Source organism: Diceros bicornis, chromosome 5 (genome assembly GCF_020826845.1).
Source record: "Diceros bicornis minor isolate mBicDic1 chromosome 5, mDicBic1.mat.cur, whole genome shotgun sequence".
Classification (NCBI taxonomy): domain Eukaryota; kingdom Metazoa; phylum Chordata; class Mammalia; order Perissodactyla; family Rhinocerotidae; genus Diceros; species Diceros bicornis.
Window position 1 is genome coordinate 77,103,339 of NC_080744.1, and position 144,179 is coordinate 77,247,517.

A 144,179-nucleotide genomic window follows, 5' to 3' on the forward strand; every position below is an offset into this window, starting at 1 on the left:
ATTAGAGTTAGAAAAAGGCCCAGACAGGAGCATGCCTTTGATGTGGAAACTACCCAATCCAGAGCCATACCTCCTGTATCCGGCCCATACACCCCAGGAGGCAATATTCCTCTGCCTTAATCATCTCTGTACCAGGTACAAGGCAACTAGGGACTATCCCCATAGCCTAGAGCCCACTGAAATTACTCCACTAGCCAATTCTAAACTGTTTACCCTGTTCTACTTTGCCTTTCCTGCAGAAACTCCAAAAAAGGCCATGGCCTAGGCTCCCCACTCCCTCCTGCCCCTCTGCCTTCTGACCATGCTAGAGCTTTCCCATGTGGCTCTGCATGGCCTGCTGTCTCTCCTGCTTCTCGGACCTGTGAGTATAACATTGTTTTCCTGAGCCTCTCCTGTGTCTCCTCCTGTGGGCACACCTGACTGACCATCACATAAATGAATAAAACACCACTGAATAGTGTTAAATCAGAAAACCAAAACAAAGAACAAAATATTAAAAGACACTGTACTCTAAAAGGAGTGGCAGTTAGATTGTCAGCTGGTTTCTCAATAGTAAAGGAAGCAAGAAAACAGAAGAATGATATTATACAAGGGCTAAAGGAAAATAGCTGCCAACCTGGACTTCTTTACTTGACGTGATTTTAACCTTTTTGAAGTTCAACATAATATAGGTTAATTCTCCTATGAGACTTCTTATATCTGGGTGTCCTTGGGTTTTGCCTTCCATCCCTATTGTTTCAGGATGGGCAAATTTCTTCTTGGTAAATGTAGCTTTAGGGACTCTGTTCACTTCTCTGGGTTCATAGCTTTCTCTGAAATCTTGCTTTTGGTAATTCAAATCTTGGTTGCTTTTATGAAGATTTCAAAAAAGATATGTAGTATTTTTAGTTGAGAGCAGTGGGTAGAAGTAACCACGAGGTTAAGGGAAGACACTTGTCTCCAATATGTCCCACAGTTGTGAAACAATTACTATTCAGTTCCTTAGTTTCTTGGCAGGGCATAGAGTACTCTCTGTAATCTGGAGACAAATAACACAAGGATTTAAACTCCTCAGATCAGTCATCAAGGGGAAGGATTCCATCGTAGGAGAAGTAAAACTGGGAAGAGATGACAAAAGGGCAACTCTGAATGTTCCAATTGATGATAAATTTTAATTTTATTTTGTTTAAGAATATCATCAATTTTTCTATAGCTGTATATTAGTAGCACATATTATATAAAAATATCCAAAAGTAAAAACTACGGGACCAATAAGGAAAATATTTAAAACAAAATATATTAAAAATGAAAATATTATTAAAATATTTAAAGTAAAGAGGTAATTTAAATCAACAGCAACAACAAAAAGAACAGAATATTTACCCTTTTAATCAGTTAAAAGGAAAGGATTCCTTGTTCTTTAGCCATAAAATAAAAAGAAATAAAGAAAAAAAGTATATTTGAATATATAAAGTCTATTCTTAAAAACAGGAAGCAAAAGCCCAGTTGAAAAAACGAGCAAATAATATGAAAATACATTTAAATAAACAGTATGAACATAAGTGCATACTCAATATATTTAAAAAAAAAAAACAACACCATGTTTTTCCCTTCGGAAGTTGGCAAAGGTTAAGTAACAGGATTTCAGAGATGCCAGGGTCAGCACCACCCTCTCCAGGAGCCGGAACCTGGATACGCAGTTGAGGAGGCGGAGGAAACGGAAGGACGCGCGGGACTTGTGGGGACTGTAGTCCATGAAGCCGCCTTGAGGATGCAAGCCCGCCTGGGTGATACGAGTCCCAGGCGCTATGGGACAGGACTGGGAGGAAAGGGTTAGAGCGGTGGCGGTGAGATTGGGATGGGAGCCCGCATGTGCGCATGCGCCGAGAAGAGCGCACTGCGCATGCTCCCCGGGGCAGTTGCAAGCTCTTTAACTACCTGCTCTCCGCGCTCTTGCCGCTTGAGACTGGTCTTTGGTACTGAGACCGCGGCGGGTTGGTGGTGTTCAGCGGATTGTCAAAGTCTAAGATGAATACAAACTAAAAGGCCAAGTTCAAAACAACTTTATAAGAGCTTTACTCCCCGCCAAAGGCGAATTTCGCTGTGACCTGACGCGTTAGTCTTGATCTCCTTTAGGCCAGTTGTGTCCCACTGACCTGTCTCCTTGCACAGACTTTTCCAGCCACTTTCACTCCCTGAGACCTCGGAGTCACCTCCTCAGGAGTCCCCAGCCCTCTGTAGAACCCCAGAGGTTCTGGCAGCAGCAGAGCCTGCTAGGACCCTCCTGCCAAGGCCGTTTGCACGAGCCTCAGTAGACAAGCCCAGGCTGTTAATTTCTGAGTCTGAGATCCACCAGAGCTGTGACCCTTTGTTTTGCAGTGTAAGCGCGCATCATTTGGCAGGTGAAGAGAGAGTGAATTTCAGTCCTCAGAGTAAATGTCCTCCTAAAGTACTCTCTGTACCTTTGTGTTTGTGTGTTGCTTCTTTTTATCTTCCACTTATGAGTGACAGCACACACTATTTGTCTTTCTTCGTTTGACTTTTTTCACTTAGTATGATACCCTCAAGGTCCATCCATTTTGTCTCAAATGGCAAGATTTCATCTTTTTTTATTTTTTATTTTTATTTTTTGCTGAGGAAGATTCACCCTGAGCTAACATCTGGTGCCAATCTTCCTCTGTCTTGTATGTGAGCTGTCACCAAAGCATGGCTACTCCCAGGCAAGTGGTGTAAGTGGCGCCAAGGAACTGAACCCAGGACGGCGATGCTGAGCACGCCAAACGTAACTAGGCCTTAATTAGGCCACCTGGGCTGGCCCGGTTTCATCTTTGTTATTGCTGTGTAGTATTCTATATACTCTCTCTATATATTCTATATATATATAGAATATGTATACATAGAATTTACCACATCTTCTTTATCCGTTTGTCTGTCTATGGACACTTAGGTAGTTTCTATGTCTTGCTTATTATTGATCATGCTGCAGTGAACATAGCAGTGCATATCTCTTTTTGAATTAGTGTTTTTCTGTTCTTTGTATAAGTACTCAGAAGTGGAATAGCTAGATCACATGGTAGTTTTATTTTGAATTTTTTGTTGTTGTTGTTTGTTTAGGAAGATTGTCCCTGAGCTAACATCTGTGCCAGGCTTCCTCAATTCTGTATGTGGGATGCCACTGCAGCATGTGTTGATGAGTGGTGCATAGGTCCATGCCTGGGATCTGAACCAGAGAACCCCAGGGCACTGAAGCAGAGTGTGTGAATTTAACCACAATGCCACCAGGCCAGTCACCGTGTTTTGTATTTTTTGAGGAATGTCCGTCCGTACTGTTTTCCATAGTGGCTGCACCAATTTGCATTCCCACCAGCAGTGTACCAGGGTTCCCTTTTCTCCACATCCTCTGCAACACTTGTTATTTCTCATCTTGTGAATTATAGCCAGTCTGATGGGCATGAGATAATATCACATTTTGGATTTCATTTGCCCTTTCCTCATATTTAGTGGATATGAACATCTTTCCATGTGCCTGTTGGCCACGTGTCTATCTTCTGGAAAAATGTGTGTTCGGGTCCTCTGCATTGTTTTTAATCAAGTTGTTTGTTTTTTGTTATTGAGTTATATGAGTTCTTTCTATATTTTGGCTGTTAACCCCTTCATGCATATATGATTTGCAAATATCTTCTCCTGATCAGTAGGTTGTCTTTTTGTTTGGTGGATGGTGTTTTTGGCTGTGCAGAAACTTTTTAGTTTGACGTAGTCCAATTTGTTTTTCACCAATTTCCTTAAATTATTGGCTACAAATGTTCCTTATTCCTTTCCTTTTGCATCTCCAGTAGTTGATCTCCTAATAATTCTATTTTGAATCTGTTTCCTGACACAGTACTGTATTTGGGAAGAGGTCTGTGTTTTCACAGTGTGAAATGACAAGACAATGAGGTCCACTAGAAGGCACCCCCAAAACAATGGATTCTACAGAGTTAGTTTGATCCACCTACAACCCTGTGAAGATGAGTAAGTTTGAATGTGGATTCCTCTGCTGTCAGAACCAGGGAGCACTGCAGCACTCCTGCAATTTCTCATCTGGCCGCCAGAGGGCAGTGCGTGGCAGCTCATGACAATGATACTGCCCTGATCCAACAGTTTACAAGTTAATCTTCAGAATGTTTTATAACCTTAGAGTATTTCTTTAAAGATAATTTATTTGCTTTTCTGCTTCAATTTCATTGGAATGTGATGAAAATTTCCTACAAGTAACAACTATAGGTAATGCAGTAACTGGAAGTTGTCCTTTATTACACGCGCAGACATGTAAAATTATGAATGACTGAGTGAAGGTGGACCCTTAACATAGCATATAAAATTAACACAAAACAGATCAAAGGCCTAAATTTAAGAGCTAAAACTATAAAACTGGTAGACTAAATCCTCAACCTGAGGCTCAGAGCCTTACCTGGGGTCACCCAGGTAAAAAGAGGCTGAGCAGTGTTCAGAACCTCAGTCTCTGTCTTTGGAGTGTGTGCTCCATCCACACTGCTCCTCCCTGGAACTCGGGGATCCAGAATTCCTAGAGATCCGATCTCCTAGGCCTGGAAACCTCACTGGACTCAGGGGGCACTGTCATCCCCTATGGCTGAGGCTTGGCATATCTAGGAAGACTTGGGAAGGCTGGGAAGACACCACACTGAGCACTGTGGGCTCTCCCCAGTACCAGGACCAGCCAATCTCTGAGCAGGAGGAGGTTTCCCTCTGGGCACCAGGAACAAAGGTTCACGTGAGGTGAGAGGTGAGAGGTGAGAGGTCCCTGCTGCAGCATCTGGGTGCAGCGTCTTTTCAGGCGGGCCCCACAGGGGTTTACACGTACTGGGTTCCAATCCTGCCTCTGCCTCTCTGTGGGGCATAGAAGGGGCAGTCTTTAGGCCTCAGGTTCCTCAACAGTCCCACAGAGACAGCATTTCTACCTCCCTCATAGAATCGTTATGGGGATTCAGTGAGATGATTCATGTGCAGAAGAGAGAGCCTGGTAAGGACTCAGTAATCCTGAGATGTACCTGCTGATGTTACCCCCCTGGGAGCCCACTGCTGCCATGGCCTGAAACTTCAAAAAGAGACCTTAGATATTGAAAACTGCAGTCAACACCTAGAAATGTATATAAATTGTGTTCCAGAAGTTCCATTTTTACAGATAAGTTCTAAACAAATAGAGATTTATGGATACAAGTGTACTCACAGTACAATTATGAGAGTGAAAAATGGGCAATGGTCCAATTGTTCAACAGTGGGGGCTGCTGAGTAAATTGGGATGAGTGACCACTGAGAATGCAGAGAGGGCAGGACTGACTGTGCGTGTCCACCTGTGGGGCATCAGGTACTAGGAGAGCACAGCCCTGGGCTCCTGCCCTACACACCCTCACACACACACATACATCAATGCACTTGAAGGGAAAGGACAGCAAAATGCAATCCACTTGTTATGGGCAATTACTTCTTGGTAAAAGGAGCACATCTTCTTTTCATATTCAGATTTAAATCATTATTTTACTGAATATACATCAATTATCAGTCTAGAACCTTAAACTATATAATGTAATTTATTACATGATATATTAGTAAGAAATGGAAATATTTAATGTGTGATTTCAATATTTTTGTAACATACACATTAGAAGAACTTAAACGTTGCTTATCCAAGAAAATGAAAGATTTGAAATGTGTCTCACTGCCCCAGACATTTCCCTTATGGTTTCCAGCTCTCTTGTCACAATTATAAAAGTGGTCCCTAATGCAAGATGATGAAAAGATTTAATATTTGTGCTTCATTTTTATACAAAATCTTTGATCTATCAGGGACTTTTCTCTTTAATAAAAACTGGTATTTTTTAAAAAAACCAACCAAAAAAATCATTACTCACTCTCCTCCTACATTACATAGGCAGACACAAAAGGCCATATATTGTAGGATCCCACTCATAGGAAAAATCCAGAAGAGGTAAATCCATGGAGTGAGAAAGAAGATGAGTGTTTGCCAGGGACTGGGGTGAGAGGAAGGAGGACTGACTGATTCGTAGGTACAGGGTTTCTCTGTGACGAAAATGTTCTTGAACTAGATTGTGGGGTTTGGTTCTGCAACATCGTGAGTGTACTTCATGCCAGTGAAGTGTACAATTGAAATGGATCAAAGAGTTAAATTCTATTTAAGTGAATATTATAAGATAAAATATAGGAAACCCTTAAGTATATGTAAGATAGAAACGAAAAGTTAAAAAAGTGCAATTATAGAGGAGGGGAAGGAATTCTCCGGGGCTACGCTGGCACTCCCTGAAGCTCAGGAGCTGAGGCGACTTGCTGAGATGATGTAAGTGGTTGTTCTAGGTCTTAAAGAGCTGTGTCTTGAGCCTTCTTGGGCTCTGAATCTCAATCTGTGGCTCTGATCTGTAGCAGGCACTAGAGTTGCAGCTGGTGCTAGTTCTTGAGGTGGTTCTGGATCTTGTTCTGAAGGCCCTGCTGTAGCTCCAAGAAAAGGAAATATCACCAACACGACTGCCTTTGCATGTCCCTCTCAAAGAAAGGAAAACTCGCATACAAGTTAGTGATGTCTCAGCCCAAGAACCAACCCTATGAAAGACTTCCCAGATGGTAGTCCATGGAGAGAGTGATCTGAGCCACCTCATTGCTCCCTGCCCAACCCCAGGCTCTGGAGGCTCTGCTCTGTGTGGCCCAGCCCCAACCCCTCCACACACACCCACATCACCCACCCCAAGTCCTCCTCCCCCACAGTCTCTGCCTCAGTGGCCTCAAGGTGCTCCAGCTGTGAGAGAAGAAGGAGGGCACTGCGCTCCAGGTCAGAGCCTCGCATATTGAGCCATAAGTAAGCCAATAGCATCTTCAGGTGGGGGAATTCTGGGGGCTGGTAAAATATCCTCAGAGTACTGGTCCAGCCAGGTACCCAGAATGGAGGAGATGTTCCTGAGGATAGACAGGTGGATAGCAGGGTCTGGGAACTGGCATTTCCTTCCACACTGCGCTCCCAGGGCTCCCCTGTGGGGGCCTGGGCTCCTGTGCCTCCTGCTCTTGGCTGTCCAGAGGCTAGTCCTACTCTTTGTCCGCCTCCAGCCTGGCCATCCTGGCAGAGACAGGCCTGATTGCCAAGGAGGGGCTGGCAAAAAAGCCTTTGTACTGAGAGGCTTTGGTCAATGGTGAGATTGCCACCCCTCCTCCTCAGGGAAGCCTGACACACTCCTCTGTCTGGCTCCCTACCTCCCGCCCACTGGAATGTCAACTCCATGAGGGCAGGGAGTGCTGGAGTGGGCCCTGTTCATTGCACTCCCTGGCACCAGTAGGTGCTCCATGAATATCTGACCAGTGAGGGAACAAAGGGGTGTCTTGCCCAGGCTTCCCAGGGCCCTCCTAAAACCCCAAACTGTAGCTCCTGTGCCCAGGTGCTGCCTGATTCACTAGGTGCCCCATGTGGGTCTCCCCTCCCACTGACACTAATCTCTCATATGGTGGGATGTACCAGTGTCCGGAGCACTCACTGAGTCCTCCAAGCCCCAGCTGAGCACCCACTGTTGATGTTCTACCAGAGTAGTGAGCAGGATACTCCCCACACCTCCTGTTCTGGGTCCCAGGATGGGGGTCGAGGCAGGGCTGAAATGGGGAGGGGACAGGTATGTCTTCTTGTAGGGGCTGACTTGTCCTCCAGCCCCCGCTCTGTTCTCCCACAGCACCCATAGCCCCATCCACAGCTCTCTATGACAGCTTTCTTCTTTTCTTGGAGAATCTCTCAGACCTCTGGCCTCCTGCAGGAATCACAGGATGTGTGGGATGCCGGGTTCTGCCAGCGCCTCTGGTTCACGGGCCCCAACTCCCCTCACAGTTCTGTGTGGAGGCGAGGCCCTTCTCGGTCAAAGCCCCCTCACTTTTTCAGTTGGTGCAGGGGTCTGCTGACCTCATCAGATGAAGGGAGGATGTATCCAGATCTAGAGGAGACCAGGAAGGTGTCGCACTGACTATACTGTGGACAGTACCTGCTTGTGAAGTCTAGTGTGACTGTCTGACTCCTGAGTAGAGTGGAGCCCTGGAGGGCAGGGCTGTTGTCTGCTCTGTGTGTTGGATTATGATCAGTGCCTAGAAAAGCGCCTGCACCTGGTGGGGCTTCCTATGGATTTGATGAATGAATGAGCTGCAACCAGCACCATCACAGATATCTGAGTGGACTTGGTCCCCCCACCTCCACTCACCAAAGAGATCCCAACCCTGGCTTCACCCAGGACAGGGACCTCTGGATGGAGAATCAGATCTTCTTTTCACGAGGGAAAACAGCTGAGCCCAAGGCTGCAGGGACAGTGGGGGTGAGGCAGAGGCTACCTCATGGGGAAGAGGAAAATGATCACTTAGCACAACCACGGCCCCTCCAGCAGACCTATCCCCTGGACCAAGTGCCCCAAAAGCACTTGAGTCCTTACAATAACCCTATGTGGTTGATCCTCAAGTCACCCGACTGTTCTGAGAAGGAAACTGAAACTCAGATCATTGTAGTGATATTCCCAAGATTCACATCTTGTAGGCGGCCAAACCACCACTGTCCTGTGTGGGGGACAGGGTGCTCAACTTTTAAACAGCAAGTCCAGCACCTATTGGGTGGTAGCAAATGCTCTGTAGGTACACAGGAATGTGGGGACGTAGGTGGGGTCGTGCCCAGGAAGGTAGGCACCAGATGTTCCACTAGCTTCTCCACCTTGCTGGCCTTGATAGTCCAGCATGTGGGTCTCTTTCCTGTTCACTGTTGATGCATTTTCACCCTGGGGTGGGCAGAGGAGGGTCATACAGTCAGCGGCAGCACCATGGACCACCAAGAAGGTTGGGGCTGGAGCTCAGACTGAACCCTCAAACCCACAGTGACTTGTGGCAAGAGGCGGGACATGAGTGCCCAGGGCAGGAAAAAGGTTCTTGGCATTACAAGTAGAATCTTGGGTGAGGGTGACTAAACCCATGAGTCTGTTCGGACCATTTGTTAGCTGAGTTTGACAACACCTCTCTGCATTAATAGTATCATCCCTCTGATATCTGACGAAAGAACCCACTGTAGATTTGAGAAAACAGAGGCTTTTCCTGGGGCGGGAGTGATGAGGATAATAGATGTAGGATGTTCGGAGCGGCACTGTTGAAATGGCAACAGAAGGTCCCAAAAAGTGAAGGCCTGAATGGCTGTAACAACTGGTCTGTCTTCTGGAATGTTGTACAGATCAGTGCGGCCCCCGCTGATGACCTGGAGGGGCCACAGGGATGTGTTCTTCAGAAAAGCAAATTGCGGAGCAACAGGTATAATAACATGAGCCCCGTGTCCTTTTGGGTAAAGGCATCCCTGCTATTCCTGATGATGTGTAAGACTTGGAGAAGGTGTGGAAGGACTGTCAGGCCAACATAGAACCTGGAGATGGGACTTAAAACAGGAATATCTGTAGAAAAATGTAAAAATATTCTTGACTGAACATGAGGTGGCATGGTACAAAGGTTTCTTTTCTGATATTCCTACAAATACGTGGACAGTGACTCTGCATCTGGGCAAGGCAGGAGCTGGGCAGTGATGGTTGGTTGGGAGAGGAGATGGGGATCCAGATTCCTCTGGGAGCAGACTCTAGGAGGGAGCCCAGGAGAGTATCATGGCTTTCTGGGGTGTGTATCCAATTGTCTGTACCGGGGCTCTGGGACTTGGGTCTCCTCAGCAGCTGCACTCACCCTGAGCCAACGCTGGACTGTGTTCGTGGACATCTTCCTCTCCTGCAGGGACATGGAGTAGAGGACCCCATTGAGCGTCTCCTGTCCCATCGCCTGTGGGGAGCTCTATCAAGACAGTGCCGGTAGGCATAAGGAAAGCTTCAGAGTCTAGATGTCCTTGCTGGCTCTCATACCTATGTGGCTCTCTCCCCTCCAGACATACACACACTACAGTCTGCAGGGACCTCCACCAAGGGGGGATACACATGACATCTTAGATTAATGTTGGCACAGGTAAGAGGCACCTCAGGAATCCCTTTTCGCCCGTGCCAGCCCTGTCCTGGGGTGGGAACATGACAGGACCACCAGGTTATCAAATGGCCACCAACCTCTTTCTGCCAAGGGCACATCCTCCACACATGTCCCTCTTCCACCCACACTGATGTGGAGGGGATGGGGTCTGCCCAGAGAGGTCCCATAAAGGTGGTCTTGCCTAGATTGGTCTGACCTGGGCCAACTTGAATTACCTTCAGGGACCTCCTCGTGAAAAATGGCCAGAGGTGTCAGGGATGAGGCTTGAGCCATTGTCTGCACCATCTGAAAAGGCTCTGACTCCATGGTTTCCTGAAGCCAGAGCCCTGGTTAATGGGATAACAACAGGAGAATGTCTCTCTCTGTCAAGTGTGTATGGCCAAATGAGCTGGTATGAGGCTGTCCCTAGAATGTGGGTGCCTGGTTACGGGTCTGTTGGGGTCTATTGTCAAGAAAGTGACATCACTTCCTGTGGTCCCCATACCCGAAGCCCCTCCCCAGATAACAGGTATCCAAATAGTCCTTTGGGCTGCTGACTGCTCATGCCCGCTTCTCCATACAATACCATATCTGTACCCAGTTAGACCAACACGTCCCTCTCCACATGCCCCTGGGAAGGTCTGGGTGCAGCCAGGGTACCAGCTTTGAGGCAGACCTGATTAAAGGCACACCTCTAATTCTTATCGGTTCTTGATCCTCAATAAGCCATTGTGCCTCTCAGGGCCTTCTATCTCCTGTCTGCACACTAGGGATTATTATTCTAGCAAGTACTTACTAGGGATGTCCTCAGACATATGTGGGAAAATACCTATAAAACTGGAGCAGTGTTGTCACATGTAGGTAATGCCTCCACCTCTGTTTCCTTCCTCGAGTCACCTCCCCTATTCCTGCTTGTCTTCTGATGCCACTGCATAGTGCTAACATCTAAAGTCACTGTGCTTGTGTGTGTGTGTGTGTGCGCACGCTTGGCGGAGCTCAAGGTCTGGATGCCCAGAATAAAATGGCCCCCACATGTGGAGGGAGGGGCAAAAGCTTCCAAAGATCGTAGGATTTCCAATTTCCAAAGCATGGGAGGGGTTCAAGCCATGTCCTAGAATCTCGGAAAATACCCTCACCTCTGGACTCTGCCTGCATTGTGCTGTGGGACAGTCCCTGCCTCTCTCTGGGCCTCAGTCTCCCAGCATAGTGGTGGCCCTGGCTTTCTCCACCCTGGGTGTGATGTGGACAGGGGTGCGCTCAGGGGTTCCCCTGACCTGTGATCCTCCTCAGACAAGAACTTGCCAGATGCCCATCTAGGCTGCTGAATGCTCACCCTCACCCATGTGCCACCTGCTTATCTGTATGCAGCCCTTTCCAGAGCCCCCTGAGAAAGCCTGGGTGGAGTCAGGGCAGCATCTCCGCAGACACAGAGCTGGGTTGGTACCGGGCTCCACCTTCTTACCAGTCTGTGATTCTAGTCAAAGTACTGAAGCTCTCGGGGTCTTCCCCTTCTGCCCTCGATAGCTCCCCGTGATCACCACCTCCTTGTCTACACATCCCTGTGTTGTCCCTTCCCCTTGGGTGGGGACTAAATTTAGTGATTCACATCTCTTCTCTAGAAGATGGCAAAGTGATCCAATGTCACTTCCAAGATTTGGGTATAAAAAGTCCATGCCTAACCTCTTGTTCACTGTGACCTGTGTTCTCTCTGTCTTTCTCTCTCTCAGATCCCTGAGTCTGGGGAGCAAGCCTCTATGTCATGAGGTGCAATAAAGTGAGGCCCACGTGGCCTAGACTGAGGGAGACCAAGAGACAGAGAGGCACAGAGGCCTTCAGTCTGAACAGGATCCTGCCAAAACCCCTGAGTGAGCTCAGATCCTGAGTGAAGCAGATCCTGCCTCAGTTGAAACCGCAGCCCTGACCTCCTGAGAGACTCGGAGAAGCACCCAGCTGAGCGCTGCTGGATTCCTGGTCCACTCACACTGTAAAAGTATAAATATTTGTCGATTAAGCTACTCGGTTTGGGGAAATGTTGTCACACAGCAGTAGCAACTCATACTGTCCTCCTGCCCCAGGCCCTGCCCCCTTCCTTCCTCCCTCCCGTGCACTCCTCCAGGCTCCCTCCAGACACACCGACCTCCAGTCTAACCTCCTCTCTATCCAAAGTCACTTCTGCCTCCAAGAGTCACACTGTTGTGCCTTCTCTAAGGAAAACGACACCCAGCTTTGTGCAGGGCTGACCCCTTCTTGTCATGCTGCTGGAAACATAAATGTCACCTCCGCACAGCCTTTTCAGAGCTCTCACGTAGTGGAGCCAGGCACTCAACTGTAGCACCTGCCCTTTTCCATATAACATTTGTTCTTTTCACACAGCCTTTGGTTTTGTGCTTTTCTCCATCTTCCTCACCTGACCATGAGCTCCTACAGGGCAGGGACCTTGTTGGGTTTCTCCAGCACTGGCACTATTTGAGTGCTCAGAGCACAGTTGCTGCATCAATAGAAGAGATATTCTGCCCCACCACTGAGCAGCTCATTATTAGAGCCAAGTTCACGTCCATCCTGTTCAATGGACGAAGTGGATAAGTACCTAAGCTAATCCTGTGATTTAAACTTTTTGTTGGTGTGTTAGATTATGATGATTTACCAGATATCTCCCCGAATTCCAGTAGCACAGCACTATATATCTCCCCAGCTAACAGTGCTGGGTGTGTTCAGGTTGGAGAGACCACACTCTTTCATGTGGTCCTTCAGAAACCCACTGTTCTTCCCTCATGTGCCTTCTCCATCCCTAGGACATCATCCACATCTGCATCCATCGGCATCGGGGGAAAAATATGAAGAAATGCAGAGGGAGGTTTTTATCATCTGGGTCTCGAGTGGCACACCTCCATTCCTCTGCTCTTCCATTGGGAAAGACATGGTCATATGGGCGGGTGGGAGGCTTGAATTTGGAGTCCAGCTGTGTGCTCCAAGAAGGGGAGAATGATGGACAATGAAAGTTCTCTTCAATGGGTGACTCATTTAGGTTTATTGTGTTTTCAGATCTTTCTTGATTTTTACTGTAGGCCAAGCACTGTGCTAAGAGCTCGATGGAGGATTGCCTGAGCAGCCTCTTGCCCTGGGAGAAGCCCCCAATCTGCAGAGGGAGACTAGACATAGTGTGAAGTGCCTGCTATCCTCAGAGAAAAGGAGAAAGTGAGAGTGCTCTAGAAGGTCAGTGAGTAATTCTAGATTTAGAAGCTATCGTGAGCTCATATCAGTTGAAGTCCACTTTCAGACATAATGAAAATATGGTTGGTGGTGGTAGATGACAGCAGGAAGCAGAGAAGCAGTGAATTCTGTGCAAGATATAATTAGGAATACTATGCAGCCAGTAAAATTATATATGGAAAATATTGAAGGGCAGGGATAGTTATTCATCTTAAATAAATAGTGAATCAGAATATAACTGACCCTATATTTGGAAAAATTCTATGTCTATATTTAGATGAAAATATTCAAATATGTTGAGTGATAGTTTTCTGACTTTCTGAAATATTTTGTTTTTAATATAATCAAAGGATTCCAATAATATGCTCTGTTGGGATATTTATCAGGACATAGATACCTAGACATATACATACATACATACAAACAAACACACATACGTACATGCAGAGATAGGTAGATAGAGTGATGTATAGAGGAATGGAATCTATTGCAAATATGAGCTCCCGTCCTGGGTTTGTCAGGTGAACATATATTACTGGATGTCCTTTGTCATCTCAAATTCAACATGTGCAAAACTAATTCAAAAAATGTTTTCTTGCCACAAGCCAGTTTCTTTTTGTTTTCTTTTTATTGAGGTAACATTGGTTTATAACTTTATATACATTTCAGGTGTAGGTCATTTTATTCGGACTTCTGTGTACAGTACATCATGTTCACCACCAACAGTGTAGTTGTCATCTGTCACTTTGAAAATGACCCCCTTTATATTTTCCCCTCCCCCCACCCCCCTTCCCCAGTGGTAACCACCAATCCACTCTCTGTACCTTTGTGTTTGTCTGTTGTTTCTTTTTATCTTCCACTTTTGAGTGAAATCATACACTATTTGACTTTCTTTGTCTGAATGATTTCACTTAGTATGATACCCTCAAGGTCCATACATTTTGTCTCAAATGGCAAGATTTCATCTTTTTTTAAAAATTTTTTTGCAGAGGAAGATTCACCCTGAACTAACATCTGTTGCCAATCTTCTTCTTTTTTTTTTTGCTGAGGAAGATTGACTCTGAGCTAACATCTGTTGCCAATTTTCCTCTATTTTATATATGAGCTGTCACCACAGAGAGCCACTGCCATACGAGTGGTGTATGTCCACAGCCGGGAACTGAACCCAGGCCTGTGATGCAGAGCATGCAGAACATAGCTAGGCCTTAACCATAACACTGAGGCTGGCCCGATTTCATCTTTTTTATGGCTGTCTAGTATCCCATTGTATATGTATATATATGTACACCACATCTTCTTTACCTGTTCATCTGTCGACGGGCAGTTTCTATGTCTTGCTTATTGTTGATCATGCTGCAGTGAACATAGCAGTGTATATCTCTTTTTGAATTAGTGTTTGTCTGTTCTTTGTATAGGTAGTCAGATGTGGACTAGCTGGATCACATGGTAGTTCTATTTTTTTTTGTGCGTGAGGAAGATCAGCCCTGAGCTAACATCCGTGCTAATCCTCCTCTTTTTGCTGAGGAAGACCGGCTCTGAGCTAACATCTATTGCCAATCCTCCTCTTCCCCCCCGCTCCCCAAAGCCCCAGTAGATAGTTGTATGTCATAGTTGCACATCCTTCTAGCTGCTGTATGTGGGATGCGGCCTCAGCATGGCCGGAGGAGTGGTGTGTTGGTGCGCGCCCGGGATCCGAACCCGGGCTGCCAGTAGTGGAGCGCACGCACTTAACCGCTAAACCACGGGGCCGGCCCGGTAGTTCTATTTTGATTTTTTTTCCCCTGTGGTTCAGAGATTGGCCCTGAGTTAACTTTGCTACCAATCTTCCTCATTTCGCTTGAGAAAGATTGTCCCTGCACTAACATCTGTGCCAGTCTTCCTCAATTTTGTATGTGGGACACTCCCACAATATGGGTTGATGAGTTTGCATAGGTCCATGCCCGGGATCTGAACCAGAGAACCTGGGTTGCCGAAGCGGAGTGTGTGAACTTAACCAGTATGCTACCAGGCCGGTCCCTGTTTTGTATTTTTTGAGGAATGTCCATACTGTTTTCCATTGTGGCTGCACCAATTTGCATTCCCACCAGCAGTGTATCAGGGTTCCCTTTTCTTCACATCCTCTGCAACACTTGTTATTTCTCATCTTGTGAATTATAGCCAGTCTGATGGATGTGAGGTGATATCGCATTTTGGCTTTCATTTGCCCTTTCCTCATAGTTAGTGGATCTGAACATCTTTCCATGTGCCTGTTGGCCATGTGTCTATCTTCTTTGGAAAAATGTATGTTCAGATCCTCTGCCTTGTTTTTAATCAAATTGTTTGTTTTTTGTTATTGAGTTATATGAGCTCTTTCTATATTATGGCTGTTAACCCCTTCTTGCAGATATGATTTGCAAATACCTTCTCCCGATCGGTAGGTTGTCTTTTCCTTTGGTGGATGGTGTTTTTTACTGGTCAGAAACTTTTTACTTTGATGTAATATAATTTGTTTATTTTTTTCCTAATTTCCTTAGATAACTGACTACAAATGTTCCTTATTCCTTTCCTTTTCATCTCCAGTAATTGATCTCCTAATCTATTTTGAATCTATTTCCTGACACTGTAGTGTACTTGGGAAGAGGCCTGTTTTTTCACAGTATGAAATGACAAGACAATGAGTTCCACTAGAAGGCACCACCAAAACCATGAATTTTACAGAATTAGTTTGATCCACCTACAACCCTGTGAAGATGTGCAAGTTTGAATGTGGCTTCTTCTGCTGACAGAACCAGGGAGCCCTGCAGCACTCCTGCAATTTCTCATGTGGCCGCCAGAGGGCAGTGCATGGCAGCTCATGATAATGACACTGCCCTGATTCAACAGTTTACTTTACAAGTTAATCTTCCACAGAACATGTTTTATAACCTCAGAGAATTTCTTTAGGTGATTTATTTGCTTTTCTGCTTCACTTTCATTGGAATGTGATGAAAGTTCCCTACAAGTAACAACTGTAGGTAAGGCAGTAACTGGAAGTTGTCCTTTGTTACACATGCAGACATAAAATTATGAATGACTGAGTGAAGGTGGACCTTACATAAAATAACATATAAAATTAACCTAAAATAGATCAAAGGGCCTACATTTAACAGCTAAAACTATAAAAGTGATAGACTAAAACGTAGGAGCAAATCTATATGATCTGGATTTGGCATCTGTTTTTAAGGATGACACCAGAAACAACAAAAGGAAAAGGGATACACGGGATAAATGGCCATCGACATGGCTGCCTTTCCGTTTGGCTCTTACTGCGCTGCAGGCATCAGGCAAGAATTGCACAAGGTATTTCTCAGGTTATTCTCTCAACACCAGATTAAACAGTTCCGTTTCCTTTCTCCATTTAGAAATGGGGTCACTGAGGCTCAGAGCCTTACCTGGGGTCGCCCAGGTAGAAAGAGCTGAGCAGAGTCCAGAACCTTAGTCTCTGTCATTGGAGTGTGTGCTCGATCCACACTGCTACTCCCTGGAACTCGGGGGTCCAGAATCCTAGAGATCCGATCCCCTAGGCCTTGAGACCTCACTGAACACAGGGGGCAGTGTCACCCCCTGTGTGACACTCACCATAGCTGAGGCTTGGTATGTCTGGGAAGACTTGGGAAGGCTGGGAAGACACCACACTGAGCACTGTGGGCTCTCCCCAGTACCAGGACCAGCCAATCTCTGAGCAGGAGGAGGTTGTCCTCTGGGCACCAGGAACAAAGGTTCACATGTGGTGAGAGGTGAGAGGTCCCTCCTACAGCATCTTGATGCAGCCTTTTTGTCAGGTGGGCCCCACGGGGGTTTACACGTACTGGGTTCCAATCCTGCCTCTGCCTCGCTGTAGGGCATAGAAGGGGCAGTTTCTTTAAGCCTCAGGTTCCTCATCAGTCCCACAGGGACAGCATTTCTACCTCCCTCATGGAATTGTTATGGGGATTCAGTGAGATGATTCATGTGCAGAAGAGAGAGCCTGGTAAGGACACAGTAATCCTGAGTTGTACCTGCTGATGTTACTCCCCTGCAAGTCCACTGCTGCCATGTGCTGCCTGCCTTTGCCCACTCTGTTCCCTCTGCCTGGGATGACTGACTTCCTCTGACTCAATTGTTCCTCCAGAAGCCTTTTTTTCATGCTCTAGTTTGGGTCGGTGTCCCTCAGTTGGGCTCCCACAGGCAGCAGTGGGGCTCACTCCGTTGGACCCAGGCTAGCCCTGGACTGGACATGACCCAGAGCTCATGTCCTGGTAACTGAGGACAGCGACTGTCCTGAGTGTTGACACACGCACGCTGGAGCTTTCTGAATTGCATCCTCTGCTCCTTCGGCCTAATTTTGAGGAGCTCAGTGAATGGGTTCTCTCCTTCCAAGCCAGCCAAAGTGAGCTGCCCTGATCTCCCTGGGGCCGGCCCTCCCCACCCAACCTGTGCAGTCATCAGTACAGGGCGTCTTAGCCTTCCATGGCCAGCAGGTGTCCTAGTCGCTTTTTAATGGTTGGGATTGAAAGCATTTTCTGGAGGAGAATTTGTTTTTGAGGGAAATATCAGTGGGATGAATGACAGCCACTTCCTACAAACCAACACAGAGACTGTGTCCCTTACCACTGTGGCACTGCCCCAGCTCTGGTATTTCTTCCCCGTGGTCCTCACTGCTCTCCACTCTCACCTGCTCTCTGTTCAGTGGAGCTTCTCACTCTTCTTCTAGGGAGACCTCTGAGTTTCCCCTCTCTGATGACCTATGGTCTCTGACTAGGGGGCTCTATCTCTTGTGAGAGAACAGAGAGGGTGCAGACCATGCCTCACCCACAGACAGATATGAAGTAGGCTCCTCCTGGCTCTTTTTATTTGGGGGGGAGGAGATCAGCCCTGTGCTAACATCTGCCAATCCTTCTCTTTTTTTGCTGAGGAAGACTGGCCCTGGCTAACATCCATGCCCATCTTCCTCCACTTTATATGGGATGCCGCCACAGCATGGCTTGACAAACAGTGCATTGGTGCACGCCTGGGATCCGAACTAGCGAACCCCGGGCCGCTGCAGTGGAGCTGGTGCACTTAACCGCTTGCGCCACCAGGCTGGCCCCTCCCCCTGACTTTAATTTGAGGGAGGTGAGGGATCCCCCTTCTTTTCATCTGGGGTCTTTAGCAGAAAAAGGAGCCCCTCCCTCACAAAAACTGAATGTAAGGGACACCAAGGTTGGGGACTGGCAGGGGTGGCAGCCAAGTGTCACTCCTGGAGAAACCTGAGATGTGTTTAGGGACTCTGCCCAGTGCCAAAGCTGCTGACTGAGGCTCTACCCATCCCACCACCTCCGTGAGCACTGGATGTTCTTTTTAAAGGTCTTTTTTGCTCACAAAGTTCAAGTGGTTCTTACTGTTGTTACTAAAACCGTCCATCTGGATGAACATGTGCAAGGTCAAGTCTATAAGTAACTGATCTGCCCTTAGAGGTTCCTTCCTCAGAGAAAGGAGCCCAGCCATGGATTGGGGGGAGCAGAAAGGAGTGGCCCTGCCTGCGCCATCACTGGCCTGGAAGCAGGGCCTGGCTGCTCTACTGAGTTATGGATCAGGCAGGGCTGGGGTGGCCTGGGCCTGGGCCTGGGGTGTGTCATGGGAAGGGCCTGGGTGAGGTGTGTTCAGGACATGGAGCAGGGGGTGCTGTGGGGGGAATGTGGATGACGGGGCTTGAGCAGTCCTTTCCCTGCTCCTCGTTCACTCCCAGGTACCCTGATGGCCTCATTCCTGGCTTGTCTACCTCCCTCCTTCAGGTGTCACCTCGTGTCTCTGGAGTCCATGCTCTTCCAAACAAGGCTCAAACTTGATAAAAAGACCATAGATATTGAAAACTGTAGCCAACACCTTAAAAATGTTTATAAATTTTGTTCCAGAAATTCTGCCTCTAGCGATAAGTTCTTTAAAAACAGAGATTTATGGACACAAGTGTACCCTCAGTACAATTATGAGAGTGAAAACTGTAAATGGCCCAATTGTTCAACAGTGGGGGCTGCTGAGGAGATTGTGATGTGTGACCACTGAGAATGCACAAGGGGACAGGACTGACTGTGCGTGTCCACCTGTGGGGCATCAGGTACTAGGAGAGCACAGCCCTGGGGTCCTCCCCTACACACCCTCACACACACACACACACACACACACACACCACTGCACTTAAAAGGAAAGGACTGCAAAACGGGTATCCACTTGTTATGGGGAATTATTTATTTGTAGAAGGGGTGTATCACTTTTTCCTATTCATAATTGAAATATTATGTTACTATATAAATATTTTCTGTCTACAAATTTAAACTATATAATGTGTTTTATTACATAATATACCAGTAATAAATGGAAATATTTAATATACTATTTTATTTTCATAATGTGCACATTAGATCAATTTAAACATCGCATATCCAGGAAAATAAATGATTTGAAAGGTGTCTCACTGCCCCAGACGTTTCCCTTATGGTTTCTGTCTTGCATGTCATAATTATAAAAGTGGGTATAATGAAAATATTTAACGCTGGGGCTCATTTTTTATATATTAATCTATTGGGAATTTTCTGTCTTAATAAAAAGAGTTACTTTTATTAAAAACAAAAACAAATCATTAATCACTCTCCTCATAGATTACATAGTCAGACAAAAGGCCACATATTGTAGGAGTCCACTTATATGAAAAAGGCAGAAGAGATAAATCCACAGAGTCAAAAAGAAAATGATTGGTTTCCAGGGACTGGAGGTGAGAGGAAGGAGGACTGACTGATTCCTAGGGACAGGGTTTCACTTTGATGAAAATGTTCTTGAACTAGATCGTGGGGAAGGTTGTGCAACAACATGAGTGTACTTCATGACAGTTAAGTGTACAAATGAAATGGACCAAAGACTTAAATTTTATTTAAGTGATAAGATAAAATAGGGGAAACCATTAAGTATATATAAGATAAAAACAAAAGGAAAAAAAATGCAATTATAAGGGAGGGAAAGGAATTCTCTGGGGCTACGGCTGGCACTCCCTGCAGCTCAGGAGCTGAGGCGAGTTGCTGAGATGATGCAGGTGGTTGTTCTAGGTCTTAAAGTTCAGTGAGAGCTGTGGCTGGAGGCTGCTCAGGCTCTGAATGTGAATCTGTGGCTCTGAGCTAGATTTGGAGCTGGCGCTAGTTCTTGAGGTGGTTCTGGATCTTGCTCTGGAGGTCCTGCTGTGGCTCCCAGAAAAGAAAAAAAATACCATCAACATGACTGCTTTTGCATGTTCCTCTCAAAGAAAGCAAAACTCTTAGACCAATCACTCAAGTCTCAGTCCAAGAACCAACCCCCAGGATGTCTTCCCAGACTGTAGTCCATGGGGAGAGTGATCTGAGCCACCTCATTGCTCTGGGCCCAACCCCAGGCTCTGGAGGCTCTGTTCTGTGTGGCCCAGCCCCATCCCCTCCACACACACCCACATCACCCACCCCAAGTCCTCCTTCCCCTCAGTTTCTGCCTCAGTGGCCTCAAGGTGCTCCAGCTGTGAGAGGAGAAGGAGGGCATGGCGCTCCATGTCTGAACCTGGCATATTGAGCCCTAAGTAAGACAAGAGCATGTTCAGGCAGTGAAATTCTGGGGGCTGGTAAAAAATCCTCAGAGTACTGGTCCAGCCAGGTACCCAGAATGGAGGAGATGGGCCTGAGGATAGACAGGTGGACAGCAGGTCAGAGGACTGGCCTTTTCTTCCACACTGCACTCCCAGGGCGCGCGTATGGGGTCCTGGTCTCCTGTGCCTCCTGCTGTGATGGCAAAGGTCCAGTCCTACATTTGTCCACCTCCAATCTTGCCATCCTTGCAGAGATGGTCCTGGCACCAAGGAGGGACTGGCAAAGACTATGGTAGGTGAGAGGCCTTGGTCACTGGTGTGGTCACCTCTCCTCTTCCTTAAGGAAGCCTGACACACCTCTCTTTCAGGCTTCCTGTCCCCTGCCCACTGGAATGTCAACTCCATGAGGCAAGGATTGCTGGAGTCTTGTCTGCTCATTGCACTCACTATCACATAGTATGTGATATCTGACCAATGCATATCTGACCAATGAGGGAACCAATGGACTCTGTCTCTTGCCAGGGTTCCCAGGGCCCTCCTAATACCTCAAATTTTAGGTCCTGTTCTTAAGTGTTGCCTAATCCACTGGGAGATCCATGTGGGTCTCCACAAACCACTGACCCTAATCTCTCGGGGGGGGGTCATTTTGGCCCTGAGCACTCACCGAGTGCCCTGAGCATGAGCTGAGCACCCGCTGTTGATGTTCTACCAGATTCCTGAGCAGGATGCTCCCCACACCTCCTGTTCTGGGTCCCAGGATGGGGGGTGGTGGCTGGGCTGGGAGGGGTAGGAGACAGGCATGTATTCCTTTAGGGGCTGACTCTGTCCTCCAGCCCCCTATCTGCTCTCCCACAGCACCCATAGCCTTATCCACAGCTCTGTGTGACAGCTTTTTTCTTCTCTAGGAGAAGCCCTGAGACCTCTGACATGTGGCAGGAATCACAGGATGTGTGGGATGCCAGGTCCCGCCAGCACCTCCGATTCATAGTCCCCACGCTCCCCTCACAGTTGTGTGCAGAGGGGAGGCCCTCCTACTTGATCTAAGCCCACTCACTTTTTCAGTTGGTCCAGGGATCCACCATCCTCATCAGAATAAGGGAGGATGCATCCATATCTAGAGGAGACCGGGAGAGCATCACATTGATGGTACTGTGGACAGTACTTCCTCGAGAAGTCTACTGTGACTGTCTTACACCTGACTAGAATGGAGCCCTGGAGGACAGGATTGTTGTCTGCTCTGTGCGTTGGATTATGGTCAGTTCCCAGACAGGTGTCTGAACCTAATGGGGCTTCCTACATATTTGAGGTAAATGAGCTCCAACCAGCCCCATCACAGATATTTGACTGGGTCTGCCCTCTCATTTACCTCAGGGATCCCTGCTTTGACTTCACTCAGGCTGGGGACACCCCTAGAGGGAATCTCAAATTTCCTTTTCAACTGGGAAAACAGCTTAGCTCAAGATGATGGGACAGTGTGGGATAAGGCAGAACCTTCATCATGTGGAAGAGGAAAATGATCAATTAGCACAACCACAGCCCCTCCAACAAACCTATTCACAGGGCGAAGCACCCAGAAAGCACTTCCCCTGAGGACACCATTGAGTCTCTATAATAACCCTGTGAGGTCGATCCTCTATTCATTGCACTGTTTTGAGGAGGAAACTGAGGCTCACAGAGGTATAGTGATATTCCCAAGACTTACATCGTGTAGGCGGCCAAATCACCACTGTGCTGTGAGGGGACTGGGTGCTCGCCTTTACAATAGCAGGTCCAGCACCTGTTGGGTGGTAGCAAAGCTCTGTAGGTACACAGGAACGTGGGGACATAGGTGGGGTCGCTGCCCAGGAAGGCAGGCACTACATGATCCACTAGCTTCGCCTGCTTGCCGGCCTGGACAGTCCACACCATGTGGGTCTCATTCCTGTTCACTGTTGATGCATTTTAACCCTGGGGTGGGACAGAGGAGGGACATGCAGTCAACGGCAGCACCATGGACCACCAGAAGGGTTGGGGCTGGAGCTCAGACCAAACTCCAAAGCCCTTAGTGACTTGTGGCAGGAGGTGGGACATGGGTGCCCAGGGCAGGAAAATGGTTCTTGGCATTAAAAGTAGAATTGGAGGTGAGGCATGGCTAAACCCATGAGTCTGTTGGATCAGTTTGTTAGCTGAGTGTTGACAGCACCTCCTTGTATTAATGGTATCATCCCTCTGATTTCTGACAGAACAGCCCATGTGGAGATGAGAACACAGACGATAGTAGGACATGTAGGATTTCAGAGCAGCACTGTTTACATGGCAACGGAAGGTAGCACAAAGTGAAGGACTGAATGGCTGTGGTAACTTGTCTCTCTTCTAAAATGTGTTGAAGCCCAGTGAACCATAGGGGCCACAGCGATGTGTTCCTCGGGACGGCATATTGCAGAGCAACAGACATAACACCTCAAGTCCCATGTCCGTTGGGGGAAAAGCATCCCTACTACTTATGATGATGTGTAAGACTTGGGGATGGTGTGTACAATTGTCAGGCCAACATGAACCCTTGGGAGGGGAGTGAAAATAGAAAAATCTGTAGAAAAATGCAAAAATACTCATGACTGAACATGAGGTGAAACATTTTAAACGTCTATTTTCTGATATTCCTATAGATACTGACAGTGGACAGTGACTTTGTATGTGGCCAAGGCAGAGGCTGGGCAGCGAGAGTGGGTTGCGGGAGGAGATGGGGATCCAGATTACTCTGGGAGCAGGGCTCTAGGAGGAATCCAGGGGAGTTCAGGGCTTTCTGGGTGCTGGAGTTTTCTTTGACTGTACTGGGGCCCTTGTCCTTGAGTCTCCTAAGCACCTACACTTACCTTGAGCCAGCGCTGGACTCTGTTGGTGGTGTGAGGCATCTTCCTCTCCTGCAGGGAGATGAAGTAGAGGACACTGTTGATTGGCTCCTGTCCGTCTCCTGTGGAGAGCTCTGTAAAAACAGTACCTTGTAGTCAGGTGCAAAGGTTCAGAACCCTGTCTGGCTGTGTGCTGGATCTCACACCCATGTGACTCTCTCCACTCCAGACACACAACACCACAGTCTGCATGGACTTCCACCAAGGAAGGAAAGCAGATGACAACCTGGGGCTTTAGAATAACATAGGCACAGATAAACGGCACCTCAGAAACCCCCTTTCCACCCTGCCAGCCCGGTCCTGGGGTATGAACATGACAAGACCACCAGATTACCAACTGCACACCAACTTGTTTCTCCCAAGGGAAGATCCTTTCTCCATGTCCCTCTTCCCCCCACACTGATGTGTAAAGGATGGGGGCTGCCCAGGGAGGGCCCACAGAGGTGGCCTGGCCTATATTGGCCTGACCTTGAATTACCTTAGAGGACCTGCTAGCAAATACCCACAGGCATATATCGGATGACGGTTGAGCCATTGTCTGCAGCATCTGAAAAAGCTCTCACTCTGATTTCCTGAAGCCAGAGCCCTGGTTAGTGGGATAACAGCAGGAGAACATCTTTCACTATGGATTGTCTCTGGCCACGTGAGCTGGGTATGAGGCTGTCACTAGAGTGTGGGTGCCTGGTTACGAGTGTTCTAAGTTCTGTTAGGGTGTATCATCAAGTAAGTGACTTCACTTCCTGTGGTCCCCTTACCTGAGTCCATTCCTCGGATAACAGCTATCCAAACAGTCCTCTGGGCTGCTGACTCCTCACCATCTGCTCCATGCAATGTCTGCACACAGTTACACTAACACAACCCTCTCCACACGCCCCTAGGAAGATCTGGTGCAGCCAGGGTCCCAGCTTTGTGACAGACCTGAGCTCAGAACAACAACTCATTCTTGCCTCCTCCTGATCCTGGATAAACCATTGTGTCTCTCTTGGCCTCTGTGTCCTGTCTGCACAGTATGGATTATTCCTGTATGTACTTCCTAGGGATGCCGTCAGTCATATGTGGGATAATACCTATGAAATTGCAGAAGTGAGGGCCGGCCCGGTGGCGCAAGCGGTTGGGTGCACGCATTCCACTGTGGTGGCCCGGGGTTCGCCGGTTCGGATCCCGGGCACACACCGATGCACCACTTGTCAAGCCATGTTGTGGCGGCGTCCCATATAAAGTAGAGGAAGATGGGCACAGATGTTAGCCCAGGGCCAGTCTTCCTCAGCAAAAAAAGAGGAGGATTGGCAGATGTTAGCTCATGGCCGATCTTCCTCACACACACACAGAAAAAATTGCAGGAGTGGTGTCACATGCAGGTTATGCCTTCAAACATTTTTTCCTTCTTGTCCCCTCCCCTCTTTTTGCTTCTCTTCTATGCCACCCCAAAATCTTTACGTCTAATGTCACTGTGTGTGTGGCTGTGTGTTTTTCAGTATGCCAACACAGCCTTTTCCAGAGCCCCCTGAAAAAGCCTAGATACAGCTAGGACCTCAACTTTGAGGACAGAGAGCCAGGATCATACCTAGCTTCACCGTATTGCCAGTCTGTGATACTGGGAGAAGGCATTGAACTGCTGGTGGTCTTCACCTTCTCCTCTCAATGGCTGCCCATGATCACCACCTCCTGTTCTATACATCTTTGTGAAATCCTCTCTCCTTAACTGTGGACTGGACTTAGTGATTCATACCTACTCCATGGAAGACAGCAAAGATGTGATAAAAAGTCAGTGCCTAAACTCTTGTTCACTCGGACCTGTGCGCTCTCTGTTTCTCTCTCTCAGATCCCTGAGTCTGAGGAACAAGACTCTACGTTATGAGTTGCAATAAAGTGAGGCCTGCATGGCCCTAGCACTGAGGGAGACCAACAGACAGAGAGGCACACAGGCCTTGAAACTGAAAGAAATCCTGCCAGTACCCCTGAGTGAGCTCAGATCCTGAGTGAAGCAGATCCTGCCTCAGTTGAGACCACAGCCCCGACCTCCTGAGAGACTCTGGCAGAAGCACCCAGCTGAGCACTGCTGGATTCCTGGTCCACTGAAACTCTGAGATAATAAATGTTTGCTGGTTAAGCAACTAACTTGGGGAAATGATGTCCCACAGCCATGGCAATAGATCACTCATACTGTCCTCCTGCCCCAGGCCCTGGAGTTGCCCTCCTCCCTCCCTCCCCTACTCTCCTCCCAAGCTCCCTCAGCCACACTGACCTCCAGGCTAACCTCCTCTCTGTCCTAACTCACTTCTGCCTCCAAGAGTCACACTGTTGTGCCTTCTGCCAGGCTAAGGACACCCAGATTTGTGTAGGGCTGGCTCCTTCTTGCCATGATGCTGGAAATATAAATTTAACCCCTGTGCAGCCTTTTCAGAGTCCTCACATAGTGGATCCCGGCACTCCATTGTCGCGTCTTTTTCTTCCATGTAGCATTTGCTCTTTTCGTTCATACGTTTTTGTTTTCATGGTTTTGTCCATCTTCTCCTCCAGACCGTGAGCTCCTAGAGGGCAGGAACCTTGTTGGGTTTTTCCAGCACTGGCACTATTTGAGTGTTCAGGGCCCAGTTGCTGAATGAATAGAAGAGAAGATCCATCCCACCACTAACCTGTTCAGTTATTAGAGCCAAATTGCCGTCAGTCATTTTAAATGTACCAAGCTGATAACTGTTTGCTAATCCTGTGATTTAAACTTTGGTGGGTATATCATTTTATTATGAATTTCCAAATAACTCCCCAAATTTCAGTATCTTAGGACTATATGTTTCCCCATATAACACTGCTGGATCACTTTTCAGGTTGGAGAGACCATGGTCTTTCATGTGGTCCTTCAGAAACCTTCATTTCTTCCATCATGTGCCTTCTTCATCCCTGGGACATTATCCACATCTGCATCCATCAGCATAAGGCAACAGAACATAAAGAAATGCAGCGGGCGGTTGTTTTTGGCCAGGTCTCGAATGGCACATGTCAGTTCCTCTGCTCTTCCCTTGGCAGAGATATTGTCATATGGCCACTGGGGAGGCTGGATAACGGAGTCCAGCTTTGTGCCCCAATAACAGGAGAATGGATTGTGATGGACAGTTAAAGTTAAATTTAAGTAAAATTAAAGTAACTTTAAAGGAAAGTTAAAGTAACTCATTTAGATTTATTGCATTTTTCGAAGCTTTCTTGATGTCCACCGTAAGCCAACCACTGTGCTAAGAGCTCAATGGAGAATAGACTGAGCAGTCTCCTGCCCTGGGAGAAGCCCCCAACCTACAGAGGGAGACTAGACATGGGATGAAGTGCCTGCTATCCTCAGAGAAAAGGAGAAAGTGGAAATGCCCTCAAAGTTCACTGACTATTTCTATACTTGCAAATTACTCGGAGCTCTCATATCAGTTGAACTCCACTATCACACATAATCAAAATATGGTTGGGGGAGGAAGATGACAGCAGGTACTATCAAAGCAGTTAATTATGTGCAAGATATAATTAGGAATAGCATGGAGCCATTAAAATCGTATATTCAAACATACTTAAGGGCAGGGATAATTATTCTTCTTAAATGAAAAAAGACTGAGAATATAGGATGATTCTGTATTTGGAAAAACTCTATATCTAAGTTTAGATGAAATTAAGCAAATATGTTGAGTGATTGTTTTCTGATTTTCTAAAATATTTTATTGTTAATATAATCAAAGGATTTCATAAATATGCTTTGTTGTGACATGTATAGAAACATAGATACATAGTTATATGCATACATACATACGTACATACATACATGCATATATGTAGACAGGTAGATAGAGAGGTATATAGATGAATAGAATCTATTGCAAATATGAGCCCCAGTTGAACATATCTTACTGGATGTCCTTTGTCATCTCAAATTAACATGTACAAAACTAATTTTTAAAAGGTTTCTTGCCACAAACCAGTTTATTTTTATTTTTATTTATTGAAGTGATGTTAGTTTATAACATCATATAAATTTCAGGTTTAAGTCATTACATTTCAACTTGTGTATATGCTACACAAGTTTTGGCTTGTGTTCACAGCCAAAAGTCTAGTCGCCATCAGTGACCATACAAATGTCCCCCTTTACACATTTTGCCCTCCCGCCACCATTCTTCCCCATTAGGAAACATCAATCTGTTCTCTGTATCTATGTGTTTGTCTGTTGTTGTTGTTTATTTGTTTTATATCTTCCACATAGGAGTGAAATCATATAATATTTGTCTTTCTCTATCTGTCTTATTTCGCTCAGCATAATACCCTCAAGCTCCATCCATGTGGTGGCAAATGGCAAGATTTCATCTTTTTCATGGCTGCATAGCATTTCAGTATATCTATATCCATCTGTCTATCTATCTATCTATCTATCATCTATCTATCTATCTATCTATCTATATATCTCACACCTTCTTTATCCATTCATCTGTCAGTGGGCACTTAGGTTGTTTCCAGGTCTTGGCTAAAGTAAATCATGCTGCAATGAATAGAGGGGTGCCTATATTTTTTTGCCATAGTGCTTTCATGTTCTATCAATAAATACACAGAGGTGGAATAGCTGGATCATATAGTAGTCTATTTTTTAATTTTTTGAGGAATCTCCATACTGTTTTCAGTAGTTGCTGTACCGATTTACATTCCTACCAGTAATATACAAGAGTTCCTTTTCTCCGCATCCTTTCCAACACTTGCTATTTCTTGTTTTTTAAAAAGTAGCCATTTTGATGGGTGTGAGGTGATATCTCATCGTGGTTTTAATTTGCATTTCCTTAATAATCAGTGATGTTGAACATCTTTTCATGTGCATGTTGTCCATCTGTATATCTTTGGAAAAATGTGTGTTCAGATACCCTGCCTTTTTTAAATCAAGTTGTTTGTGTTTTGTTATTGATTTATATGAGTTCTTTGTGTATTTTGGTTGTTAACCCCTTATTTGATAAATGATTTGCAAATATCTTCTCTCAATCGGTAGGTTGTCTCTTCGTTTGGTAGATGGTGTTTTTTGCTGTGCAGAAACATTTTACTTTGATGTAATCCAATTTGTTTATTTTTTTCTAGTTTCCTTAGGTAATTAGCTACAAATGTTCCTTATTCATTTCTTTTTGCATCTCCAGTAATTGATCTCCCAATAATTCTATTTTGAATCTTTTTCCTAACATATTATTTTTTGAAATTCTCTAAATATCTCATTGTACTGTTGTCAAGAGTAATAGACGAGAGAGAGAGAAAGACAGAGAGACATCCTCAGGACAGGTAACTAACACTCCCTCAAGCCATCAAGATTTTCAACATACCTTTTATGAAAATAAATGTTAAGTTTCTAAAACATAGATTTAATTGTCATTTTCTTACCCCAAATATTTATGGGACTGCATTCAAGCTACGTGTTAAGATTCAAATTATTAGCATGGCATTAAATATCCTTGATGTCTGATTCTCTCAGACATTCTTTCCAACCTTAATTTCCCACTCTACCTTACGTTCTTTCTTTGACTCCACGTAGGATCTACAGCACTTGCTCTCAATAAACACCCTGCACATCCATCTCTCCCATTTGCTCCTCTTGTGCCCTCTGCTCAGATTGCTTCTTTCTCTACTTTCCTCCATATGTGAACTTCAGTCCTCCAAGGTCAGTTTCAGGATAATTCCTGGAAGATACTCTTCCCAAACTACCCAGATTGATCTCATTTTTTCCTTTGAAATCCTGAGCTGATTATCTATGCTTTTGTTTTAATGCAATGGGACAGTTTGTTCTGTGATATAGTTATATGAATGCTTGATTTCCTCTACTAGACTCTAAACAACAAGATGGCATGACCCGTACTTGACATACTGTGTTGTTGTTGTGTGACTATTTTTTGTTCTGCCCCATTCCTTTTGAATGGAATTGCTTGCCCAAGTGTGTCCTGGGAATATGTAACTCCACTTTGATGTCCAGCACCTCCTATCTTCATTTCCTGAGATTTGCTATTTAGTCAGTTCAACTTTTTATACTGCCTTTTTTCTTCTGTTATTCTCTGACCTGTGTTTGGCTCTTTTGATGGACTTCTTATACATCACTTATGTGTCCTGGCTTTGAGGACCTACGTTGAACATCCTACTATAACTTGCACTTTATACTTCCCTGTGACACTGTAGTAGTCAGTACAAACACTGACGCTGTACTAGCCAAGCCCTCTTAGTAACATCAAACAAAAAATTCAAATTGACTTACACTATGGAATTTCTATCAGGGTGTAGGATAGCTTACAGAATTGATGTTAAGTTTCCAGTAAAACTCAGAAAATGGGAAGAAATCAAAGGAAGCGTGGCAACCAGAACTACAGTCAAATCACGCACTGAGAAAAAGCCAGCTGCTGTGGGACACTGGACTCCCTTACATAATGGACTCCACGGTTGCTATCCACTTGAATTCTCAGTGCTCCTATTGCTTGGCATGACTTTATTCAGACTGAAAATATTGGACAGAAACCTCTGCTTGGTCACCTTCTGATTCAGGCACCAGCAGCAGTCGCTGTGGGCTTCAGAGAGACTGTTTCTGGACGTTTTGCTACTGGTAATAATACTCATCAAGATTTCGCAGTAGGTATTTGTACAACTTGAAAAATTTCCAAATGTTCTCAAGTTAAAAAAAAATATTTCGTGTCCAAAATTCCATCCTTTTGCTGTTTAACATCCATACACACCTTTATTCTCCTAAAATAGACATTTCCTTCATAAAATGGAAAATGTTCACTTACCCTCTCCCTAAGAGGAACATCAGGAGATCTCATCAGTGCTACATCCAGCAACCAATCTACATATCAGTAGCTCTTCCTTTTCCAGTTTCATCAGAATCTTCTTGGAATATCTTTCACAAAACAACATGCAGAAATAACTGCAACAAGCAGACTTCTAATTCTGTCAATGATTAAGAAATTTTCATTAGACAAAGCTTTCTGCCAAGAAAGCTATTTTTTTTTAATTCAAAAACAAGCAAGCAAACAATAACAATCCACAGATGTTTGTAGACTCTGGAGGGCAACGAAGGCATCCAGGACTTGAGCATCCAGGATCCTGTGGAGAAGGAAAACATATGGAGGTGAATTAGAGATTCCCCTCCATGTTTTCCCCTTGGCGCATTTGTTGATTTTCAGAATTGGTCATTGAGGCTGTGTCAGGGCCACCTAGTCAGTCGAATCTTGATGAGCGATGATGGCAGAGAAAAGGGACCGCAGACAAGTGAGACCTGCATTCTGTGTAACTTTTGCTGTCATGTCAAATCCTAAGCTATGCAAAGGTGAGGAGCTGAAAAACTCAATCAATGAGCAGATATTAAGAGGCTAAGTACCTAAGAAAAGCCTTCATTAGTTTCCTGGTGATGGGGATAAAAAAAACTGAAATTAAGGTTCACCAATGAGGAAGAATGTTTGGTAAATATTCTACAACTTGGATGGAAAACCCTGAAAGATTATTTCATAAAAACAAAGGCACTACAGAAATAGGCCAAGATTTAAACAGCCTTAAATTAAGACTCAAAACTACTTACTCTTGCTTGAATCAGGTTGCCCTTCTCCTGGTATATATGCCTGAAAGAATAGCATAAAATCCTGTCTGGATGAAAATAACATTCCCTAGAGCCTCCAAAAATTTTTATACACAACGACAAGCACTTAATTCAAAATTATAAAATTCACCAGGTACAGGGCAAAATGACTAAATCCAGGAAAACAGACAACAGGAAAAGATTTACAAGTTATCTATAAATTAGAATTATCAGACACAATCTTTAAAGTAACTGTAATTAATATATTCAAAATAGAGGGCACAATGAAGAGTTTTAACAAAGAAATGTATAAAAATAAAGCAAACGGATATTCTTGAAAAGAAATATATTACTAAGATTAATAACTCAGATGAGTATAACGATAGATTGAACAGGGAAGAAAAAAGTATTAATGAGCTGGTAAACATGTCAAAAGTATACTCAGATGGAAGGTCAAAGAGGATAAATATGGCAAATACAGAAAAGAATGCCAGAGGTACATAGAGCGTGGTGAAGAGCTCTAACATACATGTGACTGCAATCCTAGCAGGAGAGAAAAGAGATAGTGAAATAGACAGAATAAACAAAGTAATGCTGGCCACAGATTTCTAAAATAGATCAAATATATTGAGTCATATAATCAAGAAACTCTCTGAATCCCATGCTGGATGAAAAACAAAACAGAAGAAAAAAAGAAACACTAAATCACATCATAGTAAAACTGCTGAAAATTAACAAAGGAATGGGTGGAATTTCATGGAGAAGTGATGTTGGTCATTTTGGTAAATAATGCCGTGTCCACTAGATGACCATATGTAATAAAAAAAAATATTGATGTCTACCTCACACCAAATGCAAAAGTTAATTTGGAATGGATCATAGACCTAAAAGTGAAAGGAAAAAACAATAAGATTTCTAGAAGAAAACACTGGAAAATATTTTTATGACTTTAGAAGAAGAGGATTTCTAAAGCAGGACACAACACCACTGACTGTAAAAAATAAATTTAAATTTTACTTCATCAAAATCTAGAATTTCTATTAAGCAAATTATGAAAATTTAAAAAGCAAGCGACATACAGATATAAGATTTTACCGTAAGGTAAATTCAACAAAGCACTCAGATCTACATTGTATCAAGAACTTTTACAAAGAGTTATGAAAAATATTATTAATCCAATATAAAATGAGGAAAATGTAAAACGAGTAAACTAATTGAACAGATACTTCACTATCCTTTCACCATAATGGCTAAAATTCATACATTGCTGGTGGGAGTGTAAAAGGGTAAACCACTTTGGTGATAGGTACACAGTACCGACTATATATACCAACTATATACACACTCTATAATAGTCAGTACTCAATAGATGATAGATAGATAGATGGATAGATAGATAGATAGATAGATGATAGACAGATAGATAGATATACAGATATGTAGACAATATGGCCCAGCAATTTTGGGGTACATACTTAGGAGTAGAAGTGATTACACTTACCAAAAGACATGTATAATAATATTTACAGTAGCATTATTTATAATAGCCCCAAACTGGAAACAACAGAAATGTCCATTAATAGAATAAATAAATATGTATATTAACAATATAAAACACAAGACAGTAATAAATATTAAACTTTGCAACACACAACAATGTGAGTGCATATTGCAGATATAAAGCTTATTGAAAACAGCTATACTCAAAAGAGTATATCCTGTCCACTTCCATTTATACAAAATTCAAAAACAACATCATCTCTGCTGATAAAGGTCAGAAGAGTGGTTACCTTTTGGAGGATATCAATTGGAAAGGAGCACGAAGGTGACCGCTGTGGTACTGAAAATATTCTATAAATTGTTCTAAATGATGACTATACATGTACATGGATATCTGAAAACTAACCAGGTTGTACACTTCAGAATTGTGAACTCCATGTTCACTATACTTTAGTAAAACAGAAAAAAGAAGGAGAAGAAAGATGGACAGGAAAACTACACAGAGACCTCAAAATCATTACTTAAAAATATTAAAGAACACCCAAAACATTAGAGGAATATACCATGGCCTGGAATTGGATGACACATTGTTGTAAAGATGTCAGTTCTCTCTAAATTGATGTATAGATTCAATTAAATTGTCAAAATTCTAGCATTCCTATGGGGAAATTTATAAGCTGAATGTTGTAAAGACATAAGAAGAACCAAGTACATCTTCAAGAAACTAGGCAGTTGGTAAAATGATTAGGCAGGTGTGACCAAAGGAAATGTAGCTGACCCTGTACTATTCGGGTCATTTTCTTTAAGTGGTTGTCTGCCATTTATCAGTCTCCCTCTGTGCTGGGTTTTAGTTCACATGTGTCCTGAGTGCCTTCTGAAATCCTACCACTATGGAGTATTCATTTACTCCATGTTAATTCAAATCAAATATAAATTCAAATTAATTGGAATTTTTAAGAATGAACTCAGTAATTTACCAGAAAGCCTGGTTTTACAGAATCTAGCTGCCTATACACTTGGTATAGGCACCTTCTTGTTGGTACTGTGGAATGGGACCAGAGCAAAACAACCGAAACCAAAAATAATTGACTTTAAAAGTCCATGAATACAGGCTAATTTCTGAGCATCTTCACCAACCTGGAGTGCCTCATAGACCTATCACATGTAAGCGCCATTTTTCATGGATAGACTTATAGTATATATCTGATATATAGAATGTAGTAATCGTCTCAACCCCTAGAGAGGCTGGAAACTGTTACTAAGCCACACACATCCGTAGATGTGTCATTCACTTCAAGGGCACTGAGAAATGTGGCAAGGATAGGGAAAAAAGCACAGAGGGTTAAGAAAATGTGGTATATATATACAATGGAATACTACTCAGCCATAAAAAAGACAAAATTGTCCCATTTGCAACAACATGGATGGGCCTGGAGCGTATTATGTTAAGTGAAATAAGCCAGAAAGAGAAAGACAAACACTGTATAATCTCACTCATATGTGGAATATAAACCAACACATGGACAGAGAAAACTGGACTGTGGTTACTAGGGGCAGTGGGGGTGGGGGGTGGGCACAAGTGGTGAAGGGAGTCATATATATGATGATGGACAAACAAAAATGTACAACCGAAAATTTCACAATGTTAGAAACCATTAACACATCAATAAAAAAAAAAAAGCACAGGGGGGCATAGTTTCCCCGTCCAATTTGCCATTGCTCTCCCCCTGAAAAAATATTTTCTCCCATAAGGATAAAATTCTGAATGTAGAACTTTTTTCTGATCAAAAGGGGCAAACTCTAGTCCTGTGTGACCATTCTCCTACCACAACTGAGGTGGGTTGAAGTGGACATCAGACACAACTATGGTTAATCATATACTTCATCTGAAAATTGAAGGTTGGGACTCAGCGACAGAGTCATCAGCTCTGGGTATCTGAACACAAAAGTCATAATGAGTTGAGGGGCTGATGTATGTAATACCACAAAAAGCCAAAGTCATAAATAAGCTGAAGTGATAGAAAAAGAAACCATAAGATAGCAGGGGAAGTCAATTTCCCAATAAGATAATGAAGCATGTATTCTAAAAGAAGAAGGAATGAAACCCAGGTGATTCTTAAGGGTGCCTTTAGATCCACATAGCTTATTCTACCCTGAGCTTGGAGAGTCCTTGTCTACTGTACATGGGTCATATGTTCCCACCCTCTCTTCTATCTTCAGCTAATCTGGGTTTCTGTTGTTCTTCCATAATAGAATATGTTAATTAGAAATAAAATCTTTCACTAGGAGTAATAAATGAAAAAGAATACAGACGTCAGCAAAAAAAAAAAAATTACTACGTTTTGAATCACAGATTAGCAGAGAGAGATGAACCTGCCCATCCTCAAATTGTGCTCTACTAATCTGTGGGGTGAAGCACTGTTTTAAGCTCATACAGTAATCTCTTATTTCTTAGACCATATTCCCACTGAGGTTAAGGTTTTGCAGCAGTAAGATGTAACAACCACAGTGTGCCTCATGACCTTAAACAAAGTACACAGGGAAAAAGAAAATTCTAGTCCTGGCTTAGCATTCTGAAAGTAGAAAAGGAAAAGCATGACAATTGCATACATTTATTGAAAAAAAATTACCCACAGTTTATTGATCTGATGCTGCTTGTCTTACCTCGAGTTCTCACAAAAGCAAACCCCGAGTCAGGACCTATATGTGGTAATTTATTTGGTAGGTGACCCCAGGATGCACAAGTGAGAGCAACAGAAGTAGACGGGGGACAGAGACAGTGAAGAAAGAGTTAGTGAGCAGGTTACTGTTGTGGGCAACAAAGCTTATTTCTTCTAGGGACCCACTTGAGGTATTGTGCAGAATGGGTTTCATAATGTCCCACTGAGGAAGCTGGGATATTTACCCATCATCTTATACCACTTTAGCATCATCCCAGGGACATTAAAACTGTGGCCTGTCTAAGCTGCCCGGTGATTAGGCTGATCAGCCCCTGAGTGTTCAAGAAAGTCCTCAATGTGAAAATGAGAAAGGCTGGTACTTGGCGTAGGAGCTGGTAACGTGCCGTAATTGTCTATTGCAGCTGTAAACAAACTCAAGGTGGCCAAGAGCATATGGGGTAGAATGTCTGACAGAGTCAAGGTCCTGCTCAGACCCACTCATGACCTATGGGAAATCCATACTGCCATTCTCGCACTTCAAGGTGTCAGGAGAACTAGAGATAGACCCGTCTAGTCCATATTCCCTTCAGCTTGGCCAGGTCTTCAGCTTGTCTAGGTGGCTTGTCTGGTGGAATGACCCAGATGCTCATCACTGAGTGGTCTGAGCACTTTTACTCTGTCCTAAGAATGGTGGCTGCTTCAATTGCCCTTTATTGTTACCACTAGGAGTGGAAGCTCAAAAGAATCCAGAGGGAGTTATCTGAGCTCTGTACTCCTACTTTCCCCCGTATGGAGCAGCAACACTAGCTTCTCGTAATAATCAGGGGCAATTAGTCCCACCAGTGTAGTATATCATATCTTTGCTTACCTGCTGCCTTGAAGACCCCAAATATCCAGACAGCAGATATAGCTTTAGGTCTAATTGACCCTTTGCTGGTCTGCTGTATATCTACATCACATAAAGACTTGGAGAAACTGATAATACCTAAGTCATTATAGTCAGTTCTGATTGCATAACCATAGGGTCAGAGTTCAGTGTCTCCTATAGTCCAGAAGTTGTTTATGAAATGGTGTAGAGGGCTATCCTTGCTCCAAAACCCTAAGGGATTGCACTCTGACTCTCCTATTGGAGTTTGTCAGATAAACCACACAGAGATCTGGTTTACCATGAGTACCTCCAATACCATTAAATTTGCCAGGTAATGTGGCCTGTGTATCATGGAAACTTGCACCACAGCTTAGATCTGCTGCAAAGCCCTCTACTGTTCTGAATCTAACTTAAAACTCTCAGCCTTCCAAGTTGCCCAGCATATGCGTGACAGCAGTATTCCCAAATGTACTCCTCCAAAATCCAAAGATATCCACCAAGGCCTGTACCTCTTTTTTTTTTTTTTGTAGGGAAAGATTCGCTCTGAGCTAACATCTGTTGCCAATCATCCTCTTTTTTTTTTTCTTCCCCAAATCCCCAGTACATAGCTGTATGTTCTAGTTGTAAGTCCTTCTAGTTCTTCCATGTGAGCCGCCGCCACAGCCTGGCAACTGACAGACAGGTTGTGTGGTTCCGCAACTGGGAAAGAAACCCGGGCCACCAAAGTGGTGAGAGTGCCAAACTTTAACCACTAGGCCATCAGAGGTGGCTCTGTACCTCTTTCTTGATGATATGATTACCATTGCATCATTATTGGTGCAATAATTTGTTCTTTACCTTGCAGGCCTGTCCTAACATACACTAAACTAACAGTTCTCAAGAAGTTGCCTGGGGATTCTTGGGGGTCCTTGAGCTTCCTTTAGGGGTCCTGTGGTCAAAATAATTACATAATGTTACTAGGATGTTATGATCCCTTTTTAACTGTTTGACATTTGTGGTGAGGGGACAAAAGTTATGATGGGTGAAAATGCTTTATGCCTTAGCATGAGTCAATGTTGTGTACTAAATTGTATCAGTAGAATGTGTTTTTCAACACCATGCATTTGCAAGAAAACAAAACATCCAAACTCTAGAATGCCATTGATAAAGCAGTAAAAAGTATTAATTTTATTAAAATTTTAATAGTTCCATGAATATCTTTTCAATACTTTGTGTGAAGGAGTTGGAAATTTACATGAAGCATTTGTACTAAATTTTGAAGTATTGTTGTCTAGTGGAAAAACACTTGTGTGACTGTTTGAATTGCAAACTAAACTGATTTTTTTTCATAGAGCACCATTTTTAACTAAGTGACAGGTAAACTATAGTCATTCAGACCTGTTTGCATATTTGTCAATTTTTTTTCCAAAAAACGAGGAAGACAGCAAATGCCTTTAAACAAAACACTTGATAGTATTTATTTCCAATGGTACGATATGAGCTTTCAAACAACAATTAGAATTTTGGACAGCTTCTTAATATTCTTTAGAGTATTCTGATGAGATTGGTGGTACTATTAACAAAAGTGAGTTTCTGATATATCTTTATTTATTTATTTATTTATTTTTTAATTGTGGTAACACTGGTTTGTAATATTATATAAATTTCAGGTGTACATCATTATATTTCGATTTCTGTGTAGATCACATCATGTTCACCACCCAAAGACTAATTACGATCCATCATCACACACATGTGCCTTATCATCCCTTTTGCCCTCCTCCCTCCCCCCTGCCCCTCTTGTAACCACCAATCCAGTCTCTGTCTCTATGTGTGTTTTTTTTTATTGTTGTTATCTTCTATTTATGAGTGAGATTATACAGTATTTGACTTGCTCCCTCTAACTTATTTCACTTAGCATAATACCTTCAAGGTCCATCCACGTTGTCACAAATGGCAAGATTTCATCTTTTTTATGGCTGAATAGTGTTCCGTTGTGTATATATACCACATTTTCTTTATCCATTTGTCCCTTGATGGGTACCTAGGTTGCTTCCAAGTCTTGGCTATTGTGAAGTATGCTGCAATGAACATAGGGGTGCATATATCTTTATGCATTCATGTTTTCATGTTCTTTGGATAAATACCCAGCAGTGGAATAGCTGTATGGTATGGTAGTTCTATTCTTAATTTTTTGAGGAATTGCCATACTGTTTTTCATAGTGGCTGCACCAGTTTGCTCTACCACAAGCAGTGTATGAGAGTTCCCTTCTCTCCACATCCTCTCTAACACTTGTTGTTTCTTATCTTATTAATTATAGCTATTCTGAAGGGCATGAGGTGATATCTCATTGTACTTTTGATTTGCATTTCCCTAATAATTAGTGATATTGAACATTTTTTCTTATGCCTGTTGGCCATCTGTATATCTTCTTTGGGATATGTCTGTTCAGATCTTTTGCCCAGTTTTTAACTGGGTTGTTAGTTTCTTTGTTGTTGAGATATATGAGTTCTATATACTTTTTGGATATTAACCCCTTATGAAACATATGGTTTGCAACTATCTTCCCCCAATTGCTAGGTTGTCTTTTTGTTTGGTTGATGGTTTGCTTTTTTTTTTTTTTTTGTGAGGAAGATTAGCCCTGAGCTAACATCTGTTGCCAATCCTCCTCTTTTTGCTGAGGAAGACTGGCCCTGGGCTAACATCTGTGCCCATCTTCCTCTATTTTATATGGGACGCTGCCACAGCATGGCTTGACAAGTTGTGCATCGGTGCACGCCAGGATCCGAACCCCAGGCAGCTACAGCGGAGTGTGAGCACTTAACCACTATGCCACCGGGCCGGCCCCTGGTTAATGGTTTCCTTTGCTGTGAAGATGCTTTTTAGTTTGATGTAGTCCCATTTGTTTATTTATTCTATTGTTTCCTTTGAATGGTCAGACATGGTACTTGAAAACATGCTGCTAAGACTGATGTTGAAGAGTGTACTGCCTATGATTTCTTCTAGAAGTTTTATGGTTCCAGGTCTTTTGTTCAAGTCTTTAATCCATTTTGAGTTAATTTTCATGTATGGTGTATTGTGTATGGTCTACTTTTTCATGTCACCATCCAGTTTTCCCAACACCATTTATTGAAGAGACTTTCCTTTCTCTATCGTATGTTCTTGGCTCTCTTCTCAAAAATTACCTGTCCATAGATGCGTGGGTTTATTTCTGGGCTTTTGATTCTGTTCCGTTGACCTCTGTCTGTTTTTGTGTGAGTACCATGCTGTTTTGGTTAATATAGCTTTGTAGTATATTTTGAAATCAAGGAGTGTGATACCTCCAGCTTGTTTGTTTTTCTCAGGATTCCTTTGGCTATTCAGGGCCTTTTTTTTTTTTGTCTCATACAAATTTTAGGATTCTTTGTTCTCTTTCTGTGAAAAATATCATTGGAAATTTGATAGGGATTGCATTGAATCTGTAGATTACTTTAGGAAGTATGGGCATTTTATCTATTTTATTCTTCCAATAGAAGTGCATGGAATATCTTTCCATTTCTTTGTGTCTTCTTCAATTTCTTTCAATATTTTATAGTTTTCAGTGTACAGATCTTTCACCTCTTTGGTTACATTTATTCCTAGGTATTTTATTCTTTTTGTTGCAATTGTGAGTAGGACTGTATTCTTAATATCTCTTTCTGCTACTTTGTTGTTAGTGTATAGAAATGCAACTGATTTTTAGGTTAATTTTGTATCCTGCAACTTTACCATATCCATTTATTATTTCTAAAAGTTTTTTGGTGGATGCTTTGGGGTTTTCTATATCTAAAGTCATGCCATCTGCAAATAGTGACAGTTTCACTTCTTCCTTTCCAATGTGGATCCCTTTTATTTCTTTTTCTTGCCTGATTTCCCTGGCTAGGACTTCTAATACTATGTTAAATAAGAGTGGTGAAAGTGGGCATCCTGTCTAGTTCTTATTCTTAGAGGGATAGCTTAAAGTTTTACTCCATTGAGAATGATATTATCTGTGGGTTTCTCATATATGACCTTTATTATGTTGAGGTATTTTCCTTCTATACCCATTTTATTCAGAGTTTTTATCATAAATGGATGCTGTATCTTGTCTTCTGCTTTCTCTGCATCTATTGAGAAGATCATGTGATTTTTATCTTCATTTTGCTTATGTGGTGTATCACATTGCTTTATATGCAGATGTTGAACCATCCCTGTATCCCTGAAGCAAATCCCACTTGAACATGGTGTATGATGTTTTTAATGTATTGTTGTATTCGATTTTCTAGTATTTTGTTGGGGATTTTTGCATTGAAGTTCATCAGTGATATTAGCCTGTATTTTTCTTTTCTTGTGTTGTCCTTGTCTGGTTTTGGTATCAGGGTAATGTGAGCTTTGTAGAACATCTGGTAGAATTCACCAGGGAAGCTGTCTGGTCCTGGACTTTTATTTTTTGGGATGTTTTTGATTACTGTTTAGATCTCCTGACTGGTTATTGGTCTGTTCAAATTCTCTGTTTCTTTTTGATTCAGTTTTGGAAGGGAGTATGATCTATTTATCCATTTCTTCTAGATTATCCAGTTTGTTGGCATATAGCCTTTCATAGCATTCTCTTATAATTTTTTGTATTTCTGAGGTGTCCCTTGTAATTTGTCACCTTTCTTTTCTGATTTTATTTATTTGAGCCTTCTCTCTTTTGTTCTTGGTGAGTCTAGCTAAAGGTTTGTCAATTTTGTTTATCTTTTCAACAAACAACCTCTTCATTTCATTTATTTTCTCTAGTGTCTTTTTTAGTTTCTATTTCATTTATATTTGCCCTCATTTTTATCATTTCCTTCCTTCTACTGATTTTGGCCTTTGTTTGTTTTTCTTTTTCCAGTTCCTTTATGTGTGCTGTTAGATTGTTTATTTGAGATATTTCTTGTTTGTTGACATAGGCCTGTATTGCTATAAACTTCCCTCTTAGAACCGCTTTTGCTGTATCCCATAAATTTTGGCAAGTCATATTTTCATTTTAATTTGTCTCCAGGTATTTTTCGATTTCTCCATTGATCCCGTCGTTGTTGAGTAGCATTTTGTTTAATCTCCACATATTGTGGCTTTTCCCATTTCTTTCCCGTAGTTGATTTCTAGTTTCATACTGTTATGTTCAGAAAAGATGCTTGGTGTTATTTCAGTCCTCTTAAATCTATTGAGACTTGTTTTGTGGCCTAATATGTGATCTATCCTGGTGAGTGTTCCATGTGCATTCAAACAGAATGTGTATTTTCAGTTTTTAGATGGAATGTTCTGTATATATCTACTAAGTCCATCTGGTCTAATGTGTCATGTTGGGCCAATGTTTCCTTATTGATCTTTTGTTTGGATGATCAATCCATTGGTGTAAGTGGAGTGTTAAAGTCCCCATACTATTTTTGTGTTGCTATCTATTTCTCTTTTTATGTCTGCTAATCATTGCTTTATATATTGAGATGCTCCTATGTTGGGTGCATAGATATTTACAGGTGTTATATCCTCTTGTTGGACTGTTCCCTTTATCATTATGCACAGTCCTTTTTTTTTTCTCTTGTTACAGGTTTTGTTTTAAAGTCTATTTTGTCTGATATGAGTATTGCTACCCCAGCTTTCTTTTCATGGCAATTTGCATGGATATCTTTTTCCATCCCTTCACTTTCAGTTTGTGAGTGTGTTTTGGTCTGAAGTGTGTCTCTTGTATGCAGCATATATATGGGTTTTGTTTTTTATCCAATCAGCCACCCTATGCCATTTGATTGGAACATTTAGTCCATTGACATATAAAGTAGCTATTGATAAGAATGTACTCATTGCCATTTGTTACTTTTTTTCTGGGTGTTTTAGTAGTTCTTCTCAGTTCCTTTCTTCTTCTCTTGCTCTCTTCTCTTGTGGTTTGATGGCTTTCTTTAGTATTATATTTGGATTCCTTTCTCTTAATTTTTTGTGGATGTATTATAGGTTTCTGGCTTGTGATTACCATGAAGTTTATAGATGATAACCTATGTACATAGCAATCTATATTAAGTTGATGGTCTCTTAAACATGATCTCTTGCTAAAAGCTCTACTCTTTTACACCCCTCCTCCCACATATTATATTTTTGATATGATATCTAACCTCTTTTTTGTGCATAAGTGTCCATTACCCTCTTATCATGGAAATAGATAATTTTAGTACTTTTGTCTTTTGACCTTCATATTAGCTTCATAGGTGGTTGATCTGCTACCTTTACTGTATATATATTTGCATTTACCAGTACTTTTATTGTTTTGTGTTTTGGTTAATTTTCTTATTTCTATTTGTGATCTTTTCTTTTCCATTTGAATAAATGCCTTTAGCATTTCTTATAAGGCTGGTTTCCTTTAGTTTTTGCTTGTCTTGAAAACTCTTTATCTGTCTGTCCATTCTGAATGATAACTTTGCCTGGTAGAGTATTCTTGTCTATAGGTTTTTCCCTTTCATCACTTTAAATATATTGTGCCACTCCCTTCTAGCCTGTAAGGTTTCTGCTGAGAAGTCAGCTGATAGACTTATGGGGTTTCCTTTGTATGTAACTTGTTGCCATTCTCTTGAAGCTTTTTGGATTCTCTCTTTATCTTTAATTCTTGACATTTTAATTATAATGTGTCTTGGTGTGGGCCTCTTTGTGTTTATGCTGTTTGGTGCTCTCTGTGCTTCCTATACCTAGATGTCTGTTTCCTTTCTTAGGTTAGGAAAGTTTTAAGCTATTATTTCTTCAAATAGATTCTCTCCCTGTTTGTCTCTCTCTTCTCCTTCTGGGCCACCTATAATATGGATATAGGTGCACTTGATGTTGTCTCAGAGGTCCCTTAGCCTGTCCTCATCCTTTTTAATTCTTTTTTCTTTTATCTGTTTGGCTTGAGTGATTTTCTCTAGCCTTTTGTCTAGCTCATTGATCTGTTCTTCTGTATCAACTACTCTGCTATTGAGTCCCTCTAGTGAATTTTTCATTTCCAGTATTCTATTCTTCACTTCTGATTGGTTCTTTTTAATATTTTCCAATTCTTTGTTGAAGTTCTCACTGAATTCATCCATTCTTCTCCCAAGATCAGTGAGCATCCTTATGACTATTATTTGTACTCTTTAGCAGGTAGATTGTTTATCTCTCTTTTGTTTATTTCTTTTTCTGTGGATTTGTTCTGTTTCCTTATTTAGAACATATTCCTTTGTCTCCTCATTTTGCCACTTTCTCTGTGCTTATATCTATGTGTTAGGTAGGTCAGCTACATCTCCCAATCTTGGAGAAGAGCCCTTATGTAAGAGATGCCTTATGAGGCCCAGCAGTGTGTTTCCCTCTTGTCACCAGTTCCAGGTGTTCCAGGAGTGTCCCCTGTGTGGTCTACATGTGTCCTTCTGTTGTGGAAGGGTTGCTCTTCCTGCAGGTGCATCAGGAGACTAGGCTGTCCCCTGGCCAGTTGGTTGTGATGCTCAGCTGTGTGTGGCTGCTATGGTCCCTTCAATCACTTTATTGGGCATGGGGTGCCCCAGCACAATTGGCTTCAAAGACTAATAGCACATTCCTGTTGCAGTTTTTCTAAGTGAGTAGGTCCCCAGCTTGGCTGGTTGCTAGTTTCAGGGGCTTAATTGCTGTAGGCCTCTGGCCTATAAGACTGTTGTCAGCTCTCTCAGGAATGCAGCTGGGTGGGACTGCCCCCGGCATGGGAGCACCCAATTGTTTCAGGCTTTGGAAGGTGCGGCTGATCCCCTGTGTGGCTGTTTGAGAAGCACAAGTCTGCTGTAGCTGACAAGCCCCACCATCAATAGGTCCATAGACCCCGCCAAGGCAGTCCTGCCCTGTGCGCATGCCCTGACCCACTGAAGCAGACCCACTTGCCCTGCTTCAGAGGCCCCACAAAGAAGAGAAGAGCCAGGAGAAGCTTTCTTGAAGAACACCACATGAGTCGGTTTACAATATCAGCTCTCATGATCTATTATAAAACTATAATAATTAAGATACTGTGGTAGTGGCACAAGAATAGACAAACTAACAATGGAATAGAACAGAGTCCAGAAACAGACCTAACATGGACAGTCACGTGATGTATGACAAAGAAGACACTATAGTTCACTGGGAAAGAATAGTTTCATCAATAAATGTTGCTGAGTTATCTGGATAGCCATACTGAAAAAATGCAGTTGAACTCCTAGCTCACACCAAAATCACCGTGAACATGGATCACAGACTTCAGTGTGAATGTACACAACAAAGCATTTTGATGAAAACTTAGGGAAACATTTTTGTGGCCTTAGATTAAGCAAATACTTCTTAAACAGGATACAAAACGGAATAATTTTAAAGGGAAAATGCTATCTAGACTATAATAAAATTAAGAAGTTCAGCTTATCAAAAGACCTCACTAATACAGTGAAAATAAGATTGATAGACTAAGAGAAATTGTTGTAATACATAAATCTGACAGATGATTTATATCCAGAATATATATAAAATACTACATTATAAATCAATAAGAAAAGAGGAAGGCAATCCAATCAAAAATCAACCAAAGAATTAAACAGTACTCAAAAACAAAGTTTCAAAATGGTCAATATACATATGAAATAATGCTATACTCCATTAGTTATCCAGGAAATGTATATTAAAACCACAAAACATATTGACCAGAATTGCTGTAAGGAAAAGCAGGGAAAATACCAAGTACTGGAAAGGATTTAGAGTAATTGAAATGCTTATATTCTGTGGATTGGAATGTACATTGACATAGTCATTTTAGAAAAGTATTTAGCAATATTGTCTAAAAAGTGAACAAATGCATCATATACTAATTCTATCCTTATTTACATTCCCAACATACATGCATTCATACATTCACAAAAAGATGTACAAGACTGTTCATAGCAGCACTACTCATAATGGTACAAAACTTGAAAGTACCCAAATATCCACTATTAATTGAATGGATAAATGGATAAATAAATTGTGATGTATTGATACAATGGAATAATATACAGCTATGAAAATAAAGGAAAAGTAACTGTTCACTCACAATAAGAATGAACTTCACAAATTTAATATTGAACATAGGAAGCTAAACAGACAAGAGTATATTCTGTATGATACAAATTTATATTAAGGGAAGCTTCCAGGTTGCTGATAATTTTTATAGATCTGTACCTTTACCATACATACACAGTGCATGTTTATTTTACATGAATAAAATGTTCAATAAACAAATAAAATAATCTGGAGGAAATCCCAAGGGACATCACCAATGAGGAGATGGTGGCACCACATCACCAATGTCATTCTCTCCCTCTTGTCTCCTCTCCTCCCCTCTTGTCTCCTCTTCTCCTCTCCGCTCTTCTCTTCTTTATTCTTCCATTCTCTCTTCTGACATAATGTTCAGAACAGATGATTTAATTTTGCTGTAAAAATAATTACATGATAATTTTCCTTAAAGTCATGCTGTTTAGCACTAAAATAGTAGTTAATATATCAATTTGTAATCAGGAAAAGGGGAAGAAGTTTCTGCAAAACAAGCAGATCTAAACAAAAGTGACCTCAGAAAACAGAAAATAGTTGTTAATTTACTCTAATTAATTACTCCAAGAGAGGTGCTTACAGCTCTGTGTGATAATTGGCCCATTACGAGGGAAATATGGGAGCCACATAGTCCTGCTTTTAGATCTTTTTACAGATTCTGTCTATGCAAATTATCATGCAAAATTTCTTCAGTCAAGTAGACAGTAAATAGCCCTGAATTTCTCTGTAAACTGAGCTCATCTCCAAAAGCAGTAGATATGTAGTGAAGTGTGAGCTCCCTCTGGTGGTACCGTGGGAAAACCACAAATACGGATCCAGGAGCAGGGACTCCACAGGTGTATGGATGTGATCGCACTTCTTTAAAGACATTCCAAACCTGAGAAATGTGTGTGTGTGTGTGTGTCTACCAGTTCAATCTCGAGATATGCGTATCTGGTTTTTGTTTTCCTCCTGACCTTAGAAACATGTGTTTTATGCTTGGAACAGATCTTAACCACTCATTGTTTTCAGTATGACTTCTATGCAGAAAATTCCAAATCCAAACATTAACTCCCCTTCTATACTTCAGGCATAGGACTCAGGAATACATAACCTCTTGGATTCATCACTTTGATGTCAGACTCCACACTTATAACATTAAATCTCATCTTCACCACAGACTTGCTTCCTCAGCCCAAAATTTCACCCACTTATGTAGGCTTCACACTTGGGGGCATCCTTCTTAGGGCGCATCTTAGTCCAGAACTTAGTTCCTTATTATCATATAGATATACTCATTGATTCTCTACACCTTCATAATACACTGCAGGTACAATCTCATCCAGTAAGCAGTCAAGTCATTCTTCCTAAAATACCACTCTTATCAACACATTCTCCCTAATTTTCAATGATAATTTAGCCCATTGTAAATACTTGCTCTCTGTCAGGCACTGTGCTTGTTGTTTTAGATTCATTGATACTAATCTTCACAAAAACTCAGCAAAAATGGTATGTTCAATTTTCAGGAGGAAAATGGGGTTTAGACAATTATCCATTTGGACAATCAAACATGGAATAAGTGATAGAGCCCAGATTAAATGACCCAAGTCGTGCTTCCTAACAATCTCAGGCTCTATGAACTGCATGAGAGTAACTTCTTCTCTACAGAGTAAATTCACACTCTGTTAACTTAGCATCCACGGAGTTCCATAAGATAGCTCCCACTTCCTGTCAAGCCTGGACTTGTATCATCTCCAGTAAACCATTTGCTCCACACTCTCTAGTCTCTTACCACTTCTATGTATCTATACGCATTCTCATCTAGGTTCCTTCTTACATTCTGTGCTGTACCATCACACTGCGTATATTTCAGGTATGTTCCCTTAGATTCACGCTTAAAACATTATGTTGTGTTAAAAAATAAGGAAATGCTGAAAAAGTGATAGATATATGTGTCAAAGGGATACAGAAGCTGGTTTGAATGGACTCCCACAGCACAAATCTGGATAATTTCAGCACCGAAATCAGTAAAGATAGTAACAGATTATAACCTATTGAATAAATTCAAGATCCACAAATTCCTCCTGATATAAATAAGTGACTAAACGACGTAGAAGGGAAAGCTTTTCCTTATACAAATAAAAATGATAAATTTAAAAAAATAGTTATATAGTTACCATTTTGCAGTCATCATAGTAATAAGTGGTTTATGTAGGAATCATGAATGAATGCTATATGTATGGGATGAAATTTTGATAAACAACAAGAGATTTACATAGCCTCAAAATATTTACCCATAAAATAATTAGTAATTATAACTTAACACCTGGTGACCATCAACACGTATTATCTCTGAGAGATTTTCGTCACCCTCAAAATGGAAATAATCATCTATTTTTTGGTGGTTCCTTTGAGATATAAATACAGGAACTGCCAGAGTGTCTAAAAGTACCTGACAGGACATTTGTTGCTCAATAAATGCTCGTCTAGTTTCTCTTTTCTAAAAAGGAACAAAGATCAGCCAACTCTGACCAATAAGACAACATTTCAGGAGAAAAAAAAATCAACTTTCCTGGAACTGATTGAGAGTCTCCTTCTCTGGAGAAAGTGTAGAGAAGGCATAGCTGGTGGGTACAAAAGAAGCCACAGTGAGCAGACTCGCCCATGTCAGTCAACTTAGGCTTCAGGAAAGAGGAGAACATTTTACTCCATTAAGACCATTAGCCCCCTTACCTGAGCCATTGTTTTCTCACTTACCCACCTGAAAAGGTCATTTGCTCCTTTCCCACTCCAGACTCTTCTGTAATTGTCACTTCTTGACTAAAGCTTTTGGGTTAAGCTTTCTCCACTGTCTCCCTGTGTCTGTCTCTTTGTGGTTGTGGTAACTCCTCCGAAGCCACCCTCTTTCTGGGCCAGAAAGTCCTGGAATAATGCAGACCCAGGAGTTCCAAAGTCTTCTCTCTTTTCAAACTCTCTAGATGCTTCCTTGAATTTCTTGAAAGAGGTCTTAGGTCAGAGGTGTTTCCTCGCAGAAACTATTCTTGCTGATTAGGGTGCTTCCTCCTCTTCCACTCTATAGAATCTGAATTTTCCCTTTTCACAGAGAATGTGTGTGCAGAGACAACACTACTTTAGGGAGACATTTACTCTGAGGCCTGAAATTCACTCTCTCTTCACCTGCCAAATGATGCATGCTTAGTCTACAAAATAAAGGGTCACAGCTCTGGTGGATCTCAGACTTGGGAAATTAATGGCCTGGCCTGGTCCACCGAGGTTCAGGCAAATGACCTTTGCAGGAGGGTCCTAGCAGGCTCTGCCCGTACCAGACCCCCTGAGGCTCTACAGAGGGCTAGGGACTCCTGAGGAGGTGACTCCGAGGACTCAGGGAGTGAAAGTAGCTGGAAAAGGCTGCTCTTGGGACACAGGTCAGTTGGACACACCTGGCCTCTACGAGCTCAAGACTAATGCGTCAGGTCACAGCGAAATTCGCCTTCTGAGGGGATTTAAGCTCTGATATAGTTGCTTTTATCTTGGCTTTTTAGTTTGTCAGCACGTTAGACTTTTAAAATCAGCTGAACAGCAACAACCCTCCGCGTTCTCGGGACCCAGGACAGGACTCAAGTGGGTAAAAGCGCAGAGAACAGGTAGCTACAGGACTTGCAGGGGGCCCAGGGAGTACGTGCAGTGTGCTCTTCTCCGCGCGTTCGATACGGGCGCCCTGCTACCCCAATCTCACTGCCACCCTGCAACCCTTCTTTTCCTCCTACTCCTGGCCCATAGTGCCTCTAACTCCTAAGACGCAAGTGGCTCCAAGTGGCAGCTTTGTGGACTACAGTCCCCACAATGCCACGCGGGTCCTTCCGGTTCCTCTGCCTGCTCAGCCAGATGTCTGGGCTCCAGCTCCAGAGGTGGTGGTGGGAGGGGGCTGTGACTGCTGGAGACAGGTCTGGCACTGTCCGTTTCATCTCTGAAATCGTCTTATTTTAACCTTTGCCAACTTCCGAAGGGAAAAAAAAGTAGTGTTTTTCGTTGTTTAAATGTATTGAGTATGCATTTATGTTCATACAGTTTATTTCAATATAATTTCAAATCATACTCTCCTTTTTCTATCAGGCTTTTCTTGTGGTATTTAAGAATAGACTTTATATACTCAAATCTATTTATTTATTTATTTATTTGCTAAAAAACAAAGTGATCCTTTAGATCACTGTGCACTGATGAAAACTGGTTTTCTGTCCCCGCCTAAGTGCAAAGTGGCTGAGAACTGTGATCTTCCACTAGCCCAGGAAGTGAGGCGAGACGGATTCTAGAAGTGCTTGCATAGTATTAAATGTTTTCAAGGGTTTTGCAATTCTTTTGGAAAGTAATAAGGATATTCTATGATCCAGTTATACTATTTTTGGAGACTTGAATAATTATTCTGAAGAAACACCTCCCCTCACCCCCAAACAACAAAAGATATATCTTCTTTGATCTCCCATAACAACCTGGACGTTGATCTGCCATAGTTACTCCAATTATTTTATCATTATGTGTTTCTGTGCCTGACCTTCACATTAGTCTGTGAGATCCTTAAAGCATGGCCAGGATCTTATTTAACTTTGAATCTCAAGCTGTAGAAATGCATAAAGTTAACCAACAGTTTAAGTTGGAGAATAGATTATCTATAGTGGGAGCCATTTATAAGTACCGAAACCCAGTCTACACTTCTCATGCCTTAGATATGTAGAGCTGGTAGAGAAGTCTCTGAGATGTCATGTAAGAAAACATTTCATGCTGGAGTTTAGTCTTCAATTGGGTTTGACAGATTAATGAGAGATATGGAGTGAAAGGATGATATTAGATGCTGCCTTTACCTGGATCTCCTAGGTCACAGGCACTGGCTGGATCAGTGAAGCAACACTGACTGACATATCTGCAGATCCAGGTCAACCACCAATGGGGTATAGAATTACTCTCGTTGTCCATTGTCCGGTTTCTAGTGGATGCTGAGAGGAAGTGAGATGGAGATGCATACAGGTATTAATATATGGCATCCTTTGTCCCTCTCACCACTCTCACAACAGGTTCTGATTTGGATGTGAACTTGCCCAGTCATCTTCAACACACAAGGCCTCTTTAATCTGTGTAGTCATTTCTGGCTCCCTGGGGCTGTGCTGTAGCCTTCCAATAGATTGGATCCTACACTAACCCAGTCAGGCTATTGGGAACCAGTATGATACCTCTGGTTTGACTCTGGGTATTATAATTATTTGAACACACCTGCTCTCTTCCCATGTCCTAGACAGCAGTAGCTGCCTCCTAGTGTATAAGCATTGATCCAGAATCCTCCTGGTAGCCAGAGAGGACTAAACAGGCTGAAGAGCTTTAGATATGCAAGACTGAGTGGGAGAGTTCACATGCAGATCTGACCTGATTGCAATCCACTCAACACCCACATTAGTCTCTATGCCCCAGCTGCTAAATGTCCCCCTCTTCCTCACCAGTCTAGCCCTGAAGTCCTAGCATGAGTCTAAGGGAAAATACCTGAAAATAGTGTGATTCCAGGTACAGGAGAGAATGTAAGAAGGAGCAGAGATGAGAATGCATATAATATATAGAGAGAAGTGGTAATAGACTAGTGAGTGTGGATGTGGAACAAATGGTTTCCTTGACGATAGTACAAGTTCAGGCTTGAAAGGAAGTTGGGAGCTATCTTATGGAACTCCTTGGATGCCAAATTAACAGAGTGTGAATTTACTCTGCAGAGAAGAAGTTATTCTGGTGAGGTGTAGAGAATCTGAGGTTGTTAGAAGGCTGTCTTGGGTCTTTGAATCTTGGCTCTATCACTTATTACCTACGTGGTTGTCCCAATGGCTAATTTTCTAAACCTCATTTTCCCCCTGAAATTGAACATAGCCTTTTTGTGAGTTGTGAAGACTAGAGTTAGTGAATCTACAACAGTGAGAACAGTGCCTGACAGAGAGCAAGTATTTACAATGGGCTAAACTATCAGTGAAAATTAGGGAGAATGTGTTGATAAGAGTGGAATTTTAGGAAGAGTGACTTGACTGTTTACACATTACAAAGGCAAGGAGAATCAATCTGTATATCTATGTGACAATAAGGAACCAAGTTCTGAACTAAGATAGCTCCTATTGGAAGGGAAAAGAAGTAAACAAAGCAGTGTGCTGTATGTGTGCCCCCCCCAAGTGTCAAACATACATAAGTGAGTGAACCTTGGGGCTGAGGAAGCAGTTTTGTGGTGAAGATGAGACTTAACTTTAGAAGTGTGGAGTTTGACATAAAAATTGTGAATCCAAGAAGATATGTATGCCTGCGTCCTATGCCTGAAGCCTAGAAAGAAGGTTAATGTTTGCATTTGGGAATTTTCTGCATAGAAGTCATGCTGAAAACAATGAGAGTGGTTAATTTCTATTCCAAGCACAAAACATGTGAATCTGAGGTCAGGAGGAAAAAAAATAACAGTGAAGACATAGATATGCATATCTTGAGATTGAAGTGGTATACACAGATACATAGCCACGCATGCACTCGGGGATGGACTGATACTCTTGTCTGTGAATAAATGCCATCAGGTCCGTACACTTATGGAATCCCTGCTCCTGGATCCATACTTGCAGTTCTCGCACGTTACCACCAGATGGAGGGCACACTTCACTGCACCTCCACTGCTTTTGGCGATGAGCTCAGTTCAGGAAGCAATTAAGGGCTGTTTACTGTCTACTTGACTGAAGAAGTTTTGCACCATAATTTACATAGATAGAATGTGTAAAAAGATCTCAAAGCAGCACTATACGGCTCCCATATTTACATAGAAGGTGGGGCAATTATCACAGAGACCTGTTGGCAGCTTTCTTGGAGTAATTAATTTGAGTAAATTAATAACTAATTTCTATTTTCTGAGGTTACTTTGCTTTGATCTGCTTGTTGTGCAGAAACTTCTTCACATTTTCCAATGACAAATTCATATATTAACTACAATTGTAATGCTAAACAGCATGACTTTCAGAAAAATAGCATTTAGTTATTTTTACAGCAAAATTAAATCATCTGCCCTGAATATTCTAATTTCAGAGAAGAGAAGAGAAGAGGGGAGAAGAGGAGACAAGATGAGAGGAGAGGAGAGAAAAGAGGAGAGGGAGAGAATGACATTGGTGATGAGGTGCCACCATCTTCTAATTGGTGATGTCCCTTGGGATTTCCTCAGGATCACTTATTTATTGGACTTTTTATTCAAGTAAAATAAACATACAAAAGTGGATGTATCATAAAGCTACAGCTCGATGACAACAGCATCCCGGAAGCTTCGCTTAATATAAATTTGTATCATACAAAATATACTGTTCTGTGTTGGCTTCCTTTGATCAATATTAAGTTTGTGAAGTTCATTCTTATTGTGGGTGAATAGTTAAATAGCTACTGTTCCTGTATTCTCCTAACTATATAGTATTCCATTATGTCAATACGGCACAGTTTATTTATCCATTTATCCATTCAACTGATAATGGGTATTTGGGTAGTTTCAAGTTTTGTACCAGTACAAGTAGTGCTGCTATGAACAGTCTTGTGTATCTTTTTGTGAATGTATGCATGCATTTATGTTTGATATATAAATAAGGATAGAATTGCTGTATTATGCATTTGTTCAATTTTAGGCAATATTGTTAAATAGTTTTCTGAAAAGATTTTGTCAATGTACATTCCTATCAACAGTATATAAGAGTTCCAGTTGCTCTAAATCCTTGCCGACACTGGGTATTTTTCCTCCTTTTCGTTACAGCAATTCTGGTCAATGTATTTTGTGGTTTTAATATACATTTCCTTGATAACTAATGGAGTGGAGCATCTTTTCATATGTATATTGACCATTTTGAAACTTTGTTACTGAATACTGTTTTATTCTTTTGATCTTTTCTTAATTGGATTGCCTTCCTCTTTTCTTATTGATTTACAATATATTATCTCTTTCTATGTTCTGAATATAAATCATATGTCAGAAATTATGTATTACAAATAATTTCTGTCAATTTATGGATCTTATTTTCACTCTCATAGAGCGATCTTTTGATAAGCTGAACTTCTTGATCTTTCTGTAGTCAATATATCATTTTCCCTTTATAATTCTTCCATTTTGTATCCTGTTTAAGAAGTCTTTGCTTAATCCATGGCCACAAACATGTTCTCCTATATTTTCTTCACAATGCTTTGTTGTGTACATTCACACTGAAGTCTGTATCCATCTTCACAAGGATTTTGAGTATGATGTGAGATAGAGATTAAACTGCATTTGTTTTTTTCGGTATGGCTATCCAGATAACTTAGCAACACTTATTAATGTGACTCTTCTTTCCAAGCGAACTATAGTGTCTTCTTTGTCATAAATCAGGTGATTGTCTATGTTTGGGTCTGTTTCTGGACTCTATTCTATTCCACTGGTTAGTTTCTTTATTCTTGTGCTGTGACCAGATTGTCTTAATTACCATAGATTTATAATAGAGCATGACAGCTGATATTATAAACCCACTCATATAGTATTCTTCAAGAAGGTTTCTCTTGACTCTTCTTATCCTTTTGTATTTCCATGAAGTTCTGGAAACACTTTGCCAAAATGTGCCTACAAATGTTTTCTGGGATTGATTGTAATTATGTAGAATCAATATATTACTGGGGAAGAAACTGACTTCACAATTTTGAGATTTTCATTAATGAATATGGTATATCCATCCATTTATTTGAGACTTCTTTTAGCAACACTTTGTAGATTTCAGTGTAGAAGCTTGATTTATGAATTGCTAGAATTATATTATATACAGTATTTGATGTGTTTTAATGCTGAATGATATCATAAAACAAAAATCTCTTTTACATCTGTTTGTCACTAGTGTATAGAAATACAATTGTGTTTTGTATACTTCCCTTCTCTCCAATGGCCCTGATAATGTATTCTCAGTTTTGTTACAAACTCAATCATGTCATCTGCAACTAGGGCCATTTTATTTCTTCTTTTTTAGTTCTTAGTCATTTCATTTTTTTCATACTGTATTGCCCTTTCCAGGCTCTCCATACAGCACTGAATAGAAGTGGTGGTATTAGGCATCCATGTCTCATTCTTGATCTGGAAGGAGAGCTTTCAATAATTCATCATTAAGTATGGTGTTTGCTGTATGAGTTTTGTAGATTTTTTAAATCAAATTATGTCCCCTTTTATTTCTAGTTGGTTAAGCATTTTTATCTTGTATGGTTGTTGAATTTTGGGAAATTGTTTTTCTGCACTTAAGATAATCAAGTGATTTTTCTCCATTTTTCCTGTTTATGTGGTGAATTTTCTAATTGATTTTTGAAAGTTACAACAATATTGCATTTCTAGACTTCATGACACTTGATCATAGTACATTATACCTTTATTGCTGATTCTATTTGCTAATATTTGCTTAGGATTTTTGAATCTATGTACATGAAAGCAGTTAGTTTTCTTTTCTGTTGGTAGGGATTCTGTGTCAGTTTGGTATCATATCTCAGCTCATAAAAAGAGCTGAGAAGTCTTTTTTATTTTTCTATTTCCCATAAAACTTCATCAAAGATTGGGGATCTATCTTTTGGAAATATTTGTAGTATTTCATTAATAAAGCCAACTGGATCTAAAAGTTTCCTTGTGGGAAGCTCTTAAAGTTAATTAGGGAAATTAATACTATTTCCCTAATATGTGTTGGCTTATACAATTTTTTTTCTCCTGTCAGCTTTGGGAAGTTCTATTTTTGAGAAATTTGTCCAATTCATTCCAAAGGTCAAGTTTATTGTCACAGATATTTATAACATCTTATTATCATTTTTGATGTTGGGAGAAAGTACAAGGACTTGTTTTTTCCTGGTACCGGTAATTTGTATCTTTGTTTATCAGTTTTACTATCTTTTCATGAACCAACTTTTGGCTTTGTTAACGTGTTTTTTTTTTTTTTTAATGTGCATACACACAAGTATGTGTGAGTGTGTTGAATTCCTGTATTTGTTAAATGTTCCAATGCTTTCTACTCTTGTTCTCACTACTTTTTCTTCTACTTTCCTTATGCTTGATTTGATTTTGTAGCTACTTGAGATGGAAGTTTAATTCATTCCTTTTCAGCTCCTTTAGGAGGCTGCTATATGCATTTAAGACTATAAGTTGCTCTTTAAGCACTCCTTTTTCTCCATTCAAAATTGCTACTGACGTATGTATATTTTCAATCTAACACAGCAATTTTCTGCCCTGGTGTGAAGGGCTCAAGTCTTGTTTCTTTGACTCTAATTGTACCTAAAATTGATAAATATCCTAAGGTGGAAGTGGCTCTTCACCAGTGCCAGGTTATCTCTTGCTCAGAGCCTTAACTCTTGCCTGTTGTTATTAATATCTTTGAATAGCTCTAGAATCTATAGTTATGTCACACTCTCAATCCTTCTGTTGACAATTTATGTTTACTCTTTGTTATTCCTGATCAGTCGGCCTAGAATACTATCAATTTTATTCACCTTGTTAAAGGGGAAGTTTTTGATTTCACTGTTTTTCTGATTTGTTTTTGAGTTTTGTATTTCATTGATTTCTGCTCTGATCTTTATTGTTTTCCTTTCTTTTGCTTACTTTGTGTTTATTTTGCCTTTCTTCTACTAGACTCTTCAGATGGAAACTGAACTCTTTGAATTAAGCCTTTTTCTAATATAGGTAATTAGTGCTATAATTTCCCCATTAGTACTGCTTTGGCAGCATCCCACCGATATTAATGGTATGCTTTGCTTTCATTCAGCTCAAAATATACTCTAATTAGCCTTTGGTTACTTCTATGACCCATAGCGTATAGAGAAATATATTTGTTTTCAGTTATTTGGAGATTATCCAGAGATCTCTTTGCTATGGATTTCTAATTTGATTCCACTGTGGTCAGAAAATATACTTTGCATGACTTGAATCCTTTTAAATTCAATGTTTTGTTTTCTTGCTTCAAATATGGTCTTTCTTGTAAATTTTTCCGGTTCGCTTAAAAAGAATATGTATTTTTGGGTGAACTAGTTTTAAATGTCAACTAGGGGGCCAGTCTGGTGGCGCAAGCGGTTAAGTGTGCACACTCTGCTTCAGCGGCCCGGGGTTTGCCGGTTTGGTTCCCAGGCGTGCACCAATGCACTGCTTGGCAAGCCATGCTGTGACGGTGTCCCATATAAAGTGGAGGAAGGTGGGCATGGATGAAAGCCCAGGGCCAGTCTTCCTCAGCAAAAAAAGAGGAGGATTGGCAGATATTAGCACAAGGCTGATCTCCTCACCAAAAAAAAAAAAAAAAAAAAAAGTCAACTAGGACAACTTAGCTGAAGATGTCATTTAAGTCTTCTGAATGCTCACTGATTTTCTGTCTACATAATCTATAATTTTTTGAGAGAATGATATCAAAATATCTGACTATAATTTTGAATTTGTCTATTTCTCCTTGCAATTCTATCAGTTTTTACCTCATATATTGAAACTCTAAGTGTTTTGAATGATTTACGCCCTTTTAATGACTTGACTCCTACCCTGATCTTTATGAAATGATCTTTTTATGACCAGAATATAACATGCTCTGAAATCTACTTTGCTTGATATTAATACAGTCTCTACAGATTTCCTTTGAATAGTGTTACATTTAGCTTATTTGTGTCTTGTAGGTAGCGTATAGTTAAATCCTGACTTTTTATCCAATCTGACAATCTTTTCATTTTACTTGGGGTGTTGAGACCATTTAGGTATAATCTAGTTATTGTTAGGGTTTGGTGAAACTCAACTTACTCATGTTTCCAATTTATGTCATCTGTTTATTATTGTTTCTTTTCTCTGCTCTGTTATTTGAAAATTTAAAAATAATTTATTGAAATGAAGTGCATATCACATAAAATTACCCACTTTAAAACAAATAATTCAGTGGCATTTACTACATTCAAAAATGTTGTGCCACCACTACCTCTATCTATTTCCAAAACATTTTAATCATCCCAAAATAAACCCCCTACCTGTTAACCAGTTACTCCTCATTCCCCCTCTGGCTACCACCAATCTGCTTCCTATTTCTGTTGATTTACCTATTCTGGATATTTCGTATCAATGGAATCATCGAATATGTGACCTTTTGTGTCTGACTTCTTTCACTTAGCATAATGTTTTTGAGGTCCATCCACATCGTAGCATGTTACAGTACTTCATTTCATTTTATTTCTGAATAATAGCCCATGTATGGACGTACCATGACATGTTTATATATTCATTTGTAAAGGCATTGTGACTGCTTCCACCTTTTGCCTATTGTGAATAATGCTGCTATGAAAATTTGCAGACAAGTATTTAAGTAGCTGTCTTCAAAACTTTGGGTGTATACCTAGGAGTGGAATTTCTGGATCATAGTGTAATTCTATGTTTCACTTTTGAGAAACTGCAAAACTAGTTTTCCTTAGTGACTGTACCATTTAACATTCCCACCAGCAATATCTAATTTCTCTCCCTTCTCACCACACTTATTACTTTCCATTTTCTTGATTATCACTGTCTTAGGGGGTGGGAAGTGATATCACTGAGATTTTAAATTGAATTTCCCTAATGAGTAATTATGCTGAGCATCTTTTCCTGTGCTTGTTGACCATTTGTATAGATTTATTTTTCAGAAATATCTGGTCAAATTCTTTACTCATTTTTAATTGGGTTGTTTGTCTCGTTGAGTTCTAAAAGTTCTAGACCTTTATGAAATGCAATTTGCAAATATGGGTTGTCTTTTTCACTCTCTTGAATTGCGCCCTTTGTTGCATGAAATGTTTAACTTTCATGAGGTTTTTGGTGTCACATCTAAGAATCCATTGCCAAATCTAAAGTCGTGAAAATTATTCTTTTATCTTCTAGGAATTTTACAACTTTAGCTCTTACATTTAAGTCATTGATAAATTTTGAGTTAACTTTTGTTTATGGTAAGAGACATGGGTCCAATTTCATTCTTTTGCATGTGGATATCCAGTTGTCCCAGTACCATTTGTTGAAGAGAATATCCTTTCTCCATTGAATGGTCTTGGAACCCTTGTTCCAAAAATCAATTGGCCACATGTATGGGTTTAATCCTGAACTCTAATTTGGTTCCATTGATCCATATGCTGTTACCATTGCTTATAGTCCTTTCTATTTCTGTACAGTCAGTAATGCTGTCCCCTCTTCATTCCTGATTAGTGATTTAAGTCTTTCTTTTTTTCTTGTTCATTCTGGCTAAATGTTCATAAATTTTGTTCCTCTTTTCAAAGAATTAGCTTTTAATTTCCCTAATATTTTTCTGTTTTCTATTTCATTTTTGTCTGCTCCAATCTTTAATATTTTCTTCCTTCTGCTTACTTTGATTTAATTTGCTCTTCTTTTTATAGTTTGATAATGCTTAAGTTTAGACTATTGATTTGAGATCTTTCTCTTTTTTTGATATAGGCATGTACAAATCTAAATTTCCCTACAAGCATTGCTTTGATTGTATCCCATTAGTTTTGGCATGCTGTATTTTTATTTTTGTTAATCTGAAAATATTTCTTAGTTTCTCTGTAATTTCTTCTTGCAGCCATTTGTTATTTATGAGCATATTATTTAATTTCCACATATTTGTGATTTCCCCAAATTTCCATCTGTTATAGATTTATAATTTTGTTTCACTGTGGTAGGAGAATATATTCTGTATAAATTCAATCATTTTAAATGTATTGAGACTAGTTTTGTGACCTGACTTATGGTCTATCAACATCTCTATGCACTTGAGAAGAATGTGTAGTATTGTGTTGTTGGGTGGAGGGTTCTATAGATGCATCTTAGGACTGGTTGGTTTATAGAATTTTTCAAGTAATCTATTTCCTTGTTGATCTTATGTCTAGTTGTTTATCCTTATTGAAGCTTTATCTTTCTGTTCCTCAGACTGGACAATCTCAACTGACCTATCTTGAAGTTGACTGATTCTTTCTCCTGCCAGCTCAAAATGCTGTTGAATACTTTAGTGAATTTTTTATTGTAGTGTTCATACTTCTTAAATCCAGAATTTGTTTTCTTCTAAAATAATAATTATCTATTTATACTCTCTATTTGTTGAGACATCTTCCTCATAGTTTCCTTTTGTTTTTTTTAGGCATGATTTCTTTTACTTCTCTGAATGTAACTGTTTAAACTCTTTGTCTATTAAGCCCAGATTCTGGAATTTCTCAGGGGTTGCTTCTATTGACTGTATGTTTTCCTGTGTATGGGCCATATTTTCCTGTTTCTTTGCATGTCTTGTTACTTTCTGTTAAAAAATGGATATTTTAAATCATATAATCAGGCAACTATGGAAATCAGATTCCACCCCCAGAGTTTGTTTTTATTGCTATTTGTTAAGTGACTTTCCTCAATGAATTCTCTGCAAACTGTATCCTTTCTTTTGGGAAACCACTTAAATCTCTGCCTGACTATCTTAGGGCCAGATAATGATTGGATGCAGATTTCCTTAAATGCCTTGAGACTATATGTCTCCCAGTCTTTGTTAAGAGGTTGTGTGAGTGTTGGGGCACAGCTTCAAGGCTCTGACAGGCAGTTTACAACTTTGCCTTAATTTTAAATTCTTGCCTGCATAGAGCCTCAAAGTGACCTAGAAGTGAGAGCCTAGAGCCTTTTCTTGTCTTTCTTGAAATGAGACTGTGCACATCCCTGTCCTATGCACACTGGCATATGAATGTGGTCCTCTAGATTACCAAGATTATGTCACAGCTTTTCAGTGGCCCCTAGAGACCTCTCATTCCCCAATTTTTCCTTTTAAGTTTTTGGTCAGCCTCTGGCTTACCCCAACTTATATCACTATCTCAGGAAGCTAAAATGTGGAAAACAGGGGAGGGAAGTCAAGATGACAGCATAGGCAGACTCTGAACTCACCTCCTCCCACGGACACAGCCAATTTACAACTACTCTTGGAAAAATTACCCCTGAGAGAGAACTGAAAACTGGATATGTGGTCCTCCTGCAACAAACGACAATCCTAATTGAGGTGGAAGAGGCAGAAATTCCCTTCAGGAGAGAAAAAACGCCACCTTCACGAGCTGCAGTGCTTCACAGCCGCCCAGGAGCAGCACAAAGGTACGCAGCCCTCCCTGGAGGAGCGGGGTCCTGAGCTGGGGAGCACTCCCACCGTAGACATTTTTTGGACCCAATACAATCGAGATGAGTGGCATAATATCTGACTTCACCTGCTACTAAAACATTGGGGAGGAGCCCCAGAAAAGCTGGTGCACAAAGAAATTAAAACCAACTCTTAAAGGGCCCACACACAAACTCGCCCGTTTCAGAAAGCAACGTAAAATCAGCAGAAAGAAAGGTGCACAGCCCTTTGGTGAAAAGAGACTCACCAGCTAGGCTCTGAGTGCATCTCGGTGAGAGGTGAGACCTCTCCAGGGACTGGGACATTGGCGGCGGCCATTGTTGTGATCTGGTGTGGGCTTGCTGACACAGAGGCCGGCAGATGCCATTGGAGTTCTCCCTGGGGCGTGCTAGCACAGGGTCTGCCACACCCACTAGAGCACCAATTTAATCCAGCTCATCTAGGGCAAGCAGCCACCCTAGGGACTGGCCCCACCCAACAACAAGCCCTCGGGCAAGTTGTGGGCCTGCTAAGGGAGCTGCCTGGATTCTCCACAGCCTGGTGACTGGGTCTGCCTCTGTAGGGCAGGGTGTGTGCAAGGAGTGGTGGAGAGTGTGGGGCAGTGGTAGAGTGTGGGGCTCCCACCTTGGAGAGACGGGGTCAACTTCAGGAGGTCAGGGTGTGCGCAAGGGGCAGGACTATGTTGACTGTGTGTGTGGACATGTGGGTGGTGGGGCTTGTTAGCTGCAGAAGACTTGTGCTTCTCAAAGAGTGACATAGGGGGTTGGCCCCACCTTCCAAAGCCTGAAACAATTGGGTGCTCCTGTGCCTGAGGACAGCCCCACACAGCTGCAATCCTCAGAGAACTGACAAGGGACCTAAAGGGTAGAGGCTTATAGCAATTGTAAGCCCCTGAGCCTTAACAACCTGCCACACTGGTGGTCTATTCACTTAATAGAAATACAGCAACAGGAATGTGCTATTAGACCTTGCAGCCAACTGTGCTGGGACACCACACAGCTGATAAAGAGACTGAAGGGCCCACAACAACTACACACAGCTGAGCATTACAACAGCTGGCCAGGGGCATAGCTCTGCCTCCCTGGGCACCTATGGGAAGAACAACCCCACCACAACAGAAGGACACACGTAGCCCACACAGGGGTTACTCCTGGAATATTTGCAACTGGAGAGGAGAGGGAAGCACACTGCCAGGTGTCCTAAGGCATCACTTATATAAGGTCACCTCTCTGAAAGCAGAAGACGTAGCCGATCTACCTATTACATAGACACAAGCACAGGGAAAGAGGCAAAATGAGGAGGCAAAGTTATACATTCCAAGTAAGGGAACAGGACAAAACCCCAGAAAAGGAACTAAGTGAAACAGAAATGAGCAACCTACCCGACAGAGAGTTCAAACAGAGTGTTAAGGATGCTCAATGATCTTGGGAGAAGAATGGATGGACTCAGTGAGAAAGTCAACAAAGAAATGGAAGATATGAAAAAGAACCAAGCAGAAATGAAGAATACAATACTGGAAATGAAAAATTCACTAGGAGGACTCAAAAGCAGAGTAAAGGATACAGAAGAACAGATCTGTGAGCTGGATGAAAGACTAGAAGAAATCACCAAAGCTGAACAGATAAAAGAGAAAAGAATTAAAAAGAGTGAAGGCACTCTAAGGGACTCTGGGACAACATCAAGTGCATTAACATCCGTGTTATAGGTGTCCCAGAAGAAGAAGAGTGAGACGAAGGGGCAGAGAATCTATTTGAAGAAATAATAACCGAAAACTTCCCTAGCTGAAGGAAAGAAACAGACATTCAGGTACAGGAAGCACAGAGAGCCCCAAACAAGATAAACCCAAAGAGGCCCACACCAAGACACATCATAATTAAAATGTCCAGAATTAAAGATAAAGAAAGAATCCTAAAAGATGCAAGGTAAAGACAAGTTACATACAAAGGAAACCCCATAAGGCTATCAACTGACTTCTCAGCAGAAACCTTACAGGCCAGAAGAGAGTGGCCTGATATATTTAAAGTGCTAAAAGGAAAAACCTACAGCCAAGAATACTCTACCCAGCAAGGTTATCATTGAAAATGGAAGGAGAGATAAAAAGTTTCCCAGACAAGCAAAAATGAAAAGAGTTTGTCACCGAGAAACCAGTACTACAAGAAATGGTAAGGGGAGTGATTTAAGGGAAAAAGAGAAGACCAAAAATAGGAAAAATTGTCTATTTCCATGATAAGAGTGTAATGGATACAAATGCACAAAAAAGAGGTTAGCTATGGTATCAAAAACATAAAATGTGGTAGGAGAGGAGTTAAAGAGTAGAGCTTTAAGACAGAGTTCAAATTAAAGAGAATATCAACTTAATATAGACTACTATACACATAGGTTACTATATATGAACCCCATAGTAATCACAAATGAGAAACCTATAATAAATACACAAAAAATTAAGAGAAAGGGACCCAAACATAATACTAAAGAAAGCCATAAAACCACAAGGGAAGAGAACAAGAGAGGAAAGGAACAGAGAAGAACTACTAAAACACCAAGAAAAAAAAGTTAAAAAATGGCAGTAAGTACATATTTATCAATAGCTACTTTAAATGTTAATGGACTAAATGCTCCAATTAAAAGGCATAGGGTGGCTGCCTGGATAAAAAAACAAAACCCATATATATGCTGCATACAAGAGACACATTTCAGACCTAAAAACACTCACAAACTGAAAATAAAGGGATGGAAAAAGATGCTGCATGATAATCGCAATGAAAAGTAAGCTGGGGTAGCAATACTCATATCAGACAAAATAGACTTTAAAACAAAACTGTAAAAAGAGACAAAGAAGGGCACTACATAACGATCAAGGAAACAATCCAACAAGAGGACATAACACGTAAATATCTATGCACCCAATGCAGGAGCACCTACATATATAAAGCAATTATTAACAGACATAAAAAGAGAAATAGACAGTAACACAATAAGAGTAGGGGACTTTAACACTCCACTTACACCAACGGATAGATCCTCCAAACAGAAGATCAATAAGGAAATATTGGCCTTAAACGACACACTAGAACAGATGGACCTAGTAGATATATACAGAGCATTCCATCCAAAAACTGAAGAAGACACATTCTTTTCAAATGCACATGGAACGTTCTCCAGGAATGATCACATATTAGGCCACAAAACAAGTCTCCATAAATTTAAGAAGATTGAAATAATACCAAGCATCTTTTCTGACCACAATGGTATGAAACTAGAAATCAACTATAGGAACAAAATCAGAAAAGCCACAAATATGTGGAGATTAAACAAAATACTACCGAGCAATGATTGGGTCAATGAAGAAATCAAAGGAGAAATCAAAAAATACTTGGAGACAAATGAAAATGAAAATGCGACATGCCAGAATTTATGGGATACAGCAAAAGTGGTTCTAAGAGGGAAGTTTATAGCAATACAGGACTATCTCAACAAACAAGAAAAATGTCAAATAAACAATTTAACAATGCACCTAAATGAACTGGAAAAAGAAGAACAAACAAAGCCCAAAATCAGTAGAAGAATGGAAATAATAAAAATCAGAGCAGAAATAAATGAAATAGAAATGAGAAAAATAGAAAAAATTAATAAAACCAAGAGCTGGTTCTTTGAAAAGATAAACAAAAGTGACAAACCTTTAGCTAGACTCCCCAAGAAAAAAAGAGAGAAGGCTCAAATAAATAAAATCAGAAATGAAAGAGTAGAAACTACAACAGACACCTCAGAAATACAAAAGATTATAAGAGAATACTATGAAAAGCTATATGCCAAGCAATTTGACAATCTGGAAGAAATGGATAAATTCTTAGAATCATACAACCTTCAAAACTGTATCAAGAAGAAATGGAGAATTTGAATAGACCAATCACCCTCAAGGAGATCGAAACAGAAATCAAAAACCTCCCCAAATATAAAAGTCCAGGACCAGACGGCTTCCCTGGTGAATTCTACCAAACATTCAAAGAAGACTTAATACCTATCATTCTCAAACTCTTCCAAAAAATTCAGGAGGGGGGGGAAGCTCCCTAACTCATTCTACGAAGCTGACATTACCCTGATACCAAAACCAGACAAGGACAACACACACAAAAAAAGAAAATTACAGGCCACTATCACTGAAGAACATCGATGCAAAAATCCTCAACAAAATACTAGCAAATTGCATACAACAATATATTAAAAAGATTATACACCATGATCAGGTGGGATTTATTCCAGGGATGCAGGGAGGGTTCAACAATCGCAAATCAATCAACGTGATACACCACATTAATAAAATGAAGAATGAAAATCACATGATCATCTCAATAGATGCAGAGAAAGCATTTGACAAGATACAGCATCCATTTATGAAAAAAACTCTGAATGAAATGGGTATAAAAGGAAAGTACCTCAACATAATAAAGGCCGTATATGACAAACCCACAGCTAATATCATCCTCAATGGTGAAAGACTGAAAACTATCCCTCTAAGAACAGGAACCAGACAAGGATGCCCACTCTCACCACTCCTATTTAACATAGTATTGGAAGTCCTAGCCAGAGCCATCAGGCAAGAAAAAGAAAAAAAACGGATCCACATTGGAAAGGAAGAAGTGAAACTGTCACTATTTGCAGATGACATGATTTTATATACAGAAGACCCTAAAGAATCCACCAAAAAACTTTTAGAAGTAGTAAATGAATATGTTAAAGTTGCAGGATACAAAATCAACATACAAAAATCACTGGCGTTTCTATACACTAACAACAAAGTAGCAGAAAGAGAAATTAAGAATACAATCCCATTTACAATTGCAACAAAAAGAGTAAAATACCTAGGAATAAACTTAACCAAAGAGGTGAAAGATCTGTACACTGAAAACTATAAAACATTGCTGAAAGAAAATGAAGAAGACACAATGAAATGGAAAGATATTCCGTGCTCTTGGATTGGAAGAATTAACATAATTAAGATGTCCATACTTCCTAAAGCAATCTATAGATTCAATGCAATCCCTATCAAAGTTCCCACAACACTTTTCACAGAAATAGAACAAAGAATCCTAAAATTTATATGGAACAACAAAAGACCCCGAATAGCTAAAGGAATGTTGAGGAAAAGGAACAAAGCTGGAGGTATCACACTCCCTGATTTCAAAATATACTACAAAGCTATAGTAACCAAAACAGCATGGTACTGCCACAATAACAGACACACAGATCAATGGAATAGAATCGAAAGCCCAGAAATAAACCCACACATCTATGGACAGCTATTTTTTGACAAAGGAGCCAAAAACATACAATGGAGAAAGGAAAGTCTCTTCAACAAATGGTGTTGTGAAAACTAGACAGCCACATGCAAAAAATGAAAATAGACCATTACCTTACACCATACACAAAAATTAACTCAAAATTGATTCAAGACTTGGATGTAATACCTGAAACAGTGAAACTTCTAGAAGAAAACATAGGCAGTACGCTCTTTGACATCGGTCTTAGCAACATATCTTTAAGCACTATGTCTGACCGGGCAAGAGAAATGATAGAAAAAACAAACAAATGGGACTACCTCAAACTAAAAAGCTTCTGCACGGCAAAGGAAACCATCAACAAAAAGAAAGACAACCTAACAATTGAAAGAAAATATTTTCAAACCATACATCTGATAAGGGGTTAATCTCAAAAATATATAAAGAACACATGCATCTCAACAAGAAAAAAGCTAACACTCCAATTAAAAAATGGCGAAAGACATGAACAGATATTTCTCCAAAGAAGATATACAGATGGCCAACAGGCACAGGAAAAGTTGTTCAACATCATTAATTATCAGGGAAATGCAAATCAAAACTACAATGAGATATCACCTCACGCCCGTCAGGATGGCTATAATTAACAAGACAGGAAACAACAAGTGTTGGAGAGGACGTGGAGAGAAGGGAACTCTCATACACTGCTGGTGGGAGTGCAAACTGGTGCAGCCACTATGGGAAACAGTATGGAGATTCCTGAAAAAGTTAAAGATAGAACTACCATATGATCCAGCTATTCCACTGCTGGGTATTTATCCAAAGAACGTGAAAACACCGATGTGTAAAGATACATGCACCCCTCTGTTCATTGCAGCGTTATTCACAATAGCCAAGACATGGAAGCAACCTAAGTGCCCATTAAGGGAAGAATGGATACAGAAGATGTGGTATTTATTCACAATGGAATACTACCCAGCTATAAGAAATGATGAAATCCAGCCATTTGTGACAACATGGATGGACATTGAGGGTATTATGTAAAGTGAAATAAGTCAGAGGGAGAAGGTCAAATACCGTATGATCTCACTCATTAAGTAGTAGATAATAACAACAAACAAACACATAGAGACAGAGATTGAATTGGTGGTTACCAGAGGGGAAGGGGGGAGGGAGGAGGGTGAAAGGGATAATTAGGCACATGTGTGTGGTGATGGGTTGTAATTAGTATTTGGGTGGTGAACATGAGAACATGATGTAATCCATGCAGAAATAGAAGTATAATGATGTACACCTGAAATTTATACAATGTTATAAACCAATGTTACCACAATAAACCAAAATAAATAAATAAAATACGGAAAACAATGTTCTAATTCTCTTTTTTGTTTGTTTGTTTGACAAATTGCCTCAGTTAAACGTTTGCCTACACAAGGAGGGCTGAAGTCAAATAAAGACGGGTCTTCAGTATGGAGCTTTTGAGCAAGTTTCCACACAATGCAAAATAGTGACCATCTCTGGGATGGGACTCATAGGATACTCCAGTAACATTCTGCCCCTTTCAGTGATTGCCAGCCTGCGTGATTCTTTTACAGATACAATCCATTGCATGGCTGTTGATTTTCAAGGCTGATGAGTGAGGGCTGGAGTTAGGGCAAGTTGAAGCGTCAGAACTTTTACTGTTCCTACTAGGATTCAGTTGTTTTTTCTTAAACAGTTTTGGGAATATTTTAAGCTTTTAGTTAATTTTCAGTGTTCTGAAAACTTTTATTTTGATAATTTTTTCCAGTGTTTTCATTGCTTTTATGGAAGAGCATATTTTCAGAGGTCTTTACTTCACCACTCTACTCTGTGTTTTTCAGTTCACTTCTCTTTGGTTTCCTCTTCTCTGGAATTTTCTCTCTTAAATCCAAGCTGTTTGGGCAGCCAGGAACTCGGACCACTTTCTCCTCTGTTTCTACTAATATGGCTGTGATTTCTACTTGGCCTCAATTCCCTTGCACTCTGATATAGAAAATTCTCTCAGGGACTAATTCTGAGTGAATATAGACTTACCGTTGTGTACTTGCTTTCTCCCAAGGATTGCGGAGCCTCAGTTATTGATTCATTCATGCTTCCCAATGTTTCAGACAATTGCTTTATATATCTCATCAACTGTGATATTTGTTTTTGGCAAGAAGATTATATTAGTGCGATATGAGTTAAGCTATCATAGGTGGAACCATACGTGTAGCTGCCCTTTAGCTCTATCCATCCTGCAGCTTCCATAAGTGCTCGATGTGCTCTTTTGCTCACACTAGCTCAAGTGGTTCTTGCTGTTGTAACTAAAGCCTCCCGTCTGGATGAACACATTCAAGGTCATGTCTATAACTCACTGATCTGCCCTTAGAGGTTCCTTCCTGAGAGGAAGGGGCTAAGCCAGGGGGAGGGGAAGTGAGCAGAAAGGAGTGGAACAGCCTGCGCACTCCACTGGCCTGAAGCAGGGCCTGGCTGTCTCTGCTTAGAAGATGAGTTATGAGCAATGGGGCTGGGGTGGCCTGGGCCTGGGCTGGGGTGTGTCACGGGAAGGGGCCTGGGTGGGGTTTTTTCCAGGACATGGAGCAGGGGATGCTGTGGGGGAAGATCCGGGGGAGCGGGGCTTTGAGCAGTCCCTTCCCTGCTCCTGGTCACTCCCAGATACACTAAAGGCCTCACTTCTACTACCTTCCTCTTCCAGTTGTTACCCCCAGTGTCTCTGGAGTCTCTACTTTCCCAAAAAGTCTCAACATTAATGAAGACACCATAGATATTGAAAACTGTAGCCAACCCTCCAACAATGTGTCTACATTGTATTCCATAAATTCCACTTCTAGGGATGATTTCTTAAAAGACAGAGATTTATGGACACAAATGTACTCTCAGTTGAGTTACGAGCGTGAAAAAGTGACCCTGGTCCAATTGTTCAACACCTAGGGATGCTGAGTAAATTGTGCTGCGTGACTACTGAGAATGCACAAGGAAACAGGACTGACTGTGCATGTCGACTTGTGGGGATGTCAGATACTAGGAGAGCACAGCCCTGGGATCCTCCCCACCACCCCCTCACACACACACACACACACACACACACACACACAAATACACACGCACATCATTGCACTTAAAGTGAAAGACTGCAAAGAAAGCAACCACTTGTTATGGACAATTATTTCTTGGTAGAAGGAATGCATGTTTTCTCTTATTCATATTTAAATCATTATTTTACTAAATAAACATTGTCTACCTAAAACCTTAATATACAGAATGTATTTTATCACATAATGTATTAGTAATAAATTGAAATTTTTAACATGTGAATTTAATATTTTTGTACCTGACACATTAGAAAGATTTAAACATTGTTTAGTCAGGAAAATAAAGGATCTGAAAGATGTCCCACTGTCCCAGATATTTCCATTATGATGTTCAGCTCTTGTGTCATACCCATAAATGTGGTCCCTATCCCAAGATAATGAAAATATTTAATATGGAGGCTTCATTTTTATGCATAATCTTTATCTATCAGCGATTTTTCATCTTAATAAACTCTATAATTTTATTAAAAACAATAAAAAATCACTAATCACTCTCCTCATACATTATGTAGTCAGACACAAAGGCCACATATTGCATGAATCCAATTATAGGAAAATCCAGAAGAGGTAAATTCATGGAGTGAGAAAGCGTATCAGCGTTCGCCAAGGACTGGGGTGAGAGGAAGGGAGACTGACTGATTCGTAGGTAAAGGGTTTCTCTGTGCTGAAAATGTTCTTGAACTAGATCAGAGGATGGTTGTGCAACATTGTGAGTGTACTTCATGCCAGTTAAGTGTACAATTGAAATGGATCAAAGAGTTACATTTTATTTAAGTGAATATTGCATGATAAACTATAGGAAACTGTTAAGTATATATGAGATAAAAACTAAAAGTTAAAAAATGGAATTATAGGGGAGGGGAAGAAATTCTCTGGGGCTACAGCTGGCCCTCCCTGCAGCTCAGGAGCTGAGGCGAGTTGCTGAGATGATGCAGTTGGTTGTTCTAGGTCTTAAAGTTCAGTGAGAGCTGTGTCTTGAGCCTGCTGGCTGTGAATCTGAATCTGTGGCTCTGAGCTGTAGTGGGCACTAGAGTTGGAGCTGGCGCTAGTTTTTAAGGTGCTTCTGGATCTTGCTCTTGAGGTCCTGCTGTAGCTCCAAGAAAATAAAATATCATTAACATACCTCACTTTGCATGTTCCTCTCAAGCAAAGGAAAACTCTCAGACCAGTCAATGAAGTCTTAGTCCAAGAACCAAACCCCAGGAAGACTATAGTCCATGGAAATAGTGATCTGAGCCACCTCATTACTGCTGGTCCAACCCAAGGCTCTGGAGCCTCTGCTCTGTGTGGCCCAGCTCCATCTCCTCCACACATGCCCTCTCACTTTTTCCCTTGGTGCAGGGGTCCACTGACCTCATCAAAATAAAGGAAGATGCATCCATATCTAGAGGAGAGCAGGGGGTTGTCACATCAACTGTACTGTGGACAGTACCTGCTTGTGAAGTCTAGTGTGACTGTCTGACTCCAGACTAGAATGGAGCCCTGGAGGACAGGGCTGTTGTCTACTCTGTGCGTTGGATTATGTTCAGTGCCTAGAAAAGTGTCTGTACCTCATGGGGCTTCATATGAATTTGAGGAACAGATGAGCTCCAACCATGCCCATCACAGATATTGAAGTGGGCCTTTGGTCCCCCTACTCACCTGAGGGATCCCTCTTCTGGCTTCACCCAAGACAGAGACCCCTGCATGTAATCTCTAATCTTTTCAAATGGAAAAACAGCTCAGCCCAAGGCCACAGGGAAATTGAGGGATGAGGCTGAAGTTTTGTCACGGGGAAGAGACAAATGATCATTTAGCATGACCACAGCCCCTCCAAGAAACCTATTCACAGGGTCAAGTACCCTGAAGGCACTGGAGGTCCTTAAAATAACTTTATGAGGTTGATCCTCAATTCACCCCACCCATTGGAGGAGCAAACTGAGGCTCAGAGAGGTGTAGTGACATCTCTAAGACTAACAGTGAATCATCACTCTCCTTTGGAGGGGTGGGGCACTCACCATTTACACAGCAGGTCCAGCACCTGTTGGGTGGTAGCAAAATCTCTGTATGCACACAGCGATGTGAGGACGTAGATGTGGTCGTTGCCCAAGGAGGCAGGCACCAGGTGCTCTAGTAGTTTCTCCATCTTGCTGGCCTGCACAGTCCACGCTGTATGGGTGTCGTTCCTCTTCATTGTTGATGTGTTGTCACCTTGGATTGGGATAGAGGAGAGTCATGCAGTCAGAGGCAGCTTAAAGGGCACCATGAGGGTAGTGGGATAGAGCTCAGACTGAGCACTCAAGCCCTCAGTTATTTGGTGCAAGCAGTGGGACATGAGACAATGACAGGGCAAACATTATTGATATTAACATTAAAATTGAGGTGGGGAATGATTAAATATATTAGTATCTTAGGTCTGTTTGTTACCAGAGTATTGGCAGCACCTTCCTGTATTACTATTATCATCACTGTGATTTCTAACAAAATGTCCCGTGTAGAGATGAGAACACAGAGGATAGTAGGACATTAAGGATGTTCAGAGCAGCACTGTTGAAATGGCAACAGAAGGCCCCACATCAATGAAGGGCTGAATTTTTGTGGTAGTCAGTCTCTCTTCTGGAATATTGTGTGGCCCAGTGAGGTCCCCACTCCTGACATGGAGGGGTCATGGGGATGTGTTCCTCAGGACAGCAAATTGTAGAGCAACAGACATAATAGCATGAGCCTCATGTCCTTTTGGGTAAAAGCATCCCTACTAGTCAGGATTATGTATGAGACTTGGAGAAGGTGTGGAAGGACTCACAGGGCAAATGGACACCTGGGAATAAGAGTTAAAACAGGAAAATTCTTAGAAAAGTACAAAAATACTCTGAACAAGAGGCAAAATATTTTGAAAGTCTTTTTTCTAATATTCCTACAGATATGTGGACAGTGACTTTCCGTGTGGCCAAGGCAGAGCCTGGGAAGTGAAGGCAGCTTGGGGGAGGAGATGGGGATCCAGATTCCTTTGGGAGCAGGGCTCTAGGGGGGAACCAAGGAGAATTTCAGGGATTTCAGGAACCTGGGATCCTCTCTGACCGTATGGGGGCCCTAGGTGTTGGGATCTCCTCAGAACCTGCACTCACCCTGAGCCAGCGCTGGACTCTGTTGGTGGTGTGGGGCATCTTCCTCTCCTGCAGGGACATGGAGTAGAGGACCCCATTGATCAGCTCCTGTCCCATCTACTGTGGGGAGCTCTGTAGAGACTGTGCCCAGTAGCCAGGCAGAAAGCTTCAGAGCCCTGTTTGGCTGTCTTTGCTGGTTCTCACACTCATGTGACTCTCCCCACTACAGACACACACACCACAGTCTGCAAGGACCTCCACCAAGGAGGGAAAACACATAATAGCCTGGATTAACCTTGGCACAGATAACAAGAACCTCAGAAATCCCCTTTCTACCTTGCTGGCTCTAACCTGGGGTGTGAATACGACAGGGCCACCTGGTTGTCAACCATCCACCAATATATTCCTGCCAAGGGCAGATCTTCATCACATGTCCCTCTTCCCCCACACTGAAGAGGAGTGGATGGGGACTTCCCAGGGGTGACTCAGAAAGTTGGCCTGGCCTAGATTGGTCTGACCTAGGCCACCTTGAATTACGTTAGGGGGCCTCCTGGCAAATGGCCAGAGGCAATCCGGAGGAGGGTAGAGCCATTGTTTGTAGCATCTGAAAAGGGTGTCACTCCAGGGTTTCTTGAGTCCAGAGCCCTAGAGGGATAACAGCAGGACATTTTTCACTATCAAGTGTCTCTGGGTAAGTGAGCTGCTATGAGGCTGTCCCCAGAATGTGGGTGCCTGGATACGGGGGTTCCAAGTTCTGTTGGGGTCTATTGTCAAGGCAGTAACTTCACTTCCTGTGGTCTCCATACCTGAGTGCCCTCCTCAGATAACACCTATCCAAACAGTCCCCTGAGCTGCTGACTGCTCATGCCCATTCTCCGTGCAATACCATATCTGTACCCAATTACACCAAACACTCCTCTCCACAGTGCCCTAGGAAGATCTAGGTGCAGCCAGGGTCCCAGCTTTGAGACAGATCTGGGTTCAGACACCACATTTTTACCTGTTCTTGATTCTGGAGAAGCCATTGTACTTCTCAGGGCCTTCTGTCTCCTGGTTGCACAACAGGGATTATTCTAGCATATACTTCCTAGGGATGTCCTCAGGCATGTGTGGGATAATACCTATCAAATTGGAGGAGTGGTGTCATGTGTAGGTAACGCTTCCAACCTGTTGTTTCTTCCTCTAGATACCTCCCTGTGTCTGCTACCTTTCTGATCCCATCCTGCAGTCCTTATATCTAATGTCACTGAATGTGTATGTGTGTTTGTGTGCGCGCGTGTGCGCGTGCGTGTGTGTGTGGCAGTGCTCGTGTTCTGGATGCACAGAGGAAACAGCCCCCACATAGGGAGGGATGGCAAAATCTTCATTAGATCTTAGGGTTTCTAATTTAGAAAGCGAACACTACGGGAATGGTTCAAGCCCTGGCTTAGAAGGTTGCAACACAGTCTTCCCACTGGACAATGCGGGTTGTGTGGGCCACTCCCTGCCTCCGTATGGGCTTCAGTTTCCCAATTATCAAATGAAGGATTAAATTCAGAACTGCATATACATGAACTCAGTATAATGGTGGCCCTGGCTTTCTCCACCCTGGGTGTGATGTGGACAGGGGTGCGCTCAGGGGTTCGCTGACCTGGGCTCCTCCTCATATAAGAACTTGCAAGTTGCCCATCGAGGCTACTGAATGCTCCCCCTCACCCACGTGCCACCCCCATATCTGTACTCAGCCCTCTCCAGAGCCTCTTGAGAAATCCTTGGTGCAGCCAGGACCCCGTCTTTGAAGACACAGAGCTGGGTTGGTACCTGGCTCCACCTTCTTACCAGTCTGTGATTCTAGTCAAGGCATTGAAGCTCTCGGGGTCTTCCCCTTCTGCCCTCAATGGCTCCCCGTGATCACCACCTCCTGGTCTACACACCCCTGTGTTGTCCCTTCCCCTTGGGTGGGGACTAAACCTAGTGATTCACATCTCTTCCCTAGCAGACGGCAAAGTGATCCAATGTCACTTCCAAGATTTGGGTATAAAAAGTCCATGCCTAACCTCTTGTTCACTGTGACCTGTGTTCACCCTTCTCTCTCTCAGATCCCTGAGTCTGGGGAACAAGCCTCTGTGTTATGAGATGCAGTCAAGAGAGGCCCACGTGGCCTAGTACTGAGGGAGACCAGGAGACAGAGAGGCACAGAAACCTTCAATCTGAACAGAATCCTGCCAGTACCCCTGAGTGAGCGCAGATCCTGAGCGAAGCAGATCCCGCCTTAGTTGGGACCACAGCCCCGCCCTCCTGAGAGACTCTGGGAGGAGCACCCAGCTGAGCACTGCTGGATTCCTGGTCCACTGACACTGTATGAGTATAAATGTTTGTTGGTTAAGCCACTGAGTTTGGGGAACTGTTGTTGCAGAGGAGTAGCAATGGATCACTCATACTGTCCTCCCATCCCAGGCCCTGGCCCCCTTCCTCCCTCCCTCCCCTGTTCTCCTCCCAGCTCCCTCCAGACACACTGACCTCCAGTCTAACCACCTCTCTGTCCAAAGTCACTTCCACCTCCAAGAGTCACACTGTTGTGCCTTCTCTCAGGGTAACGACACCCTGATTTGTGCAGGGTGGCCCCTTCCTTTCATGCTGCTGGAAATATAAGTGTCAGCTCCGTGCAGCTTTTTCAGAGTGCTCACATAGTGGAGCCAGGCACTCTACTGTAGCACCCACTTTTTTTCTATATAGCATTTGCTCTTTTCATTCACAGTATTTGTGTCTGCGCTTTTGTCCATCTTCCCGTCCAGATGGTGAACTCCTAGAGGGCAAGGGCCTCGAGGGGCTTTCTCGGCACTGGCACCCTTTGAGTGCTCAGAGAACAGTTCCTGAAATAATAGAGAAGAAGATCCATTCCACCACTGAGCAGCTCAATTATTAGAGCCAAATTCACTCCTGTTCTTTTAAATGGACTAGGGTAATAAATATTTAAGTTAATCCTGTGATTTAAACTTTTTGTTGGTATATTAGATTATGATGATTTACCAAATATCTCCCCAAATTCCAGTAGCACAGCACTATATATCTCCCCACCCAACAGTGCCGGGTGTGTGTTCAGGTTGGACAGACCACACTGTTTCATGTGGTCCTTCAGGAACCCACTGTTCTTCCATCATGTGCCTTCTCCATCCCTAGGGCATCATCCACATCTGCATCCACCAGCATCAGGGGAAAAAATATGAAGAAATGCAGCAGGATGTTGTTATCTTCCGGGTCTCCAAAGGCACACATCAGTTCCTCTGCTCTTCCAGTGGCAAAGACGTGGTCATATGGGCGGGTGGGAGGCTGGAATATGGAGTCCAGCTGTGCCCCCAGAAGGGGAGAATGGATTTGATGGACAATGAAAGTCCTCTTCAACAACGAGTAACTCATTTAATTCATTGTGTTCTCAAGTCTTTCTCAGTTTTTACCCTAGGCCCAAGCACTGTACTAAGAGCTCAATGGAGAATTGATCGAGCAGCCTCTTGCCCTGGGACAAGCTGCCAACCTACAGAGGGAGACTAGTCATAGTGTGAAGTGCCTGCCATCCTCAGAGAAAAGGAGAAAGTGAAAGTGCTCTGGAAGTTCAGTGAGTAGTTCTATATTTGGTAGCTACCATGAGCTCATATCAACTGTCCTCCACTTTCAGACATAATCAAGATGTGGTTGGTGGAGGTAGATGATAGCAAGAACTATAGAAGCAGTGAATTATGCATGAGATGTAAATAGGAATACTATGCAGCCAGTAAAATTATATATTAAAAATACTAAAGGGCAGCAATAGTTATTCAGCTTAAATAGTGAGTGACTCAGAAAGTAAGTGACCCCATATTTGGAAAAATTCTATATCTAAATTTAGATGAAAGTATTCCAAGATGTTGAGAGATAGTCTTCTGATTTTCTGAAATATTTTATTTTTAATATAATCAAAGGATTCCATAAATATGCTCTGTTGTGATATGTGTCAGAACACAGATAGCTAGAAGTATACATGCATACATACATACGTACATATATGCACACATGCAGAGACAGGTAGATAGAGTGATATATAGAATGGAACCTATTGAAAATATCAGCTCCCATCCTGGTTTTGCCAGTTGAATGTATATTATTGGATGTCCTTTGTCATCTCAAATTCAACGTGTGCAAAACTAATTTAAATTTTTCTTTTTTTACCACAAGCCATTTTCTTTTTCTTTTATTGAGGTAACACTGGTTTATAACTTTATATTAATTTCAGCTCATTTTATTTAGACTTCTGTGTACACTACTTCATGTTCACCACCAGCAGTCTAGTTGTCATCTGTCAATGTGAAAATGTCCCACTTTACATATTTTGCCCTCGCCCCATGCCCTTTCCCCACTGGTAACCACCAATCTACTCTCTATACCTATAAATGTGTCTGTTGTTTCTTTTTATCTTCCACTTATGAGTGAAATTATACACTATTTGTCTTTCTTCATTGACTTATTTCATTAAATATAATACTCTCAAGGTCCATCTGTTTTCTCTCAAATAGAAACTTTCATCAACTTTTTTTTTTTTGCTGAGGAAGATTCACTCTAATCTAACATCTGTTGCCAATCATCTTCTTTTATTGCTGAGGAAGATTATCTCTGAGTTAATATCTGTTGCCAGTCCTCCTCTATTTTCTATATGAGCTGTCACCACAGCGTGGCCATTGGCAGACAAGTGGCGTAGGTCTGTGCCCAAGAACCAAACCTGGGCCGCCAAAGCAGTGCGTGCCAAACTTAACCACTAGGCCACCAGGTCCAGCCCGATTTAGTCTTTTTCTATGTCTGAGTAGTATTCCATAGTGTATATGTATATACTGCATCTTCTTTATTTGTTCATCTGTTGTTGGGCACTTAGGTTGTTTCTATGTCTTGCCTATTGTTGATCATGCTGCAATGAACATAGCACTGCATATCTGTAAACTACTGTTTTTCTGTTCTTGTATAAGTATTCAGAAGTGGAATTGCTGGGTCACGTTGTAGTTCTATTTTGAATTTTTTGAGGACTGCCCATACTGTTTTCCATAGTGACTGCACCAATTTGCATTCCCACCAGCAATGCACCAGGGTTCCCTTTTCTACACATCCTCTCCAACACATGTTATTTCTTGTACTGTGAATTATAGCCAGTCTGATGGGCATGAGGTGATATCACATTTTTGTTTTACATTTGCCTTTTCCCAATATTTAGTGGATTTTAACATCTTTCTGTGTGCCTATTGGCCATCTGTCTGTCTTCTTTGGAAAAATGTATGTTCAGAACCTCTGTCTTTTTTTTTTTTTTAAATCAAGTTGTTTGTTTTTTGTTATTGGGTTATCTGAGTTCTTTATATATTATGGCTGTTAAACCCTTCTTGGATATATGATTTGCAAAATCTTCTCCCTTTCAGTAGGTTGTCTTTTGTTTGGTGGATGGTATTTTTGGCTGTGCAGAAGCTTTTTGGTTTGATGTAGTCCAATATGTTTATTATTTCTAATTTCCTTAGATAATTGGCTACAAATGTGCCTGATTCCATTCTTTTTCATCTCCAACAATTGATCTCCTAATAATTCTTTTTTGTATCTATTTCCTGACACAGTACTGTACTTGGAAAGAGGCCTGTTTTTTCAGTGTGAAATGACAAGACAATGAGCTCCACTAAAAGGTACCCCCAAAACAGTGAATTTTATAGAATTAATTTGATCCACTGGAAATCCGTGAAGCTGTGTACGTTTGAATGTGTCTTCCTCTGCTGACAGAACCAGGGATGGCCGCAGCACTCCTGTAGTTTCTCATGTGGCCGCCAGAGGGCAGTGCGTGACAGCTCATGACAATGACACTGCCCCAATTGAACAGTTTACAAGTTAATCTTCAGAACATGTTTTATAACCTTAGAGCATTTCTTTAACGATTATTTATTTGCTTTTCTGCTTCAATTTCATTGGAATGTGAAGAAAATTCCCTACAAATAACAACTATAGCTAACACATTACCTAGAAATTGTCCTTTGTTACACATGCAGACGTAAAATTATGAATGGCTGAGTGAAGGTGGACCTTACTTAAAATAACATATAAAATTAACCCAAAATGGATCAAAAGACCTACATTTAACAGCTAAAACTATAAAAGTGATAGACTAAAATGTAGGAGCAAATCTATATGATCCTAGATTTGGCATCTGTTTTTAAGGATGACACCAGAAACAAAAAAAGAAAACATGGATACATGGGATAAATGGCCATCGACACGGCTGCCTTTCCATTTGGCCCTTACTGCACTGCAGGAACCAGGCAAGAATTGCACAAGGCATTTCTCAAGTTATTCTCTCACAACAGATTAAACAGCTCCATTTCCTTTCTTCATTTAGAGATGGGGTCAATGAGGCTCAGAGACTTTCCTGGGGTCATGCTGGTGGAAAGCGGCTGAGCAGGGTCTAGAACCTCAGTCTCTGTCTTTGGAGTGTGTGCTCCATCCACACTGCTTCTCCCTGGAACTCAAGTGTCCAGAATTCCTAGAGATCCAATCTCCTAGGTCTTGAGAACACACTGAACTCAGGGGGCACTGTCACCCCCTATGGCTGAGGCTTGGCATATCTGGGAAGACCTGAGAAGGCTGAGAAGACCCCACACTGAGCACTGTGGGCTCTGCCTAGTACCAGGACCAGCCAATCTCTGAGCAGGAGAAGGTTTCCCTCTGGGCACCAGGAACAAATGTTCACGTGAGGTGAGGGGTGAGAGGTCCTTCCTGCAGCATCTGGATGCAGCCTCTTTGTCAGGTGGGCCCCATGGGGGTTTACGTGTACTGGGTTGCAATCCTGTCTCTGCCTGTGTGTAGGACATAGAATGGGCAGTTTCTTTAAGCCTCAGGTTCCTCATCAGTCCCACAGGGACAGCATTTCTACCTCCCTCATGGAATTGTTATGGGGATTCAGTGAGATGATTCATGTGCAGAAGAGAGAGCCTGGTAAAGACTCAGTAATCCTGAGCTCTACCTGCTGATGTTACCCCCCTGCGAGTCCACTGCTGCCATGTGCTGCCTGCCTCTGCCCACTCTGTTCCCTCTGCCTGGGAGACCTGACTCTCTCTGACTCATTTGTTCCTCCAGAAGCCTTTTCTTCAGCCTCTAGTTTGGGTCGGTGTCCCTCAGCTGGGCTCCCACAGGCAGCACTGGGGCTCCCTCCATCGGACCCAGGCTAGCCCTGGACTGGACATGACCCATAGCTCATGTCTTGGTGCCTGAGGACATTGATTGTCCTGAGTGTTGAGACCTGACCTCTGGAGTTTTCTGAAATGCATCATCTACTCCTTGGGCCAAATGATGGGGCATCAATTGAAGGGGCTCCCTCCTTCCAACGCAACCAAAGTGAGCTCTCCTGAGCTCCGTGGAACCTGCCCTCCCCACCCTAGCTGTGCAGTCATCAGGACAGAGCATCTTACACTTCCATGCCCATGAGAATTCCCAGTCTCATTAGTGTTTAGTATTGAAAATATTTCCTGGAAGATAATTTGTTTTTTGATGGAAAAGTCAGTGGGATGAATGCCAGCCATACCCCACAAATTAACACAAAGCTTGTGCCCCTTACCATTATGGCACTGCCCTGGCCCATGGTAGTCCTTCCACCTAGTCGTCACTGCTAACAACTCTCACTTGCTCCCTGTTCAATGGACCTTCTCGCTCTTCTTCAAGGGTGAGCCTTGACTTTCCGTTCTCTGATGACCTCTGATGCGTGGGGCTCCCTCTCTTGGCAGAAAAGAGAGTTTGCTGACCGTGTACTCACCCACAGACTAGAGCAAAGCGGACTCCTCTGATCTTCCTTTCAGAGAGGTGAGATATCCCCCCTTCTCTTCATTAGGGGTGGTTAGCAGGCATGATAACCCCCTCCCTCACAAAAACTCAATGTGAGGGACACCAAGGTTGAAGACTGGCAGGGGTTGGTGGTAGGCGTCACTCCTGGAGGAGGCTGAGAGGTATTTAGGGACTGTGCCCAGTGCCAAAGTCCCTGGCTGAGGCTCTACCCATCCCGCAGCCTCCATGAGCACCTGACGTGCTTTTTAAAGGTTGTTTTTGCTCACAAAGTTCGTGTACTTCTTGTTGTTGTTACTAAAACCTTCCATCTGGATGAACATGTGCAAGGTCAAGTCTGTAAGTAACCCATCTGCCCTTAGAGGTTCTTTCCTGAGAGAAAGGGGCCCAGCCAAGGACTGAGGGGAGCAGAAAGGAGTGGCCCTGCCTGCACCTTCACTGGCCTGGAAGCAGGGCCTGGCTGCTCTGCTTAGAAGCTGAATTATGGAGCAAGTGGGGCTGGGGTGGCCTGGACCTGGGCCTGGGGTGTGTCATGGGAAGGGCCTGGGTGAGGTGTGTTCAGGACATGGAGCAGGGGGTGCTGTGGGGAGGAACGTGGATGACGGGGCTTGAGCAGTCCTTTCTCCGCTCCTTGTTCACTCCCAGGTACCCTGATGGCCTCACTCCTGGCTTGTCTACCTCCCTCCTTCAGGTGTCACCTCGTGACTCTGGAGTCTCTGCTCTTCCAAAGAAGGCTCAAACTTCATAAAGAGACCATACATATTGAAAACTGCAGTCAACACCTAAGAAATGTGTATAAATTGTATTCCAGAAGTTCCATTTTAGGGCATCGGTACTAAATAGAGATTTATGGACACAGGTGCACTCGCAGTACAATTATTAGAGTGAGAAATTGGCAAAGGTCTGATCTTTCAACAACTAGGGCTACTGAGTAAATTGGGATGTGTGACCACTGAGAATGCACAAGGGGACAGGAGTGACTGTGCGTGTCCACCTGTGGCGACATGAGGTACTAGGAGAGCACAGCCTTGGGCTCCTCCCTTATACATCATCACACATACGCACACACAAATACACACACCACAGCACTTGAAGGGAAGGGACTGGAAAGATGGTATCCACTTGTTATGGGAAATTACTTCTTGGCAGAAGGAGAATATCTTTTTTTCCTATTCATATTTAAATCATTATTTTAGCAAATATGCATTAATCGTCAGTCTAGAACCTTAAATTATATGATGTATTTTACATGATATATTAGTAAAAAGAGGAAATATTTAATATGTGACTTTAATAGTCTTGTAATATACATATTAGAAGAATTTAAACATCGCCTATCCAAAAATTTAAAAGATTTGGGAGGTGTCTCACCGTCTCAGACATTTCCCTTATGGTTTCCAGCTCTCTTGTCACACTTATAAAAGTGGTCTATATCCCACATTGAAGAAAATATTTAATATTGGGGCTTCATTTTTACACACCTTTGATCCATCAGGGATTTTTCTTCCTAACAAAAACTGGTATTTTTTAAAAAAACAACAAAAAGTCATTACTCCCTTTCCTCCTACATTACGTAGGCAGACACAAAAGGCCATATTTTGTAGGATTCCACTTAAGGGAAAAATCCAGAAGAGGTAAATCCATGGACTTGGAAAGAAGATCAGCGTTTGCCAGGGACTGGGGTGAGAGGAAGGAGGACTGACGGATTTGCAGGTACAGGACTTCTCTGTGATGAAAATATTCTTCAGCTAGATTGTGTGGATTGTTGTGCAATCTCGTGAGTGTACTTCATGCCAGTTAAGTGTACAATCAAAATGAATCAAAGATTTAAATTTTATTTAAGTGAATATTGTGAAATAAAATACAGGAAACCATCAAGTATAGGTAAACTAAAAACAAAAAGTTAAAAACATGCAATTATAGGGGAGGGGAAGGAATTCTCTGGGGCTACAGCTGGCCCTCCCTGCAGCGCAGGAGCTGAGGCGAGTTGCTAAGATGATGCAGGTGGTTGTTCTAGGTCTTAAAGTTCAGTGAGAGCTGCGTCTTGAGCCTGCTCGGGCTCTGAATCTGAATCTCTGGCTCCGAGCTGTAGCAGGCACTAGAATTGAAGCCGGTGCTAGTTCTGGAGGTGGTTCTGGATCTTGCTCTGTAGCTCCTGCTGTAGCTCCAAGAAAAGAAAACATCATCAACATGACTGCCTCTGCATGCCCCTCTCAAACAAAGGAAAACTTTCATACCAATCACTGATGTCTCAGTCCAAGAACCAACTCCCAGGAAGTCTTCCCAGACTATAGTCCATGAGGAGAGTGATCTGAGCCACCTCTTTCCTGCTGGGCCAACCCCAGGCTCTGAAGGCTCTGTTCTGTGTGGCCCAGCCCCTCACCTCCACAGAGATCCACATCACCCACCCCAAGTCCTCCTCACCCTCAGTCTCTGTCTCAGTGGCTTCAAGATGCGCCAGCTGTGAAAGGAGAAGGAGGGCACGGCGCTCCAGGTCCGAGCCTGGCATATTGTAAGTCCTAAGTAAGCCAACAACATCTTCAGGTAGAGAAATTCATGGGGCTGGAAAAAATCCACAGAGAACTAGTCCAGCCTGGTACCCTGAATGGAGGAGATGGCCCTGAAGATAGACAGATGGACAGCAGGTCAGGGAACTGGCCTTTCTATCCACACTGCCATCCCAGGGCTACCCTGTAGGGGCCTGGACTTCTGTGCCTCCTGCTCCTGGCTGTCCAGAAGCTAGTCCTACTCCTTGTCCACCTCCAATCTGGCTATCCTGGCAGAGACAAGCCTGATCACCAAGGAGGGTCTGGCAAAAAAGCCTTTGTAGTGAGAGGCCTTGGTCAATGGTGAGATTTCTACTCCCCGTCCTCATGGAAGCCTGACACACCCGTCTGCCTGTTTCCCTGACTCTCGCCCACTGGAATGTCAACTCCATGAGGGCTGGGAGTGCTGGAATGGGCCCTGTTCATTGCACTCACTGGCACCCAGTAGGTGCTCCATGAATATCTGACCAATGACAGAACAAAGGGATGTCTTGCCCAGTCTTCCAATGGCCCTCCTAAAACCTCAACCTTTAGCCCCTGTGCCCAGGTCCTGCCTGATTCATAGGCGCCCCATGTGGGTCTTCCCTCCCACTGATATTAATAACTCACATAGTGGAATTTGTTAGGCCCCAGAGCACTCACTGAGTACCACGAGCACCAGCTGAGCACCCACTGCTGAGGTTCTACCAGATTAGCGAGCAGGATGCTCCCCACACCTCCTGTCTGGGTCCCAGGATGGGGGGTGGAGGCAGGGCTGATATGGGGAGGGGACGGGTATGGATTCTTGTAGGGGCTGACTCTGTCCTCCAGCCACCAACTTCTCCCCCACAGCACCCATAGCCGCATCCACAGCTCTCTATGACAGCTTTCTGCTTTACTGGCAGAAGCCCTCAGACCTCTGCCCTCCAGCAGGAATCACAGGATGTGTGGGATGCTGGGTTCTGCCAGCACCTCTGATTCACAGGCCCCAACTCCCCTCACAATTCTGTGCAGAGGGGAGGCCCATCTACTTGATCAAAGCCCACTGTCTTTGTCAGTTGGTGCAAGAGTCTGGCAACCTCATCAGATGAAGGGAGGATGCATCCACATCTAGAGGAGACCAGGAGGGCATCACATTGACAGCACTGTAGACAGTACCAGCTTGTGAAGTCTAGTGTGACTGTCTGACTCCCGACTAGAATGGAGCGCTGGAGGGCAGGATTGTTGTCTGCTCTGTGCATTGGATTATGATTAGTGCCTAGAAAAGTGCCTGCACCTAGTGGTGCTTCCTATGGATTTGATGAATGAATGAGCTCCAACCAGCCTCATCACAGATATTTGAGGGTCCAGGCTCCCCCCATTCACTTCGGGGATCCCAGCTTTGGCTTCATCCAGGACAGGGATCTCTGGATGGAATCTCAAATCTTCTTTCCACATGGGAAAACAGCTGAGCCCAAGGCCACAGGGACAGTTGAGGATGAGGCAGGGTCCTCATCATGGGGAAGAGGAAAATGATCACTTAGCACAACCACAGCCCCTCCACCTGACCTATCCCCTGGACCAAGTATCCTGAAAGCACTTGAGTCCTTACAATAACCTTATGAGGTTGATCGTCAATTCACCCCACTCTTCTGAGGAGCAAAATGAGACTCAGACCAGTGCAATGATATTTCCAAGACTCACATCTTGTAGGCGGTAGAATCACCACTGTGCTGTGGGGGACAGGGTACTCACCTTTTAAACAGCAGGTCCAGTGCCTATTGGGTGGTAGCAAAAGCTCTGTACATGCAAAGGAATGTGGGGATGTAGGTGGGGTCGCTGCCCAGGGAGGCAGGTGCCAGGTGGTCCTCTAGCTTCTCCAACTTGCCGGCCTAGATGGTCCTCACTGTGCGGGTCCTATTCCTGTTCACTAGTGATGCATTTTCACCCTGGGGTGGGACAGAGGAGGGTCATACAGTCAGTGACAGCACCATGGACCATGAGGAGGGTTGGGGCTGGAGCTCAGACCGAACCCCCAAGCCCACAGTGACTTGTAGCAAGAGGTGGGACATGAGTGTCCAGGGAAGGAAAAAGGTTCTTTCATTACAAGTAGAATTTGGGGCAAGGAATGACTAAACCCATGAGCCTGTTAGGTCCATTTGTTGCCTGAGTGTTGACAGCACCGCCCTGCATTAATAGTATCATCTCTGTGATTTCTGACAGAACAGCCCATTTTGGAGATGAGAACACAGTGGCTTTTCCTGGGATGGGAGTGATAAGGATAACAGGAGATGTAGGATGTTCAGAGCAGCACTATTGACATGGCAGCAGAAGGTCCCATAAAGTGAAAGACCGAATGGCTGTGGTAACTGGTCTGTCTTCTGGAACGTTGTGCAGATCAGTGAGGCCCCCACTGATGACCTGGATGAGCCAGAGGGATGTGTTCTTCAGGAAAGCAAATTGTAGAGCAAGAGGCATAAAACATGACCCCCATGTCCTTTTGGGGAAAAGCATCACTACTACCCATGATGATATGTAAGACTTGGAGACGGGGTGTAGGGACTGTCAGGCCAACATGGACACCTGGGGATGGGAGTTAAAACAGGAAAATCTGTAGAAAAATGCAAAAATATTCTTGACTGATTATGAGGTGGCATGGTAAAAGGTTTCTTTTCCTACAAATATGCGGACAGTGACTCTGCGTCTAGACAAGGCAGGAGCTAGGCAGTTGAATGGGGGAGGTTGAATGCGGGAGGAGGTGGGGATCCAGATTCCTCTGGGAGCAGGGCTCCAGGAGGGAGCCCGGGTGAGTATCAGGGCTTTCTGGGACGTGTGCCCTCCTCAGCTCTACCAGGGTCCTGGGACTTGGGTCTCCTCAGCCACTATACTCACCCTGAGCCAGCGCTGGACTCTGCTGGTGGTGTGGGGCCTCTTCTTCTCCTCTAGGGACATGGGGTAGAGGACCCCATTGATCGTCCCCTGTCCCGTCGTCTGTGGGGAGCTCTGTAAAGACAGTGCCTGATAGTCAGGAGGAAAGCTTCAGAGTCTGGATGTCCTCGCTGGCTCTCATACCCTTGTGACTCTCTCCACTCCAGACACACACACACCACAGTCTGCACAGACCCCCAGTAGGGAGGGAAAACACATGATAGACTGCATTAGTGTTGGCACAGGTGCGAGGCACCTCAGGAATCCCTTTTCCCCCGTGCCGGCCCTGTCCTGGGGTGGGAACATGACAGCACCACCAGGTTATCAAATGGCCATCAACCTGGCAGATCCTCCTCACGTGTCCCTCTTCCACACACACTGATGCGGAGGGGATGAGATCTGTCCAGGGAGGTCCCATGGAAGTGGTCTGGCCTACACTGGTCTCACCTTGCCACCTTGAATTACCTGACATCATGGCAAATGGCTAGAGGCGTCTGAGATGAGGGTTGAGCCACTGTCTGCACCATCTGAAAAGGATCTGACTCCATGGTTTCCTGAAGCAAGAACCCAGGTTAGTGGGATAACAAGAGGAAACCATCTTACACTCTCAAGTGTATCCAACCAAGTGAGCTGGTATGAGACTGTCGCTAGAATATGGGCGCCTGGTTATGGGGGTTCCGAGTCTGTTGGTGTCTATTGTCACGGAAGTGACATCACTTCCTGTGGTCCCCATACCTGAGTCCACTCCTCAGATTACATGTATCCCAACACTCCTTTCGGCTGCTGACTGCTCACCCCCACTTCTCCATACAATATCATATCTGTACCCAGTTAGACTAACACGTCCCTCTCCACAGGCCCCTGGTAAGGTCTGGGTGCAGCCATGATACCAGTTTTAAGACAGACCTGGTTTAAGCACACCTCTAATTCTTACCAGTTCTTGATCCTCAATAAGCCATTATGCCTCTCAGGGCCTTCTGTCTCCTGTCTGCACACTAGGGATTATTCTAGCAGGTACTTCCAAGGGATGTCTTCAGGCATATGTGAGATAATACCCATAAAATTGGAGGAGTGTTGTCACATATAGGTAATGCCTCCATCTATGTTTTCTTCCTCAGGTCCCCTCTCCTGTGTCTCCTTGTCTTCTGATCCCACCCCATAGTCCTTACATCTAATGTCACTGTATTTGTGTGTGTGTGTTTGCTTGGGCTTGGTAGAGCTCAAGGTCTGGATGCCCAGAATAAAATGGCCCCCACATAGTTAGGGATGGGCAAAAACTTCCCAAGCTCTTAGGATTACTAATTTCCAAAGAAAACCTTATGGGAGGCGATCAAGCTGTGTCCTAGAATCTAGGAAGATACTCTTACCTCTGGACTCTGCCTGCACTGTGCTGTGGGTCAGTCCCTGCCTCTCTCTGGGCCTCAGTCTCCGAGTTATCCAATGAGGGATTAAATTCAGAAATACATGTGCATGAACTCAGCATAGTGGTGGCCCTGGCTTTCTTCACCCCGGGTGTGATGTGGACAGGGGTGCGCTCAGGGGTTCCCCTGACCTGGGATCCTCCTCAGACAAGAGCTTGCCAGGTGCCCATCTAGGCTGTTGAATGCTCACCCTCACCCACATGCCATCTCCATATCTGTATGCAGCCCTTTCCAGAGCCCCTGAGAAAGCCTGGGTGCAGTCAGGGCAGCATCTTTGAAGACACAGAGCTGGGTTGGTACCTGGCTCCACCTTCTTACCAGTCTGTGATTCTAGTCAAGGCATTGAAGCTCTCGGGGTCTTCCCCTTCTGCCCTCAATGGCTCCCCGTGATCACCACCTCCTGGTCTACACACCCCTGTGTTGTCCCTTCCCCTTGGGTGGGGACTAAACTTAGTGATTCGCGTCTCTTCCCTAGCAGATGGGAAAGTGATCCAATGTCACTTCCAAGATTTGGGTATAAAAAGTCCATGCCTAACCTCTTGTTCACTGTGACCTGTGTTCTCTGTCTCTTTATCTCTCAGCTTTTTCAGTCTGGGGAACAAGCCTCTCTGTTATGAGATGCAATCTAGAGAGGCCCACGTGGCCTAGCACTCAGGGAGACCAAGAGACAGAGGGGCACGCAGGCCTTCAGTTTGAACAGGATCCTGCCAGTTCCCCTGAGTGAGCTCAGATCCTGAGTGAAGCAGATCCTGCCTCAATTGGGACCACAGATTGACCTCCTGAGAGACTCTGGGAGAAGCACCCAGCTGATCGCTGCTGGATTCCTGGTCCAGTGACACTGTACGAGTATCAATGTTTGTTGGTTAAGCCACTCAGTTTGGGGAAATGTTGTCACACAGCAATATAGACAGATCACTCATGCTGTCCTCCTGCCCCAGGCCCTGGCCATGCCCCTTCTCTCCCTCCTCCACCCTCTTCCCAAGCTCCCTTCAGCCACACCGACCTCCAGTCTAACGTCCTTTATGTCCAAAATAACTTCTGCCTCCAAGAGTCACACTGTTGTGCCTTCTCTCAGAGTAACAACACCCAGATTTGTGCAGGGTGGCTCCTTCTTGTCATGCTGCTCGAAATATAAATGTCAGCTCCGCGCAGTCTTTCAGAGTGCTCACATAGTGGAGCCAGGCACTCTACTGTAGCACCTGCTTTTTTCCCATATAGCATTTGCTCTTTTCATTCACAGGATTTTTTTCTGTGTTTTGGCCATCTTCCTCTCCAGACCCTGAGCTCCTAGAGGGCAGGGGCCTCATGGGGTTTTTCTGGCACTGACGCCATTTGAGTGCTCAGGGCTCAGTTGCTGAATGAATAGAAGAGAAGATCTGTCCCACCACTGAGCAGCTCAATTAGAGCCAAATTCAGTTCTGTCCATTTAAATGGACTAGTTTGATTAGTATTTAAATTAATGCTGTGATTTGAACTTTTTGTGGGTATATTTCCTTATGATGATTTACTAAATAACTCCCCCCAGCTTTCAGTAGCAAACACTATATATTTTCCCACCGAACAGTGCTGGGTGTGTGTTCAGGTTGGAGAGACCACACTCTTTCGTGTGGTCCTTCAGGAACCCACTGTTCTTCCATCATGTGCCTTCTCCATCCCTAGGACATTATCCACATCTGCATCCATCAGCACTAGGAGAAAGAACATGAAATGTATGTGGGAGGATTTTACCAGCCATGTCTCGAATCGCACACCTCAGTTCCTTTGCTCTTACACCGGAAAAGACGTGATCATATTCCTGCTAGTGAGGATGGATGATGGAGTCCAGATGTGTGCCCCAAGAAGGGATAATGGATTTTTTGTGTGTGTGTGTGAGGAGGACTAGCCCTGAGCTAACATCTGATGCCAATCCTGCCCTTTTTTCTTGAGGAAGATTGGCCCTGAGCTAACATCCGTGGCCATCTTCCTCCACTTTATATGGGAGGCCGCCACATCATGGCTTAACAAGTGATGGGTCCCTGCACGCCCGGGATCCGAACCTGCGAACCCCGGGCCGCCGCAGCAGAGCGTGCGCACCTAATTGCTTGCACCACCGGGCCGGCCCGGGATAATGGATTTTGATGGACAATGAAAGTTCTCTACAACAATGAGTGACTCATTTAGATTTATCGTGTTTTTTGAATCTGTAATGATTTTTACCATCTGCCGAGCGCTGTGCTAAGATTTGGATGGAGAACTAACTAAGCTCCATTCCTGTTTGGGAATAGCTTGCAGTATAAAGAAGAAGACTAGACATGGTATGAAACGCCTGCCATCCGAAGAGCAAAGGATAAAGTTGAAGTGTCATGGAAGCTCAGTGAATAATTCTAGATTTGGGAGCCACCGCGAGCTCATATCAGTTGAACTCTGCTTTCAGAGTTAGTCAAAATATGGTTGGCGGATGAAGAGCACAGCAAGAACTATAGAAGTAGTTAAATGTGCAAAGTATAGTTAGGAATTCTAAGCAGCCAGTAAAATTATATATTCAAAAGTATTAAACTGCAGTGATAATTATTTATATTAAATGAAAAGTGGGTGTGAATATAGGATGATCCCGTTTTTGGAAAAACTCTATCTAAATTTAGACTAAAGTTTGAAAATACATTGAGTGATAGTTTTCTGATTTTATAAAAGATTTTAATTTTAATATATTCAAAGGATTCTATAAATATGCTCTGCTGTGACATGTATAGAAACATAGATACATAGACATATACATCGATATATGCGTGGAGTGGTACATAAAGAGTTACATAGACGAATAGAATCTTTTGAAAATATGAGCTCCAGTCCTGATTTTTTGAACATATCTTGGTGGATGTCCTTGTCATCTCAAATTTAACATGTACAAACTAATTTTAAAAAAAATTTCTTACTACAAACCGGTTTCCTTTTCTTTTTTTTAAAATTGAGTTAGCATTGCTTTAAAACATTATATAAATCTCATGTGTAAGTCATTATATTTAACTTTCTGTATACACTACTTCATATTCTCCACCAAAAGCCTAGTTGTAATCTGTCACTGTAAAAATGTCCCTCTTTACACATTTTGCCCTCCTCTATCCACCTTCCCTGCTGGTAACCACCAATCTGCGCTCTGTACCTATGTGATTATCAGTTGTCGTTGTTGCTGTTGTGTTTATCTTCCACTTATGAGTGAAATCATATAGTATTTGTCTTTCTTCATTTGACTTATTTTACTTAGTGTAATACGTCAAGTTCCATCCATGTTGTGACGAATGGCAAGATTTCTTATTTTTAATTCCTTATTTTGCTAGCTTATTTTAAAAATACTATTTTTAATAGTATTCCATTGTATAGTGTGTAAACCACACCTTCTTTATCCATTCATCTGTCGATGCACACTTAGGTTGTTTCTTAGTCTTGGCTATTGTGGTTCATGCTATAATGAACATAGCAGTGCATATTTCTTTTTAAATTACTGTTTTTCTGTTCTTTGTATAAGTACTCAGAATTGGAATAGCTGGATCATATGGTAATTCTGTTTTTTAGTTTTTTAAGGAACGTCCATACTGTTTTCCATAGAGGCTGCACCTATTTACATTCCCACCAGCAGTGTACCAGGGTTCCCTTTTTTTCACATCCTTTCTAACACTCGTTATTTCTTCTTTTTTTAGTAATAGCTACTCTGACAGTGGTGATGTGATATCTCATTGTGGTTTTCATTTGACTTTTATAATAATTAGTGAATTTCAACATCTTTTCATGTGCCCATATGTCTTCTTTGGAAAAATGTGTGTTCAGAACCTCTGCCCATTTTTTATTTCAGTTGTTTTTTGTTGTTGTTCAGTTGTATGAATTCCTTATATTTTGGATATTAACCCCTTATCAGATATATGATTTGCAAATATCTTCTCCCAGTTGGTTGGTTGTTTTGTTTTGTTGATGCTATTTTTTTATTGTTTATGCAGAAGATTTTTAGTTTGATATAGTCCCATTTGTTTATTTTTTTGTTTCCTTAGATAGTTGGCTAGAAATGTTCTTTATTCCATTTTTCCCCTCCAGTAATTGATCTCCTATTAATACTATTTTGTGACATTATTTTTGATATTCTCAAAATATTCCATTGTACTGTTGTCAAGAGTAATAGATGAGAGAGAGATAAAGACAGAGGGGAAGATATAGACAGACATATCCTCATAACTGGTAACTAACACTCCTTCAAGCCATCTTGTTTTTCTACATAACTTTTATACAAATAAATATTATGTTTCTAAAGCATAGGTTTAACTGTCATTTCCCTGCCACAAATATTTACATGGCTCCATTTCACCTACATGGTAAGATTCAAATTATTAGCATGACATTAAATATCCTTGATTCTCTGAAACATTCTTTCCAATCTAAATTGCCCAACTGTGCCTTATGTTCTTTCCTTGACTCCATGTGGGGTCCACAGCACTTGCTCTCGATAAACACGCTGCACATCCACCTCTGTGATTTGCTCCTGTTTTGTCCTCTGCTCTGAATTCCCCTCTCCCTACTTCCCCCCATCTGTGTGCCTCAATCCTTCAAGGTCAGTTTCAGGGTTAATTCTTAGATGATATTCTTCCTCAAGTACCCAGATTAATCTCATTTTTTCCCTTGAAATCTGGAGCCTATCAGCTCTCTTTTTTTTTTTTAATAAATGAGACTTTGTTTTTGCGATATAGTTATATGAACATTTGATTTCCTCTACTAGAGTCTAAACAAGAGAAGGACCTGACCCATACTTGACGTATTGTGATGCTGTTGTTTTGCTATTTTCTATTCTGCCCCATTCCCTTAAATGGAACTGCTTGCCCATGTGTGTTCTGGGAATATATAACTCCACTATCATGTTTAGTACCTTCTATCTTCATTTAACGAGATTTGCTTTTTAGTAAGTTCAAATTTTCATAATGCCCCTTTTCTTCTCTAATTGTCTGACATGTATTTACCCTTTTCGATGGAATTTTGATGCATCACTTGTATGTCCTGACTTTGGGAAACTATGTTGAACATTCTACTTCAAATTGCCCTTTACACTTCCCTCTAACACTGTACTAGTCACTACAAACAATGATAGTGTACTTGTCAAGCTTTCTAAGTACAAACAAACACAAATTCAAATTTAATTACACTAAGACATTTCTATCAGGATGTAGGATAGCTTACGGAATTGACGTTAAATTTCCAGTAAAATGGAATTCTCTGAGTTTTCTCAGAAAATAGACAGAAAACCAAGGAAGCATGGCAGCCAGAACTAGTCAAAATCATGCCACAGGCAAAAAGCTTCCTTGCCCAGAAAGCCATATTTTTTATTTAAAGACAAACAAACAACAACAACCCACAGCTGTTTGAAGTCACTTGGGAGCAATCAAAGCATCCAGGACTTGAGCATCCAGGATCCTGGGGAGAAGGAAAACGTGGAGGTGGGTTAGAGATTCCCCTCCATGTTTTCTCCTTGGTGCATTTGTTGATTTTCAGCAACAGGCGTTGAGGCCGTCTCAGGGCGACTAGTCAGTCAGATCTTGATGAGCCAAGATCACAGAGAAAAGGGACCCACAGACAAGTGAGCCTTGCACTCTGTGTCGCTTTCACTGTCATGTCAAATCCAAAGCTATGGAATTGTGAGGAGCTGAAAAATTCAATCAATGAGCAGTATTAAGATGTTATGTATGATTTCCTTCATTAAGTAGTAGATAATAACAACAATAAACAAACACATAGGGACAGAGAGTGGATTGGTGGTTACCAGAGGGGAAGGGGGGAGGGAGGAGGGTGAAAGGGATAATTCAGCACATGTGTGTGGTGATGGGTTGTAATTAGTATTTTGGTGGTGAACATGATGTAGTCCATGCAGAAATAGAAGTAAATGATGTACACCTGAAATTTTTACAATGTTATAAACCAATGTTACTGCAATAAACAAAAAATTAAAAAAAAATAAAAGATGTTATGTATCTAAGCACAACTCCCGTTAGTCTCATGGTGCTGGGGAGGAAAAATGTGACTTCAGGGTTCCCCAACGAGGAGGAATGTTTGGTAAATATGCTACAGCTTGGGTTGAAAATCCAGGAAGTCTATTTCATAGAAACAAGAGCACTCCAGAAATAGGTTAGTCCTTAAACAGCCTAAAACTCAGACTCATAGCTACTTACTCTTGATTGAAGCACGTTGCCCTTCTCCTGGTATATCTGCCTGAAAGAAGAGCATCAAATCCTTTCTGGAGAAAAATAATATCCCTTACAGCCTCTACAAAGTTGTATACAAATGACAAGCACTTAATACAAAATTGTATGGTATACCAGGATATAGGACCAAATGACTAAATCTAAGAAAACTGACAGTAGGAACAGATTAACTGGTTATCTAGAAATGAGAATTATCAGACATGGTCTTTAAAGAAATTGTAATTAATATATTCAAAATAGAGAACATAATGAAGAGTTTTAACAGAGAACTGTATAAAAATAAATTAAGTGGAAATTATTGGAAAGAAAAATATTACTAAACTTAATACCTCAGATGAGTATAACAACAGATTGGGCAAAGAATCAAAAAGTATTAATGAACTGGTAAACTTCTCAGTAAAAAATTATCTAGATGGAAGCTCAAAGAAAATAAAAGATGACAAATACAGAAATGAATGCCAGATGCACATGGAGCATAGTGAAAAGCTCTAACATATGTATAACTGTAATCTTAGAAGGAGAGAAAAGAGGCGGTGAATAGACACAGCATAAAATAATACGGGCCACAAGTTTTCTAAAATAGATGAAATATATCAAATCATATAGTCAAGAAACTCTGAATCCCATGCAGGATAAAAACCAAAACAAAACAAAAGAGACAGGGCCGGCTCCGTGGCTTAGCGGTTAAGTGCACGTGCTCCGATACTGGCGGCCCCGGTTCGGATCCCGGGCGCGCACCGACGCACCGCTTCTCCGGCCATGCTGAGGCCGTGTCCCACATACAGCAACTAGAGGGATGTGCAGCTACGACATACAACTATCTACTGGGGCTTTGGGGGAGAAAAAAAAATGGAGGAGGATTGGCAATAGATGTTAGCTCAGAGCCAGTCTTCCTCAGCAAAAAGAGGAGGATTAGCACGGATGTTAGCTCAGGGCTGATCTTCCTCACAAAAAAAATAAAGGAAAAAAAAAAGCAAAAGAGACAAACAAACAAACAAACAAAAGAAACCTCCACTAAATCACATCATAGTAACACCGCTGGATATTAACAAAGGGATGGGTGGAATTTAGTGGAAAAATGATGATGGTCATCTCAGTAAATAATTCTGTGTCAACTGGATAATCATGTGTAATAAAAAAAAATTTTGATGCCTACCTCACACCAAACACAAAAGTTTATTTGGAATGGATCATAGACCTAAAAGTAAAAGGTAAAAACAATAAGATTTCTAGAAGAAAACACTAGAAAATAACTTTATAATTTTAGAGCAAGAAGATTTCCTAAGCAGGAGAGAAAATCACCAATCATGAAAAATCAAGAATTTCTATTTAGCAAAGTACAAAAAAACTACAATAGAACTGAAACAGAAAAACGAGAAAGAAAACTACACAGAGAGCTCAAATCATTACTGAAAAATATTGAAGAAGACCTAAATCATTAGAGGAATATATCGTGGTCTGGAATTGGATGACACAATTTTGTAAAGATGACAGTTCTCTCTAAATTGACCTATAGATTCAATTAAATCGTCAAAATTTCAGCAGACTTTTGTGGAAATTTATAAGCTGAATCTTGTAAATACATAACAAAATTAAGAACATCTTCAATAAAATTGGAAGACTTATCCCACTGGATATCAAGTATTATTTTAAGGCTACTAAAATTAATACAGTATGATAATGGCACAGGGAGGAAAAAAAAGACTGAAGTAACAAAAAAAGAATTTTAAAAAATACACAAATCTGTCTATCTATCTATCTATCTATCTATCTATCTATCTATCTATCTACCTACCTACCTACCTACTTACCTATCATCTTTCTCTCATCTTTGTCATCATAGTATAATAGGGGAAAGATGGTCTTTCCAATAAATTTCACTGGATCCCTTGAATATCCACATGGGACAAAAGGAATCTTGAATGTAATCACTTGCTATATACAGAAATCAATTCTAGATGGGTTATAAAGCTAACCATGAAAAAAAATATTTTCTAGAACGTAACATAGAATAGCATTTTCATACGCAACAAGCAGTACACAAAAATCATTAAACCAAAAAGAAAGGGTTGATCATTTAAATTATGAAAATTAAGAAATTTTGTAGCAAAAGATATTCCTACATGCCTACAGGGCATACCATGAGGAAAATTCAAGTCCAAACTCCATGTATCACCTGACTCCCAAGAGTGCTCACTCTGACCAGGAGAGACAAATGGCATTCAGAGACCCCAAGGAGTACCGTTAACTCGGTGTCACTATGTAACCATTGTAAGAGGATGTTGGTATTCCTGCTCCAGTACATCATTCACAGGATGCGACTTCTTTAGAGATTGACAGAAGGAATATTCAAAGGGAGAACTTGTGCGACCATGAGTCATTCCTCAAATATACTTGAATTCTCCTTCACTATAATCTCTGGGTCTGTAGGACTGAAACTAATGTAGGAAATGGATGAGAGGCTATCACTGTCAGATATCTATTTGCCAGATCCAGAGATTTTATTCTTATTTAAAAAAAAAATTAAACAAAGAACGCAGGACTTTGGGTTGACAAGATGGCATTGACTCATCTCTGTCTCTGCTCCTCTCCACTAAGTACCATCATAAACATTGGAAATAATAAAAGGAATAACCAAAGAGGAACTTTGAGAGGTAAAAAGAAGGTGAGTTGGTCAGGAGCCCCAAGTCTGGAACAATGAACTACAACCGCCACCCAACAGGAGAGGTGACCCAAGCCCAGCTTTCCCCACTCCCAATAAGGCAACAGAAGGTAACCCCGGTAGGCTCATTCCTCCTCAGGATTAAATTGGAGTCCTGTCAATAACTCTAGGTGAGCCCAGGGGCAGCAACAAGGGGGATCAATTGATTAGAAGCTCTGTTAACAGTATGCGGCTAGGGTAAGTGGTCTCCTTTTCACACAAGCCTGAGCCTCCCCCTGCTCCCCACCTCTCCACACTTCTCTGCCTTCCCCCAGCACATGGTCCAGGAGAACAACAAAGGGGAATTGCCATAAAAAGCAGCCCAGCCTGGAAGGTGCACTCCTTTCCCTCAAGATCTGAGACTCCCCTCCCCACCAGAGAAACTGTGCAGCCAGGGAACAGGGAAGAGGGTTCAGACCACGCTCAGCACCCAGCCAAGGAAGTGCTCTTTATCCCTGCAGGCCAGAGACTTCCTCTACCCACTTAAAGACACCAAGCAACCCAGTTCAGGGAAGCTCCTTCCTCCCCTTCAAACAGCACCATGAGAGACCAGCGGGAGCTCCAGTGGCGTGAGATACACTAAACAAACCAAAACAGCAACACTAAAACTGCAAGTTGGATTGTCATTGGAAACAAACCCCCCAAATTAGCGTCAATCTTTTGTTTCATTTATATTTTCTATTGTTTTCCTGTTTTAAATTTTATTGATTTATCCTGTGTTTATTTTTTCTTATGGTTGTTTATGACGTATTTTGTTTTCCTACTTTCTTGAGGAAGAAAGATGGAGTAATCATTTGAGACCTTCATTCTTTTCTAATGTATAAGTATTTAGTGCTATAAATGTCCCTTTCAGCAATGCTTTAGCTGAATCCCACATGCTTTGGTATGTTGTACTTTCATTTCCATTCAGTTATATGTAAATTTTAATTTCCTTTAACCCATTGATTCTATGGAAGTCTATTATTTAATTTCCATGTGTTTAGAGATGTTCTGCTCTTTCTGTTATTGACTTTTTTAGTTTGATTCCATTATGGTCAAAGAGCACCCTGTCTATCGATATAGAGGGGATTGTATTCTATATGATTTTAATCCGTTTACATTTTTTCAGGTTTGTTTTATGACCAAGGTCATGGATAGGGTTTATCGCGGTAAATGTTCTGTGATCACTTGGAAAATAAGGGGTATTCTTCTTGTTTGGTGGAGTATTTTATAAATGCCAACTAGATCTTGTTGATCGATTGTGTTGCTTTAATTTTCAATATCCTTGCTGACTTTATGTCTAGTATTTCTGAGTTTCTGAGACTGAGTTGTTAATTTCTTCAATAATAATTATGGAATTATCTACGGTTTTAAAGTTGTGTCAATTTTTCTTCATTTATTTTGAGGTTCTGTTTCTTGGTGCATACACGTTTAGGATCACTATTTCTTCCTGGGAGATTGATTCTTATATCATTATATAATATCCCTCTTTTGACTCTTAATTTTCTTTGCTCTGAAATCAGATATTAATATTTCCACTCATACTTTTATTGATTAGTGTTTTCCTGGTACACTTTTTGCTAACACTTTACTTTTCAACTATGTAGTTGAATTTGGAGTTTCTTGTAAGCAGCACATAGTTGGATTGTGTGTGTGTGTGTGTGTGTGTGTGTGTGTGTGTGTGTTTTAATCTACTCTGCCAATCTCTGACTTTTTAAAAATTGAGGTATAATTCGCACCACAAAAGTCACCATATTAAATGGTACAAACAGTTTTTTAAAGAAATTCAGGAGGTTTTGTATCAATCACCTCTATGTAATTCTGGAAACCTGTCTAGTTTTGGGTTTCTAATTGCTAAAAGAACCCTCATACCAATTAAGCAGTCGCTCTCCCTATGCCCCTCTCCCAATCCCTGGCAATCACTTTTCTATGTCCTGTCTTTATGAATTTGACTATTCTAAACTTGTCAGGTACAGGCTATCGTCTAAACTACTAAATGAAATCACACAATACATGGTCTTTTATCATCATAAAATGTCCTTTTATGTCTCTAGTCACAATTTTTTTATTAGAGTCTATTTTTTTTGTATATTAGTTACCTGCTCCAACTCTTTTTTGGGTGCTGTTTGCTTGGTGTATATCTTTACATCCTTTTACTTTCAACTTGTTTTTTTAACTTTGAAATATGTCTCTTCTAGACAGCCTATAGTTGGATCTGTTTTTTTAAATCCAAAATTCTACTTATCTTTGCTTTTTAATTAGAGTGCTTAATCCATTTACATTAATGTAATTAGTGGTAAGATGGCATTTATATCTGTCATTTTACTATTGTTTTCTGTTATGTGTTTCTCTTATATCCTATGTTTTCTGTTCTTCTATTCCCATATTACTGCTTCATTTATGTTAAATAACATCTATTTAGCATGTTATTTAGTGTACCATTTTAATTCCTTTGTTGCTTATTTTATTACATTTTTTGAATTATAGTCATAGGGGTTATCCTGGGGATTGTAATTAACATCTTAACTTACAACCATCTGGTTTGGATTAGTACTGACTTAATTTTAGTAGTAATCAAAACTTCGTATGTACGCCCATTATTTCTCTTCTATTTCTTCTTGCTGTAACTATCATAAAAAATTACATTTTCATACACTGTGTGCCCAGCTACATAGACTTTAGTAATTGTTTTGTGTAGTTATCTTTTAAATTATATGAGAGAATAAATGTGTTATAAACAGAAATTCTTTTATACTACCTCTCATATTTTACCTATGTATTTACCTTTAAATGTTCTTTATTTTTTTATGTCAATTAAACTTACTGTCTAGTGTCCTTTCTTTTCAACCTGAAAGGCTCTTTTTAGTATTGCTTGTAGCGTAGGTGTGTTTGTGATAAATTCTTTCCGTGTTTGTTTATCTGTGAATGTCTCTATTTCTTCTTCATTTATTACGGAGTAGTTCTGTTGGATATAGAATTCCTGATTGATAATCATTATCTTTCAGCAGTTTGAATATGTCATCTGACCTCCATGGTTTTTGTCAGAAATCAGCTGCAAGTCTTACTGAGGATCTCTTGTATGTGAGAGCTGTTTCTCTCTTGTTGCTTTTCACAAGTTTATTATGATGCGTCGATCTGTAGATTTCTCTGAGTTTATACTCCTTGGAGTTTGTTGAGTTTCTTGGATGTGTAGATTATTTCTTCAACAAATATTTCTTCAAATATTCTTTCTCTCCCTCCTCTTCTGATAGGACTCTCATTATGTGTATATTGATATGCTTGATGGTGTTCCACAGGACTCTGATTCTCAGTTAAAGTTTCTTCATTCTTTTTTCCTTTTCAGTTCAGAAAACTGGATAATCTCTCGTGATCCTATCTTTACATTTACTGATTCTTTATTCTGCCTGCTCAAATCTGTCGTTGAGCCACTCTAGTGAATTTTTCATTTCCGTGTTTGTACTTTTCAACTCTAAAATTACTATTTGGCTCTTTTTTACAATTTCTAGCATCTTATTGCTAGTCTCTATTTGGCAAAACATCATTCTCCTAATTTCTGTATGTCTTACATCTTTTTTTAGTTCTTTTGACATATTTAAAACAGCTGATTTAAAGTCTTTGTCTAGTAGGTGTAACTTCTGGGCTTCCTCAGGGCAGTTTCTCTTGATCACTTTTTTTGTGTCTGTATATGGGCCATGCTTTCTTCTTTATATGCATGTCTCATATTTTTTGTTGCTAATTGGACATTTTAAATAATACAATGCAGCAATCTTTGAAATAATAATCTTACCTTTCCCCAAGATTTGTTGTTTTTAGTCTTTATTATTGTTTGTTTGATTAATAATTTTTCTGACTTGATTTTATAAAATCTAGTTCTTTGTCATGTTTGGTCACTGAAGTCTCTGCTCAGTTAGCTTAGTGGTCTGCTAATGATTTGATAGAGATTTCCTTAAATGCCTGAAAACTATAAGTCTCTTAGACTTTACCAAAAGACTCTATGTGAAGGTTGGGGTGTGCTTTCAACACTCAGGCAGGTAGGTTGACAACTGTGCTTTATCTTTTACTTTCTGCTTGCACGAAGTCTCAATTTCAGCCAGAGATGAGTGCTTAGGGCGTCTCTGGTCTTTCCTGAGTATGTGCCGAATTCTGGGCATGCACAGAATTCTGTATATGCCTGTGGTCACCTAGATTCCTAGGTATATGTCAGAGCTCTTCAAAGTCAGTATAGGAATCTCATTCCTTAGCTTTTCTTTTTAAGTATTTTGATTAGCCTATTGTTTGTCCCAACTGTCATCCACTGTCTCAAGTATTCAAGAAGTTACACTACAACCTCTAGTTGTTTTTTGACAAATACTCCTTGGGAAAATGCTTTTCATACTTGGTGGGCTCCAGGTCAAGGCAAATAGAAATAGCCTTGTGATTAGGTCTTCCAGGGAACCATCAGATAGGTCACATAGCGATAAATTCTCTGAATATGGAGATCTGAAGGTGCAGCCATGTTGGTGTTTCTCATTGTGATTGTGGGCCATTCATTTTCAAGGCTACCACAAAGCCAGATAGGGACAGACTTGGAATGACAAAAGTTTAAACACTACAAAGCTCACTATTCTCACTGATATTTTTTTTTTCTTGAATAAACACTCCCTAGATTGGTGCAAGACTTTGGTAAATTCCTAGAGTTCTAAAAAAGTTGACTCTGACAAGTTTCATCAGTTTTCTCCTCGTTTTTATGGAAGAGAGAGTTTTCAGATGTCCTTATTCTATCATTTTTGTTGATGTCACTCAAATTTCTGTGTTTTGGTTGATTAACAGGCCATTTATATTTAAGGTAACTGTTGGTATGATAGTTCTTAAGTTTTCCATTTTATTCTTTGTTTTCTGTTTTCTCTGGTTCTTGTTCCTCTGTTTCTCTCTTCTTGCCTCCCTTGAGATATTTGAAGTCTTGTCAGGACTTCACCTTGATTTATTTATAGTATGTTTGAATGTATCTCTTTGTATACAGTTGATAGTTTTCTTAATGATTGCTCTGAGAATTACAATATAGATATGTGACATCACAGCATATGGTATCAAAATTTTACCCATTCCAGGGAAGTATAGAAATTTCCCTTCCATTTAAGTTGCTTTATATTCCCACTTTTAAATACAATTTTTTGAGTATCAGATTATATTATAATTTATGTTTTAATCATCAAATATGATTTACAAAACTCATGATGTAATGGATAGTCTCTTGTATGTGTCCATATTTCTTCCTTTTCTGTTGTTTTTTCTCCCTTCCTGATACTCTCAGATTTCTTCATTTGTTGATTCCTTTTTGTTTGAAGAACATCCTTAGCCAATCTTTAAGGACAATTCTGCTAGTAACAAACTCTTTTATTTTCCCTTTACTGAGATGTCTTCATTTCTTCTTTATTTCTGAAGAATAGTTTTGTTGTATATAGACTACATAGTTGATAGCTCTTTTTTTTCAGCACTTGAAAAATATTGTGCTACTCGTTCTTGATTTTATATGAGAAATTATATGAGAAATGCTATTATTTAAATTTATGTTTTGCTATAGCTAATGCGTTATTTCTCTCTGGCTGCTATCAAGATTTTATATTTTTCCTTGGTTTTCAAAAATGTAATTATGATTTGTTTTAATGTGAATTTGTTTGAGTTTATCTTATTTGGGTTTCATTACATGTCTTGGATTTATAGGTTTGTGTCTTTTACCAAATTTGAGATGTTTTCAGCCATTATCTTCTCTTTTTCCTTCTTTTTTAATTTTTCTTGAGGAAGATCAGCCTGAGTTAACATCCATGCCAATCCTCCTCTTTTTGCTGAGGAAGACTGGCCCTGAGCTAACATCTGTGCCCATCTTCCTCCATTTTATATGGGACGCTGCCACAGCACGGCCTGACAAGCGGTGCTGAGGTGCAGGCCCGGGATCCAAACCTGGGCTGCTGCAGAGGAGTGCGCACACTTAACTGCTATGTCACGGGGCTGGCCCCATCTTCTCTCTTTTCTTTTGGCCCCATTCTCTGTTTCTCCTTTCCCTTTGAGAATCTGATTACATGAATATTGGATCTTTTGCATTTACCAGAAGATCATGAGGCTCTGTTAAATGTTTTTCAGTATTCTCAGAGAGGAAAATTTTTCTCTCTGTTGCTCACATTGAGTGAATTTTATTGATCCATCCTCACGTTCACCGATTCTAGCCTCTGTCATCCATTCTAGGATTGAGCCCATTTTATTTTTCAGTTTTATAATTTTCACTTTTTTATAACTCCTATTTCTTTGCTAAGATTTTGTATTTCTCATTTGTTTCAAGGAAACTTGTAATTTATTTCTTTACTTATTTATTTATTTGTATTTATTTAGTGTGTGTTTGTGAGGAAGATCAGCCCTGTGCTAACATCCATGCCAATCCTCCTCTTTTTGCTGAGCAAGACTGGCCGTGAGGTAACATCCGTGCTCATCTTCCTCCATTTTATATGGGACGCCACCACAGCATGGCCTGACAAGCGGTGTGTTGGTGCACGCCCGGGATCTGAACCTGGGGCGCCAACAGTGGAGCACACGCACTTAACCGCTACGCCATGGGGCCGGCTCTGTAATATATTTTTAAAGCATACTTCTGAGATACATTTAGAATCCTTGCTGTTGTCAGTTAATAGTTTTATTTTCTCATTCAAGTTGCATATTTCTTGGTTTTGGTTCATGAGTGATTTTTTTTATTGCATTCTTTATATTTTGTCTGTTTTATTAGGAGTTTCCGGGTTCTACTTATATCTTTTATTTTAGCAGGTAGTCACCTATTTAGGTTCAGAATGCAGATCTAAGCCTACTTATGTGCAATATGGTTCCAGTGGAAGTCTAACTTTTTAAAAATGCCTGTATACATCCAATACTTATGGAGGACTTACATTATTAGAGACAGTAAATTTCCTGTCACAAAAGAGATTTGACTGAAACTAAAGAACCACCTGTCAGGGATATTGTTAAAAGTCTTCGCACATCAGCTAGGAGTTAGCTCTAGATGACTTTTAAGACCCATAGACGTCCTGAGATTCTGTGTTTGGAACGCATTTTCTCACAGAAACGACACTACCAAAAGAGGCACTAATGAGAGATATCACTTTTTGAAGAATCTCAGAAATCTCCATAAGCTCTCTTATAGTAGAGCCCTGAGAGGTGGTGAGATTCTACCTGTTCAGACTGAGAGCTCTTTGTTTCCTTCACTGGCTGCCTTGTGCAGGAAGAGGAAGAGGGGATTCAGGGGTGTAAACAGCATCATATTTCCAAGACAAAGGCACAACATGACTGGGATCCGAGGATGATCCTCAAGAGATTATTTAACCTATATCTTTGCTAACTGTCATATTTTGAAAACAGCCCTAAGGTAAGGGCACACAGTGACTGGAGAGTATTTCCTGCTCTTTAGCATCCAGTGGGATCCAACCCAGAAACCCAACTTGTTTTGGATTGAAGGCAGCGGTATACAGGGAAGGATGGGGCAGGGAGAAGGAGGAGGATTTTTTTACACATATAAACATTTTATTTGTAAAACATCTATGCGTCTGAGAATCTCTATCCTTTTCTGGTAAAATCTAAGTTGCAGGAATACAAAAGTTTAATTCCTGTCTATTTGGAATGACTTGGGCTTGTATTACAAAATTAATTGGATATAACTATGCTATCTTCACAGCAACAATCACCTGCATAAGATTTGGCAATGTACAAAGTGTTACCATGTATATTATTTCATTTTATCTTCTTTACAACCCTGTGAAGTAAGCAGATTAGATATTATTGTCCCCATTTTACTGTACAGGAAAGTGAGACATTAGGAAGTTAGCCGACTTGCTCATCTAGAAACTGGGGGAGCACAGGCTACAGCTTCAAAAAAATGCATGTATATTTTGCGTTCTATTGCACAATTAGACATATGTGTTTTAACATAGAAACACCTTAAATTGATTACTATAAGAAAGGCAGAAATTGACTTTTATTCATTGTTACAAACTCCATGGCCTGATACATGTGGCGTTGTTTGCATCCTACTGTTCAGTCTAGTGGCTCTCAAATTAGGTTTGGAAGTTTGGATGAGTTTTATTTGAATTGCAATGTCATATCCAGAAATTCTAGTTACTGGAAAATTATTACTCTAAGCAAAATCAATGGAAAAATGGGTCACTACTCACAATAAGAAAAACCACATCCCATGGAACAAACTAAATTGATGACCATGATACTAAACTAGCAAAACAGCAGAAATTAACTTTAAAAGGTACAGCATGTGAACAGTGTGACCAGATCAAGATAACCTTGACATTCTGAGAGCAATGTGCCTTTTCCCTCATTGTAGGAGTTGTCATCATCTGCATAGAACATGCACAGTATAAGATTTTTAATGTTCTCAAACATTCCAAGACAACCAAACAGCTGCATAGACCACTGAAACAGAGTTCTCTGTGCACTCCGCTCACTTACTAGGTTAGTTTGTAGATCTATAATGTTAGAAAGTCTTATTGATGTACTTAGAGGAGTAGTGGAAAGGAGCCAGATATCAGCAATAATAATGCAAGTCTAAGTTCTGAGTCATTCACTCTTAGAACCTAGAGAGAGGAATTGGATTTAAATGTGCTCAGGCAGGCGATCAGGGGCTGTCACTGCCACCAGCATGAGAGGACTATCCTCTGAGAAATTGCTGCAGTGGGCACATGCAGTCTGAGAATCAATGTCAATGCCCACATCCCTGGTGCTCTGAGGCTGCAGTTTCGCTGGTGAAAGTGTCTTTCTTTCAGTTTCCTCTGCCAGCACAGCTCTTTCTGTTGAGCTGGCTCAGCTCATTGTCCACAGAACTCCTTTAACTAGTAATTATTGTGACCACAACTGGAAGTGTTCTGAGTTGTGATCCTTTTTGTGTTATTGCTTTGAATTGCTCTTTACCTCCTTTAGTTTGATTTTTTATATACGTACATCTTATTTCAGCAGCTAGACTGTGAGATCTTTGAGGAAAATATAGGCCTCTTGGTAAAACTCTCTACAGAAATGTCTCAGCAGAGTCGTTTTCCAGGTATGTCATTATGTGAGTATCATGGGTCTGGAGGGCCTCAGAAATGCAAATTACCAATAGAAATTAGAGGATGCCTATTGCTCTGCCCTGACTGATGAGGAAGGGGGTTTTATGCAAAAAGAAGTCAGCAAAAATCCACAAAGACTGATGTCTAAAGAAAGGCCAAAGTTCAATCATTGCCTCCCTCATAAAATAAGAGAAAATGAGGCAGGAGCTCTAGTCATACCAGGGCCTGTTTGCCCATCACCCATTACTGTTCCTCCACCCTGGAGTGGAAGATCCTTGGTAGGGAGAGCAGCAGAGCCAGGGGTCCCTGGGCTCAAGAAGGGCTGCATGACACATATCCTGTCTGGAGCCCTTGGGCGTTAATTACTGAATCCTCCAAGACGAAGTCAGGGCCTCCTCAGTGCTCTTCAGCATCTCACTGGCCTCATGCACAGGTGCTGCCCATGATGTTGGATGATCAGGACAGTGAACACATTTGTCTTCAAGTGTTCATTTACAACGATCCCAACACTTGCAATTATCAAGTCACATTTCCAGGAATAATGACTAAATTTGGGTTAAATATTTTTTGCATTTGTCTCCTACCTCTCCCACGTTTTTGTTGTTGTTGTTCTGTTAAGTGGCTTTTAGAAGCATGCAAAACAATCACTGTTCAAGTCATTATTGGCTAATGTATCTTCCCCGACAGCACTCTGTTGTTCAAAATATATGAGAGTGCTCCCCAAGCAAGAGGGCTTTGGAAGGACTTGAATACAAAGTGATGGGATAATTTTGTAAAAAATACCCTTGACTTGTTTCTGGGTACATGTGCATTTTATCTGCCTTATCAACACTGTGTAGCGCTTATGTCCATGCTGGTGGTGTGGCCTGAGGCCAGAGCCCCCTAAGAAGTTGTTGTAGTCCATGTACCAATGTCCAGTCTCCTCCGCAATGACTCTATGTGCCCACACAATCTGAAGTGACTTTCTGTCACTCTTTTTGTACCTTTGAAAATCCTGCTTTTTCTCTGAAAAGTCTTCTTCCTCTGCTTAAAATGCACTGTCCTTTGAGGCCCAGCTCACAGACTACATTAGCTAAACAGCTACACAGCCCTGCAGGAACCACCTAGTGGGGACCCAGTCTGGTGTGTGCCCCTTGGCTGTGATTTGATCGCCCCACTGGAACTTAGCTTCTTGTATCTCATGTTGCAGATTCCTAGCTCCTTGAATTCTCTCCTCATCCTGACGTCTCCAATCACTGCCACCTGTAATCTGTTGTCCAATTCTGAGGACTGTACAAGAGCACTGGATGGGACTTCAATTCTGGCCCCTGAAGTTTACCATTATAGTAGTTACTATCCAACATCCCGTGACTCGGCCTTCCTCTCAGAGACATGTGGCTGGGAAAGAACAGAGATAACAGAAGGATGCATTTTTCTCTTTCTCTTAGGGGCAGGTGACTGGTTGGCACAGCATCTCCAAAGATGAGGACTACAAAATGAGATTTGCATCACAGCCAATGACAAACACAAAGCCACATTTATGTCAACAGGGAGAAAATCGTAAAAAGGATCAGGTTTTGAAGATTTTCAGACCAAACAAGCCATATTCTTGGGAAGCAACATATAAAAGGCATGGAGAAAATGGAAGAACTCTCTAGTTATTGGAAAGAAGAAGATAATGTGAACTTGGACACAATCTCCCATGAGAATCAAGAGAAGGTCCGTCTTTGGCTGGCTAAAATCCTCACACTCACCTAGAATAGATGCCCATCAAAGTGACACTAAAGCTCACATCCTAGCCTTGTGTCCTACTATCTGTGTGGCCTCAAGTTGAGAAGAGGCTACCTGATCAGCATCCAGGGCATCAACCACAAAGTGCTTGGCACATAAACAGACAGTAAATGGAGCTGTTCCTTTATGCAGCCCACAAGACAACATTCTGGAATCACTCATTGTTAAGCAATAATGGCCATCTTAGAGTCTCCTGGTTCCATTGAGGCTTCTTTGCCCTTTCTGCTGGGAGAGCTGTGTTTTCCTGAATCCTGAAGAGAAACCACAAACAACATTTGTTGCTGTTGTTTGTATGTGTGTGTGAAGAAAGGAAAGATTTCTCTTCCGAAAAAAAGAGTCCCTTTCTTCTCCAGGAGGCTCCTCTGTCAGTTCAGGATGCCCACTACCTTTGAGTGGAGCAGGGGGCAGGTGCCATGTGGTCATGAGCAAGTGACTTAATCTTTACCATCTTCAGTGTCCTCCCCTGTAAGGTGCTCACTAAGAAGCCTTGTGTTGAGTAACTGCTATGAGGCAGCCACTGGCTTTTGTGCAGGTAGGAAGGAGGATAGGAGCCCAGTGATGAAGAAAGACATGGCCCTGTTCTCAGGGAGCTCACAGTCAGCAAATGGGATGCCCTCTCTTTAGTTCTGAATCAAAGTACCCATTTCAGGGCAATAGCCAAGAGTCCACTTGTGGAAATGATGCTACAGTGAGATGTGCACTCCAACTCTGGGAACTCACTGGACACAAACTGCCAGAGAGCAAATCAGGTGCAAAATGAAACTAAATGGTTTTGTCTTAATCCTTACAACAAAGTTGTAAGCAAAGTTAATCCAAGAAAGGAAGGCAATTGACACTGTTTTTGCACATTACTTTTTTTTTTTTAGTTTTCTTCACATATTTCTTTTAAAGTTAGAGTTATTTTCAAAAAGTAATAACTCTGATACATAAGAAATTTTTATCTCATATTTAGGAATTTATTTCTGTTTCTTTTTCTTCTTAAAATAAAAATAAATGGATATTTTACTTAAAACAGTGTAGAGTAGCATCCCATTCTTATAAAATTAATTCCATCTATCTTCCTATCTGATACTCTCTATTGTTTTGTTGGATTCAAATTTTATTAATTTCTGTTTTTTTCCTAGGGTTAATTTTTGTTTTACTTGATTCCATATAATTAGCACATTAGTTATATCCTAACTTTGTAATTTGTTAGCACATTACTTTTTAAAAAGACATTTTGATTATACAAATAACCCATATTAAGTGCAGAATAATTTTGAGATACAGATAAACAGTAAGAGGAAAATGAAAATCACCAAATTACTGATATCTGGGAATACGTACTTCTGACCACAGCTCTGTCGCTCCACTTACATTGTCTCAAAAGTGGAATATTGACACCCATGCTACTCTGCAACCTGATTTGGGCTTAAATGCATTTTCCACATTCATATTAAGGAATAAATCCTTGCAGTGTCATTTCTTTCTTTCTTTCTTTTTTATTTTTTTTTATTGCGGTAACATTCGTTTATGACTTTGTATAAATTTCAGGTGTACATCATTATACTTCTATTTATGCATAGATTACATCATGTTCTCATGTTCACCACCCACGTACTAATTACAAACCGCCACCACACACAAGTGCCTGATCATCCCTTTCACCCTCCTCCCTCCCCACTTCCCCTCTGGTAACCACCAATCCAATCTCTATGTGTTTGTTTGTTGTTGTTTGCATCTACTACTTATGAGTGAGATCATATGGTATTTGACCTTCTTCCTCTGACTTATTTAACTTAGCGTAATACCCTCAATGTCCATCCATGTTGTCACAAATGGCTGGACTTCATTTTCTTATGGCTGAGTAGTGTTCCATTGTGTTACTTACTGCCATTTTTCTTTTTCTGAGGAAGGTCAACCTTGAGCTGACATCCATGCCAATCCTCCTCTTTTTTGCTGAGGAAGACTGGCCCTGAGCTAACACATATTGCCAATCCTCCTCCTTTTTTTCCATTTTTCTCCCCAAAGCCCCAGTAGATAGTTGTATGTCCTAGTTGCACATCCTTCTAGTTGCTGTATTTGGGACGCCACCTCAGCATGACCAGACAAGTGGTGTGTCGGTGCGCGCCCGGGATCCCAACCTCGGCCGCCGGTAGCAGAGTGCGCACACTTGACCGCTAAGCCACAGGGCTGGCCCCACTTACTGCCATTTTTTAACTTTCTTCCTACTCCGTGCTTTAGTAGTTCTTCTCTGTTCCTTTCCTCTTCTCTTGCTCTCTGCCTTGCGGTTTGATGGCTTTCTTTAGTATTATGTTTGGGTTCCCTTCTCTTAGTTTTTTGTGTACTTATTATAGGTTTCTGGTTTATGATTACCATGGGGTTCATGTACAGTAACCTACCTATATAGCAGTCTATATTAATTTGATGGTCTCTTTAGTTTGACCTCTATCTGAAAGCTCTACTCTTTAACTCTCCTTCTCCTACATTTTATGTTTTAGATATCATATCTAACCTCTTTTTTGTGCGTTTGTATCTGTTACCCTCTTGTCATGGAAATGGTTAACTTCTTCTATTTGTGGTCTTCTCTTTCCCCCTTAATTAAGTCCCTTTAGCATTTCTTGTAGAACGGGTTTCGTGGTGATAAAGTCCTTTAATTTTTGCTTGTCTGGGAAACTGTTTATCTCTCCATCCATTTTGAATGATAACCTTGCCGGATAGAGTATTCTTGGCTGTAGGTTTTTTCCTTTTAGCACTTTAAATATATCAGGCCACTCTCTTCTAGCCTGTAAGGTTTCTGTTGAGAAGTCAGCTGATAGCCTTATGGGGCTTCCTTTGTATGTAACTTGTCTTTCTTTTGTGGCTTTTAGGATTCTCTCTTTATCTTTAATTCTGAACATTTTAATTATGTTGTGTCTTGGTGTGGGCCTCTTTGGGTTTATGTTGTTTGGTGCTATGTGTGCTTCCTTTGCCTGGATGTCTGTTTCCTTCCTTAGGTTAGGAAAGTTTTCGGCTATTATTTCTTGAAATGGTTTCTCTGCCCCTTTGTCTCGCTCTTCTCATTCTGGGACACCTATAACACGGATGTTAGTGCACTTGATGCTGTCCCAGAGGTCTCTTAGACTGTGTTCACTATTTTTACTTTTATTTATTTATTTTTTTTTTTGTGAGGAGATCAGCCCCGTGCTAACATCTGCCAATCCTCCTGCTTTTTTGCTGAGGAAGACTGGCCCTGGGCTAACATCCGTGCCCATCTTGCGCTACTTTATATGGGATGCCACAACAGCATGGCTCACCAAGCAGCGCATTGGTGCATGCCTGGGATCCGAACCGGCGAACCCCAGGCCGCCGCTGTGGTGTGCGCACACTTAACCACTTGCGCCACCGGGCCGGCCCCTCACTCTTTTTAATTCTTTTTTCTTTTATCAGTTCAGCTTGGGTGATTTATTCTAGTCTTTCTTCCAGCTCACAGATCCGTTCTTCTCTATCCTCTACTCTGCTTTTTACTCCCACTAGTGAATTTTCATTTCCAGTATTGTATTCTTCATTTCTGATTGGTTCTTTTTATATCTTCCATTTCTTTGTTGACATTCTCACTGAGTTCATCCATTCTTCTCCCCAGATCAGTGAGCATCCTTAACACTCTTTGTTTGAACTCTCTGTCGTGTAGGTTGCTCATTTCTGTTTCATTTAGTTCCTTTTCTGGAGTTTTGTCCTTACTTGGAATGTATTCCTTGGCATCCTCATTTTGCCTCTTTCCGTGTGCTTGTGTCTATGTATTTGGTAGATCAGCTACATCTCTTGATCTTGGAGAGGTGACCTTATATAAGTGATATACCTGATGTGGCCCGGCAGTGTACTTCTCTCTGGTCACCAGTTCCGAATGTTCCAGGAGTGACCCCTGTGTGGGCTACATATGTTCTCCTGTTGTGGCAGGGTTGCTCTTTCCATAGGTGCCCAGGGAGGCTGAGTTGTCCCTCTGTCCAGCTGGTTGTAATGCTCAGCTGCTTGTAGTTGTTGTGGGCCCTTCAGTCTCTTTATCGGGTATGGGGAGCCCCAGCACAGTTGGCTGCAAAGTCTAATAGCACGTTCCTGTTGCAGTTTTTCTATTGAGTAGGACCCCAGCATGGCTGGTTGTTAGGCTCAGGGGCTTACAATTGCTATAAGCCTCCGGTCTTTAAGTCTCTTGTTAGCTCTCCCAGGATGGCAGCTGGGTGGGGCTGGCCTCAGGCACAGGAGCACCCAATTGTTTCAGGCTTTGGAAGGTGGGGTCAATCTCCTATGTGGCTCTTTGAGAAGCACAAGTCTTCTGTAGCTGACATGCCCCACCCCCCACAGGTCCACACACGCAGTTAACGCCATCCTGACCCATGCCCGTGTCCCAACCTCCTGAAGCGGACCCGGTCTCTCCAAGGCAAGAGCCCAACACACTCCACCAGTGCCCCACACTCTCCACCTGCTCCTTGCTCAAGCCCTACCCAACAGAGGTGGCCCCACTAGCCAGGCTGCAGAGAATCCAGGCATTTCACTTAGCAGGCCCACAAGGGCTTGTTGTTGGGTGGGGCCAGTCCCTAGGGTGGGCTGCCTGCCCTGGCTGAGCTGGATTAAATCAGTGCTCTAGTGGGTGGGGCAGACCCTCGGCTAGGAGGCCAGGGGAAGAACTCCATGTGTCTGTCAGCTTCTGTGTCAGCACGCCCACACCAAGGTCACAACTATGGCCACTGCCAATGTCCCAGTCCCTGGAGAGGTCTCACCTCTCACTGAGATGTATCAGGTGTATCACCAGACCCTATCAGGTGAGCCTCTTTTCACCAAATGACTGTGCACCTTTCTTTCTGGTGATTTTAGGTTGCTTTCTGAAATGAGTGAATTTGTGCATGGGCCCTTTAAGAGCCAGCTTTAATTTCTTTGTGAACTAGCTTTCCTGGGGGTACTCCCCAATGTTGTTAGTAGCAAGCAAAGTCAGATATTATGCCACTCGGCTCGATTGTTCTGGGTCCAAAAAATGCCTATAGCAGGAGCGTTCCCAAGCTCAGGTCCCCCACTCCTCCAGGGAAGGGTGTGTACCTTTGGGTTGCTCCCGGGCGGCTGTGAAAGCGTTGCAGCTTGTGAAGGTGGTGTTTTTTCTCTCCAGAAGGGAGTCTGCCTCTTCCAACTAATTAGGATTGTTGTTTGTTGCAGGGGTTCCTCTTATCCAGTTTTGAGTTCTCTCTCAGGGGTAATTTTTCCAAGAGTAGTTGTAAGTTGGCTGTGTCCATGGGAGGAGACGAGTTCAGAGTCTGCCTACTCCACCATCTTGACTTCTCCCCCAGAATCATTTTAATAAAGGCAGAATGATTTAGTTTGGGCACACCATGATTTGATTTTCCTAAATAAACTATAATAGCCATCTGTATATGTAAAGATCTATATAGATCTTTATTTATTTAGAATAAACTCTTAGAAATTGAATTGCTGAATCAAGACTCATTTTCTACGTATTGCCAAATTGATTAACTGTTTTGGCAATATACTTTGTTGACAACCAATATGGCAGGCTGAACCTTATTTTCACACCATGTCACCAATCTGCTTCATAAGTTACTATTCCCACTTCAAATGACCAGCTCACACAAACTCACATGCATGATGTTGACCCACTTACATAATCACACAAAAAAAGCTGTAAAGTATATCATGTTTCACACTAATTGGCACGGAAATGTGTTAATCATTTTTTGTCATTTTTACCACATCAAGTTTTCAATACATTCCTTGCAATGTAACATTCATATGCCAACCTATATGAACTATAATAACAGAGAGAGAAAATCAAACGGAGGATGGAGGGGAAGAAGGAAAAGAAGAAAATCCATTAGGATGTCTGCCACCACATCCTACAAATTTTAAAATCTTTGACAAAAAGCATTAACTTTTTTTAAACCTTTACCATGAATGAGGATCTATTTCCTCTCTGCTGGTACTCAGTGCACGTGGCCTGGTGGTGAGGACTCAGAGCCCAGGTGGAAAGGCAAGGCATTGGGTCTTGTACCACACCTTAAAGCTTTGTGAAAAAATTTGAGCAGATCAATTACATTTCCCATCTGGAAATGTGTGAAAAAGCTCGCAGGTCCACTTCACATGATGCTATGATTCTCTGTGAAGATTACTATTAAATTAAGGATGTATGAGTAAGACCAACTGTCATATCTGCTTAGGTTTGGTTATCTTGCAGAAATGATTAATGTTTTACATGTTTAATTAGTTTTTCTTTCAGTTATTTGAAAATATACTTTCACTAGGATGTTGGAATATGATTACACTTAATGTTTGGCTGTGAGCAGAGAAGTTCAGGTCACGACCTGTCCAACTTCATATGCCCAGAGGATCGTCGATCAGATCTACCCAGAAAAAAGCCAAGACAGTGGAAAAATGATCACTTGGCATAGCTACATCTGAAAATATGGGCTAATATGCAGTTTCCCTACATAGAAACACACTGAATGCATTGGGTTATTTTAAAATCACAAATGTTCTAATTTTCCATTTGTTTCATACCTACTTCTGTGGACTACAGTCAACGAAGCTAACTAGATCCACAGAATATTTGGGTGACAGTCTCCCACTAGACATAATTTTTCCTCAAGTTGCCTATAGCAAAATTAACAAATTAGCAATCTCTATGTCTGCTCATGGAGCAGCTAATGACTAGGAGAAAGAGAGGTCTGCATACCTGGAGAGTGACATAAGATGTGAAGGCCAGGAGGAGTGGGATTGGAGCTACAAAAGTGGAAATCAGGGGCTGGAGGAAAGAGAAGGCAGCGGAGTTGTTAAGTCCTCACAACCTCCAGGCAGTGCACTCAATGCTTTAGACCCGACCTTGTCAGTCATCATCATTCATCCTCATTTTACAGATAAGGAAATAAAGGCTCAGAGACGGGTTGCTTTTAGATGTTTACACAGTCAATAGGTGTTTGAAGGAGGGTTTTCTGTGATTTTCTTATGCCAAATATTAAACCCTTTCCTCCACTGGATTCTAGAGGTCTTAAAATCATGATGTTCAATACCAGCCTAGATATTGCTAGGCCAACCTCAGGCTGTTTCAAATATCAATATCAATATCAATGATGACAGTAATAATAATAATAATAAAAAACATATACAGAGCACTGATTATGTGCCAGGCACTAGTGCAGACACTTTATATGTGGCTTCAGCTAGGATTGGGTAGGCTAGCTGCAATAAGAAAACATCACCAAAATTTTCAGTGATGGAAAGCAATGAAGGCTTATTTCTTACTCATATGTGTCCAGTTTGGGTTGGCCGGAGACTGGGATCTACGTCATTTTTACTGCCTGGCAGAGGAAGGGGAAGAGCATGTCAAACCTCATGCTGTCTCTTAAAGCGTTCACCTGGAAGTCACACAAGATCAGGAGCCACGGCCAAAGCACAATCACAAGGCCATGCCTAATTTCAAGGGGAGCAGGCTCTCCCTGAAGGCGGGATCAGAAATATTAGGTGGCAGCAGCAATGATGACCGTGCATGTGTGGTGACCATTAAGTCCCAAACAACTATTCTGCAGAGAGAAAATGAGGCACCCAGAGCTGGAGGGACTTGTCATAGGTCAGAAACAGCTAGCATCGGTAGAGCTGGGCCTTGACTCCAGTCTGCCCACTTTACCATCACACATTTCTGTCTGTCTAGCTATGGCTGACTGAGCACCAACCACGTACTAGACACTGCACTCAACATTTACATGATTATATCCATTACTCCTCACAAACGTGCAGGTTTTATTCATCACGTTTCACCAATGAGGACCATGACCCTCACCATGAGGACAATGAAGATAGGTAGCTTATTCCACTCTCATAAGCAGTGGTCAGAATTAGAACCTTAAGTTCCCTGACCACAAAACCTATGCTCTTTGGCTTTACCTTGTGAAATCCCTGGTAGACTTAGCACTGCCCTGAATTTAGTAAATATTAGTTAAGTGCCTACACTGCATAAGATACATGAAATTTAAACATCTCTCATATTGGCTCCTGGTGGGCAGTGATATTTGAGAGCAGTAGACTCTCTGGAAGGAACAAAGAAAGGAGAGACTGAAATGGATGAAAACTTTTAGAAGTTGTGATAAATACCAGCAAACTTCTTTCCAGAAAGATTGAACCGGTTTTCTCTTGATGGAGCTTCAAAGCATGATGTGCTCTCTTTCTTTTTATTTTTTAGAAAAAAATCATTTTTTTATACTCTTTAGAGCTATTTCTTTAGAGATAGTTTAAAAATGCTATTCTCATCCTGTTTTGAGCAAAGTTGAGGAATATCAACTACTAATAATAACCTATAAGAACTGAAAACAGCCATAAAAAACAAACAGTCATCTTGGGTATACAGAAATAGTTCATTTTGATATGTGCATCATATAAATAATATTTAAAAGATATTTTTTTTCATGTTCTGTGCATGTGCTACATACGGAATTTCATTGATATCAACTGCAATTGCTATCAATGAAAGAGATTATTAAAAAGATTTTTTTTGTGAATGCATACCTCATTTTAAAAAAAGAATAAACTATTTTAAAAGGATACTGAAAAAGAAAAGAAAAGAAAAAAGAAGACACTGGACACGAGGCAATCATCGGCCCATAAGATACCTCCGTGCGGATTAGAAAAAGTAACTCCTTCCGCAAGAGACCTTACTTCTACCCCTTGAAATACTGTCATGATGCACGGCTCTTGTTAGAATAAGACCCACTACTCCCCTCTACTGGAGAATCATTGCAAAATACACGTAACTCTATGGTAGCTATTATGTGTGTGTGGTGCCCCTAAGGATGTGCACTGAACGGTAGCGTTGTCTCTTTGTGGTTTCAATTTATATTTCCCTGATGATTAATGGTGCTAAGCAACGTTTGATATAAACATTGATCATTTTAATACCCTCCGTTTGTGAAGTGCTGGTTCAAATGTTTTCCCAATTTTTTAATTGAGTCTTTTTATTGCTGAATTGTGGAGCACATTATATAATCTAGATAGGGGGGCCTTTGTCTATTGTGTGATTGAAATATTCTCTCCTACTCTGTGACTTACAATTTCATGATTTTAATGCTATATTTTGGTTAAAATATGTTCACAATTTTAATGTGGTATGATTTTTTTTTTTTTTTGCTATGATAAAGAACAATTTTATTATATCTTATGCACTCTCCATGTCAGAAGTTTGGTCAGGGCTTGGCTTGGTGATTCTTGTTTTTTTTTTTTTTAATTTTTTGTTTATTGCAGTAACATTGGTTTATGACATTGTAAAAATTTCAGGTGTACATCATTGTACTTCTATTTCTGCATAGATTACATCATGTTCACCACCAAAATACTAATTACAACCCATCACCACACACATGCACCAAACTATCCCTTTCACCCTCCTCCCTCCCCCCTTCCTCTCTGGTAACCACCAATCCAATCTCTGTCTCTATGTGTTTGTTTACTGTTGTTATTATCTACTACTTAATGAAGGAAATCATACGGTATTTGACCTTCTCCCTCTGACTTATTTCACTTTGCATTATACCCTCAATGTCCATCCATGTTGTCACAAATGGCTGGATTTCATCGTTTCTTATGGCTGAGTAGTATTCCATTGTGTATATATACCACAGCTTCTTTATCCATTCGTCCCTTGATGGGCACTTAGGTTGCTTCCAAGTCTTGGCTATTGTGAATAACGCTGCAATGGACACAGGGGTGCATGTACCTTTACAAATTGGTGTTTTCAAGTTCTTTGGATAAATACCCAACAGTGGAATAGCTGGATCATATGGTAGTTCTATCCTTGATTTTTTGAGGAATCTCCATACTGTTTTCCATAGTGGCTGCACCAGTTTGCACTCCCACCAGCAGTGTATGAGAGTTCCCTTCTCTCCACATCCTCTCCAACACATGTTGTTTCCTGTCTTGTTAATTATAGCCATTCTGACGGGTGTGAGGTGATATCTCATTGTAGTTTTGATTTGTATTCCCCTGATAGTTAGTGATTTTGAACATCTTTTCATGTGTCTGTTGGCCATCTGTATATCTTCTTTGGAGAAATGTCTGTTCAGGTCTTTTGCCCATTTTTTAATTGGGTTGGTAGTTATTTTGTTGTTGAGATGCATGAGTTCTTTATATATTTTGGAGATTAAGCCCTTATCAGAAGTATGGTTTGCAAATATCTTCTCCCAATTGTTAGGTTGTCTTTTTGTTTTGTCGATGGTTTCCTTTGCTGTGCAGAAGCTTTTTAGTTTGATGTAGTCCCATTTGTTTATTTTTTCTATTGTTTCTCTTGCCCGGTCAGACGTGGTGTTTGAAAAGATGTTGCTAAGACCGATGTCGAAGAGTGTACTGCCTATGTTTTCTTCTAGAAGTTTCACAGTTTCAGGTCTTACATTCAAGTCTTTAATCCATTTGGAGTTACTTTTTGTGTATGGTGTAAGGTAAGGGTCTACTTTCATTTTTTTGCATGTGTCTGTCCAGCTTTCCCAACACCATTTGTTGAAGAGACTTTCTTTTCGCCATTGCATGTTCTTGGCTCCTTTGTCAAAGATTAGCTGTCCATAGATGTGTGGGTTTATTTCTGGGCTTTCAATTCTATTCCATTGATCTGTGTGTCTGTTTTTGTGCCAGTACCATGCTGTTTTGGTTACTATAGCTTTGTAGTATATTTTGAAATCAGGGAGTGTGATACCTCCAGCTTTGTTCTTTTTTCTCAGGATTCCTTTAGCTATTCGGGGTCTTTTGTTGTTCCATATAAATTTTAGGATTCTTTGTTCTATTTCTGTGAAAAATGTTGTTGGAACTTTGATAGGGATTGCATTGAATCTATAGATGGCTTTAGGAAGTATGGACATCTTAATTATGTTAATTCTTCCAATCCAAGAGCACGGAATATCTTTCCATTTCTTTTTGTCTTCTTCAATTTCTTTCAGAAATGTTTTATAGTTTTCGGTGTACAGATCTTTCACCTCTTTGGTTAAGTTTATTCCTAGGTATATTATTCTTTTTGTTGCAATTGTAAACGGGATGGTATTCTTAATTTCTCTTTCTGCTACTTCGTTGTTAGTGTACAGAAATGCAACTGATTTTTGTATGTTGATTTTGTATCCTGCAACTTTACCATATTCGTTTATTACTTCTAAAAGTTTTCTGGTGGATTCTTTAGGGTTTTCTATATATAAAATCATGTCATCTGCAAATAGTGACAGTTTCAATTCTTCCTTTCCAATTTGGATCCCTTTTATTTCTTTCTCTTGCCTGATTGCTCTGGCTAGGACTTCCAGTACTATGTTAAATAGGAGTGGTGACAGTGGGCATCTTTGTCTGGTTCCTGTTCTTAGAGGGATGGCTTTCAGTTTTTCACCATTGAGGATGATATTAGCTGTGGGTTTCTCATATATGGTCTTTATTATGTTGAGATACTTTCCTTCTATGCCCATTTTATTCAGAGTTTTTTCATAAATGGATGCTGCATCTTGTCAAATGCTTTCTCTGCATCTATTGAGATGATCATGTGATTTTTATTCTTCATTTTATTAATGTGGTGTATTACGTTGATTGATTTGCGAATGTTAAAGCATCCCTGCATCCCTGGAATAAATCCCACTTGATCATGGTGTATAATCTTTTTAATGTATTGTTGTATGAGGTTTGCTAGTATTTTGTTGAGGATTTTTGCATCGATGTTCGTCAGTGATATTGGCCTGTAATTTTCTTTTTTTTTGTGTTGTCCTTGTCTGGTTTTGGTATCAGGGTAATGTCAGCTTCGTAGAATGAGTTAGGGAGCTTCCCCCCTCCTCAATTTTTTGGAAGAGTTTGAGAAGGATAGGTATTAAGTCTTCTTTGAATGTTTGGTAGAATTCACCAGGGAAGCCGTCTGGTCCTGGACTTTTATTTTTGGGGAGGTTTGTGATTACTGTTTCGATCTCCTTCCTGTGATTGGTCTATTCAAATTCTCTATTTTCATTTGTCTCCAGGTATTTTTTGATTTCTTCTTTGATTTCTTCGTTAACCCAGTCGTTGTTCAGTAGCATTTTGTTTAATCTCCACGTATTTGTGGCTTTTCTGATTTTCTTCCTATTGTTGATTTCTAGTTTCATACCATTGCGGTCAGAAAAGATGCTTGGTATTATTTCAATCTTCTTAAATTTATGGAGACTTGTTTTGTGGCCTAATATGTGATCAATCCTGGAGAATGTTCCATGTGCATTTGAAAAGAACGTGTATTCTTCGGTTTTTGGATGGAATGCTCTGTATATATCTACTATGTCCATCTGTTCTAGTGTGTCGTTTAAGGCCAATGTTTCCTTATTGATCTTCTGTTTGGATGATCTATCCGTTGGTGTAAGTGGAGTGTTAAAGTCCGCTACTATTATTGTGTTACTGTCTACTTCTGTTTTTATATCTGTTAATAATTGCTTTATATATTTAGGTGCACCTACATTGGCTGCGTAGATATTTACAAGTGTTATAGCCTCTTGTTGGATTGTTCCCTTGATCATTATGTAATGCCCTTCTTTGTCTCTTTTTACAGTTTTTGTTTTAAAGTCTATTTCGTCTGATATGAGTACTGCTACCCCAGCTTTCTTTTCATTGCCATTTGCGTGGAATATCTTTTTCCATCCCTTCACTTTCAGTCTGTGAGTGTCTTTAGGTCTGAAATGTGTCTCTTGTATGCAGCATATATATGGGTCTTGTTTTTTTATCCAGTCAGCCACCCTATGCCTTTTAATTGGAGCATTTAGTCCATTGACGTTTAAAGTAGCCATTGATAAGTATGTACGTAGTGCCTTTTTTTAACTTTTTTTTTTCTCAGTGTTTTAGTAGTCCTTCTCTGTTCCTTTCTTCTTCTATACAGAATTGATGGTCACTTTTGTTTGACCTCTGTCTGAAAGCTGTACTCTTAACTCCCCTCCTCCCTCCTTTTATGTTTTTGATATCATATCTAACCTCTTTTTTGTGTATTTGTATCCATTACTTTCGAATCATGGAAATAGATAATTTTTCCTATTTGTGGTCTTCTCTTTTCCCCTTAAATCAGTCCCTTTAACATTTCTTGTAGCACTGGTTTCTTGGTGACAAACTCCTTTAATTTTTGCTTATCTGGGAAAATTTTGATCTCTCCTTCCATTTTGAATGATAACCTTGCTGGGTAGAGTATTCCTGGCTGTAAGTTTTTTCCTTTTAGCACTTTAAATATATCATGCCATTCTCTTCTAGCCTGTAAGGTTTCTGCTGAGAAGTCAGCTGATAGCCTTATGAGGTTTCCTTTGTATGTAACTTGACATTCTCTTGCGGCTTTTAGGATTCTGTCTTTATCTTTAATTCTGGACATTTTGATTATGATGTGTCTTGGTGTGGGCCTCTTTGGGTTTATCTTGTTTGGGGCTCTCTGTGCTTCCTGTACCAGGATGTCTGTTTCCTTCCTTAGGTAGGGAAGTTTTCATCTATTATTTCTTGAAATAGATTCTCTGCCCCCTTGTCTCACTCTTCGCCTTCCGGGACACCTATAACACGGATGTTAGTGCACTTGATGTTGTCCCAGAGGTCCCTTAGACTGTGCTCACTCTTTTTAATTCTTTTCCCTTTTACCTGTTCACCTTGGGTAATTTCTTCTAGTCTTTTGTCCAACTCACAGATCCGTTCTTCTGTATCCTCTACTCTGCTTTTGAGTCCCTCTAATGAATTTTTCATTTCCAGTATTGCATTCTTCATTTCTGATTGGTTCTTTTTTGTATCTTCCATTTCTTTGTTGACATTCTCACTGAGTTCATCTATTCTTCTCCCCAGATCAGTGAGCATCCTTAACACTCTTAGTTTGAACTCTCTGTCGGGTAGGTTGCTCATTTCTGTTTCACTTAATTCCTTTTCTGGGGTTTTGTCCTGTTCCCTTACTTCGAATGTATTCTTTTGCCTCCTCATTTTGCCTCTTTCCCTGTGCTTGTGTCTACGTATTAGGTAGGTCAGCTACGTCTCCTGCTCTTGGATAGGTGACCTTATGTAAGTGATGCCTTAGGAGGTTTCCAGTGTGCTTCCCTCAGTTCTCAATTTTCCAGGGGTGACCCCTATGTGGGCTACGTGTGTCCTTCTGTTGTGGCCTGTTTGCTCTCCCTGTAGGCGCCCAGGGAGGCTGAGTTATGTTCCTGGCCAGCTGTTGCAATGCTCAGCTGCTTGTAGTTGTTGTAAGCCCTTCAGTCTCTTTATCAGGTGTGGGGATCCCCAGCAAAGTTGGCTGCAAGTTCTAATAGCACATTTGTGTTGCAGTATTTCTTTTAAGTGAGTAGGCCCCCAGCATGGCAGGTTGTTAGGCTCAGGGCCTTACAATTGTGTAAGCCTCTAGCCTGTTAGGTCTCTTGTCAGCTCTCTGAGGATTGCAGCTGGGTGGGGCTGGCCTCAGGCACAGGAGCACCCAATCGTTTCAGGCTTCTGAAGGTGGGGCAAACCTCCTACGTGGGTCTTTGAGAAGCACAAGTCTTCTGCAGCTGACAAACCCTGCCGCCCACAGGTCCACACACACAGTCAACACAGTCCTGCCCCGTGTGAGCGCCCCAACTTCCCCAAGCGGAGCAAGTCTCTCCACGGCGGGAGCCCCACACACTCCGCCACTGCCCCCCACTCTCCACCCGCTCCTTGTGCACACCCTGCCCCGCTCAGGTCGGCTCAGTTGCCAGGCTGCAGAGAATCCAGTCACCAATCTATGCAGGCCCACAAGTTGCCTGAGGGCTTGTTGTTGGGTGGGGCCAGTCTCTAGGGTGGGCTGCCTGCCCTGGCTGAGCTGGATTAAATCGGTGCTCTAGTGGGTGGGGCAGACCCTGGGCTAGCAGGCCTCAGGGAGAACTCCAATGGCGTCTGTGTCAGCACACCCACACCGGGCCACAACAATGGCCACCTCCAATGTCCCAGTCCCTGGAGAGGTCTCACCCCTCACGGAGATGCACTCAGGCCCTATTAGGTGAGTCTCTTTTCACCATAGCACTGTGCACCTTTCTTTCTGGTGATTTTAGGTTGCTTTCTGAAACGGGTGAGTTTGCGCGTGGGCCCTTTAAGAGCCGGTTTTAGTTTCTTTGTGAACCGGGTTTTCTGGGGGTGCTCCCCAATGCTTTAGTAGCAGGCAAAGTCAGATATTATGCCGCTGGTCTCGATTGTGCTGAGTCCACAAAATGCCCACAGTGGGGGCGCTCCCCGGCTCAGGGCCCCGCGCCTCCAGGGAGGCTGCGTACCTGTGAGCTGCTCCCGGTGGCCGTGAAGCTGGCGGCTTGTGAAGGCGGCGTTTTTCCTCTCCAGAAGGGAGTCTCTGCCTCTTCCACCTCAATTAGGATTGTCCGTTGTTGCAGGAGTTCCTCTTATCCAGTTTTCAGTTCTGTCTCAGGGGTAATTTTTCCACGAGTAGTTGTAAATTGGCTGTGTCCACGGGAGGAGGTGAGTTCAGAGTCTGCCTATGCCGCCATCCTGACTCCGCCTCAATGTGGTATGATTTATCAAGCTTTTTAATGTTTAAAGCTTTTTGTATACTGTTTAGGAAATGTTTTCCTAACCAATGCTGTTAATATGCTCAATAAGAATATATTCTAAAACATTTATTGTTTACCTTTCACATTTAGATTTAAAGCCCACGTGGACATTGTTTTGTGTATGTGCGTGTATAAGACGTCAAATAAGAGTCAAATTTAATTTTTCCACATGAACCCTTAAGTGACTCATCACTATTATTAAAACAACTGTTCTTTCTGCATTTCTGTACATTAACAACAAACTATCAGAAAGAGAAATTAAGAAAACAATATTATTCACAGTTGCATCAAAAGGAATAAAATACCTACAAATAAATTTAACCAAGTAGTTGAAAAAGCTGTGCACTGAAAACTATAAAACATTGATGAAAGAAACTGAAGGAGACACAAAAAAATGGAAAGACATTCCATGCTCATGAATTGGAAGAATTAATTTTGTTAAAATGTCCCTACTACTCAAATCAATCTACAGATTCAATGCAATCCCTATCAAAATTCCAATGGCATTTTTCACAGAAATACAACAAACAATCCTAAAATTTGTATGGAACCACAAAAGACCCCAAATATCCAAACAATCTTGAGAAAGGAGAACAAAGCTGGAGGCATCACCCTCCCTGACATCAAACTATATGACAAAGCTATAGTAATCAAAACAGTATGGTATTGGAATAAAAACAGACATGCAGATAATGGAACAGAAAAGAAAGCCCAGGAAAAAATCCAAGCATATATGGTCAATTAATTTCTGACAAAGAAGCCAAGAATAAATAACGGGGAAAGAACAGTCTCTTCAATAAATTGTGCTGGGAAAACTGGACAGTCACATGCAAAAGAATGAAACTGGACCGCTGTCTTACATCATATACAAAATTAACTCAAAATGGATTAAAGACTTGAATGTATGACCTGAAACCATAAAATTCCTAGAAGAAAACGTAAGGGGAAGCTCCTTGACGTTGTCTTGGTGATGAGTATTTTAGATCTGACTCCAAAAGAAAAGGAAACAAAAGAAAAAATAAAAAACTGGAACTATGTCAAATTAAAAGCCTTCTGCACAACAAAGGAAATCACCAACAAAATAAAAAGGCAACCTACTGAATGGGAGAAAATATTGGCAAATTGTATACTGATAAGTGGTTAATATCCAAAATATATGAATGACTAATACAACTCAATAACAAAATAACAATCCATTTAAATAATTGGCAGAAGATCTGAGTAGGCATTTTTCCAAAGAAACATACAGATGGCCAACAAGCACACGAAAAGATGCTCAACATCACTACCCATCAAGGAAATGCAAATCAAAGCCGCAATGAGATATCACCTCACACTTGTTAGAATGCCTATTATCAAAAAGACAAGAAATAACAAGTGCTGGTGAGGATGTGGAGAAAAGGGAACCCTTGTGCACTGTTAGCAGGAATGTAAATTGGAGCAGCCGCTATGGAAAACTGTATGGAGGTTCCTCAAAAAATTGAAAATAGAACTTTCATATGATCCAGCAATTACGTTTCTGTTATTTATTTAAAGAAAATGAAAATACTACCCCCAAAAGATGTGTTTATTACAGCATTATTTACAATAGTCAAATATTGTAACATAAGTGTCCATCAATGGATGAATTGATAAAGAAAACATGATACATATATATATATATATGTGTGTGTACACACACACACACAGACAATGGAATAATATTCAGCCATAAAAAAGAATGAAATTTTGCCATTTGCATCAACATGGAAGGACCTTGAGGGTGTTTTTCTAAGTGAAATAAGACAGAAAAAGACAAATACCGTCTGATCTCACTTATACATGGAATCAAAAAAAAAACCCAAGGTCATATATACAGAGAACTGATTGGTGATTGCCAGAAACTGTGGTGGGGGGGGTGGATAAAATGAGTTAAGGGAGTCAAAAGGTACAAACTTCCAGTTATAAAAAAATAAGTCACAAGGATGTAATATAGAATATGGTGACTATAGTTAACTACACTATATTGCATATTTGAAAGTTGCTAAGAGAGTAAATCTTAGCTCTCTTCACAAGAAAAAAAATTCTGTAACTATGTATAATGACAGAAGTTACCTAGACTTACTATGGTGATCATTGCTCAATATACACAAATATCAAATCATTACATTGTAACTATGGTGATCATTGCTCAATATATACAAATATCAAATCATTACATTGTACACCTGAAATCAATATAATGTTCTATGTCAACTATACCTCAATAAAAACAAAAACAAAAACAAATGACAGTTCTTTCTTCACTACTCTGCAATGCCACCTTTGTTCCAATCAAGTGTATATGTGACTATTTTTGTACTTTTATTATGTTCCGTTGCTCTGTTTGTCTATACTTTTGTCCCTTCCAAACTATCCTGCTTAACATATTGTTATTATAACTCTGCCTATTTAGTATTGACGTGTTAAGTCATGGCCATATGAATTTCCATATAAGTTTTGAAATCAGCTTCCAATTTTCACAAAATTAGAAAGCAAACATACAGGCAGTTTATTGTAATTGCATTAAATCAATGTATCAATTTGGGAAGAAATGATTTCTTTACAAAATGGAGTCGTTAATTCTCTTGATCTGTGAACACATACATTTTGTAAGTTTAAGTGTGGAAGTTTTGCACATCTTGTTTTTATTGACTTCTTGATATTTGATAATTTTTGACATTGTTTTTTAAATGGAATGTTTTTTCAATTTCACTTTCTAATTCATTGCTAATGAAAAGAAATATAATTGAGTTTTCTATATTGACTTTGCTTTTAACAATCTTGCTAAATTTGTTATCTGTAGAGTCTTGGATTTTTTATATGTGCAAGCGTGTTCTCTGGTAATAATAAGAGCTTTGTTAATACTTCTTTCCAACACCTTATATATAATAAACGTTTTACATTTTGAATAATTTTAGATTTACAGAAAAGTTGAAAACATAGTATAGAGATATCCTATCCAGCTTCCCCTAAAGTTAACATCTTTCATAACCATGGTGCATTTTTCAAAACTAAGAAGTCAATAGTACACTGCTGTTGACTAAAATCCAGAGTTGATTCAGATTCCGTCAGTTTTTACATCAGTGTTCTTACAGTGTTCTTTTTATGTTCCCAGATCCAATCCAGGACATCATATGACATTTCATCATAATGTTTCCTTGATGTCCCTGGTCTGTGAGAGTTTCTTAGTCTCTCATTGTCTTTCATGACCTCGATCATTTTGAGGAGTACTGGTTAGGTATTTAGTAGAATGTTCCTCAATCTGGATTTGTCTGATTTTTTTTTTCATTAGATTGGGGTTATGAGTTTTTGCAAAGAATTCCACAGAGGTTAAGTTCCCTCCTCATCACCTTATGTCAAGGGCACATGATATCAGCATGACCTACCATTGATAATCTTAGCCTTGATAGTTGGTTAAGGTAGTGTTTGCTAGGTTTCTCGACTGTCAAGTTATCTTTCTCCCCTTTCAATACTCTATTCTTTGGACATGAGTCACTAAGTCCAATCCACACTCAAGATGGACAATGGGGATGGGCATTAAAGTCCACTTCCTGGAGGATACAGTAACTATTTATATTGTTTGGAACACTTCTAAAAAGATTTTTCCCTTCTTCCTCTTTTATTTACTTACTTGTTTCATCATTTATTTATAACAGTGTAGACTCATGTGTATTTATTTTGTACTGTGGGTTGTAATCCAATACTGCTATTTCTTTTATTTCAGATTGGCATTTAACTCTCTTTGACATGCCCTCATCCTTTTATTTTTTGAGCATTCCCTTGCTTTCTGGCACTACCACATGCACCATGCAATCCTTGTATCTTTCGTGGTTATCTCTTGCCTCATTGCACAGGCTAGGACCTCCAGCATGATGCTGAATATTAGTGGTAATAGTGAGGTTTTATTCTTAATCTCAGAGGAGACTCTCAAAATATTTTGCTATTCAATATGAAATAGCTTTTATCTGATTAAGAAAGTTTCCTCTATTTCTAGTTTGTTGATTTTTTTTAAATCATGACTAGTTGGATCAAATTTCAAAAATTAGGTTAATAATTTTCTCCTAACATGTAGAATTATGTTAATTGATTATCACTTGTTAAATTAACTTTGAATTCCAAAAGAAACCCAATGTAGCCATATATTTTTCTTTGTGTATATATCACTGGAAACCATTTGCTAGTTTCTACATTTCAATTTATTTGTCAATCATGTTCAAGAGAGGGATTTTTTCTTTCAAGAGTTTGGAGTAACTCTTAGGTATGGTAAGATTTATCAGTGATTCAATTTGGACCTGGAGTATGTTTATATTAAAGTGTTTAATTACAGATTTGATTTCATTAATAATTACAGGATTGTGAAGATTTTATATTTCTTTTTGGATTGGTTTAGTAAGTCATATTTTTTAAGAATTTGTCTATTTTTCAAAAATTTGGCATAAGTTTGTCCATAATATTTGCTAGTTGCCTTTTTTATACCTGGAGGAAAGGAACTGTGGTGATATCCCCTTTTCATTCCTGACATTTGTTATCTGTGCCTCATCTCATGAATTTGTATGTATATTTATATAATATATATTATATATGTAATTATATATTTGTATATTTAATCATATCTGCATTTATAATTCTATAAACTTTTATATTTATTATTAAATTATAATTACTTTTATAATCCTATGTATATAAAATTATATATGAAAATATATGCTTAATTACCTTTCATTTTTAATTATATATTTATATATGTATAATTTTATATATGTGTACATATAGAGAGGGAAATAAACAAAGAGACAGAATAGTATAGCAAACTGCCATTAACTTATCCCCCAGCTTAAAAAATTATCAACTCACATCTAAATGTTTTCTTTGAAATCCCATATATTCTCTTAACGTGAACACACATGCAAAATTATTTTTAAGTAAGTTGCAGAGATTTTTTGGTCATTTAGTTAATTCAATTGAGAATACTTTTTTCTATTGGGTTATTTCCTTTCCATGCTGACTTGTAGCCTATTAGGTTCAATGATAAGTTCCTTATATTGGCCGTCTCCCTACAGCCTATCTAACATCTCCAAATTCCTGCCAGGCTGACTATTCCCTAGACATTGACACTTTTGTTGAAGTTAATTTTTAAGTATTGATTTAATTAATTTAATTCATTAAAGTTTCCTATCTTATGTAGTCAAGTAAGATATTTTTTTAGGAAAGGGGCCACTGACGTTTTCAAATTTATTTCACCCATTTATATTTCTTTATAATTTACTTCGGGGATATGTCTTTATGTTTACAAAGATTTTTAATCCAAACATTATTCCATTTGTGCCCTTTGTCTTTATTATTACAAGGGGACATGACTAAGGTTTGTCTAATATACTAGTCTTTTAAAATATTCAACTTGTGAGGGCTGCCCAGTGGTGTAGTGGTTAAGTTTGCATGCTCCTCATTGGCAGCCCGGGGTTTGCAGGTTTGGATCCTGGGCACCCACACACCACTTCTCAAGCCATGCTGTGGCAAGCGTCTCACATATAAAGTAGTGGGAGATGGGCACAGATGTGAGCCCAGGGCCAATCTTCCTTAGCAAAAAGAAGAGGATTGGCAATGGATGTTAGCTCAGGACTAGTCTTCCTCACACACACAAAAAAAAATTCAACTTTGGTTTTCTTTACTGTTACTTTTGGATCTTTACCATCTTTGTTTTCTATTTCATAAATACCAGCTATCTTATGCATTTAATTCATCTAACATTTCTGTGCTTATTCTGTTTTATTTTTACCTATTCTAAGTCATATCTGTTTTACATCAATTTTGTGTGTGTTGTGGTAACATTGGTTTATAAAATTGTATAAATTTCAGGTGTACATCATTATACTTCTATTTCTGCATGGATTACATCATGTTCTCACGTTCACCACCCAAATACTAATTACAATCCATCACCACACACATGTGCCTAATTATCCCTTTTGCCCTCCTCCCCCTGCGCCTTCCCCTCTGGTAACCACCAATCCAATCTCTGTCTCTATGTGTTTGTTTGTTGTTGTTATTATCTACTACTTAATAAGTGAGATCAAATGGTATTGGACCTTCTCTCTCTGACTTATTTCACTTTGCATAATACACTCAATGTCCATCCATGTTGTCACAAATGGCTGGATTTCATCCTTGATGTGATGATTTATTTCTGTTTCATTCTAAAATACTGTAGCAGTTTTAAAATATGTCCACAATGTATTTGTCACACCTTCCATAAAAAGTTGGAATCTAACCTCCTTCCCCATCAATGTGAGCTTCTGATCTTAACAAAGATCTTCTAACAAACAGAATGTGGTGGAAATGATGCTAAGTGACTTTTGTCGCTAGGTCATAAAAAGGATGGCTTGTGCCTGGCTCTCTCTGGCTCTTGGACCTCCCTCTTTCTGGGAAAAGCCAGCCACCACCCTAAGAGGACACTTAAGCAGTCCTGTGGAAAGTCCCAAGTGGAGAGGAATCAACCTATCAGCACCTACTTCTCAGAAATGTGAGTGAACTGCCTTGGAAGTGTATTCTCTACCTTAGATCAAGTCTTTAAATGACTGCAGCCCCAGACAGCCTTTCTGCCTGCAGCCTCATGAAAGCCCCCAAGGCAGAAGCACATAATTGAGCTGGTTTCAAATTCCTGACACCTCCACTACAACATGAAAGATAATAAAACATTATTGTTTTGAAACCACTAAGTTTGGGGGTGACATTATTCAACAAAAGATTGCTAATGCAAATATATTCTACCTTTATTACAAAACTTTTTGACTAATGAATAATCTAGAAGTATTTTTTAGAGGGACTTGCAGTTAGGCTATCTGAGATCCTCCAGATTTTAGATGTTAAGGCTGCATAGATTATAAGTTTGAGGCCTTATACCAAACATCTTTTGTTTGTTTACATTTATCATATTTACCAACATATTTAGGTTTATTTCAATCATTTTATTCTATGCCACATATTCCCCTAGACCTTCTGTTTTTGTATTTTTTAATGTTTTTTGCTAGATAACTATAGATTCTATTTGTCTATTTTTAAAAATTCCCTTTTATACTGTAATAGATATAATTAACTACATAGTCTTCAATCGATCAGTTAACCAGAGCAATTCAAAGACCTTAGGAGCCATGACCTTTGATCAGCTCTTTTCTAACTCCAATATTTTTCATGTCTGGTGTTTTTAGATCAACCTGGCTTTATATCCCCAAATTAGTTATTGTTGTTCTTATGATAACTGCTATTATTTTATATCTTCATCCAGCTAGGATGGCTCTATTGGAAGGCTGGGTGGAGGATCTTTCCCTTCACAGCTGCTTTGTATGTGCTGCTGCTAGACACCTGTGGTGGACACAGTGATGTCCACCCTGACACACCTTCAGGAAATAAAGGGCTTATTGTCCCTGAGACTGACGGTGCCACCAACAGACAGCCCTCAGCTTTCAGCTCCCTTCCGACATCACTCTACCACCTAAGGTCATGACACACTTCCAGAGCATCCAGAGGCTGGTCACATTGGTGTATTAAAGGCCCTATTTCTTGCCCTGCTCAGAATAACTTCTAAAGGCCATTTTATCCTTTAACACCCTACAGGATTGGCCGAGGTTTGACCTTTCGCTCTGCTGAGTCCTGCCTTCTTCCACCCACTTCTAAGTGAACAGTCCAAGAGCACTCTCTAATAAACCTCCTGCATTTTAATTTCTGTCTCAGAGTCTGTTTCCTATGAGAATTCCTCAGTGGAATTACCAGCGTGTGAGCAATTCCTTTCAGTATCTTAGCTTGTGCACTCCCAGACCATAAAGAGAGTATAAATTCAGGCACAAATACACTGGAAATACCAGACTTTTCCTAAAAATTCTTAGGGGAGACCTTGTTTTACCACACAGAACCTGGGATCAGACAAATAGGCTTTCTGTTGTTTCCCTATATCCCTGGGAGTTTGATTGCTTTTCTATCCTCTTGTTCTCTGTGTGTGTGTATGTGTACGGGGGTGGTCGGCATATTAGACCACATTTACAAAGTCTAATTTCTGCCTGATGTAGCCCAAAGCACCACCATCTACTATAAGATGAAGGCATCAGTGGGGTCCAGTGATATGCTTACAGTTCTGATTTGTAGGTTACTCTCAAATTTTGGTCTTGGAGATTTACCTTCCTTTGTTTTGAGCTCAGCCATCCATTTGAAAGTATGTTTGCTGCAGTGCCCAGCATTTCTAAATGTTTTCCACTAGAGTGATATTAAATTATCTGGTCTACCCTATTGCTGGAATGAACCTCATAAACCATATCAGCATTTGTTTATACATTGTTTTTTTTTTCTTTTTTCTGAGTTTGGTTTGCAAGAATCATCCTTTCAGGCATCTAGCTTTGTATGAACTGGTTCAATGAGGGTCCAAATCTGAAAAGCTTAGAACCATAGGCCCTGTAGCCATGGAAACTCTTCCAAATGCAGAGACACCCTTGTGGATAGTGCCTGAGCAGCTAATATGCCCATCTCGAAGAGATCTTTTTAGCTGAACATGTTATCTACTAAAGAAATCAGGTCCTTGGGTTTATTCAATTAAGGGAGTCACTCTAGATTGCACATTTACATCTTTTTTTATACCTATAACTCTAGAACCTGGCTCCAGGGCCTGGAGCCCATGAGGGCTCAACATATATATTTTGATGAATGAATTAGAAAAGTGATTTTCTCTACTCTGTACTTTCTTCCACAGAGTGAAGGGCAAATAGACATTACTAAGCTTGTTGGAATAAAATTGACTATGTTATGTACAGTTTTCCAACCATATAGAGGAGTAAGAGCACAGCAGTCAGCATCAGGGTTGTCAACTGATGGCTTCACTGTCCGCAGTGGAGAAACTTCAACCCTTGCAAAGCATCATACTTCAAACCTGGTTCTGTCTGAGCCTTGGAGCAACACAGAAGTGTCTGCTCTGACCTAGTCCAGAACTCTCCAGGACATCCTCCACGAGTAACGACCTTCCAGATCATAATGTGTGACACTTCTCAATTGGACCCTAGAATATGTTACTTTAATTTTAATAAGACTTGGAAGTAAAGTTCCCCTGAATTACTGCACTGCACGATGAATGTCTTTCTCTGCTGCTGAAGAGTGTCTTTGCACTAAAGAAGTTTATTTTATACTAAAAGTGGGTTTTGCACTAAAGAATTATATTGGAGTAAATGTAAATGCTTAGCCCAGATGCAGGTGGGCTCCTTTAAGATGACAGGCTCATATTTTAAAAATTAAACTTCCACTTTCTTTTAAGGAGTGATGCAGAGTCCTCTCCATCAGTCCTTCAATGAAGAAGATTAGCAGGGAAGTGGGTACAACTCATCAAGCTGGAAGAATCCTTTGAGGTCATTGAAGAGAAATTCCCACTTTATATGAATATTGACATTGTAACAGATGGGAAAGAATGGGCTTTGGAAGAGGAAGACATGGTTTATTTGAAACCAGGGCCATCCCTCCTCACTTTTCTCTATCCTTATCCCAACTCTACCAACATAATTCCCCCTTTTTTTCTTCCATCAAGATATACCTGCCCGGTCCTGTGCTTCATGCTAAATTGTTCCTGGCTGATAATGCCTTGATCTGATACCAGTTTCCTGCTGAATGTTCAGGTGACATTTGGAAATATAACTTTCTATCAAAAATACACCAATTTGAAAGAGAGATTTCTGGGGCACTATGTAGAGTATTGCACAGGGTCAAAGCAGATGATTTGGTTTGATATTCTTTTCAATGCTCCTAAAGTCAAAAAACCTGCAAGCTACCTGTGAGGTCATTGCCCATGTGGTACATAGATGGATTACCCCATGACTGATATCCTGGAGAGGTTTTATTTCATATCACCCACCAGTTATTTGAATTTCCCTCAATCTTTGGATAGAGACTGAGCATTACTTATATGAGTACACAGTGGATTTCTATTGAACACAAACAGCCCAAGTCAGCATTTAAAAATCCATCTTGGCAATGTCGGTAATCCTAGGAATAATGTCCATTATTTATAAACTATAAAATCACCTTGAATTTATCACATTGACTTGCTTTTCACCATAGCATTTTAGAACACAGACTAGATCAAGGCTTTTACTCTGGCAGAATCTATCAAATTTTAGGAGAGGGAATCCAGAAATGCAAAAAGAAAGCACAAACCATTAGTTAACCTGTGGTTGGAGGGACCAGACTCTTCATCAGGAGCTTGTGGGTCCATGCCCATTGTCACTTCAGCAAATCCGCACTCTGTTCCTCTCCTTTCCTTTTACTCCTCCATGTCTATTCTAGATAATAGAATAGCATAAGAACATATTCCTATGTTCTGTCCCCTCCTGCCTCTGGTCCCACAGGCTATTCCCTCTTAACCATCAGGCACATGACCCCACTTTCTTTGCCTGGTCTAGCTCCCTTCACATGTCATTTCTGTTCCTGTTTCCATTTCCCCCGTTAGTCCCTGGAATCTGGATTTCAGAGATATCTCTAACCCAATGGTTGCTACTATCTCTTCCACGAAAATGAAGGTACACAATGACCCTTCTTTATCCTGATCCTTCCTGGAGACCCTCTCTTCACTCTGCCGTTCTGGAACATCCTCGACCTCTGAAGAAAGTTCATCTTCTTTTATGTTTTTAGATGGTCCTTTTCCCTCGCACTAGATAAAAGGAGATTCCTCCAGCACTTCCATCTGTTAAACATCCTCCTCAAACACGGGATCCTCTGGGTTCACCTCTCCTCATTTCCAGAAGGAGCCAGAAGCATTTAAGTCTTGTTCTCCAGCTGCAACTTTTCATCCAAGTTTGAGATCTGGCTTCTAACATTTTGTAATTCATGCTGACCTCACTTCTAATTCTACATCTCCATAACAAACTTGTCCCTAAAATACTTTCCTCTTAACATCTTCTCCACACATTTTAGCATTATTCTCCTCGAACAAATTTTCAATGTCTTAAATTAATATTTATCAGCTACATCCTATCATTCTGGTATGAATTTTGGATTATTATTATTACTTTGATACAATCAGTTGTTGATGAAAATCAAAGCTTTACCATATACTGACCATTTACTCTTAGGCGAGGCACTTGACCTCTAGGTCTCATATTTCTTATCTATAGAATAGATATTCAGAATTTCTATGGACCAATGACTTCTTCAATCCTCCCAATGTCCCACTTTCTGAGTAGGAGTGTCTAGAGCAGTTATCCTATCGCACAATGGTCTGTTAAGTGTATGTGTGGAGATAACTTGGTTCTTTACTTTCACAGATCTGCAGATCAAGAAAAACTCTACTGTAGGAGCTAGCGGTATTTGAGGAATTATGCCCAAGGAGCCTTATCCATACAGGGGACAGATTTAGATGATGAGATCCTGGGCTTTGAGTTGATGCTGTAATTGGATGAGACTTGGAGGACTTGGAGAAGAGGTGAGTATATTCTTCATGTGAGAGGGATGTGAACGCCAGGGACCCGAGAACAGACTGTGGAAGGCAGCCTCTCACTTGATCCCTGTTGATTCCTATCTCCTGGTGTTCATGCCCATGTGTTATCATCTCCCATGAATATGAGGTGGATCTAGTGACTCACTTCTAACATAAAGAATACAACAATAGTGAGATGTCATTTCTGAGATTAAGTTACAAAAAGACTGTGGCTTCTGTCTCTCTCTCCTTCTCTCACTCTGTCTGAGGGAAATTGTCTGCTATATTGTGAGTTTCCCTATGGACAGGCTCACAGGACTGGCTTTGGCCAATAGCCAGCAAGGACCTGAGCCCCTCAGGCCAGCAACCTGCAAGGAACTGAATCCTCCCAACAGCTACATGAGTGAATGTGGAAGTGGATCCTTGCTTAGTCAATCAAGCCTTTTGATGAGACTGTAGTCCCAGCTGATGCCTTGATTGTGGCCTTTTAAGAGACTGTGCTGGAAAATGCCTCTAAGCCGTGTCCAGATGCCTGGCACACAGAAACTGTGAAATAAGAACTATTTTAAGTCACTAAGTTTTGGGGTGATTTTTTAGGCAGCAATAGATAAGTAATATACAAGGTAAGTTAGATGGAACTAATCTAATCACAACTTTTGGATCTAAGGGCAGGGGGAAGCCAGTTCTGGTTGATAAGATAGTTAAAAACTAGTGTGACAGCCACTGTTTTTCGGTATTTCTTTAAAATGATGTATTTTAAACATTCTTGCAGCATGAGACAAAGTATGTTTACAATAGTGTTCACACCTCACTGCCAACACCCTGGTCCATGGCCAATGATTGCAGTGGACTCTAAATAAAGAAACATTGAATGTCGAGCTTGCAAATGCCATGTTATAAAATATCAAAATTGTGACAGGCAGCACCATCCTCCCAGGTCTCTAATTTGAAATTTGGGGCTTAGCATGGATCCTCCCCCATCATTCTTTTAAAACATCTAATTGAATAAGATCATCAAGATTTTTCTAAACAATTATTTTAAAATGTTCTTCTTAGTGATACCTATAATAGACACTCATCACTTGAACTCAAGACAAAAAAAATATGTGAGCACCTGTAAAGTAAAAGGCATTACTCCTGATGTTTGTAGATGCAACAGATGGAGTGATCTAGTCACTGTGCTTGTGTAAGTGGCAATAAATTAAGGATGAGAAGACACTACACAAATAAGGCAGAAGATGTCAAATGCCACAGAAAGATAACAATAAAGTGACATGAGATTTGAAACCAGAGAGACTTTAGCACTAGTCAAGAGGATCAGGGAAGATATCTAGAGGATACCACCACCAACAGCTCAGAACACTTGTGAGCTCCTTCCCCACCAATGAATGGCTCTGCAGCCTCAGGTGAAAGGGACCCAGCACCTCAGGGGATGGCTCTCCTGAGGCCATGTCTTCTCTCCTGATGACACTCGGTACAGTGAGTTTTCCTCAGGGTTCCTTTTCAGCCATATGGCCAAAATATTCCTTTGGGTATGAAGTTCTAGTTCCTCTGTCCTTTGGGCCTGATCATATTTTATTCCCTATATATGGTATTGGGCCCTGGGGACATGTAGGCCACATTCCTCAAGCTAGCCCCAGCTGATTTCCCAGTCTTGAGTCTCTGCTTACTCTTGAAGGCAGTTCAGACAGAGGTGACATTTGTGATGTGCCTTGAAGCACAGTGGACATGGTAGATGGCAGTGTAAAGGGAGGTTCTCAACAACACTGGAGTGAAATATGTCAGGTACACAGCTCAAAGGCTACAGGTAAGTAAACATTGTACCTTCTCCCACTTTATATTCAAACTCAGAAGCTTCCAGGGAAAACAAGCTTGGTTTACATGATTGTTCATGCAATTGGAAGCTTTTTATAACGAATAATATTTGTCTCTAGTAGAAGGTCTAAAAGAATTTCTTATGGCTGGTTTTATTTCCTGTAATTTAGAGGACACATCAGGGGTAGTCGAAGAATGCATGTTTTCAGTACCTTTTTGTACAAAATCTACATAACTTTGGAATATGACACATGCTATCAAGCAAAGAGCAGTCTTCCTATGGCCCATAGAGTATGGGACAGCAAAAGACGAGTAAAATACCAGAGGTTTTCCTCTTGTCCTCTAAGTAAATTCATTTCTTTGCAATGTGAGCTGTCACGATAACAGGAAGGGCTGTGGAATTATGAGACTGAAGAAGATATTGGAATTTGGGGATCATTAAATTCATTATGAATACTGTTTCTTTCAGTTAAACTTGGGGAAAGGTATATTTGACTCCTGGAAGAAATATGGACATCATGAGGGTAATAAATTCTTCTAAGACCATTCTTTTATCTATTATCCTGGAGTTTTAGGATAAAAGAACTGTGGGAAGTCACAGCAGATGGACAGATTTTGGCAGCAGTGTGAATAATGGTGCCATGTTGGAAAAGAGTGAATTAGAATGAGGTTGGGGATTTAAAGGTATATTGAAGGAGAATAAGACATTACAGTGGTTGGAGCAGGGTTGTGAGATGAATGGAATTGAGCCAAAAATCAGAAAAAATAATCAGACACAGGTCACAGTACAGAATGGGTGAAAAGAGGATGAGCCAATAGGAGGCTACTGTAATAGCTCATCCTGAGGAAATAGAACACGTATTACTGTGACTTCCCGTGTCTAAAGAAGAACAGTAATTTTAAAGAACATTTAATGTACTAAGTTGAGAAGCCAGTAGGAGGCTCTTCCAAACCATTACTAAGTTATTTGAACTTTCAATGAGAAAAGCATGCAGTTCCTTTACTCAGGTTGTATTGGGATTCGAAATTTAGACAGAAGTATTTCTAGATACTCCACAATCAATTCCAATTTTGCTAAGCTTCGAGGAGATGGCAATTCAATAAGGGGTGTTAATCCTGCTGAGAATAAAGTGGAAACACTCTACAGGAATTTAAGGCTGCTTTTCTGAATACTTGTATACCAGTGTATAAGGCCTGTGGGCTAGTGAGCTGCACAGAAGCTCCTTGGAGGCCCCAAGGCAAAGCGAGAAATAACACATTAATGCGACTGGTGTCTTTGGTGCAGCCACTGAGTATAAACCCAGTTCCTCAGCCCGATGTGGCAATGTTGTCCTTTTCCCCCAAACCTAAGCACATACGTACTGCAGGCCTCTGGTCCAGGGACCTTCTGCCCTGGTGAGCTCTCACTCTCTGTGGGCTGCTGAGGCCTCTGAATGTCAGTGTGTTCCAGAGAGCTATATCCATGCCATCATCACTTACGTGTGGTCTCTTTTCAAAAATTGTTATTGTGGTGAGACCACTTAACATGTAATCTATCAACTTAATTATTTAAGTGTACGATCCAATATCGTTGACTGCAGGCACAAAGTTGCATAGCAGATCTCTAGAACTTAATCATTTTGCATAATTGAAGCTTTATGCCCAATTATTAGCAACTCCCCATTTCCGCCTTGCCCCAGCCCCTGGTAACCAGCACTATACGCTGCTTCTATGAGTTTAACCTTTTTAGATACCTTATATAAGTGAAGTCATGTAGTATTGGTCTTTCTGTGACTGGCTTATTTCACTTAGAATAATGTCCTCCAGTTTCATCCAAGTTGTCACATATGGTAGGCTTTCATTCTTTTTAAAGGATGAATAATATTCCATTATATGTGTAAGTTGCATTTTCTTTATCCAATTTATTCATTGATGGACATTTAGGTCTTTTCCATATCTTGGCTGTTGTGAACAATGTTGCAATGAACATAGGAAGTGTAAGATCTCTTTGAGATCCTGATTTCAATTCTTTTGGATAAATATCCAGAAGAGGGTATGCTGTATCATATGGTAGCCCTATTTTTAATTTTTTTGAGACACTTCCATACTCTTTTCCATAGTGGCTGCAACATTTTGCATTCCCACCAACATTGTGCAAAGTTTCCCTTCTCTCCACATCCTCGCCAACACTTGTCTTATATCCGTGGTCTCTTGTGATGACTTTGCTTTTCTTGCTAGATTAGATGATTAGACAAAGGTAATGTAACCTCAGTGAAGTCTGAGACATAATCTATTTAGACTGTCTCCTCCTTGTTAGAACCATCAGAGAACTATCAGATCTCAGAGTTAGGCATCTGTGCATCTTTGGGTCTTAAGAACTCTTTGAATCATATGGACCATGATATTTTCCCCTTACACTAACTACTAGGAATCTCTGGATGGGATTTGTGTTCTCAGCTCTAGCAAATTATCGAGGACCTGAGTAGGATATTTGTTGGTACTACTTTTCCAATTTATGACTTTAGTTTACTTTTCCTATACTTATTTTCCTCTTTCCCATAATTTTTCTTTAAAAATTTTCCTATCTTTATTGAGATATAGTTGACATAGAACATTGTATAAGTTTAAAGTATATAATGTGATGATCTGTTACATGTATATATTGTGAAATGATTACCACAAAAAGGTTAGTTAAGATATCCTTCACCTCACAAAATTCCTAATTGTTGTTGTGGTGAGAAAAATCCCGTTTATGGTAGCATCAAAAACAATAAAATATTTAGGAATAAATTTAACTAAGGACATGAAAGATCTACATACCAAAAACTATAAGACATTGATGAAAGGAATTAAGGAAGACACAAATAAATGGAAAGACATCCGTGTTCATGGACTGAAAGAGTTAATATTGTTAAAAATATACATATAACCCAAAGCCATCTATAGATTCAATGCAATCTCTATCAAAATCCCATGATTTTTATGACAATTATTTTCTGAATTTCAAATCTTTGTTGAAATAAAGGGATGGTATAAAATAATGTTTACATAAAAAAGCAGCCTCGGGCCGGCCCGTGGCTTAGCGGTTAAGTGAGTGCGCTCCGCTATTGGCGGCCCGGGGTTCAGATCCCCGGTGCGCACCGACGCACCGCTTCTTGGGCCACACTGAGGCCGCGTCCCACATGCAGCAACTAGAAGGATGTGCAACTATGACATACAACTATCTACTGGGGCTTTGGGGAAAAAAAGGAGGAGGATTGGCAATAGATGTTAGCTCAGAGCCAGTCTTCCTCAGCAAAAAGAGGAGGATTAGCATGGATGTTAGCTCAGGGCTGATCTTCCTCACACACACACAAAAAAAACAGTCTCACAATTTTATTAAGCTAAGCTATTATTTATGATTTATTTTATAATTTGGGACATCATTTTTCACATGTGATCATCGTCTGCAAGTTAAATAACCTATGTTTATTTATTAACTTTGAGAAATGTCCTCCAAAGATAGTATTTCCTTGATGAAATGCACATACGTTTTCATGCACATCTTTCATGACTGTGCTGTGTCTTCCAGCCATACAATGGCAATTCCTAGTTACCCCTTTACCATGTCAGCTTCTCTACCAGCACCTCCCCTCACCATCTGTTGCCCAAATATATGCATTCTGCAAGGCAGTGTGCTCACTGGCATTTCTCTCAGCCAGTCTCCTGCCCTCTCCCCTTCTGTCCCGTCACCATCTCCTAATGATATGGAATGCTAGGATAACCATAGACTTGCAGTCTGATCTCAGGTCCTGAAATGTCATGTGAAGCCAGAGACCACTGATTCCCACTCTTTCAAAATAAGAAAAGCCCGGTTCATCACACTGGCATTTTATATTTGTGAACCACAGGGTAGGGAAATTAAACCATCTCTATATCATTAACACCCCTCTGTGAATAAAAGAGGAAATCTCAGAGACCAGAGGAAGCATCATCCTGCTTCAGGGAGGAACAAAGTCTTCCACCAGTCTCCGAATCTGGCCACTTGCAGATTCAGACAGTTCTCCATGAGCACCTTTGGGAAAAGGCACTTTAGGATCATTTTCTTTCAGATATGTATGGAATTGGCTTGAAAAGAGCTACACCTCTTTACTTTTAGTAAAGTAAAAAAGAGGCCACATGTAAAGAAGAGAGAATGTGATACAGTGAAAACACAAGGGGCTTGGGCATTGACAACCCCTAGAATCAGTGCTGACACAGTCTGAGCTGAGGGTCTCAGTTTCACTGTGTGAAAATATGAGTAATAATGACTTTTAATTATTTTCAATTATTTTCAAAATTAAAAGAAACGCATATGAAAAGAATCATAAAATGTTACAAAAATCTTACATCTCATAGTTTATGATTCTTGTGCACATACTTGTTATTCCAAACAGTGATTTATACCCTGAAACCTGGAGAGGATCTTCTAGCCTGGTTTCTCTAAACTTATTACTTTTATGAGATGATAAAATGGGAATGTATCTTATCTGATAGGATCTTGAATTAAATCAGAAATTTATGCCCATAGGATTTAGTTGTCCATATAAAAAGTGAATGTGAGCTTTAATGATAAGTGTAAATGTAAAGAAGTTCATCTGAAACATCCCACCACCCTTGCACATTTATTGAGTATATTGATCTTTTTGTTTCTGTGATGGTTAATTTTATATGTCAAATTGGCTAGGCCATGCTACCCAGACATTTGGTGAAACACCAGTCTCAATGTTGCTTTGAAGGTACTTTTTAGATGAGATTAACATTTAAATCAGTAGACTCTGCCTAAAGCAGATTACCCTTCATAATGTGGGTGGGCCTCATCCAATCAGCCAAAAGCCTTAAGAGAAAACACTCTGAGATTCCCTGGTAAAGAGGAAATTAGGCCTCCAGAATGGTTTTGGACTTGAGCTGCAACTATTCCCTGGGTATACAACCTGCCAGCCGGCCCTGCATATTTTGGGCTTGCCAGCCTGCAAAATCATGTGATTCAATTATTTAAATAAGTTTCTCTATTTTTTGTATGTACACATCCTATTGGTTCTGTTTCTCTGCAGAGTCCTGACTACAACAGTTTCTTTCCTTTCTCCACCCTCCTTCCCAAGGACAGGAGAGACTGGACTCAGGACAGGAAAGACACTGGGAAACAAGAAACAGTCTATGTCTCTCTTTCTCTCTCTCTCTCTGCCTCTCTCCTTAGCTTCTCCCTCATGGTAGCATATTTTACCTGCTGTGAAGATGAACTACTCAAGCTACCTGGGGGATGAAAGGAGACCAGGATGCATTACATGTTTATTTCTCCTCTATCTCTCTTTTCCAACCCCATCCAATTCCTGGTGGAAGAGTGACTTATTTTGGAGCACATAGTCCAGGCAGAAACCTTGTGACAATCACCTGTGAGATGAGGGGTCCATGTGCACATGTGGCACTGAACTCCGGGAGCGAGAGCAGTCCCAACAGGAGAGAGCAGGATCAGACCCCTCTCCAAGGCTGGCCATGCCCCTGGCTGTGTCTCACAAACCTAGGTAATGTTCAGACTTCCTTTAGATGAAAATAAGTTCTTGACCTAACTTATATTTATTAAAATATTTGTTTCATTTGTCAGCATGATCCTTCTATTTTGAGCACAATGGACTATCATTTCACTTGTCATCACTATCATCATGAACTGAGAAGAGTGACAGGCCAGTGAAGTTCATACTCAGACCTTCCTCTTCACCAGGACAATGGCTTCCTGGTGCTGCAGGTCAAAAAGAGGTAGAAATAAGGGCATCAGCCCTAACACACACACCACTGACCACCCACTCCAAGATGACTTGATCATAAATTACTCTTAATTTGTTTTTCAATAGATCATGTGAGAATAAAGTGTAGCCATCATTTGGGGCCAGCCCAGTGGCGCAAGTGGTTAAGTGCACGTGGTCCGCTGGGGTGGCCTGGGATTTGCCGGTTCAGATCCTGGGTGCGCACCGACGCACCGCTTGTCAAGCCATGCTGTGGCGGCATCCCATATAAAGTAGAGGAAGATGGGCATGGATGTTAGCCCAGGGCCAGTCTTCCTCAGTAAAAAAAAAAGGAGGAGGATTGGCAGATGTTAGCTCAGGGCCTATCTTCCTCACACACACAAAAAAAGTGTAGCCATCATTCAATTACACTATTGGTAGTACAAGAAAATGATAACTCCTCTTCCTTTTCTTTTTCTTTCTTCTTTTCTATGTTTTTAAATGCTGTCTTATTCATTTCAGGTTCTACCTTGAATTAATTGTCTACACTCCTTCACTCATTCACTCAGTAAATGACTATGGAGAGCCTGCCCCTTTGCAGGTACTGTTATAGTTCATGGTTTCCATCTCAGGGCCAAAAAGGCCAAGGCTCCTGTCCTCACACACCTGACATTCTAACTGACCATGGGGGTGCAGTGTAGTCAAAGAAGAACCAAGACACCTAAAATAGAGCATGTAAGAAGGTGATGAGTGCTATCAAAAAGAAAGAAGGAAAGAAAGAAAAGGCAGAATACAGTAGTGTGGGGGGTGAGTGTAAAACAGTGGCCAGCATGGACCTCCCTGAGAAGGCGACATCAAGTAAAGACTTGCAGGAAGTCAGGGATGTGGGTGGAGGTTACCTGGTGGAAGGACGGTCCAGGAACAGGGAGGAGCAAATGCAAAGCTCTTGAGGCTGGAGAGGAGGTACTGAGTTCTGGTAACTGTGAGGAGCAAGCGTGGATATGCTGAGGGGGGAGTTCACCAAGAGGAAATGGAGTCAGAGAGGTGCAGGGGAGGAAGATAGATCCTGCAGCCCTTGATGGGACTGTGGATTTACTCCCAGGGGACATAGGAGTCACTGCTTCAAATACTGGCGAAACCTTTGGCCAGGACTTGTGTACTTGTTGGAAGAATGTGCATCTTTTGCTTTATTGCAAGAAAGCAGAGAATTCTCTACTTGTATGTGAAGAGCACACATACCATGGTGTTTTCCTGAATGAAATCTGAGATTCTTGGCATGAGTTGAGAGTAGGAAGAGCTATTTCACTAAATTTGTATAAGATATTGGGTATCATTGTTTGGGATCTGTGGAACAGTATGTGAAACCAGTGGGGAAAGAATATCATTTTTCCCATCTGGGATTGGAACAGTAGGAGAAGGCAGCAGGGCCAGGCTTGAACCATGGGTGATCATGTCCAGATGTCCCAGAAGGGGAAAAATTTTAAAAAAGAGAGAAAACAGGAATCCCTACATTAAAAGCAATCACAATGTGAAGAAGGTATTTGGATCTGGATTCAAACAAACCATGGAGTAAAAAGTGTTTTGAGAGTTATGTGGATGTAAAGACAGGCTGAATATCTGATGACATTCAGGAATTATTAACTATTTTAGTGATGTGATATGCTTATGTTTTTAATAAAAGGATCACTATCTTCTAGATATTCATAAGGAAATATCTACAAGTGCAATTATGTGGTATCTAGAATTAGCTTCACCATAATCCAAGGAGGTTGGGAAGAAGAGAAATGAGATGCAGATTAAACACAACTATCCATGAATTGATCATTGTTGAAGCTGGGTCTCGGATATATGGAAATTAATTTTATTATTATTATTATTATTTTGGATATGTATAGCACTTTCTATAAGGACACAGTAAAAAAGAAATCTGTCTTATCCCTGTAATTGATGTTTTTAGGGTCCTCTTTGAGACACTGATATCATGAAAATAATCTTCTATATTATCTCCCAGAAAGTTTATTTTGCTTTCATTTACATCTACATCCACCTACCACAGATTTTGTGTACGGAGTGAGGCACAAGTTAAGTGCTGTTTTTCCATACATATGTTCAATTGAAAAGCACCGATGATTGAAAAAATAGCCTTCCCCACTGCCCTACCACCACCTGTCACAGACATTGTCCTTTGATGGGCAAGTCAGTTGTGGGCCCTCCACTCCATCCTGTTCATCTATGTGTCAATCCTTGGATCCCGCTGTGTCAACCACTATAGCTTTAAAAAAGTCTAGATATTCCATTGAACAAATCTTTCCGCCTTGTTGATCTTTTTCGCTTGTCTTTTCATCTTGTCTACTCTTGATCTTCTTCATTTCCAAGTAAATTTTAGGCTCTACCTAAAGATTTAAGTTCTACCAAAAACCCTATTGAGGTTGTATTGAATCTGTAGGTTAGTCTGGGGAAAATTGACATTTTTATAATAGTAAACAGAGTATATCCTTCCATTTATTTACATCTTCTCTAATCTCTCTGAATGATGTCTCTTAGAAATCATGCACATTTTTTGGTGTATTTATTCTCGAGTATTTGATATTGATTGGAATTTGAAAAATACGTAATCTTATTACTATTTATTGAGTTACATAGATTTTCTTATTGAGTGAGTTTTGGTAGGCTTCATTTTTCTAGGAATTTGTATTTTCATCTACATATTAAAATGTAAGATATAAAGTTGTATATAATATCATCTTACAATTTTAATGTGTTTAAAAACAGTACTGAAATCTTCATTTTTTAATTTCTGTATTGGTTATTTGTGTACTTGCACCTTTTCTCTCAGTCATGCTTACAGGGGACTTATCAATTTTGTTGGTAATAATATTGCTATTATTCTTCCTTATATATTCGGTAGAATTTGCTGGTGAAGACATATGGGGCTGGAATTTTGCTCAACTAATATTTTTAATTACATGATACATTTTCTTAATAGTCTTTGGATCATTAAATATTTTCTTCTTATGCCAGTGTTGGTATGTTACATTAAAATTTTGAACAAAACCCACTTTTGTCCTTATTGAACCTCTCTATTGTATGCTTGTTTTTTATTTCATTATGTGGGGGATCAGAATTGTCCACCTCAAAATATGTCTCTTTACCTTGATTATTTTCAAGAACAAAAGACTCTGAAAAAAATTTTTGACAACTCCCCCCTACTAACTGCCTAAAAAGAAATTTAAGGTAAAAGGCCTATCCCCAGGACAAGCCATCACCAGAGATAATTCTGGGTATCAATAGACTTGGAGGGTCCTTGCTAAGACCATTCTTATCAAAGTTCTGTTTACCAAACATTTGTTTTTCCATTTCCATGTGAAGTGCCTTTCTTCCCTTTGAAGTCCCAAACCACTACCCCTAACACCCTCCTTTGTCTTTAGCTGAAGGTGCTATTTAAGATAAAAGCCTCCACC

The 144,179-nt window shown here is 41.1% G+C and overlaps 1 long non-coding RNA gene across 1 annotated transcript; it reads left to right on the plus strand.

Moving 5' to 3' along the window:
• Positions 1-9,655: 9,655 nt before the first annotated feature.
• On the plus strand, positions 9,656-52,880 carry LOC131406369 (uncharacterized). Its single transcript, XR_009220123.1, has 4 exons — positions 9,656-9,987; positions 11,712-11,968; positions 13,050-13,197; positions 52,305-52,880. It is a non-coding gene; the product is annotated as an uncharacterized LOC131406369 (long non-coding RNA).
• Positions 52,881-144,179: the final 91,299 nt, after the last annotated feature.